The sequence below is a fragment of the Eschrichtius robustus genome, chromosome 6 (genome assembly GCF_028021215.1).
Source record: "Eschrichtius robustus isolate mEscRob2 chromosome 6, mEscRob2.pri, whole genome shotgun sequence".
NCBI classification, from domain to species: Eukaryota; Metazoa; Chordata; class Mammalia; order Artiodactyla; family Eschrichtiidae; genus Eschrichtius; species Eschrichtius robustus.
This window is the reverse complement of record NC_090829.1, coordinates 23047376-23191554: the sequence shown is the minus strand read 5'-3', so window position 1 is coordinate 23191554 and position 144179 is coordinate 23047376. Positions and strand designations below refer to the sequence as shown.

The 144179-nt window shown below is 37.0% G+C and overlaps 1 protein-coding gene across 3 annotated transcripts; it reads right to left on the bottom strand.

The window, feature by feature from the left end:
- Positions 1-25256: 25256 nt before the first annotated feature.
- RASA2 (RAS p21 protein activator 2) lies at positions 25257-141339 on the bottom strand. 3 transcript variants are annotated; one of them, XM_068546013.1, is made up of 24 exons: positions 141201-141339; positions 117368-117485; positions 112944-113047; positions 103574-103668; positions 94154-94230; positions 77904-77987; positions 76157-76229; positions 72811-72887; positions 70871-70972; positions 61463-61619; positions 60945-61093; positions 60214-60328; positions 59711-59785; positions 59141-59264; positions 56718-56824; positions 51936-52019; positions 51425-51502; positions 47924-47997; positions 47219-47328; positions 31922-32004; positions 31058-31266; positions 30290-30393; positions 29738-29927; positions 25257-28240 (listed from the first exon to the last, which is right to left on the bottom strand). In XM_068546013.1, exons 1-24 carry the CDS (start codon positions 141331-141333, stop codon positions 28210-28212), a joined length of 2553 nt encoding a protein of 850 aa, XP_068402114.1. In that variant the 5' UTR covers positions 141334-141339; the 3' UTR covers positions 25257-28209. The 3 variants fall into 3 exon arrangements, 2 of the variants coding, with proteins under 2 accessions (XP_068402114.1, XP_068402115.1); XM_068546014.1 differs by having other exon boundaries at positions 47222-47328; XR_011074278.1 differs by lacking the exon at positions 25257-28240 and having other exon boundaries at positions 29741-29927; positions 30290-30391.
- Positions 141340-144179: the final 2840 nt, after the last annotated feature.

The following is a 144179-nucleotide window of genomic DNA, read 5'->3' as shown; positions in this document are numbered from 1 at the left end:
GTCTTGTTTATGGTTTCCTTTGTTGTGCAAAAGCTTTGAAGTTCCATTAGGTCCCATTTGTATATTTTTGTTTTTATTTCCATTACTCTAGGAGGTGGATCAAAGATCTTGCTGTGAGTTATGTCAAAGAGTGTTCTTCCTATGTTTTCCTCTAAGAGTTTTATAGTGTCTGGTCTTAAATTTAGGTCTCGAATCCATTTTCAGTTTATTTTTGTGTATGGTGTTAAGGAGTATTCTAATTTCATTCTTTTGCATGTAGCTGTCCAGTTTTTCCAGCACCACTTATTGAAGAGACTGTCTTTTCTCCATTGTATATCTTTGCCTCCTTTGTCATAGATTAGTTGACCATAGGTGCGTGGGTTTATCTCTGGGCTTTCTATCTTGTTCCATTGATCTATGTTTCTGTTTTTGTGCCAGTACCATATTGTCTTGATTACTGTAGCTTTGTAGTATAGTCTGAAGTCAGGGAGTCTGATTCCTCCAGCTCCGTTTTTTTCCCTCAAGACTGATTTGGCTCTTCGGGGTCTTTTGTGTCTCCATACAAATTTTAAGATGATTTGTTCTAGCTCCGTAAAAAATGCCATTGGTAATTTGATAGGGATTGCATTGAATCTGTAGATTGCTTTGGGTAGTATAGTCATTTTCACAGTATTGATTCTTCCAATGGAGAGAACATGGTATATCTCTCCATCTGTTGGTATCATCTTTAATTTCTTTCACCAGTGTCTTATAGTTTTCTGCATACAGGTCTTTTGTCTCCCTAGGTAGGTTTATTCCTAGGTATTTTATTCTCTTTCTTGCAATGGTAAATGGGAGTGTTTCCTTAATTTCTCTTTCAGATTTTTCATCATTAGTGTATAGGAATGCAAGAGATTTCTGTGCATTAATTTTGTATCCTGCAACTTTACCTAATTCATTGATTAGCTCTAGTAGTTTTCTGGTGGCATTTTTAAGATTCTCTATGTATAGTATCATGTCATCTGCAAACAGTGACAGTTTTACTTCTTCTTTTCCAATTTGTATTCCTTTTATTTCTTTTTCTTCTCTGATTGCCGTGGCTAGGACTTCCAAAACTGTTGAATAATAGTGGTGAGAGTGGACATCCTTGTCTCCTTCCTGATCTTAGAGGAAATGCTTTCAGTTTTTCGCCATTGAGAATGATGTTTGCTGTGGGTTTGTCATATATGGCCTTTCTTATGGTGAGGTAGCTTCCCTCTATGCCCACTTTCTGGAGAGTTTTTATCATAAATGGGTGTTGAATTTTGTCAGAAGCTTTTTCTGCATTTATTGAGATGATCATATGGTTTTTATTCTTCAATTTGTTAATATGGTGTATCACATTGATTGATTTGCATATATTGAAGAATCCTTGCATCCCTGGGATAAATCCCACTTGATCGTGGTGTATGATCCTTTTAATGTGTTTTTGGATTCTGTTTGCTAGTATTTTGTTGAGGATTTTTGCGTCTATATTCATCAGTGATATTGGTCTGTAATTTTCTTTTTTTGCAGTAACTTTCTCTGGTTTTGGTATCAGGGTGATGGCCTCGTAGAATGAGTTTGGGAGTGCTCCTTCCTCTGCAGTTTTTTGGAAGAGTTTGAGAAGGATGGGTGTTAGTGTCTCTGTAAATGTTTGATAGAATTCACCTGTGAAGCCATCTGGTCCTGGACTTTTGTTTGTTGGAAGATTTTTAATCACAGTTTCAATTTCATTACTTGTGATTGGTCTGTTCATATTTTCTGTTTCTTCCTGGTTCAGTCTTGGAAGGTTATACCTTTCTAAGAATTTGTCCATTTCTTCCAGGTTGTCCATTTTATTGGCATAGAGTTGCTTGTAGTAGTCTCTTAGGATGCTTTGTATTTCTGTGGTGTCTGTTGTAACTTCTCCGTTTTCATATCTAATTTTATTGATTTGAGTCCTCTCCCTCTTTTTCTTGATGAGTCTGGCTAATGGCTTATCAATTTTGTGTATCTTCTCAAAGAACCAGCTTTTAGTTTTATTGATCTTTGTTATTGTTTTCTTTGTTTCTATTTCATTTATTTCTGCTCTGATCTTTATGATTTCTTTCCTTCTGCTAACTTTGGGTTTTGTTTGTTCTTCTTTCTCTAGTTCCTTTAGGTGTAAGGTTAGATTGTTTATTTGAGATGTTTGTTTTTTCTTGAGGTACGATTGTATTGTCATAAACTTCCCTCTTAGAACTGCTTTTGCTGCATCTCATAGGTTTTGGATCATCGTGTTTTCATAGTCATTTGTCTCTAGGTATTTTTTGATTTCCTCTTTGATTTTTTCAGTGATCTCTTAGTTATTTAGTAACATATTGTTTAGCCTCCATGTGTTTGTGTTTTTTACATTTTTTTCCCGGTAATTCATTTCTAATCTCATAGCGTTGTGGTCAGAAAAGATGCTTGATATGATTTCAATTTTCTTCAATTTACTGAGGCTTGATTTGTGACCCAAGATGTGATCTATCCTGGAGAATGTTCCATGTGCACTTGAGAAGAAAGTGTAATCTGCTGTTTTTGGATGGAATGTCCTATAAATATCAATTAAATCTACCTGGTCTATTGTGTCATTTAAAGCTTCTGTTTCCTTATTGATTTTCATTTTGGATGATCTGTCCATTGGTGTCAGTGAGGTGTTAAAGTCCCCCACTATTATTGTGTTACTGTCGATTTCCTCTTTTATAGCTGTTAGCAGTTGCCTTATGTATTGAGGTGCTCCTATGGTGGGTGCATATATATTTATAATTGTTATATCTTCTTCTTGGATTGATCCCTTGATCATTATGTAGTGTCCTTCCTTGTCTCTTGTAACATTCTTTATTTTAAAGTCTATTTTATCTGATATGAGTATAGCTACTCCAGCTTTCTTTTGATTTCCATTTGCATGGAATATGTTTTTCCATCCCCTCACTTTCAGTCTGTATGTGTCCCTAGGTCTGAAGTGGGTCTCTTGTAGACAGCATATATATGGGTCTTCTTTTTGTATCCATTCAGCAAGCCTGTGTCTTTTGGTTGGAGCATTTAATCCATTCACGTTTAAGGTAATTATCAATATGTATGTTCCTATTACCATTTTCTTAATCGTTTTGGGTTTGTTTTTGTAGGTCCTTTTCTTCTCTTGTGTTTCCCACTTAGAGAAGTTCCTTTAGCATTTGTTGTAGAGCTGGTTTGGTGGTGCTGAATTCTGTTAGCTTTTGCTTGTCTGTAAAGCTTTTGATTTCTCCATCAAATCTGAATGAGATCCTTGCCGGGTAGAGTAATCTTGGTTGTAGGTTCTTCCCTTTCATCACTTTAAGTATATCATGCCACTGCCTTCTGGCTTGCAGAGTTTCTGCTGAGAAATCAGCTGTTAACCTTATGGGAGTTCCCTTGTATGTTATTTGTCGTTTTTCCCTTGCTGCTTTCAGTAATTTTTCTTTGTCTTTAATTTTTGCCAATTTGATTACTATGTGTCTCGGCGTGTTTCTCCTTGGGTTTATCCTGTATGGGACTCGCTGAGCTTCCTGGACATGGGTGGCTATTTCCTTTCCCATGTTAGGGAAGTTTTCGACTATAATCCTTCAAATATTTTCTCTGGTCCTTTCTCTCTCTCTTCTCCTTCTGGGACCCCTATAATGCGAATGTTGTTGCGTTTAATGTTGCCCCAGAGGTCTCTTAGGCTGTCTTCAATTTCTTTTCATTCTTTTTTCTTTATTCTGTTCCGCAGCAGTGAATTCCACTATTCTGTCTTCCGGGTCACTTATCCGTTCTTCTGCCTCAGTTATTCTGCTATTGATTCCTTCTAGTGTAGTTTTCATTTCAGTTATTATATTGTTCATCTCTGTTTGTTTGTTCTTTAATTCTTCTAGGTCTTTGTTAAACATTTCTTGCATCTTCTCAATCTTTGCCTCCATTCTTATTTGGAGGGCCTGGATCATCTTCACTATCATTATTCTGAATTCTTTTTCTGGAAGGTTGCCTATCTCCAATTCATTTAGTTGTTTTTCTGGGGTTTTATCTTGTTGCTTCATCTGGTATATAGCCCTCTGCCTTTTCATCTTGTCTATCTTTCTGTGAATGTGGTTTTTGTTCCACAGGCTGCAGGATTATAGATTTTCTTGCTTCTGCTGTCTGCCCTCTGGTGGTTGAGGCTATCTGAGAGGCTTGATGGGAGGCTCTGGTGGTGGGTAGAGCTGGCTGTTGCTGTGGTGGTCAGAGCTCAGTAAAACTTTAATCCACTTGACTGTTGATGGGTGGGGCTGGGTTCCCTCCCTGTTGGTTGTTTTGCCTGAGGCAATCCAACACTGGAGCCTACCTGGGCTCTTTGGTGGGGCTAATGACAGACTCTGGGAGGGCTCACGCCAAGGAGCACTTCCCAGAACTTCTGCTGCCAGTGTCCTTGTCCCCAGGGTGAAACAGAGCCACCTCCCACCTCTGCAGGAGACCCTCCAACACTAGCAGGTAGGTCTGGTTCAGTCTCCCCTGGGGTCACTGCTCCTTCCCCTGGGTCCTGATGCACACACTATTTTGTGTGCACCCTCCAAGAGTGGGGTCTCTGTTTCCCCCAGTCCTGTCAAAGTCCTGCAATCAATTCCCACTAGGCTTCAAAGTCTGATTCTCTATGAATTCCTCCTCCCGTTGCCGGACCCCCAGGTTGGGAAGCCTGACGTGGGGCTCAGAACCTTCACTCCAGTGGGTGGAATTCTGTGGTATAAGTGTTTGCCAGTCTGTGAGTCACCCACCCACCAGTTATGGGATTTGATTTTACTCTGATTGCACCCCTCCTACCGTCTCATTGTGGCTTCTCCTTTGTCTTTGGATGTGGGGTGTCTTTTTTGGTGAGTTCCAGTGTCTTCCTGTCTATGATTGTCCAGCAGCTAGTTGTGATTCTGATATTCTCGCAAGAGGGAGTGAGAGCACGTCCTTCTACTCCGCCATCTTCCTTTCTCTCTATCGTGTCTTGTTTCTTAAGGTAGGATTGTATTGCTATAAACTTCCCTCTTAGAACTGCTTTTGCTGCATCCCATAGGTTTTGGGTCGTCGTGTTTTCATTGTCATTTGTTTCTAGGTATTTTCTGATTTCCTCTTTGATTTCTTCATTGATCTCTTGGTTATTAAGTAGTGTGTTGTTTAGCCTCCATGTGTTTGTATTTCTTACAGATTTTTTCCTGTAATTGATATCTAGTCTCATAGAGTTGTGGTCAGAAAAGATACTTGATATGATTTCAATTTTCTTAAATTTACCAAGGCTTGATTTGTGACCCAAGATATGATCTATCCTGGAGAATGTTCCATGAGCACTTGAGAAGAAAGTGTATTCTGTTGTTTTTGGATGGGATGTCCTATAAATATCAATTAAGTCCATCTTGTTTAATGTATCATTTAAAGCTTGTATTTCCTTATTTATTTTCATTTTGGATGATCTGTCCATTGGTGAAAGTGGGGTGTTAAAATCCCCTACTATGATTGTGTTACTGTTGACTTCCCCTTTTATGGCTGTTAGTATTTGCTTTATGTATTGAGGTGCTGCTATGTTGGGTGCATAAATATTTACAATTGTTATATCTTCTTTTTGGATTGATCCCTTGATCATTATGTAGTTTCCTTCCTTGCCTCTTGTAATAGTCTTTGTTTTACAGTCTATTTTGTCTGATATGAGAATTGCTATTCCAGCTTTCTTTTGATTTCCATTTGCAGGGAATATCTTTTTCCACCCCCTCACTTTCAGTCTGTATGTGTCCCTAGGTCTGAAGTGGGTCTCTTGTAGACAGCATATATACGGGTCTTGTTTTTGTATCCATTCAGCAAGCCTGTGTCTTTTGGTTGGAGCATTTAATCCATTTACATTTTAGGTAATTATCGCTATGTATGTTCCTATTACCATTTTCTTAATTGTTTTGAGTTTATTATTGTAGGTCTTTTCCTTCTCTTGTGTTTCCTGCCTAAAGAACTTCCTTTAGTATTTGTTGTAAAGCTGGATTGGTGGTGCTGAATTTTCTTAGCTTTTCCTTGTCTGTAAAGGTTTTAATTTCTCCATCAAATCTGAATGAGATCCTTGCTGGGTAGAGTAATCTTGGTTGTAGGTTTTTCTCCTTCATCACTTTAAATATGTCCTACCACTCCCTTCTGGCTTGCAGAGTTTCTGCTGAAAGATCAGCTGTTAACCTTATGAGGATTCCCTTATGTGTTATTTGTTGTTTTTCCCTCACTGCTTTTAATATTTGTTCTTTGTATTTAATTTTTGATAGTTTGATTAATATGTGTCTTGGTGTGTTTCTCTTTGGATTTATCCTGTATGGGACTCTCTGTGCTTCCTGGACTTGATTGACTATTTCCTTTCCCATGTTAGGGAAGTTTTCAACTATAATCTCTTCAAATATTTTCTCAGTCCCTTTCTTTTTCTCTTCTTCTTCTGGGACCCCTATAATTCGAATGTTGGTGTGTTTAATGTTGTCCCAGAGGTCTCTGAGACTGTCCTCAATTCTTTTCATTGTTTTTTCTTTATTCTGCTCTGCAGTAGTTATTTCCACTATTTTATCTTCCAGGTCACTTATCTGTTCTTCTGCCTCAGTTATTCTGCTATTGATCACTTCTAGAGAATTTTTAATTTCATTTATTGTGTTGTTCATCATTGTTTGTTTGCTCTTTAGATCTTGTAGGTCCTTGTTAAATGTTTCTTGTATTTTCTCCATTCTATTTCCAAGATTTTGGATCATCTTTACTCTCTTTACTCTGAATTCTTTTTCAGGTAGACTGCCTATTTCCTCTTCATTTGTTTGATCTGATGGGTTTTTACCTTGCTCCTTCATCTGCTGTGTTTCTCTGTCTTCTCATTTTGCTTAACTTACTGTGTTTGGGGTCTCCTTCTTGCAGGCTGCAGGTTCGTAGTTCTCCTTGTTTTTGGTGTCTGCCCCCAGTGGGTAAGGTTGGTTCAGTGGGTTGTATAGGCTTCCTGGTGGAGGGGACTGGTGCCTGTGTTCTGATGGGTGGGGCTGGATCTTGTCTTTCTGGTGGGCAGGTCCGAGTCTGGTGGTCTGGGGTGTCTGTGACCTTATTTTGACTTTAGGCAGCCTCTCTGCCAATGGGTGGTGTTGTGTTCCTCTCTTGCTAGTTGTTTGGCATAGGGTGCGCAGCACTGAAGCTTGCTGGTCGTTGAGTGGAGCTGGGTCTTAGCACTGAGATTGAGATCTCTGAGAGAGCTTTCACTGTTTGATATTACGTGGGGCCGGGAGGTCTCTGGTGGACCAGTGTCCTGAACTCGGCTCTCCCACCTCAGAGGCTCAGGCCTGACACCCGGCCAGAGCACCAAGACTCTGTCAACCACATGGCTGGTCTTCCTAAAGCCGGGCTGCCTGCAGCAGCCTGACCAATGAAATATTCAAATTGGAAATGTTGCCTTAGCACTGGGTGCTAGAGGACATCTCCATTACTCCATACTAGAAATAAAAAAGGATCAACAGCTCCCTTATATGTTCTAAAGACTTCTGACAAAGGCAAAAAAATCAATTCAGTGGAGGGAAGGAAAGTCTTTTCAACAAATAGAGGAGAAATAATTGGCTATTCATATGGAGAATCATATGGGCACTGCCCCTGCCACCACCAGTAATAGAGACGGCTTGGGAAGCATTAGAACCACCTCTAAGCTGGGGTTTTTATGAATCTGAAGTGGCTCCTCCACTGTCTCTTTCCCTTTCTGCCAACTGAAGCAAAAGACTCTGAGGCTTTAGAACAGGGCAGTACTCCTCAACATTGTCAAGGTCATCAAAAATGAGGAAAGTATGAGAAATTGTCACAGCCAAGAGGAGCCTTGGCTTCCCATGGCCACCTGCGCCCTCATCCCCGGCAAGAATTGGCTCCCGGGCCCGACGTTTCCAGGTACCCGGAAGGTGGAGCGCATATATCTTTTTGAATTATGGTTTTCTCTGGATATACACCCAGGAGTGGGATTGCAGGATCATACGGTAGCTCTATTTTTTGTTTTTTAAGGAGCCTCCATACTGTTTTCCACAGTGGCTGCACCAATTACATTCCCACCAACAATGTAGGAGGGTTCCTTTTTCCACACACCCATTGGCAAATGGTGTGACTGGCAAGAGGTTAATCTCCAAAATATCCAAACAGCTCATGCAGCTCAGTATCAAAACAACAAACAACCCAATCAAAAAATGGGCAGAAGATCTCAATAGCCATTTCTCCAAAGAAGACACAGAGTTGCCAAAAGGCACATGAAAAGATGCTTAACATCGCAAATTATTAGAGAAATGCAAATTAAAACTACAGTGAGGTATCACCTCACACCAGTCAGAATGGCCATCATAAAAAGGTCTACAAAAATGCCTTCTTTATATTATGTCTAAAGTATGTATTATCAATGTTCCAGAAGTTATATGAAATTCCTGGAAATTTTATACATCCTGACATAGAATGTTCTCTGTCATCAAAACTGAGGCTCATGCTAAAGGGACTGAACCCGAGTATTAGGGAAATGCCCTTTCATGCAAAGGCAACAACAGAATGTCAAGATTATAGCTCCTGTTGGTAAAGTCCATTCTGTGTCTACAAAAAAATTAACCCTCATTGCCAGACTTTTGCCATCCTGAGGTCCTTGTAACATGGCAACAGTCTGCTCCTAAATCAGAAATTAAGATGGGTAAGCAATGCTGTTAATTAAACAGTCAGGGCTGTGGGAAACGCATAACAGCCTCTTGGCTCTTCCTGGCTCCCTGGAAGGAAAACCCCATTATATTTGATGTGTTAAAGCCTTCCCTGGCTACAAGGCTGATGCACTCATAATGATAAAGAAACTGTTAGAAAACGTGTTTTCCACTTGGTATACTTTCCACAATCTCCAGTGAACAAGGCGGCACCCACTTCACTGGACGAATCATACAAGCCTTAACAAAACCTCATCGACTCCTTAACTTTATCCTTAATCATCAGGCAAGGTCAACAAAACTAATAGAAAAACTGGACTCAAGCCGAACAAAAGTGAATTACATGGGACTGAATGAACTGATAAATATGATTATAATTTATAAGACTTTTTGTCTGAACTATTACTGGCTTTTAAACTCTGTTTTCCAGATAGAAGAAAACCTTTCCCTTTAAGCTAATTATGACTTATAGCAGTTTGGTAAAACATACGTTCGTAACCAGAATGGAAGCATTTATCTTTTCTCTCTACCTGATTCCTCCTGAATTTAGAATCTCTCCGGTTCCTAGTAGGCTTTCCAAGTGAAAAAGGAAGGCCACTTCCTGGCAGAAATAAGAACCTCAAGATATTTTGGAACTTGAGAAGGGAGGAATGCACCTAAATCTGTAGGTATTGCAGGTAGAATCTAATGGTATGGCTTTCCTGGCCTTGAGAGGCCTTTTAAAACTTCAATTTGAGATCCCTTATGAAAAGTTCCAATAAAGGCAAAGTTAACAGAGCCTATATGATCGATTACACTTATGTAAATAATCAGGCCATGTGTATAGAAACCAGACTTATTTTGCAAAAAAAAAAAAAAAATCTTAATTGACTATGGTCAAAATGAAGATAATTTAGAGAGAAAAATTGTTTCAGTAATACATCTTTGTGGATATTGAGGTTTTATATATACTGAGGCGTTGTATTTACATCCAAGAAGCCACTTTGTTGTTATGTCACGTTATTGTAAAGTTTAATTGAATTATTAAAAGGATATTCGGAGCTCATTTCTGAATCTGATCACAGTGATCTACCTTTGGATGAAGGTCAGGTGCTCCATGACCTGCACCTAGGAGATCGTACATACTGGAAAAGATATCATTTAAAGGACTGTCTCCAACCTAAAGGGAAGGATTCTTATCAGGTACTCTTAACTAGATCATACACAGTGAAACTGAAGGGAATGAACTCTTGAATTCATATTTCCCACTTAAAAGGGGCCTCTGCATCCGACTGGTTTATAGAGGGGACTGCTAACCTCAAACACCTTAAAACAACCCTCAGGCCAGGACGAGAAGCTGACAGCAACAGTGGTCGACAGCTGACCCAAGAATCCAGGCCAGGCCTGTGAGACCCATCCTACTGGTTCAATTGAAGTTATTCAAATGTTTGTCTCCCTATCAAAATTGAAAGTTACTCTTTTACCTCTAGCTATACTTTTGCCCCAGTATTCAGGATGGAAAGAAAATTTTTTAGTAAAGCTGTCACAAAGCGTATCTACTGGGATAGGCCCTTCATAATACAATACCTATCCCTGACTTTTCAGATGTTCCTCATGTTACCACTCTCCCAGACCAACTTCCCTCTGACCTAATCTTTCAAGTTTAAATTCTTCAACATATTAATATGTCCATTCCTTATCTGATACTATCTTCAGTTCTTAGAGACTGAACACAACTTACCCCGAACCCCCACCCTTTCTCCCTTACTTCATTGAAAAATGTTTTAATAGCTGACAAATAGAAGGTTTATGTTTATTAGAACATTATGCTATCCTATTGTCTATACATCAGGAAAGAAATGAACCTCCTTTCTTTCTTCGTTACAGAGTCAAGCAATCTATGTTAGCAAGATAGCAAGACACTGGTGGCAAAATCTTTGTGGCATCTTGGTTCCTAATGCAGGAGTGTATGTACCCAAAGAGATGATCAGAAATTTATCAGCCTCCATTGGTCAAATAGCTGAAAAGATTGCACTGCAGCACAACAGACATCCCTAAATTCCTTAGCCCAATTAGAATTAGATAATTGGGTTGCCTTAGATTTTCTAGTCCTCACACTTACGGGTTAAAATTTTTTTTTATTAGAATGGGGATAATAGTAACCTGTGCGACCTTGTTATTACAATGATAATTCCTGAGATAATGGTCAGTAGAATGATAGTAAAAACAATAGGGTTTCTTAGTACTGAAAGGATACAAACCAACATTCTTGGGGTATGGGCCCAATAGCTTAGTTAGCTGAATTTACTCTAGAATGTAGTACAAACTGGTAGCATGAAGAATTTAAAATTAAGGGTAGGTTCAATTTCTATGATTCTAGAAATAAGAGGGTTTAAACCTCTATTATTTACTCTGTCAAAGTGACTCTTTCTTCAGACATAATATGTTTGTGGTAGGATGCCTGATGTGATGACAGGTAGTGAAACTTCTCGTATACACAGGGCTAATGTTAGTGGTAAAATTTTTTCATAAGAGATATATATGCTGATCATATATACGTGTGGCTGATTCACTTTGCTGTACAGCAGAAACTAACACAACATTGTAAAGCAACTATAATCCAATAAAATTGTGGGTAGGATGCTTGAATTCATAGAAAGGAGACTGTTAGGAGTGTTTTAAGGATGACATTGACTGTATAGAATTCTGGCATATGGGGGTTGTTAAATGCTCCTAAAAATAGGGTTGTTGCGAAAATATTTATTATAATGATATTGACACATTCTGCTAGGAAGAACAGGGTGAATGCGCCTGCTACGTTTTCTACATTGAAGCTAAAGACAGGTTTTGATTCTACTTCTGCTCAATCAAATGCAGCTCTGTTGGTTTCTGCTACAGAAGAGATAAACATTCTGGCTAGTGATCAAGATGGGAAGTTTAGTCAAAGGCATTCTTGTGTAATAATTACTGTTGAAAGTGTAAATGATCCATTTATCAGTAGGACTGATAAGAGAATAATTGCTACTGTTACTTCTATGAGATTGTCTGTGCTACTGCCTGTAGACCTCCGATGACTGTGTATTTTGAATCTGAAGCTCACGCAGATCAGAGGATAGTAGAAATGGCTAGGCTTGATATAGCTACTATAAATAGCACACCTAGGTTTATGTTAACTAGCAGATAGGGCATGGGGAGAGGAATTCATATCGTGAGAGCCAGGGTTTAGAGCCATTATTGAGGATGTAATACTAAATACATAAACTGATGAGATCGATGGTCATAGTGGTTCTTTAATAAATAATTTGACTGCGTCAGCAATGGGTTGTAATAATCCATGAGGGCTGATAATGTGTGGTCCCTTCTGGCTTTGTATATAGCCTAGGACTTTCTGTTCAATTAATATGACGAATGCTACAGTGAGTAAAAGTGGAATAATGAGTGAAAGAATGCTGATTATATATATTTTCTTAGGAAAAAGACTTAAACCTCTGCGGAAAAATGTTTTAGTTTTATGCAATTTACTGGACTCTGCCACCCTAACAGACCCTGCTCTATAGTGGGGTATGTATCAATTAATTGAATTGAAATTATATCATCAATTAATTCAAAGACGTTTTATAAAGAAGGCCTTATTTCTCTTGTTCTTTCATGCTGGGAGAAATCTAGAAGAGAAACTGACCGGGATGACTCCAGTCTGAACTCAGATCACATAGGACTTTAATCGTCGAACAAACAGATCATTAGCAGCAGTTATACCATTCGAATGTACTGATCCAGCATCAAGGTCATACACCCCATTGTCAATATGAACTCTAGAATAGGATTGTACTGTTATGCCTAGGGTAACTTATTCCACTTATCAATATTTTGGATTAATAATGATAAAGCATTTTGACTAGTTGGTCTAAATTTGAATCACTCAGAGGTTGTCTTATTCTCCAGGGTCACCCCAACCAAAATTGTTAATCCGTTAAAAGCTATGTTATCCTTTAAAGTTCAGTTATTGTTTATTTTTTTGGATTAAGTAATCAATTAAAGCTCCATAGGGTCTTCCCATCATATATTATTCCCACTTCTTCATGGGAAGGTCAATTTCACTGATTAAAAGAGACGGTAAAACCCTCGTGTGACCAATTATACAAGGCCTCATTTAGAGAAAAAAATGACTATGCTACCTTTTCCACACATAGGGTACTGTGACCATTAAACAAGTGTCACTGGGCAGGCAGTGCCTCTGATACTAGAAGTGCTGGAGTTAATGTTTTTCATAAACAGGCAGGGTTTGTGATTGCTGAGTTCCTTTTGCTTTTTAAAAATCTTTCCTTAAATGCATGCCTGTGTTGGGTTAATAATGGTTTTAATAAATAATTAGGTAATGGTTTAGGTTTATTTTACTGCTAACTATCAGTGGGTTATTCATTCTGATATAGCTTATGCCAGGAGAAATATTTCTTGTTACTCATAGAGACAGTATTGCTTCTATTAATTAATTAGTCCCTTATTAATTTAAGGGTTGGTTTATATACTATTGGTATTACGATGAATATGTGGTTGACCTTGAATGCTTTCTTTTTTTTTTTTTTATAAATTTATTTTATTTATTTATTTTTGGCTGCGTTGGGTCTTCGTTGCTGTGCGCGGGCTTTCTTTAGTTGCAGTGAGCGGGGGCTACTCTTCATCCCAGTGCGCAGGCCTCTCTTGTTGCGGAGCACAGGCTCCAGATGCGCAGGCTCAGTAGTTGTGGCGCACAGGCTTAGTTGCTCCGTGGCATGTGGGATCTTCCCGGACCAGGGCTCGAACCCGTGTCCCCTGCATTGGCAGGCAAATTCTTAACCACTGCGCCACCAGGGAAGCCCTGAATGCTTTCTTAATTGGTGGCTGGCTTTAAGCCAGCTATGGTATTTGTTTATGCTTACTCTCTAGGGAACTTTGTAACTAAAAGCTGTACCTTTTTAGAATAACATTTAAAATTATGTTAAAAGTGATGTTTTTAAAGTAATACTTAAAGTTGAAATTTTCTGGGCAACCAGCAGGCTTCTTAGGCTTCTCACCTTTACTCCTATTTCTTCTATTTGCCACAGACGTGAGTTTGTTCTTGTAAACTGTTCATAACGAGCTCTTCTGATTTCAGGTGATTTAACTTCTCTATGTTAGTTTTCTAGTTAAATCATTATGCAAAAGGTAAAATAGGTAAGCCTTGCTTTTTGGTATTTTAATGCTTCTATCCTCATTCCCTTATGGTATTTTATTAGAGCACCAAATTTAAATTTCTATCTCCTATACTTTAGATGTTGAGTGAATGTTTAATTTACTTATGATGATAGTTGAATCTGGTGGGAAGTTACGGCTAGTTTTAGTACAAAGTGTCCATGCAGAATGAAATCTCCTGGGGGTAAACTAGGTACACCTGCATGCATCCAAGAACACTTTCCAGTCTGCTCACCTCGTTACAACTTACCTCCTCTTATATGTTTGGAACTTATTACTGGGATATGAAGTCATCGATATTGGAGAGGATGTGATGGTCAGTGTGTGTGTGCTTCCTGGCCTGAGTCAATTAAGCACTCTACTCACAATTCACTACTAAATCCTCCTTTGGTTTTTTATTTCACACAAACTTTCGTAGAAATTATCTTATGTTCCTAAGGTACAAAATGTAGCCCATTTCTTCCCCTCCCATAGGTTACAACTTGACCTAACGTTTTTATGTCTGATAATTATGCTTATTACGGTATTGTTCTTTACCAGGGTATCCTGAGGTTGGTGATATTTAGGGCTGGTGAGGTTCATCAGAGTTTATCAGTTATAGAATAGGCTCCTCTAGCGGAGTACGAGTCACTGCCAAGTCCTTTGAATTTTAAGCTGATGTTAGTAGTACTCTGATGCTAAGAATAGTGGCATAACTAATCCCAGTCTAGATCTCAGCTGCCCTGTAATCAGAAATGTTAAAGTCACTTTCATAGCTTATTTTTATTTTAGCTATGGCTTTTTGCAGCTTAGCGAGGACATCATTTAATTTTGGGGGTAATCTTTTAACATGCTTTACACTGGATTTCTACTAGCTTGGGTTAATCTTATGACTGAGGTGGCTGACATGAAATTTACCAACCCTAATTAGTTCATATAACTTACCCAGACTTTCGTTTTGGGCTTAATTTTTATCAATGTCGATTCCCATGGGGGCGTAGTTTAGCAAGTTGTTTTGAACTGCATTTTAGTGTGCTTGATGCCTACTCCTTTTAATCTTTTTTGATTTAGAGGGCATTCTCACTGGGATGCAGATACTTGCATGTGTAATTTCATGTGAAATTAATGTAAAGGCTAGGACCAAAGCTATGTGTTTATGGAGTTAGTAAACTCACCCAGGCATTTACAGTGCCTTGCTCTGATTATTAAACTCCATCAACAGTTGAGTAGGATTTGTACGTATCACATTTATGTATTTAATTGATGCATGGATATTCAATGTACTAGTTTGGGTTGTGTTAAAATTAGTATTGAAATATTTATTTTTTTCTTGTGGAGATTATTAAAATGTAATTTTTATTTTAAATTTTATTCAAGGTAAATGGCAGGTTGAGGGGGATGTCTGTCTATATAAGGCTTATATATCTAAGTAATTCAATGGAATTACTAGATTCTAGAATCTAGTAATTCTAAAATGGAATTACTAGAGTTAGGAGGCTACTTTGTAGTTATACTAACTTTGGGTTGGTGAAGTGAAGGCAGTAGGTTTATTAAATGAGTTAGTTGAATCTTATATAGTTCTATGCTTTGACTTGTTTTGGGGGTTTGGCAGGGTGATAATTGTATATAAATTACGCGAATTAGCAGGGATAGGGGTTTGATTAAGCAAGCTATTTACCTGATATGAGTGTGCATGTGTACAGAAGTGTGTAATTGCTCAATATCCTGTGACCACTGACTCAATAACATATGATGTTAAGAGTCTCATGCTCTACCGACTGAGCTAGCCGGGCACGTAGTGGGAAGCAGCCGCATAGCGCAGGGAGATCAGCTCGGTGCTTTGTGTCCACCTAGAGGGGTGGGATAGTGAGGGTGGGAGGGAGGGAGACGCAAGAGGGAGGAGGTATGGCGATATATGTATGCGTATAGCTGATTCACTTTGTTGTAAAGCAGAAACTAACACACCATTGTAAAGCAATTATACTCCAATAAAGAAGTAAAAACAAAAAACAATATATGATGGTAGATGATGTTGGAAAATAATATTCAGTTTCAGCTCAGCTACAAATTTCTAGACAGTGTGAAGGTCGCTATGGCCATAGCATGTCACAGCACCTCCCCACCCACACCAGTTCCAAATACCAAAAGCATGAAACCAGTTATGTGTGAGCCTGGGCTGATTAGTCATTAGTCCATCGAGGTATAATAATGAAGGCGAAAGAGTGGGTGATTTTAGGTGAGATGGTCCTGAAATAAGAACCAGATGCCAGATATAGTTCGTTTATAGGAATCCCCATGGTTCATGAGCCTAGAATGGGGAGAGAGGCATATTTGTGGGTGGGTTGATGGTTTATCGTGGCTAGATGATTAAGCTCTGGTTACAGGTTATGATAAACTTGCTGAGTGGAAATGATTTGATTTTATGTGTTATGTATGATAAACATAGGTCCTATATAATATCAGTCACTTCAATTACCCCTGTGAATATTTGTGGGGACTGGAATCTAATGTGAATTGAAATGTTTAATGCGTTATGTAGTATCAGTAAGCTGATGTACATGCTTATACACATGCAGTAGATAATTCATGATTATACATATGTATTACGTATGAGAAAGCATATGTACTTACTTATATATGTGGAAGGGCACATAATGCACAAAGTACATAGGAATGTTAGCGTAATGTTAATGTCCCAGAAGCAAGTTGTTCAGGGAATCGTTTAAGTAGAATTTCAGTTTTGGGTGCTGATGGTGGAGCTGGAGCTTCTTGCTTGAGTCTTAGGGAGTTATGTTGCTCTCCTTTTCTGGTTTAGAAGAACAAAATAATAAATATACTACAAAAACTCTTCATTTTAGGAGGTTATTTTCAATAATGCTTATTAGAGGCATGAGGACTATAATCCTAAGAAAGTATAGCGTAGATCCCCTTTGTCTGATGATAACAAAAGGGTGATCAATGGTTTGTCTTCCAATCCATGTTAATGTTCATAGGTGCCCTACAAGTACTCAGAATAAACATTGGCTAAGAGGTCATAATGTTATCCTTCGTTGCTTTGTCGTATGAAGTTTTGGGAAGATTGATAAAATGAGGAATGAGATGGCTAATGCTAGTACATCTCCTACTTGTTGTGAATGGATCAAGAATTGCATAGGAAAATAAGAAGTATCATTCTCGTTTGATGTGAGGGGGAGTGTTGAGGATGTTAGGTGGAATATCATTGTCTGGGTCCCCTAGAAGGTCATGTGAGACTAGTAGTAGTATTAATAAGCTTTTAATTGGAACAAGGTAACCAAGATATCTTTAATTGTCTAGTATGGATGAAGTGGGATTTTGTCCATATAGGATGAGATCCCTCTTGGACTGTTAGAGCCTCTTTCATGAAGGAATAATAGGTGAAGAACTGTTAAAGCTGCAATAATGAATGGAAGGATAAAGTGGAAGGTGATGAATAGGGTAAGGGTGGCTTTATCAACTGAGAATCCTCCTAAGATTCAATTGACTAGGTTAATGCCAATGTAAGGAATTGTTGAAAGGAGATTTGTAATGACCATGGCTCCTCAAAAGGATATTTAGCCTCATGGTAAGACATAACCTATAAATGCTGTGGCTATTAACTTAAATAGTAGGATAATTCTGATGTCTCATATTTCTAGGAAGGTGTAAGATCCATAATACAGGCCCCTCCTTACATGGGTAAATAAGCAAACAAAGAATAGGAAATGTCGGTTTGCATATAAATATCAGATGATTCATCCGTAGTTTACGTTTCAGTAGATATGCTTAACTGAAGAGAAGGCAGTTATTGTATCTGATGTATAATGTATTGCTAGGAATAACCGTGTTAAGATTTGTAAAATTAAATAAATATCAAGCAGGGAAGGAAAATTTCATCATGATGAGATTTGATGGGGCTGGTAGATCAGTAAATGCATTGTTAACAATTTTGATTAATGGGTGAGATTTTTAAATGTTGGGCATTAGTGTTCCTATAGTTGAAATATAATGATGATTTTTCAAGTCATTGGCCATGGTTACATTCCATGTAAGAATAATGATGACAGGGACTTCCCTGGTGGTGCAGTGGTTAAGAATCCGCCTGCCAATGCAGGGGACACGGGTCCGAGCCCTGGTCTGGGAAGATCCCACATGTCACAGAGCAACTAAGCCCGTGCATCACAACTACTGAGCCTGCACTCTAGAGCCCGCGCGCCACAACTACTGAAGCCTGTGTGCCACAACTACTGAAGCCCATGTGCCTAGAGCCCATGCTCTGCAACAAGATAAGCCACCGCAATGAGAAGCCCATGCACCGCAACAAAGAGTAGCCCCCGCCCGCAGCAACTAGAGAAAGCCCGCGCGCAGCAACGAAGACCCAACACAGCCAAAAATAAATTAATTAAAAAAAAAAAAGAATAATGATGATATAGATTGTATTTATTTTAAGCACTATTTTGGTAGTTAGTTTTGTAGGTTTTTCTTCAAAACCTTCACAGATTTATGGTAGGCTTGGGTTAACTGTGAGTGGTGTGGTATTGTAATGAATTGTGGTGGATCGTTTTTGTGCTTAATGGTTTTTAAATTTTACTTAAGGGGAATGTTAATAGTTTTTGGTTATGCAACAGCTATGTCTACTGAGCAGGATCCTGAGGTTTGAGATTCTAATAAAACCCTCTTAGGTATATTTCTTTCATGTCATGATGGAAATGCAAATTAAACTCACAATGTGACATCCATTCACATACAATAAATGGTCATAATCAAGAACAAACAAATTAAAACGCTGGCAACAATGTAGAGAAATTGGAACCCTGACACATTGCTTATGGAAATGTAAAATGGTGCAGACAATATGTACAGTAGTTTGGCACTTCCTCAAAAAGATAAAAGTACAATTAGAGTTGGGTTCAAGAACTCTACTCCTACAAATATGCCACAAAGAATAGAAAGCAGGTGTACAAACAAAAACTTGTACACGAATATTCATAGCAGCCTTGTTGACATTGGCCCAATGGTAAAACAATTCGAATATCCATCAGTGGATGAATGGATAAGCAAAACAGGGTAGATCTATAAACTCCCATATTATTCTGCCATATACAGAAATAGAGTAAGATGGTGCAGTGGATGTGGAAAACAGTATGGCATTCTGTCAGACACTTAAATTAACGTATGGTCGCATCAAAATCCAACCCACAGGCTCAGGTCGGCTCTCACCAGCTGTTTCAAACCTAGGGAAACGTCTTTTTGCATTATGATCCTGTTTTCTTCTTTTGGAACCATGACTGATACATCTCATCAACTTCACAACCTTGATGGATTGAAAGTGCACAGGATATGATCTGGTTTGCCTTTTCTGTATGGTAACAAGTATCAGGACTTCATTTTTTTTCTTGTGATTAATTGTACATACCAATTACCATTTAAAACATTTTAAGTGCAAAATTCTATGGCATTAACCACATTCACATTGTTGTACAAATAACCTCAGCATCCACGTTCAGAACTTCTCCATTTTCACGGTGAATCTCTGTAGCCATTTGACACTAGTTCCCTTTAGCCCCTGGCAACTGCATTTTAAATATTTCCTTTGAATTTGACTTCTCTGGATACCTCCTATAAGTGGAATCATATCGTTTTTGTCCTTTTGTGACAGGGCTATTTGACTTCTCCTAATGGCTTCAAGGTTCATATATATTGCAGCACATGTCAGAATTTTCTGAATTTTTAAGGCTGAATGACATTCCTTTGTGTGTACACCACGTTCACTTTATCCATTGATCTATCAATGGATGGACACTTGGTTCACTTCCACCTTTTGCTACTCTGGTTAATGCTGCTAGGAAGATGGTTGTACCCATATCTGTTCCAGTCTTTGCTTTCAATATCTTGGGTATATACCCTGATGTGGAATTAATGGATCGTACGTTAATTCTCTAATGAAGTTTTTGAGGAACTGCCATACTAGTTTCCACTGCACCATTTCTCTTGATCCCTTTTATGGCAGAATAATACGGCGATTTATGGACCAAGTGCATTTTGTTTATCCATCTACCCATTGGTGGACATTTGCATTGTTTCTTCCTTTTGAATATTGTGAACAGCGCTGTTATCAATAGATGTGTACACCTGTGTTTAATACTTTCTGTTATTTATTCTAGGAGTGGAGTTGTTGTTCCATATGGTAATTGTATATTCATATTGAAAACATAGGTTGCGCTCTTTTCCATGTCCACAATAATGATTAATGGTTCCAATGTCTCCGCATTTTTGCCAATATTAGTTATTGTTAATTTTCTTGATTATAACTATTTTAGTGTATGTGAAGTAGTTATTGCATTGTGGATTTGATTTGCATTTCCATCCTATCTTTTCATCTGCTTGTTGACCATTTGCATGTCTTGTATAGAGACGGGTCTGCTTAAGTCTTTTTTTCATATTTAAAACAGCTTGTTTGTTCATGAATTGTACAATAAAAGCTCTTGATATATACTGGATAAAGACCCATCAGATATATAATGTGGAATTATTTTCTTCCATTCTGTGGGCTGTCTTTTCACTTTCTGGATTGGATCTTTTGATGCACAAAAGTTTGATGTACAAAGTTTTCCATTTTGAGGAAATCCAATCTGTTTCTTTGTTGTTGTTGCTTGTGCTTTGCTGTCAGATCTAAGAAACCATTGCTAAGTCCAAGTATATGAAGGTTTATTCTCATGTTTTCTTGGAGATTTTACAGTCTTCCCTGGCATTTGTGGGGGATTGGTTCCAGGACTCCCAGCGGTTACGAAAATTCATGGATGTACATGTCGTTTTTATAAAATGGTATAGTATTTGCAAATAACCTAGGCACATCTTCCTGTATACTTTAAATCATCCCTAGATTATTTATAAGAACTAATACAATAGAAATGCTATATAAATATTTAAAATACAATGTAAATTCTATGTAAATAGTTGTGGGCATTTGGAAATTCAAGTATTTCGTTTTGAAAGTTTTTGGAATTTTTTTTCCTAATATTTCTGATCTGGAGTTGGTTGAAAACATGGATGTAGAACACATGAATACATGGGGCTGAGTGAAATTTTATTTTTTACATTGAAGCCTTTTATGTATTTTGAGATACTTTTCATATGTGGTATAAATGGTCCAGTTTCCTTCCTCTGCCTATGGATAGCCAATTGCCTAGCACCATTTGTTGAAAACGTCATTTCCCCCCAATTTCATGCTGTTTACTCTTGTCTAAAATCAGTTCATCCTATACAGATGGCTTTATTTCTGGGATCTCAATTCCATTCATCTCTATGTATAGCTCATGCCAGTATCACAGTGTTTTATTTCCTGTTGCTGTGTACTAACATTTGAAATTGGGAAGTGTCAGCCTCCAACTTTGATTTTCTTTGTCAAAATTGTTTTAGCTGTTTGGGGTCTATTGAAATTCCATAGTTTGGGGTGTCTGAGTCTCCCCTTCACATGTATGTACCCCAATTTCCTTATGCATTCATCTTCTGAAGAAACCCTGATTCCTGGAAGGTTTAGACGTTATGAGTAGAGCTTCTGTGCATAATATTGTTTTTTTTTTCATTTGGATATAGTTTTTCAAAGCAGTTCTGTGAATACTGGAGGCATAAAGATGGATCTCAAGGGGTGAGACTTGTTTGGCTTTGGAAAATACTGCCAAACTGTATCTCAAGCGGCCATATTTGTGTGCCATCAGCAATGAAGGAGAGTTGCTGTTTTGACCCATCCTCCAGCAATTGGTGTTGTCCTTTTGGGAGGAGGTTAGCAGTTCTAATATGTGTGTAGTGCTGTCTTATTGTTTTCATGTGTAACTCCCTAGTGGTATACGACGTGGATCATATTTTTGTACACTTATTTATTATCTGTATATCTTCTTTGGCCAGGTGTTTGTTCAGATCTTTACCCATTTTTAATGCAGCTGTTTGTTTTATCGATTTTTGTAGAATGTGGGTACAAATTCTTTATCAGATATGTATTTTGCAAATATTTTTCTCCCAGTTTGTTGCTTGTCTTTTGGCTTTCTGAATAAGGCATTTTGCTGAGCAGAATTTTTTTATTTTATAGAACACATATTATGAATATTCTTACCCTTTTGGGTGTGGGCTTTACGTGTTGTCATGAAATTCGAAGCTCATGATCTACGTGACCAAATCCATGGCCATGTCAATTTTCTTATATGTTTTCGTCTATAATTTTTATAGTTTTATTTCTAAATGTGTCTGTGGACAATTTTGAGTGACTTTGGGTGTAAGTTGTAAAGTTTGTATCTATATTCATTTCATTGCATATGGTTTCTAACTGTTCTATAACTCTTTTTGAGAATTCGTGGGACATTGCCTCCATCTATCTTTATTCCCAAACATTAGTGGATTCGGCAGGACCGCCAGCAGCGAACTCAGCCTCCACTAAACTGAGTGGGTGCGGCCTGCAATTCCCAGTTTGCCAGCAGAGGGCGACAAGCCCGTCTCTCTTACCAGTGCAGGGCCTGCCCGATCTGCCCACAGACCTGGCTCTGTGCACAGCTGACAGGAGCTAGGTCTCCTTAGGACGTACCAGGGACTTGGTTTCAGGACAATGCAGGTCTGCATCCACGTTGAGTGGATCTCGGTTTCTTTAGGACCTGCTGCAAGGTGCTGCCATGGGAGGAAAAGTGATGGAAAATTGAGGAGAATCTTTTGTGCCTGGCTGACTGCTGGAGGTCCGTCATCAGAGGACCCAGCAAAGGAAGGGCTTGATGTGAATAACTGTATCTCAGTTAGCTTTGTGGGCGAAGCAGACGATGTCCAGTGTCCTTCTGCTTGTGATGTTCCAGTTTCCAAGCAGTTTATTGGGGAACATGTCCTTTGGCGACTGCATGTCCTTTGTATGGCAGCTTTGTCATAAATCAACGGACCACGTATATTTGTGGGTTTATTCCTGGGCTCTCTATTCTATTCCTCTGGCCCGTGTGCCTCTTTTGTTTACTCCAGCTGCTGGTCTCCTTTGTCAGGATCCCCTTGGCTGTTCGGGGTCCTCTGTGGTTCCATACGAATCTCACACGAATAGGACGCTAGTCTACCCAGTCTCCTGCTGCCTCCTACGCCTGCGAGACTTTTCTCAACACAGCAGCCAGAGCAATCCAAAACAGCCAAGTTCATCATGTTACGCCACTGCTCAAAATGGTCTCTCACCCCGGGATCTTACCAGTCCCTCTCACTCATTTCGCTCTGGCCACACTGATCATCTCCTTGCTGTTTTGAGCACACCACACATTTTCTTTCTTCTGCCTGGAAGGATCTTTCCCCTCATAGCCTTAAGACTCCCTTTCCTCACCTTCTTCAGATCTTTGTTCAAATGTCACCTACCTTGTAAGGGCTTGCCTGACCACCTAATTTTATAATTGTATCCCAGCCCTCCCGGTCCCACATGCAGCACTCCGTCTCCCTTCCCCGCTTGACTACTTGGCTCCATAATACTTACCACCATCTGACATATTTTACCTGCTTAATCTTCCGTCTCGCCCCAGAATGCAAACTCCAAGGAGGCGGTGATTTTGGTTGTAGTTTTACTCCTGACAACTACTTCTGAGGTAGAGTTTAAGAGACTTGGGATCAGGATTTGGAATTTAGCCCATATTCCAGTGTTTCCCAAACTTTAAAAACAAATGCCCCGCATTAACACAAACATCTCAGCCTCCATATTGCAAAGGGCCTTCAGGTAATGACCAGGATCATGGTCTCACCTATGCTATTTGTACCAGTCAATATTTTGTTGATTTTTCTGTTCTATGGATTACGAAAGTAGGTGTCTTTTGCATTTTCAAGTATAAGAATTATATTGACTCATGCCTTTTCAAACTACACCTGAGCCCTCTATCTCCTCAGGGAGATTCTGATAGGCCTCTCGAGGGGTCACTTACCCCACACTGCACTGAGTCTGACTAAAAATGATGGGTGCTTCTGTAACAGTGCAGTGTGGCCTTCTCAGTTCTGGGTGGAGTTGAGAAATATGTTAAATTTGGAAAACAATATTGTTCACTCCAGACAGAATTTTCCTTCATGAGCAAAAACTTCATGTATCTAAGACCATGTCAAAAGGTAGATAAATGCAAAGAAAGCAAAGGCTTTGATAGTATGAAATGAAAAGGATTTAACATACAAGGCAGAAAACTGAATGAATCTTAATAGGACTTTAAACAGGTTACCTTCTCTGCTGTTAATATAAAATCTAGGTATAAGCTTAAACTATGATGGCAAATGGTTCACCAAACTGAGAAGTCAAATGGCAAAATGACAAGCCAATGAATGAGACTTTCGGCCACAAAAGACTAAACCTCAGGTGAGGATACCTAATGAGGAATGATGACCCGAGGTCTCTGGACATGTTATCAGTTTATTTTTGAAGTACGTCATTCTATCCAAGGCAGGTATTCTCTGAAGGGCCACAATGGTCACTGAGACTTGGGGCAGTAGAGAAACTTACACCGGCGAATGGAACATAAAGGGACTCTGCTTGGCCTTAGGTGTCTCTTGTTTTGGAGTCATGAAACTTGAAGAGAAACCCAACAGAAGTATTGCCCCCTCTCTCTTCAAAGAACTAGTTTGTTATGTCATAGAATAGAACCCACACAGAACCCTTTGATGTTTCTATTCTAAGGTCTATTCTTTTTTTTTTTTTTTTTTATTTTGAAGGAACTAGTCTATAGATGTGCATTATATCCAGTTGACTGATGTTGTTGAGTTCAACTATGTCCTTACTGATTTTTCTAAGGTCTATTCTAATACATGGGCTAGTATGAGCGGGATTCTGGTATTTCAATAAAAACAAGATGTTTAGAGATTCAGAACCCTATTCCTTCCTCTTTGTTAACCTTCAGTTCCTCTGGAGTTGCAGGGACTAGGTTTTATGGAGGTTTATTTGAGGATACTAAGAGGCTGCTGAGGCAGTAATGGGGAAGATTCTGGCTTCTCTCGTTGGGGGTGCAAGTCAGCTCTAAACTATTTACTCAGAAAAGAGGGGAATATATTCCCACACACCAGATGTGCACGGCTCTCAGGAATGATGGGATCCTTCACAGCACCTGCACACCGTAGGTCTTCAAAACAAGTCTGCTGAATGAATAAATAAGGACCTCAGTCCATCAAAAATCAGCCTAGATAAAGGCAGAAGATTACTGCACCCTTTCCAGATGGTTTGTTCTGTGTTACTGAGGACTCCTCACTTCTGCTATTCCCTTCCTAATAAATAATAGGTGAGGTACAATAATTTTAAATGAGAAGAAATTCTTACATCAGTGAAAAAGTAAGGTCACACAAAGAGTGGACAGGCTTCTTGTAGTTTATTTGAGTTATTTCCAAGCAACAGCTACAAAAGTTCTTAATTTTTATAATACTCTTGATAAGAAAATAAAATTTAAATAAAAATACATTCTCAACAATACAACATGGTTACACAAATTCACTACATTAAGTTTTGATAACTTACATTTTCAAACTGGACACTGTAAAAACCAATATTTACTAGCAACATTAATTTCCAAGTTAATAAAAATGGAAGCAGATAATATCAATCAATCAAGACTGGCAATTTAACTCTAGAATGAGTCCTGTATTTTTCACATACTGTAAGGACACCTAAAAGGCTTTGTAGCATTTTGTCTTTACAGGATGTACCATTAGAACAAATTAAAGGTGCTTTTACTTAAAAAAAAAAAACAAAAAAATCTGTCTTCTAAAACCTGGCATGAATGAGCCTTTCTGATAAATGAATGAAATCAGGCTTCAGAAACAAAAACAAAAGCCACATCATTCGTCATCTTTTTTTGTACAATAAGGAAAGCCTTGTTTTGACACTTAACCACTACCCGTGATAAACATATTTATTTTCTTTGGCAAAGAAAATAGCTCAATTTGATAAATTATATTCCTGGGAGTAAAAAAATGTTGCTATTGCCCATTATCATATTAAATGAATATTAAAAAAACAAAGCTAAATAAAGAACAAAACAAACAATAACAACAACAAAACAAGCAACATACCAGCATAATTTCAAATGATAGAAATGGCTAAACTAAGAACCAGAATTGGCATTTATGGCAAGAGTTTCTCCATATCATCCTTTTCTTTCCTTCGTGGGGTTTTCAGGGTTTTAGGGTAAAGTGAGCTGCCATGTATTTTTTTCAAGTTTAGAAAAGGCAGAGAAAGCAGATCAGGTAGTAAAAATCAAAGTACTCATAAGTAACAGCAGAGGAATGAGGAGGCCCTTGGAAGCAAGTAAGTACCTTGGTTATTTTGGGGTCCCACTGACGCGGTCTCTTATTTCAGAAGACTTTCAAAGAAAATTTCATGTCATATTACCTGTTTTTAGGCTGTGCCAAGGTGGTTATTAATTCCAGTCAAACTGGCTGTTTAAAAAGTGTCATGTGAAGAAAATAACTAGTAACTGAACTCTTCAAATTCTGAGTTACGTATTCACACAGCCTTGGTCCCTTTGAGAACGCTGTGATCTTTAAAAACCGTCATAACTGAGGGCTTAACATTAGAAATATTAGAAGAATATAACTAAAGAAGCCACTAGAGAGTAATGAGTGGTACCTGGCAATGTTCACATGGCCTTTCCAGGCAGACATTCAGAGACTCTTAAAATGAAATTTCAATCTGAATGAAATTCAAAAGTGAGAAATTTATTAAATGGTAAAATTCTTTCACACTGATGAATCAGTGTAGTTTATGGAATCTACAAGCTCATAAAATTTAAAAGACTTTTCAAACTTGTCTTTAAAATGGGCCAGGAATGACCTACCATAATGCAGACTAGGACTGATTCTTAAATAAAACCAACTGATTTTTACAAGTCCTTTAGAGACCTGTACATTAGAGACATTGCTCTGTTATAATCATTTATGGAACAACTTTGATTGTGTGCCAATGGTCTTTAAAAATAATTACCTAGTAACATTATAATTTAAAAACAATTACCAATAACATAATTGGCAAAGTGTATCTTGAAATATAGCTTATGCTCAGGGAAACAAAATAAGCACTACTAGCTAGATTTACATTAATAAGTAGTCACAGTTTTAAACAGAAACATGTAAAATACTCCAAGGTTCAAAGTACCACATTTAGAAAATGTTTTGAATTTAAAAAGACAAAAGAAGAGTACCATGGTTTTTAATACTGATGAAGCAAAGTGCATCCCTCTTAACTTCAAGGTGGCAACTTGCTTCGATTGCTTATTTACAGTTATGATTTTAAGGATAAAAGTAAATTAGGGAAAAATAGGATTCGAACAGTTGCTTGCCCAAATTCCATTTGGCTAGCAGGCAATAAGAAAACAGCAGTGAAATATAAACATTTTCAGGAAAGCACTATTTCTAGACTTAAACACTGATCATTCAACTGATCATAAAGATTAGATACCACGGAGTATCTAAAGTATAATCTGGGGTGGCCCAGATGAGTAAAGTGCGCCGAGTGACTGTCCTCGAGTTAGATCTCACCTCACGCTGGCAGGAGGGCGTCCTATGGTGGTGGTCCTTATAATAATGGAGTAACGAGTGAAGTCGAGTGAGTTTACCACCACCTTTTCCCATTGTTTACTTTCTCTTCTTTTTCAAAAGTGAAGTCCTTAGAAGTCACATTAACCTGAACTCTCAAATCAAGAAAATGAGTACCTGATGTTTAAACAATGAAAAAAATTTAGTGGTCTCATTTTATTTCCTCTGCCGTCACTCATCCCAAATGTAAACAAGATGCAGACAACAGTACGTGTTCCCTGATTTCTCCTCTCTGAGTTCTGTTTGCATCATCTCTAAACAGACAAAAGGTCTACCAGCTTTCAAGGATACTCTGGCAGGTTTCTAACATTTCTGTCGCTGTTCCTAATGTAATCTGTAACGACCAATGGACCAAAGGAGATTTTTTTTTTTTTTTTTTGAAGAGGGAGGGTCTAGATGAACTAAATGGAAAGCTCTGAATAGTCATGGATTGAAATATTCCAGTAAAACACAATGTTGGCAGTATAGAGCAGGCACTAATGGTAGTGAAAAGTCCACAGAACACAGAGTGTTACGAGAAGAAATGGTTTCTTGCTATGGAGGAGTTCTCCTTTTGTTACAAAGCTTCTTTAGGAAGATTCTTTCTATTAAAAAGAAGCTGCAGAAACATGGCTTTCGACATGTAAGATATGAAGGGAATCTTGGGTTTTAAATTCTCTAGGAACACATCAATACCAGGATTCCCAAACAGTTAATTTCAATTATTAAATATTAAATACACGGTGAATGCAGGTGACTGACAGTGAAGCCAATGTTCATTCTTAAATACTATGAACAAAATATATGATGAATTGAAAAACTCCAACAAAAATAATATTTTCCAGTTCTTCTGAGTCAATTGGTCAAACTCTTAAAATGTTTTCCCAATAATTGGATTTTCCCTAGAGAAAAATAGAGAAAATAAGATGAACAAATAAAATATTTAGTACAAGAAAGATTGGTATTTTTTAACAGAGGAAAATACAGCTGGGAAAGGGGGTGTGGGTACAGGGGAAGTGTGTGTGGGTACAGGGGGAGAATACTATTTAAGAAGGATGGTCAAGCATTGACTAGGCCCTCATATGGAAACCTGCCGGGGCTCCAAGAAAACTGGATTACTACTGTTGGAAGAGAACAAAGTATACTAATGTATAAAAGACAGTATTAGGATGCTTACACTAATCTTCCTAATGTACTGAGCCTTCTATCTAGGGAGAACACAAATATTTATACCTGTCAAACTGATTTTTATTGTTTATAAAACATACATAATTATTAATCCACATAGGTTAAAAAAAAAGTTAAAATGGCGGGGCCAAGATTCAAAGCCCCCTCATTAATCAGCTGTATGACCTTGTGCAAGACGCTTAACTTCCCTGAGCCTCGGTTTCTCTAGCTGTGAAATGGGAATATAACCCCGTTGGGCTGATGTGAGGATCAATGAGAGAGTGTGCACTGTGGCAAACACTTAGTTGCTGCTCCAAGAACCATCTCTCCCTATCTACCTCTGTGCAAATCGAAACCTGACTCTAGCGCTAGTACTGGGCAGCCCTGTGTTTCAGGGGAAGCTAGGGGTAACTCTAGACAAGGTTTCCTTCCTCTTGAGGAGGAAATAGCTTTTTCTGCCTCTGGCTGCTATTATTAAAAATGTGGGGCTCTGAACTATTGCAGCCCAGCTGTGACCATGAGGGGACAAGTTTGAGGAAGGCAGAAATCATCTTGTTGAAGACGGCTGAGCGGCTGGATCGTCCTTGATGACATTGTTGAGCTGAGCTAACCAACTGTAGAAATCAGGACTTAATTTGTGAGGTTAAAAAATTTCCTATTATTTAAGCCACTTCAATTGGGATTTTCTGTTACTTGCTGCTAAACACTATCTAACTGATGCAATGTAAAGTACTAGGCACAGTGCCCAGTGGTAAGGAGTAAGCTCCTTAATAAATATTAACTCTTGCTGCTGTTTCCACCAGTGTCCATCTGCATCTGAGATGGATCCAAAGCATCAACTATAAACTACTTCCAGCACTACGTAGCTGATTCTTTTTTTCTAGTACTTAGTATGTATAGAGGTACTGTAAGAGATACAGAAGGAAGAGGATCAGCAAGACAAAACAAAAACAGAAAACTACTAAGTATTCAATTCAAAGATTACATTGGAATATAACATTAAAAAGTGATGACAAAGTACTGCATCAATATAATGAAATGATACCAGAACTGAAAAAGACAAAGATCCCTGTATGAGTGGCCAGGGAGATTCTTGTACAAGAGAAAGGTTCTGAGCCGGTTCTGAAAGACAAAGGTAAGCAGGAGGCCTGCACTTCCGGTGTGAGTACAGGGTAGCAGAGGCAATCTCAAACTATGTTGGCAGATGTTTTAAGTATCTTAAAAATACTTACTTGCTCCCATATTTTGCACTACTTGATCTTTTCTTCCTATACTTTTCATGAGGTTCATCTAGCTTCTCTACGACGCTTTTTATTTGTTGAATTGTCTTAAAGGTTGTTACAGAATCCTCGATTACAAAGTTAGAATAGTCATCAGGCTCTTTCTGTGGTCCTTGATAGACTGCTATAGTTCCACAAGCCTCTACAAGAAGCAGTAAAATCTCTGATCAGACAACTACATTCATTAAATGTAATTTGTATTAATAGTATAAATAAGAACTTTTCAAGGGGCTCAAGCTGGGAAGATCTCCCCTGGAAATGCACAGATAACCAAAATACATACATTTTATTAATTATGATAATCACATTTATTCAAAAACAGTATTTTTACTTGATGAATATCTATGAAAAAGGCTCCCTTTGGGAGTTTGTCAACTTTCATATAAGTAACATTTTGGTAAATCTATGAGGTATCTTTGACTTTAAGAAAATGCCAAAGCAACACTTCAGGCATTGGTAATGAAAGATCATGGTTACATAAAAGTATTTTAATTGTATAGTTACCTTCCATTTTCTGCAGCTTAAGTAAACTGAGGGTAAAAAGGGAATAAATTCTTTCTGTTTCTCTGTCTTCATCAATATCTATTTGGATGTCTGCAGGGACACCTCTATGGTAAAAATGAAATCAAAGACATTGGAAAAATATCACTTTGTTAACATGCTAAAGACTTTTGATGGTTTGAGACTGAAAATAGAACCACAGAATTTTGCAGAAGGAACCTTAGGAATCTAGACTAATTTGATAATTAAATAAAATGGGGCCAAGAGAGGTTTGGTCATTATGCGACTCTAATCAAAAGGAAGGGAATTGTAAAGTGAAATCACTTTCATTACCTATGCTTCATCCCATTACTTTTTAAGTCTATAGGGCTAAGCCCTTCTTCCTCGGTATCTTGCTCAAGCTTGCCCATCTATTTAAACATTGCCCTTTTTTTTTTTTTTTGACCTGTGCAACCATGATTTATTTGAGAACATTTTCACTGCCCCCAAAGGAAACCTGTATTCATTAGTACTCCTCATTCCTCCCTCCCTCTAGTCCCTCACAACCACTCATCTACTTTCTGTCTCTATAAATTTACCTATTCTGGATACTTTATGTAAATGTTATCATACAGTATATGGCCTTTGTGTCTGGCTTCTTTCACTCAGCATCTTTTCCAGGTTCATCCGTGCATGTATCAGGACTTCAATCCATTTTATGGCTGAATAATATTCCATTGTATGAATATAACACATTTAAAACATTGCTTCTTTAATCAAAAAGAAACTTACGCAGTACATGGCCTGCAGCCGAGAGCGTTTTCACTGGTCTCCAGACAGCAGAGCCAGTTTCCGTTTAGATATGCAGAGGGATGGTAAGAACTGAGCCTGTTCTGATTGCATCGGCTCACCCTGCAGAGTACATCTATCCATTCATTAGCTTCCACACAATTATTTGCCTGGACATAGAGTGGTTTCTCTGTGTGTATCACTTGAAACATCTTCATAGGCAATTAAGACAAAAAGTTAGTGACAGAGTCTAAAAACCAAACACAGTACAAAACACAAAAAGGTACATAAGAGAAACCTAGTTTGCTTGGCTAGGTAACTGTTGCTTAGGTATCTTATAAACTATTATGTTTCAAGCAAGTTAGTCCCTGGGACTGTCGAGTCACATGGTATTAAATGGTACAACAGAGTATAATTTTTAGAAGTCACACAAATCCAAAGGAAGGAACTAGCATATAATCAGGAATAAAGGGACAGAATTTCAGATGGAGGAAAAAAGTATGAGTAAAGACAAAGCAGTGGGAAAACAGAGACAAGGAAATTATCTTGGTTGACTTGAGCGTATTGGTATGTACTGAAGGGTAGCAGAAGATAAGGTTGCACCGACTGGTTGGGACTATATTCTTAAAGATTTGAATGTCAAGCTGAGAAGTTTGAGAATACGCAAATATTGAGAAAAGTACCTTTAACTTAACAGGGGAGGCAGACTATATAAAGCATCAACAATAATGGACAATTTTACGACAGATTTCTAGCCACCGATTATAAGATATTAATGATTAATAACAAATACTAAAATAAACCTCTTTTTAAATTTCCAGCTAAGTAATATATGTAGTTTAAAAAGCTTTAAATTATGTAACTTACATTTTTCTTGTTGAAAGAGCTCTCTTCCAGTTTTTCCACAGCAAGAATGTTTTTCACTGGAATCGTGTAAATTGCATCTTTGCCTAAATTATAAAAGAAGTAGGATAAAATTAAAATAGTTTCCATCAGAATTATAGAGGTGAGAGGTTAACTCTATAAGGTTTAAGATCATTCTCTTGATGGTAGGTGTATAAGAAACTTACAGATTTCCAAATGGTGCATATATAAGTATCCTTTGTTTTATGGAACAAATGAATTTTGATTGTTTTCTATAATGTGACTCCCTCTTTACTTTTTTAAAAATAAAATTAAAACATTTTCAAGGAAAAATGGAATAAATCTGATCTCCATGTAGAAAATAAAAATGTTATTATATTTGTAACACTAATTATGTGGGGACTGAAAATATACTTAGCAATAATAAAGGTCTACTCAAACCTCGCGGAGACATGGAATTTTCTTTCATGTAGTTATTAAATAAACAATGAATCTGACTGTATCTAAGTGGATTTTTCTGCTTTTCCAATCAAATATTTAATTAAGGAATTAACCCTCAGAACAATGATTTGAAATTGAAAAATTGTTCATTACTATCACATAATGGCTGGTCAGCTGACTAGAGCTACCAAATTTACTCTAAGAGATACAGGAAATAAAAGTAAAATTTTATTTGGTAGAGTGAATCATTAACCTAATTTAAGAATTTGGGGACTTCCCTGGTGGTCCTGTGGTTAAGAATCCACCTTCCAATGCAGGGGATGTGGGTTCGATCCCTGGTCGGGGAACTAAGATCCCACATGCCACGGGGCAACTAAGCCCAAGTGCCACAACTACTGAGCCTGCATGCCACAACTGGAAATCCTGTGTGCCGCAACTAAGACCCAACACAGCCAAAAATAATAAATAAATATTAAAAAAAAAAAAGAATTTGGAAATTTGAGTTTTCTAAAAGAGCTTCACAATAAGGTGGCATGAGGATACAAAACATTTCAACTTACAATTTACTAGAGAATAAACTACATTCATATAGTCATAGAAACTATAAGAAACTATAAGCAAATATATTTATGACTTTTTCTGGTCATTTTGTAATGTTGTTCTTAGAAAATCAAAGCCTTGCTTCCCCTTCCACCAAACTTTGCTTTAATGACATGTGGGTTGAAGTGCTGGAGGCTAATACCTTTATATTTTATATTATCCATGGATTAATGTATAGCTTTTTGGTCAAAGACACTAATTTGATTAATAAAGGTTTTCTTTCTTGAACAGAGAGGTTAACAGAGTATTTGCTAAGCCTGGTTCCTGATGTAAAATCTAAAATTTGTGTAATTCAAGAAGATGTGATATACAATTTTTTTAAAAGATAAAGTCACTTAATTCAACTATCATACACTGAATGTTTACTATATACCAGACACTGTCCTGTAACCACTTGGGATACAGGAGTAAACAGAATGCATAAGGCCCCTAATGAAGTTAGCATTTAGGTCTGGAAAGACTGACGAAAGACAAATATTAGGTAGAGATGAATGCTATAATGACAACAACCCAAGGCGATATGATAGAAAGTAGTTGGGAAGTTACTTTAAATGGGGCAGGTAGGGAAAACTTTCCTGTGGAAACGACATTTAAATTCAACAAATACAAATTATATATACATGGGAAAATAAGAAAAGACTATCAGCAGTCTCCTGGGAGCTAGCTACAAGATCAAATTTATGAGGAGGTGGGAAGGGAGTAAACTGGAAGAAGCCACAGCCCAAACCACACGTAGGAAAAGACATCTGTAAAAGGAGGACTGGTTTAGAAAAGCTTCAAGCCAGAGTCCATGGACAGAGACAGTTGGCGGGGCGAGGGGGAACACACTCAGACACGTATCAGGACGACTGACTGGTACGCTGCATCTGGAACAGCTGGGTCAATTAGGTCCTCACCGCCCCCCTCGCCCCGCCACCTTGTGCTAAGCAGCAGTCAACAGAGGCATAGCCCCAGGCTAAAGCAGTAAGGATGCGTACTGGGCTGTAAAGCAGGGCTGCCACAGGTTGTTGAAAGCATCCACGCCAGAAGACAAGCACTAGCACCCTTGCCCCTCAGCAGCTCCTCCTGTCCCTCCCTCGAAATCACTGGCTGTAAGCTACTGAACACTCAAGCAGGTAAATGGTCTGTAACACAAAGATGAGCAAATTGCCAAAAAAATCACCAAACAGATGAGGAAAATCAGCACTCTGGAGGAGACACATATACAACAAAGAGAATAACATCTGAGGAAATCAGGGGTATAATAAATGAGGGGGCAAAGGAGACATGTCTTTCGGAACCAATCTACATGGGGCACCACAGAGATTCCAGAGAATTTAAAAAATTTGCAGGAAGTTTCTATCTTCAGATTTGTTGAATACACAAAAGCATGCCCATATCCTAGAACTGCTGTATTTGTTCATTTCTGGACAATACAGCATATGTAGAGAAAGTGCACTGCTCCAGGCACATATGATGTTATTAGAGTTAATTTCAGTTGATAATGTTAACTGGAATGAATTGCAAGGTGAATTAGTAAAATGGAAGATTTTACTGAGGACTCTCTAAATATATAGTACAAAAGGACAAAGAAACAAAGTAAAAATGTTAAGAGCCATGATGGATGAATTTAGAAGTTTTGATATCTGTCTAATAAGCATTCCAGAAACAGAGCAGAAAGTGTTCAGAGTAAAATTACCAATGAAAATGTCCCAGAGATAAAGGTATAAATCTTCAGATTGAAAGGATCCATCAAGTGCTAAGCAGGATGGAAGAAAGGTAATACTTAGACACTGGGCAGTAAAATATTAGAGCCTGAAGATTAAAGAAAAGTCCTAAGAGTTTCTAGGGAGAAGAATCAAGACTAAGAATCAGAATGACATCAAAATTCTCAGCAACAAAGGAAACTAGCAAACCATGGAGAAGTATCTTAAAAGTTCTGTGGTAAATGATTTTAAATCCGATCTAAATTATCCAAGTGTAAGGGTAAAATAGACTTTTTTTTTTATATGCAAGGACTCAGAAAATTTATCAGCCCTAATGCCTATCTGAAATAATTCCTTGAGGACATACTCCTGCAAAATAAGTAAGAATTCAGGAAAAAGACAAGTACGTTATATAAAACATAGTGCTGGGCAAAGAAATCAGAAAAATTGATAAGCATGGTTAGAAAAATCATTAAAACATAAAAAGGTAAAAGAAGAGAACCTCTAATGATTAGTGATGTTGAGCATCCTTTCATGTGTTTGTTGGCAATCTGTATATCTTCTCTGGAGAAATGTCTATTTGGGTCTTCTGCTCATTTTTGGATTGGGTTGTTTGTTTTTTGATGCTGAGCTGCATGAGCTGCTTGTATATTCTGGAGATTAATCCTTTGTCAGTTGCTTCATTTGCAAATATTTTCTCTCATTCTGAGGATTGTCACCTCACAACGGTCAGAATGGCCATCATTAAAAAATCTACAAACAATAAATGCTGGAGAGGGTGTGGAGAAAACGGATCCCTCTTGCACTGTTGGTGGGAATGTAAATTGATACAGGCACTAGGGAGAACAGTATGGAGGCTCCTTAAAAAACTACAAATAGAACTACCATACGACCCAGCAATCCCACTACTGGGAATATACCCTGAGAAAACCATAATTCAAAAAAAGTCATGTACCACAATGTTCACTGCAGCTCTATTTACAATAGCCAGGACATGGAAGCAACCTAAGTGTCCATTGACAGATGAATGGATAAAGAAGAAAAAGAAACGAAATTGAGTTATTTGTAATGAGGTGGTTGGACCTAGAGTGCAGTGAGTCAGAAAGAGAAAAACAAATACTGTATGCTAACACATCTATATGGAATCTAAAAAAAAAAAAAAAAAAAAAAAGGTTCTGAAGAACCTAGGGGCAGGATAGGAATAAAGACACAGACATAGAGAATGGACTTGAGGACACGGGGAGCGGGAAGGGTAAGCTGGGACGAGGTGAGAGAATGGCATGGACATATATACACTACCAAATGTAAAATAGTGGGAAGCAGCCGCATAGCACAGGGAGATCAGCTCGGTGCTCTGTGTCCACCTAGAAGGGTGGGATAGGGAGGATGGAAGGGAGACGCAAGAGGGAGGAGATATGGGGATATATGTATACGTATACCTGATTCACTTTGTTATACAGCAGAAACTAACACACCCTTGTAAAGCAATTATACTCCAATAAACATGTTAAAAAAAAAAACAAAACAAGAGAACCTAGTACTAAAATTTCAGATGACTTCATTAGGTAGACGCTAGGGAAAAATAAATGGAAAGTATGCTCATGTTCTTTCTCAGCTTGAACGGAGACTGTGATTAACTGCAGACAACAAGGTAAACATGTATGTTTAAACCTGTCTGTTAACCATTTAAAAGCAGAAACAGGATGCCCAAATTCTCTCACTAGGTAGGACAGAATGAACATGAGTGGGACTGATTATTCCAATAAAAAGGCAGGAGAAAAACCCTCAATAAACAGAAAAGCCTAATAAAAAACATAAAACAAAGTAGCAATTACAGTAATCACAATAAATGTGAGTGTATTAAATTTCCTTATTAAATAACTAAAGTCCAGTTTAGATTCAAATCATCATCACCTCCTCAAAAAGTTAAACATAAAGTTAGTTACCATATGACTCACTGATTCCACTCCTAAGTACATAGCCAAGAGAACTGAAGACATATGTCCACACAAAAACATATATGTGAATGTTCACAGCAGCATTATTCATAATAGTAAAAAACTGGATACAATCTAAATGTACATCAACTGATGAACTGATAAACAAAATTTGGAATATATCCAAACACAAAATATCATTCAGCCATAAAAGGAATAAAGTACTGATTCACGCCATATCATAGATGATCTTTGAAAACATTATGCGAAGTCAAAGAACCCAGTCTTACAAGGTTACATACACACTGTTTAAGTCCATTTACATGAAATGTCCAGAATAGGCAAATCCATTGAGACAGAAAGCAGATTTGTGTTTGCCAGGGGCTGGGAGAAGGAAGGAGCGAGCAGTGACTGTTAATGGGTATAGGTTTTTTTTGGGGGGGATGAAAATGTTCTGCAACTAGTGGTGATTGCACAACTTTGTGAATACACTAAAAATGGATTGTACACTTTAAATGGGTGAATTTTATGGTTATGTGAATTATATCTCCATTAAAAAACCATTACCACCCCAAGAAAAACAGAATTCCAGCTATATATCGGTCCCAAGGAACACAGGTGAAATAAAATAACTGTGAATCTATCTTTTGATAGTAGTGTAAGGAAGCTGAGTAATTCCATTCCTTAGAAAGTAAGTATAAAACTGGGCAAATTATTAAAAACAACCACTTCAGAGCACTGGAAAACAACCAAAGGCAAGTAAAAATCTGAGATGTGTTTACTCAACAAACAACTGCTACCGCATAGGATAAGAACTGTGCATTTACAGTCTTCCTCCCTGAGAGTGTTTCCATAATTCCCCAGAGCAGTGAAAACTCACAGCTTTACTGGCTGGAGGTTACAAATTCAGTTTAAGGGTGAGATTTTGGAAACAAGAGAGCTATAGAAAGGCTGAGATAATAAACCTGCCACATCCTTGGCTGACTGCTAAAGATGCATGTATGTGGACCATCCCAGAGAGTCTGGCAAAAGTGGAAAGCCTGGGGAGACATGTGAATTTGCTGTGCCTTTGAATGTGTTCCGATTCACAAACAGCTCAGGTGATGAAGGGTGGAAGACTTACTGGCTTCAGGTATTTGAGCACTATGCTCAAATCACTGGCTGACCACTAAACTGAGCAAGCTCAGGTGAGAGCCCTAGGGAGGTAGTTAGGATTAGGGAAAAAAAAATCTGAGCAAAGGCAACAGCAGCTATACACTGACAGAGAGAAAGATAAAAAGAGACAGACACACACACACACACACAGAACAGACGTTGCAGTCTGAGTTCTTCAGAAGAACAAACAGAATCCAGACACACTATAATGTATTACCTACAAAGCCCAGTTTTCAACTAAAAAATAAGATGTGGAAAGAAACAGGAAAAGTGTGACCCATACTTGGGAAAGAAAGAAGCCAAATGAAACTGACTCTAAGTGGACTTAGACGCTGCATTTATTCTATTAGTGAACAAATCCACTATTATAAATATGTTCAAATAATTCAAGGAAAATATGCTAATAATGACTGAACAAATATGGACTCTAAACAGGAAAAGTGAAACTATAAAAAGAATCAAACAGAAATTTTACAGCTGAAAAGCACAATAAATGGAATGACAAATTCACTACATGAGCTGAAGAGAAGATTTGAGATGGTAAACGAATCAATGAACGTAAATAGAAACTATCCAATCTAAAGAACAAAGATAAAAAGGAATGAAGACAAATAAACTGAGTCTCAGAGAGACCTGTGAGACAATGTCAAGCATGCCTGAGTAAGTATATTTGGAGTCCTAAGAAGGACAGAAAATGGACAGAAAAAAAATATCTGAAGAAGTAAAAAATTTCCCAAATTAGGTGAAAAACATTAGCTTATGGTTTAAAGAAACTCAAATCCCAACAACCTCTTGAAAAATTTCAACTGCCAAGCAACACATTTTATGCCCATTATCATAACAAAAAGGAAGGAAAAAGCAGTGATGATATAAAGAATGGGAAAGTCTTACGTTAATGAAGTTCAATTTATCTTAAAAAGATGTTTAGTGCATTTGATATCCTAAGAAATCCCTGTATACTCTACAGGTGCAAAGATATTCTCTTATGTTTTCACTGAGGCCTCTTGAATTAAATTTTGTGTGTAGTATGAGGTAAGGTGAAGTTCATTTTCTCTTCGTTTATCCAGTTGTTCCAGCACCATCTGTTGAAAAGACTTTCCTTTCCCAGCTTAACTGTCTTGACACTTTTGTCAAAACTGAATTGACCATATATGTGTGTGTCTTTCTGGACTCTTCTCTGTTCACTGATCTCTCTAGCTCGTATGCCAAAATTTCAGACTTGAATTACTTAGTAATTACTAGTCTTAGTAAGTCTTAGTCCTCCAACTTTGTTCTACTTTTTCAACATTGACTCAGCCACGTTAAGTCCTTTGTTTTCCCATTGACATCAATTTTAGAATCAAATTGTCAATTTTTACCCCAAAAAACTTGGGATTTGGAGTGGGATTGTGTTAAAATCAAGATGAATTTGAGAAGTGACTTCTTAAAAAATATTGAACCTTAAAATCCACGAACATGATGTATGTCTCCTTTTATTTGCATCTCCTTTATTTTATCTCAGCAATGTTTTATAATTTTCTTTAAAGTCTTATACTTATTTTTAAAAAAATGATCCTAAGTATTTTAGGTGGGTGTTTTTGAAGGGGGGGCTGCTACTGTAAATGGTATTATTTTTTAAATTTCATCTTCTAACATTTTGATGCCAGTTCATACAAATACAACTGATCTGTATATACAAGTCATGTATCCCAAGATCTTGCTAAATTCACTTATCAGTTCAAACAGTTGTTGTGAAGATTCCTTAGGATTTTTTACGTAACTCCGTATGTCCTTTTCTTCTTTGGGGGGAAGGGGTCTTATTGCATTGTTTACAACCTCCAATACAATGCTGAAGAGAACTGATTAAAGTGCATAATCCTTGCTTTGCTCCAGATCTTAGATATGATGTTACATTTATTCTAATTACTTGTTATAGTTGGGCTTAAGCTATCATTTTGCTATTTGTTTTCTATTTGGCCCATCCGATTTTTGTTTCTCTGTTCGTCCCCTCCTGCCAAATTTATTTTTTGTGCAGGGGAGAGGAGATGGGTTATACTTTTTTTCTTTAAAGTTTTCTTCTAGAGATTAATATATACAGCCTTAACTCATTACAATCTACTTAAAATTATTCTTGTGTCACGTCACATAAAATAGATGATCCTTGCAATAATTTACTCCATCCCCTTCCTTTGTGCTACTACTGTCATATATTCTACATCTAAATTTGTTACAAACTCTATAATTCAATGTTATAAATTCTGCATTAAACAGCTGTTTTTAAAAAAATTAAGACAGACATTATTACATTTATGTACATATTCACCATTTTCAGTGCTCTTCATTCCTTCCTGTAGATCTAAGTTTCCATATGGTGTTATGTCACTTCAGCCTGAAGAATTTCCTTTAGCATTTCATATAGTGCAAGTCTACTTAACAATTTATCTAAAGGATTATTTTCATTTTTGAAGGAAATTTTCACTAGAATTCTAAGTAGAGAGCTTTTTTCCTTCAGCACTTGAAAGACACCATTCCACTGTCTTTTGGCTTTGGTTGCTTTTTATAAGAAGTTAGCTGTCACTTGTATTGTTCTCCTGTATGTAATCTGTCTTTTGTTCCTCTGCTTTTGAGATTTCTCTATCTTTGGTTTGATTTTTTTAAAAATTTATTTGTTTATTTATTTATTTTTGGCTGTGTTGGGTCTTCGTTTCTGTGCGAGGGCTTTCTCTAGTTGCGGCGAGCGGGGGCCACTCTTCATCGCGGTGCGTGGGCCTCTCACTATCGCGGCCTCTCTTGTTGCGGAGCATAGGCTCCAGACGCGCAGGCTCAGTAGTTGTGGCTCACGGGCCCAGTTGCTCCACGGCATGTGGGATCTTCCCAGACCAGGGCTCGAACCCATGTCCCCTGCATTGGCAGGCGGATTCTCAACCACTGCACCACAGGGGAAGCCCTGGTTTGATTATTATACGTCTAAGTGTAGTTTTCTTTGTATTTACTATGCTTGGTGTTCACTGATCTTCTTAGATCTGTAATATTATGTTTTTTGCCAAATCTGGGAAATTTTAGGCCATTATTTCTTCTAGTATTTTTTTCTGCCTCTCTCTTTCTCTATTCTCCTAGGATGCCAATCATGCATATGTTAGACTGCCTGATACTGTCCCTCAACTCACTAAGGTTCTGTTCATTTTTCCCAATATTTTTTCTCTGTGTTCTTTGAGTGGATAATTCTCATTGATCTGTCTTCAAGTTCACTGAATCTTTCTTATGACATCTCCAACCTGTTGTTAAGCCCATCCAATAAACTTTTCATTTACGATGTTGTACTTTTCAATTCCAGATTTCCATTTGATTCCTTTTTATAGTTTCTATTTTTTTCTTTTGCTGGAATTCCCCATCTCTTTAATCATGATGACTATCTTTTCCATTAAACCCTTGAAATATTTATAACAGCTTTAAAGTTCATATCTGCTAATTCCAACATGTAGATCATATAGGGGTCTGCATCTGTTAAGTGCTTTTTCTCTTGACTAGTGTCATATTTTCCTGTTTCTTCTCAAACTTGTTAATATTTCACTGTATACTGGACACTAAGAATAATACATTGTAGAGACTGTGGATTCAGTTATCTTCCCTCAAAAAGTTACATCATTAGCTGATCACTCTGAGGCCTGGTTTTAAACTTTGTTTATACGATACTTTGTTTATTCTTAATCCTAGGGCATAGTCTTTACTTCTGAACCACCGCCTTCTAAAATTCCAAACTCTGTCTCTGAGGAGGAAAGAAGCTGAGATCTCTGCTCATCTTTTTTAATCTTTCGGTTATTGCTTTTCACTAGCCTCTCTGAAGTTCCCCCTAGCATGAGCAGTTCGAGTCAGCTGAGGATTTCAGGGGCGTTCAAAGCAGATTGGAAGGCTCCTCCTTTTAATCTCCTCAATTTCTGCCTTCTCCGGCAGCCTTGAACTCTGTCCTTTTCCATTTCAAGGCAATAAAACTATGACTTTCTGGGAATTCCCTGGTGGTCCAGTGGTTAGGATTCCACGCTTCCACTGCAGGGGGCATGGGTTCGATCCCTGGTTGGGGAACTAGGATCCCACATGCCATGCGGTGCAGCCAAAAAAAAAAAAAAAAAAAAAAAAAAGCAAACTATGACTTTCTGTTTGAATTCTAGCCACCTCATACCACACAGATTGGGAGTTCTCTCAGGGGGAAAAGCCAAATAAACATAAATCTCACCCAGCATGGTTCTCATCTTTCAAGGGTCAAATTCTTCAGAGAGTTGTTTTATATATTCTGGCCAAAGTTTTTAGTTATTATCTATGAGAGAGGTAGTCTAGTACAAGCTTCTTTACTATTACCAGAACTCCCATGTCTATTTTTAAAAAGGCAACTTCATCAGTCTACTTGTGTAAGCCCAAATCCCTGGCATTATCCTTGACTTTCTCTTACTCTTGATATCCAACCCTACAGCAAATCTTGTGAATACTATCTTTAAAATAGATCCAAGATGTGATCTATTTTTACAACCTCCATTGTTACTAACAGGTCCAAGCCATTATCTTGTCTCCCCTGAATTAGTGCAGTAGCTTCTTACTTGGTCTCCTTGCCTGCTTCAGTCTAATCTCCACACAGCACTCCACATGGCAAGGGAGATCAATCCTATCAAAACATAATTCAAATGATATCATTCCTTTGCTTAACACTCTCCAGTGCCCTGCCATCTTACTCAAACTCTTCCAATGATCCACAAGCCCTATAATATCTAGCTCCTCCATGGTCTTTTTGATCTCAGTTCCTGTGATTACCCCCTCATTCATTTTTTTTTATAGTCACAAATGTGTTCTCTTGTCTCCTGAATACTCCAGGTGTACTTGTTTCAGGGCCTTTGTACCAGCTGCTGTTAGCTATGTCTGCGTCACTACTACCTCAAATTTATCTACATAGCTCACTCCCTCACCCTCCTTAGGTCTGTGCTCAAATGTCACTTTCTCAGTGAAGCCTTCCCTGACTAGACTTTTTAATATTGCAACTCTCCTGAGTTCTTATTCCCCTTCCCTGCTTTATTTTTGTCCATCTCATTTATAATCATCCCATATAGTATAAAATTCTTTTGTTTGTTTTACTGTCGATCACAACTAAACTATAAGATCCATGGGGGTAAGGATTTTGGTATGTTTTGTTCACTACTGTCTTCTCCAGAGCTTGGAACAAAATCTGGCACTCAGCAGGCACCCAATAAAATATCTGTTGAATATAATGCACAGACAAATCAATGGTGTTCTTTAGTTATTAAAGAAAAAAAATACTGCAGAGCCCTGTGTATGAAAATATGAGCAGGTAAAAACCAAGTCAACCTAAATGTATTGAGATGCATGTTTAAAACATCATGGAAACTTCTTTTATATTGTCCATAGGTTATATGAGCTAGAACACTGATATCATATGGAAGCTGTGTGGGCTGGATGTATGTACCTGTGTATAACAGGTCATCCAAAAGTAGACAATATCTAATCAAGTTTGGAGAACACAAATGGAATTTCAGAGATGAATTTGTTAATAACCTATTATTTAAAAGAATAACCTATTAGTAGTAAGCTTGGCAGAAATTTTAGAAACCCAGAGCAGTGGTTCTTAATGTATTCAGATAACAGCATATCTGGAAAACATGGTGTCCTCTGAAGAAAACCACTTATTAAAAATTAATAAATGCCTTAATGAAGGAAATAAAAACATGGTCCTTACCACTGAGGATTTTAAAAAACTAGGGCAAGAGGTAGATAAAAGTAATGACCACACAGTGTGACATAAGTTATCACTAATGTGCTAAAGAAACATAGTAAGAGAATACTCAACTGAGGTGGCCAGAAGCTTTATGAAAACGACTTCCAGAAAGAGCTGACACTTGTTCTGAGGGTTAAAGGACAACAGATTACACAGGTAAAGAAGGAAAGAAAGGGATTTCTAGATAGAGCAACTGCAAAAGCATGAATGTAAAAGGGCACAAATGAAAGGAGCTTCAGGAGTCAGTCTGGCAAAGTGACACATGGAGAATGCAAAAGATGAGGCTGGATGAGACAGGAAAAGGCTGGAACATCAATAACTCATTTGATTCCAGCATACAACTAGGAGAACTTTTACTTGTAGAAGATGACCACGTTATAGTGGATCAATATAAAATCATAATCACACTCAGATCCATAAGAAACTGTCAAGGTAATCGTGACTGATAGCTGACTGAATGCCCTATGATATTCATTTGCCACATGTTAATTTAGTGATATTGAAGAGTAATTGCTTACTATTACTAAGTGGGCATCAAAATTTAATAACTTATTTGAGAAAAACCCTTAAAATTGAGAAAATTCTATAAATTACTTTTCCAGTAAACGGGAAAACTATTATTTGATTCTAAGTGGTAGAAATACTTGATTCAGAATACTAGTGTTCAGTAGGAGGAAAGAGTGAAAGACTCAATGATTTAAAGCTATGTTACAGAATATTTGGGAGGCGCTCTTTCAGACACCAAAGTCATAAAGTGTAATAAGAGACTAATTACTTAGCAGTCTTAGCTATGCAAAAAACTGCAAGGAAACAGGAAGTAAGCAAAGCATTTGCTGAACAACCAAAGAGAGAATCCAAAGCCTATGTATTTTATTCACAGAGGAAAGTCCTGAAATCATCAATCAAGGCCTTTTAATCTTATGCATAATTTTAACAAACACAGTACCTACATCCTCACTCATAGTATATTAGCAGTAAAAAATGGAAGTAGGGGATAAGAGGTGGGAGTGAGATGTTACATTATTGTTCACTGACAGCACAAGAAATTTAAGATGACAGCCTGAACACAGAGGGGATAATGAAAAACTGTATAAAGCAAACACAGGAACACAAAAAAGCACAGCAGTCCAAGGCATGTAGCTGGGAATTAAACAGCTGCACACACCCATAAGCAGCCCAGAAAACATCACTAAATCAGAGTACTATATAATAATTAATATTATCAATGACAGCCCCAAGCCATCTAGAAAATGTTAACTTACGTTCAATGAACTCTTTTTTAGAAGGCAGGGAAGCATGTAATACATTTTGGAAAAATCCAACAAAATAGTTAAAACAAAAAGCATGGATGCTTAAAACTACGCTTTGGTAAATAATCTTGAAACTTCATATAATAGAGCTCATTCCTCCAATGCCATTCCAACATGTTAAATTTCTTAAGGCCTGAAAATAATGTAACTTCTAATGTGTCTATTTTATACCTTAGAGCAGTCTAATCATTCTAGAGAATTTTATCATCATAAGATCACTGGATAGAACAGAAGTTCTTGAGAACTGTGCATGGACTCTGGGACTATGAACTCCCTGAAATTATATGCAAGATTTTGTGTCTATATTTGTTCATGTATTTTTCTAGAGGAAAAGGGTCCAAAGCTCTCATCTGATTCCTAAAGTCTTAAGCCAAAGAAGACTTTAGAATGTTGGTTTAGATTAGAAAACACTTTAAATGAGGAGAAAATAGCCAACTTATTCACAGAGAATGACTAACTTACCTTAAATTTTATTTCAGTGTACTGCTGATATAAACATAATTAGCATATTATGCCAGCTATTTAAAAAATGGTGCTATATATGTGAGAGCATTTATATAGTATTCAACATAAACTGTAACTTCTAAAACATTAAAAATATGCTTAGCTTAAAGAATGCTGTCTGGAAGGGCAAGTATGTAGCTGATTGATCCTTAGTCATTGGAATATTTATATTCCACAACAAATTATCTGCGTGCCTGAAAATATAGTGCATTTGGCCTCTTATGTCTTACTAATATATTTGGACATATGTAGTCATTCTGGCTAAGGATCCTAAGGAATTATGAAACAAAAAAATTTCTTTTCACTTCACTCTTCGAGAGTCTCCACTGAAGCACTCTGCTTAATTGAGTCTACATTCTCTTGAAAGTATCTTATGTCTGGTGTTTGTTTTATCATTTCAGAATCTATACCAGAAGTTCTCTTAACAGATCTTTACCTAACAAACAGATTTGTCAGATTAACCAAGACTCTCCATTTCCTCTGTAGAACTTACTGAATGATGCTCATGGGATGCTGAATGCTTGTGGCTGCTAGGGTACTAACTATTAAGCTTGTACCCTTCTGTTTCCATTGGTTAGGCTGTTTTGATTACCAAGTCCTTTGAGTTTGTTCCCAGACATATTTATGCCATTTTTCCATGGTGTAATTATAATTTACTTAAACATTATGTAAAGTGACAAAATAAGTGCCGCCTACCAAGAGGCATGTATTTATTTGAAAATCAGGCAAACACTCTGAAAAGCTTTTCAAAAAAGGAGACCAACACCCACACAAATAAAGTTGATTTATATGGGTGTGAGACAGCTGCAAAAACTTAGGGTGACTATCATGACACTCTAAAAGGATCCTATAATTGGACTACTTTTCAAGTTTTTAAGTTCTAGCTTCACTTTAGAGAAATCAACCTGAAAACTGATGCATTAGGGTCATGTTTGCACAAGAAAGACAGAGGCGAAATCTAATCTATAGATCCATATTCAAAGAAAAGATCTTGGCTATCATAAGACTGCTAAACAAACATATAAATATTTAAGGTATGAATGTATCTTTTTGTTTGTTTTTCAGTGATTCTTGCTTTAACTGACCTTTCTGGTTAAGTGAACAACTTTGGATCCTGACCACTTTGAACAGAAGGAATTTTACTGCATGTGATCTATGATCTAGATACTAAATTCTTGCTAAGGTATCAGAAACTAGTGGCCTTCTATGGATAATGCTTTACCCCCAAAGGAATAAACTTAAAAGGTAGAGATTTTAAGCACTATGTCAGTCCACTGAGGGACAAACTTTGCCTCTCTGAAGCCCTCAAATCACACTGAAGGAAGATGGCTCTCTTTACCCAAACAGATAGCCAATTTGTGCCTTTTCAGGGGCCAAATTACCAGAATTTTCATCTTGGAGTTAGCTTGGCAATAGTCTAGAATGAATCTTTTAACTGAATAGGAATCACAGCCTATGGTATGACTGTGGGAACTTTTGGCAAACCATTGAAACACTCTCATTTACTAGAAACTGATTCTTACCAATTTGACTCCGGAAGTTAAAATTCTGAGTTTTAAAATATCTGTTGTTCCTTATAGATTGATTACAAAAACAGGGATTTACCAGGGATTTTTAGAAAACAGGGCATACTGTAGGAACACCATTTTTAGTAACACAAGACATTCAAAGTGAGAGAAAAGTGTAATTTACATGGTGTTACTTGTCAAGTATTTATTACATTTTTAGTGTGCACACATCACTGTGAGAAACCATGAACTACAGTAACATTAGTACTACAGTAGTAACATTACATATTAGTATGTAACATTACATATACAGTAACATTAGTAAAAACTAGTCACATTAAGCAGCAGAGAAAGAAATCTTCCGTGGGGATCAGGCAAAGCCCCACGACAGAGCATAAACACAACTACCTGGCTGCCTGTGGTAGGTGAGCTCCCTGCTTGTTAAGCAGAACCACCGTTTCTTGAAATTCTTTTTTCCAATCCGAGTTCTTCCCTGAGCTCTTTTATACATCTCACTGCCAAAACAACAGATGTAAACATTTAGCTACAAATATTAAAATAATTAATCCAAAACAAAGAATTATCCTTTAATTTTAAATGACATGAAGAGCTGTCAAAGACTATATTAAGTTTATGAAAATGTCTTTGCCATCTATAACTCCTGCATTTATTTTGGCCATAGTAAGGGAATAAAGTCCTTAAATAATTTGATATTTACAACTGTACTATCCAGAACTAAAAAGGCCAAGTGAGTAATTTTCCCCTTTAACTTCCAATGAAAACAACGCTACTTTAAGACTGAATAATGCTGTTACTTTTTTCAACGCTACTTTAAGACTGAATAATGCTGTTACTTTTTTCAAAGTACTACTCTACCACCCATAATCTCATTATATTTGCAAAACAACTATAGCAGTGTATGGACAAGAAGTCATGCCCATCTGGCATGAAGTTTATAGGATAGTGAGGGTGACTTACCTGATTGATGTTACTTAGGCAGTTTTAGCACAGAATAAAGCCCAGATTTCCTCACTCCTGGACCCATGCTCTTTGTACTTACTTAATGTCTATACTGAAATATGACTTTAAAATCTAATTTCATTAAATTACCCTTCTTTCAGGTGCACAGGCTCACTGGTACCACTGGACACTTTAGTTTCAGTAGATGAAATTTCATCCAAGAACTAAATGGGGAAAGGGGCAAATATTACACTTTGTGATAAGGTACATCATAAATTCAGTTTATCAATGTCGCTGATAGATAATATCGTTAAGTTCTTCATTATTAAGGAACAAAGCAAAATACGTATTTAATTGTAGAGGAAGTCCCTAATTTACATATGACAGGTATTCTAAAAGTTTATTGTTAAGTTACTTAAAACCCAGAATATATGTCCCTGTAGAAATAATTCAACCCACAATTCCTTAACTGCAACTCTGAAATCTAAAAAGCTCTGAGTACAAAGAGTTTTTTGGTTTGCTTTTGATTTACAGTAAACTCATTTACAGTAACTTAACCTGAACTGGTGAAAGGCTACTTATAGCCTGTATTTATCCTACTTAGTGTGAATATTCACTAATGTGCTACATAAACATTACTGTGTGACACACTTGGGGTATTATATAATATATAGCATATACCTATGATCTTTCAAAACTTTGAAAAACTGAATTCTGAAATACTTCCGTTCCCAAAGATTTCAGATACAGGATTGTGAACCTATACTGTGGGTCAGGAATTGTCAAACTATAGCTCAGCAGGCCAAATTCAACCCGTTTTTGTAAGGCCCACAAGAACAGTTTTTAAATTTTTTAAGGGTTGTAAAAACAAAAACAAAGAAAAATATGTGGCAGTCCCCTTACGCAGCCATCAAAGCCTAAAGTATTTACTCACTGGCCCTTTACAGAAGTTTGCTGACTTTCATTATATATAATTGACTTTAGCCCTGAGAGCTAGTATTTCAGTTATGACTAAAGTATAATTGGGTTCTTTGGAATAGACTGAAAATCTAATAACCATTTAGAAACTTCCCATGGAAAATGTGGGAATGTGGTGGCTCAAGAAAATTTGAAGTACCCAAATCTAGCAATGGCAAACTACCCAGTGAAAAGCATTTAAGCTTCAAGAATATGCTACCTCAACTGGTCAAGAGATGCCTGACATGTGGCCTTCTCTTCATGGGAGAGGGAAATTAGTAGTTCAGGAACAATTCCTGTTCTTAGAGAGGAATCCTATTTTGCCCCATAAATGAACTATTTATTTGTTTAGTCCTTATTTTTTCCTTTATACTTTTCTATGTTGTCCCGCTTAGGGTTTAAAACAAAAACAAAGTACATTCCAATAAGGATGACATTGAGGCACCAGTGAATAATCTAAAGTAGAGTTTGTGGGCACAGTCATTTTCTCCTAAGACTGGCTGTAGACTGCCCACCAGAACCTCCACTTGTGGGATTTTCCAGTGGAATGTTTACTTCTAGTTTGCTGGAAGAAATCTTGGTAACTGAAAGAACAAGAATAGAGTTTCTTTTGAATTATATATGGGTGACACAGAACAAGTATCCAAGGAAACTAAAGAAATGTCCTATTACATCTTCAGTTCTCACAGATCAACCATCCACTAATGGAGCGTGAAAAGAGTTATTTGAATATTTCATTTCTTAATATTTGCCTGCGGGCACTAATTTTCTTATTTGATAAATATTTATTATTTATTTATGGTAATTATTAAATTTATTTGTTATATTGTTAAGGAATATGAGGTAAATCCACTTATATAAGGTGAAAGAAAACATAATAATTAAGATGGACTATAGGCAGGGTAAATATAGGCCTCAATTTGCTCAGGGCCATCCTTGTCTACAACTTTGGTCCCCTCATAATCAAAGTACTCCTCTTCACTCTTGAAAACTTTGTAGTTTTGGACACTAAATTATATGGTCAGCCTGTTTACAGACCTATTCAGGTTATTTTTCCTAAACTTTGTGGAAATAGTATAGGATTCAGAATTATAAACTATTTTCTTCTGGAGCAGTGATCAATGTCACTAGTGAGAACACCACTAATTGAGAAATTGGGTTTCATAAGCTTTTGTACTTTCTAGCACTGCACATATCTAGACTAGTAAATAATAAAGAAAATTCATATATTAGGGCAAAATATCCTATGTAAATGTGAGACAGGAGATGTACTACAGTGATAGTGCATGAGAATGTGAGTGGGTGACTCAGAGCAGATCAGGAACAGACTAAACTCCTGGCCACCCTTAAATACTTTCTCCACTGACATTACCAACTATACACATTCCGATCGTATCAGGAAAAAGAAATCAGATGCTGCCATAGCCTAGGTCATAAAAAATGGAAAAACAACCCCAAAACAAAAGACAGAACATCATAATCTTGCCAACAAAAGTCTGCCTACACTGTCCCACAAACTGTTTCAACAATGTCCTGAGAATAAAAGGGCAGCTTTTTCTTTGCCTATTCTTTTGAGAGACTTTCTCCTCAAAAGCATTCAATGGTTGCTTAAAAAAAATTTTTTTTTTGGTTGAACTTGCGCTATGATTCAAGATGAAAAAAGTCCAACTGGCTTTAATTTTTTAAATTATCACTTTCATTTACGAGTCCCTGTAAGAAATGTAAAAGTACACATAAAAAAATACAAACAAAATATACTCCTGGCAGTCACCTGTGAATCATGCTACAGAAATTGAATGTAATCTTTAAAATCTAACCATGTTAATTTAGATTCATTAAGTTAGAATTGTGATAACTAAGATACAGTACTTTCTTCAAGCTAAGTTTAGATGTACTTCAAAATAACTTTTCTTTACACATTTTTAGGGTTTTGTAACAATGCTACATTTTGTTTGGTGTGATTCAGAACTAAAGACTCAAGAAATTAAAAATCTTCCCAAAACATTCTCAACTTCTAAGTATAGCAACTTCTGTTTGTTGCAGCTCTTTTGTTATGACCTTATATACTATAGACTTTTGTACATTTTAAATTAAAGTAACTTTCCTCAGGTTACTAATCACAAGCCTATATTGTTTATAAGATATTCAATAATTCATATATTTTCTCCAATGGCAATTAAGTGCCCACTATACATCAGGTACCATTAAGTCTTTCCCCCTAGACCAGAGGTTCTTAATCAGAGGCAATTTTGTTCCTCAGGGGACTTATGGCAATGTTTAGAGACATTTTTAGTTGTAAAAACTGGGAACATGCTTCTGGCATCTAATAGTAGAGGCCAGGGCTGCTGTACATTTTACAATGGACAAAAATGCCCCTCATAGTCAAGAACTGCCCAACCAAATTGTCAACAGTGCTGCTGTTAAGAAATCTTAACTCTAGATATTTGTAATTTGTGTTACTAAGACACTGGCAATAGTAGCTGTTGCTAAAACTCATTTAGGTATTTTCACAGCTGAAAAACCCATAGTTCTGTATGGGTGGAGAAATATAGTAAAAGACAGCCTTTTCATGTTTGATGGACAGGTTAAACATTTTTTTTAAACTGGGGATTGATTCCTAGGAACAATATAAAATGTTATTTGCCTAATGCTATATGATAAGAAGTTAATATTTCCAGAGTAAAACAATCATACCTTTTTAACTGCCATAATATATCCTTCTTCTTGAAACATTTTGAAAAATTCACACATGAATGTTTCTTTGAAACTTGACTAAGAGAAAAACACATAGAATTTATATATGTTAAGTAGAGAACTAAGAATATAATTGACTGTATTTTTAAATTTAGGATTAGGGCCTAAAGGGATTCAATCGTATATTTCAAGAGAGTTATGGGGCTTGGAGCTGAAGATTTCTCTCAACAGCTGCTGGATGATTATGGCACAAAAAGATAAACAAAAGGCTTTTGCATCTGTTAACCAGACTCTCTACCCCATCTTAGACACATTAGTTTAAATGAAACTGTCTTCTGTAACAGGTGACTAAGACACAACATCTAAAAGACAACTATCGCATCTATACATATATATGTTTTTGGTTCTGCTTTGTTTTTAATTTGAAAGGGAGTAAAGTGAGGGAGAAGGGATCACAGGGTACAACAACATTTAGAAGTGTGAATACAGAGCAAAAGATGTAAAGACTTACCTTGCTTTTGGACAGACTCCCCCAGCTTCCCAAAGTTTGAATGGTTTTTGAGATGAGAGTTAATGTTCTAATTGTCTGTGGATCCTAAAGAATGTAGAAAAGACACAAAAAGTCTTGTTAGGTTTTCAAGAAATAGAATTTGTGTAAAAAGTAGAATAGAGTGAACAGGCTACTTTGCTCTAAAACAGTGACTCAAAAACGTTCATTCAAACCAGTTAAAATCTAGCTAAGGATTGGCACAATTCACTGAACTAAGGAATTAAGAGACTAAAGAAGCCACATGTAATTGACAGTTTCTCTCAAAGTAATTATATCTAATGACATGTTATACTTTCTTTTGAAAGCCATAATTTAATCAATATTAATTTTTTGGGGGAGGGTACAGTATGGCAGATGGGATTACCTAAAAAATTGTATTCATTTTTGGAATGTCAATGGCATCTACTTTTTTCTACCATATGACTTAAAATGGCAGTTTCCAAATTTCTGTATTCAACCCACTTGTAAGCATATTCAATACTTTTATGGCTTCTGCAATCAATTCTTTTCACCATGGAAGCAAAGATCTAAATTCAACTTAGGAAATGAGAAGTCACTTAGTTTATGTAGGATCTTAGCAGAAGGTAACTATTTGAGTCTATTATCCAGGCCTATCTACCAGAAAGAAGTAAATATAAATAAAGTTGACTAAATAGTGCTCCCTAATGAATCCTTGCTGCTTCCTTTCTTTTTTTTAATTGAGGTATAACTTACATTCAATAAAATGAACAGATTTTAAATGTATATAGTCTGATGAGTTTCCACCAATCCATCCATTTGTATAACCAATTCCCTTATCACTATATAAAACATCTTTTTTGTTTTGGAGATTCAAATACCCATAATCTGCCATCAAAAGACATGTTCAAGGGCTTTCCTGGTGGCGCAGTGGTTAAGAATACGCCTGCCAATGCAGGAGAAACGGGTTCGAGCCCTGGTCCGGGAAGATCCCACATGCCATGGAGCAACTAAGCCCATGCGCCACAACTACTGAGCCTGTGCTCTAGAGCCCGTGTGCCACAACTACTGAAGCCCGCGTGCCTAGAGCCCGTGCTCCGCAACAGGAGAAGCCACCGCAATGAGAAGCCTGCACACTGCAGCGAAGAGTAGCCCCCGCTCGCCACAACTAGAGAAAGTCCGCGTGCAGCAATGAAGACCCAATGCGGCCCCAAATAAATAAATAAATAAATATTTTAAAAAAGAGATTAAAAAGAATCAAAATAAAATTAAATTAAAATTAAAAAAGAAAAAGACATGTTCAAGAAAATTTAGATACAGAAATGCTTTAGTTTAGTGTTTGGTTGACATTCCTTAATATTTTACTATCCCCACACTGAAAATAGGCAGTGACTGTGAAGGTGAAGAGATGACCAGGATGTAAGGCAATTCTGGAAAAGAAGGAATATCTGAGATATGATCATTACGATATACTTGTGAAACAGTTACACACCTTAATTAAGGTTATTCAGAAATATTTTAGCTACAACATCCAGAAAATATTTTAGCTACAATATCTATAAAAGGTCCCTCCAATTCTCTGCCTTTGAAGAATATAAAATTCTTAACAATGTGCTAACAACCTGAATTTGAACTGAATTTCATCAAGACTTTCCTGTTCAAATTTGGTTTTGAAATCAATGTTTTAGCTCATTATTTTCCTGAACTGGAAAAAGTGAGCAAACCATATTTTACATAATTTCTGCATGTCAGAGGTTTGTTTACACCAATATGGCCCTCAGCATTATTTGACAATCATATCATTTAGCTACTGCTGATTCCCTAGTGTACTCTACAAATCTGTTCTAAATTTTCACCCTGCTACTATCTGCCATCATAATTTTTCATAGATGCCCAGGACCTTAGTCATCTGGCACCTAGTACACAGACTAGCACTAGCATACAGTAGATGCTATATTACATTTATTAAATTGAACTGAAATGTTGACTATGTCACCCCAAAACAACATATCCTATCCTTTTTTCCTTATATTAAGCTGAACCATGTGAAACTGCTGTTGACTATTTTTGATCTACAAAAAAAAACAAAACAAGTTCATAGGATTCACCATAATACTTCAAAGGAGAAACTGTTCTTTCCCCCCGCAAGTTTATCCTATCACTTTTTCTTTTAAAGACACTCTTTCTGAATCATCCAGTATATTGATATATTAGTAAGTCCCCTTCTGTCTTTAATTTCTCCCTTTCTGTTGGTCTCTTCTCCTCTATTTAAACCATACATAGCTTTCCCCATTTTTGGAAAAGACATCATTTGATGAGCTCTCTCTCTGAGCTACCATCTTTCACGTATCAAACATTTACCGAGCACCTACTTGTCCTAGAAATTGTGCCATGTGCTTGGGATACACAAATTTGAAAAAGATCCAGCCCTTGCTGTTAAGGTATTGACAGTCCACATGCAGAGACAATAAATAGATGATTATAGAACAGTATGACAAGTGCCATGACAGAGAAAGCCCCAGGGTTCTACAGGCACATATAAGAGAGGAGCCTAACCCAGACTGAAGGGTTAGAGAAGTCTGCCTTGGCTGAGTCTTGGAAGGAGCTATCAGTGAGAGACTAGGGGATAGGATGAGAAGGAAAGTTCAATCTTTCTTCTTCACTATGAAACTTCTCAAAAGAATGGTCTACCATGTCAATGTTAATATAACCCATATTTTAAAATTAGTGTTTTTCAAAAGAAGTATTTATTCATGTGTATATGCACACACACATGTACATGCTTGAATTTGCCCATGTCTTTTAGCAGCAGGGCAAGCTCACTTTTGATATATTTCCTAGGTAAAACTGCATTCACCTACTTATTCCTTCATCTTCTGCAATTGGATTTTCTTCTTTTCCACTCTACTAATATTCTCAAAATTCAAAGAACTTATAAATGTAAAATCTAACGACCTTTAATTGGTTCTCCTCCTCAACCACTCTGTAACTTTCAATACTAGTCTTGACAATGTCATCACCCTCAGGTCACTGGGATCATTCCTTGCTCTCAATTTCTATAGTACGGATTGTCTATACTCCTTACTTGGTACTAATCAGGTGCTAGTTTTAGGTTTATGTATGTAGTTTTAGATTATGTGTCTTATATATTTGCCTTATTTCCCCAATTAGAATGAAAGGCTCACTTAAAAGCAAACAGTAAAGTTATATGACAGTTTGAAGCAATCCTTCTGACATACTGATTGGAAAGATGACTTCAAATACAGAGTCTGTGGTTAGAAGGACTTTATTGTAACATCTGTTACAGGGATATGCAAATTCAAGTCTGAATATAAGGCAGGGTCACAAGCTCAGAGGTAGGAGTTCTGTTTATGTCCAGAATGTCATCAAGCTTTTGCTGCCCCACAGTCCTGTACAGCTTCAGTAACACAGCCACAGAAAGGACAGCCCTGTGAACAAAAGGCACTGGCCCAATCCTCCGCTGTAGCTACTCAGAGACCATTTGTTCTTTGACAAGAAAGCGTGTGATGCCGCCACAGCAGCATGGTTTTACTCAGTTCTCAAAGTTAAATAAGTGGCCAATGTGTAGCTGTCAAGAGAAGCAGTGGCCGCAGAGCCCAGTTTAACTCCAAAACCTGTGTGTCTTCCCTACACTGTATTAGCGAGTTTCCTAAGGGCAGGGAGTGTCTCTTCCTCATCACTGCATCTCCAGTGCTGAGCACAGCATCCGATACACTGTAGGTGCTCAAACACCTGACTGCCTAAGAGGCAGGAAGGAACAGGGGTAAGCTTACAGCCTGGGAAGACTGAGTGGGTCAGTCAGTGAACTTTCTTAGTCCAGTTCAAATTGAGTGAGATCAAATCATAATTTATTAGTTGTGTGACCTTGGAGAAGTTCTTGAATTGTGGTTTTCTTATCTATAAATAAAGATGAGAATAGAATTTACCTCACAGGGTTACTGGGAGGACTAAGTAAGTTAGAACATATAAAGTACTTAGAAGAAGGCCTAGTACAAAGCAAGGACTAAATAAATGTTGGCTTTTATTATTATTATTTGTTATAAAAATCAGCAACAAAAACAATTAGATAAGATTATAAAATGTTTGGAACATAAAAGGTTAAAGAATTAGCAATAATACACTGTAGGAGAAGGAAACCGAAACAGCAAAAATAAGGAATTTTAAAATGTTAAGAAACATGTAAATCTATGCAGTGCAGGTTCAGATTTAAGTAACTAAATATGACTTCAGAACAGAAAGATTATATGCCTTAAGTTTTAAATCTCATATATTTATATCATCATCTCAGGTGAATAAAAAGTAAAAATATGGAGATACCAAACAAATTACATTCCAACGAAAGTTTCTACACCTTTCAGAAATGAGCCTCTTCAAATTTCTGTGAGATTTAAAGATATCTGCAAGATCAAACTAAACCTATAACTAATGAAAGAAAAAAGAGACATCCCTGTATTATGGAAATTTACAAACATACAGAACAGCAGAGGGAAAAGATGATGAATCTTCTTTGTACCCATCACCAAGCTGCAGCTATTACCAACATAGTATTATTATTCATGTGCATATCTTTTAGCAACAATAACAAAAAACCAGAATTTTCCACCTTCTCTGAAAGAATGAAATGGCTAAGAAAAATGCCCAGTAAATTTAAGTATCCGTTGTAAGAAAACATAGCCAAGTGAAATTTGCCTGTTATTTTATCTTTTCTTATTTTAATAAAAATAAATTAAAATGGAATAAAGCTTTGAGAAGAACAACACTTACTGGATGATGAGGTCGCAAATGAAAAGTATGAGGTGATACTACCGCTACAGCAAAGAAACGAAGAAACACAAAGCTGCTCACTGCAGAATACTGAACATGAGGGTCATCTGCAGGAAAAAAACGGTGAAATGTCATGCACAAAAACACTGAATTAAAAACCGAAGATGACAAGGTAAAAAATATTGGAAAAACATGTAAATTAAATAGGAGATAAATATAATTTGTATAGTAAGAACTGAGTGGATGAAATGATAGTAATGGTTATGACTAAATTAAAGGAAAAAAATCCTATGACTAGAAAAAAATCTGAAAGAAATAATAAATAATAAAGAAAGTGAAAGACAAAGCTGCTAGGTTGTCAGAAATATTTTAATTTGGAAAAATACCTCTTTCCTCATCTGCAAGAAGAGACTCCTGAAATTACAACAACAAAAATAAAAGTAGCATCTAGCACTACCTAGTGGTAATACTGAATCCCCTAAGACTAAGATAGGCGATTGTCTTCAGTTTTAGGATACTGTTTCAATTTTCCCCTCAAAAATCTTGACAATATTAAAGGTTATGTAATAAAAACAGTTAGACAGAAATCTTTACTTTAAAAAAGCTACGAATATTCCCTATAAAAATGCAGATGAACTGAAGACAGCTTGTGGCTGTGATCATTCAGCTACAGCTTTTGTTGCTGACTGGAGTCAACACTTAACGCAACAATCAATCAGATGGTAGAGACGCAGGTGAGGGAAACAATGTCTGCATTTGGTCTGAGTTTTAACTCAGCAGGTGGTCACCCACAAGTCATCTAATGTGTAGTTCTTTAATAACACTTGCTTCCCATGACTGCCTCCCCACTCCCCACCCATCTTCCCAGGGCAGAAAGAACAAATGAGAAAATAATGAAAATACTTTATGAGAACAGAACTATCACTACTGGAGTCTACTGAGAATATCTAAGGCCAACAAAAAGATAGTTAAGGAAATATGTTTGCATTTATTAAAAAATCATAGGATGTGTTTTAGATTATTCACATAAACAAGAATTAAACAGCTAATGCATACTGAAGGCCAAATTCACTGGGTAGTGTAGAGTACGGTGATTAGTAGCATGCTTTGGAGTGGGCCGGGCCCAAGTGTGAGACCCTGCTTGCCTGCTGGCCATGTCACGGACCTTGGGCAAATTGCTTGACTTCCCTAAACCTCAGTTTCATTAACTACTGAAGGGGAGCAGTACCTATCTCATGTGGTGTTGTGTAGGTGAGAGGAGATAATTCGGGCCAGCACTGTGCCTGTTCACTAAGTCCTCAATGTGGTTATTATGCTCTAACACACTACTTAAAAATATAATTTCAGTCGGCATTTCATCTTTCCATACTCTAATGTCTCTGCTCCCCTTATTTTCGTTACAAAGTCTAGATTTAGTATGCTTATTTCAAGTTAACTGTTTATATTTTTACTATAATTAGCAAAGACATCTAGGGCTGAATTTATCTACATGTTAGTTAGACAACTCAACCCCACTTTAGCTTTGGGTAATTTAGTGGAGCAGCAGATAACTGCACACAGCTGTGTGCACATAACACACTTAAAAAAATATGATGAAATAGCAAAATCTCTTCAGATGGTTACAGAAATAAACTTACAGTTTCACACGGCTGGATAAGACTGATAATTTAAGCAGCTGCCTTACCTCCTTACCCTCCCCCCCATTACAGGCAGATCTGGAAAGACAGCCATAGTAAGTTTATTTACTTATTAGAGATGCATATAATTAGAATAATTCCAAGTATTGACAATCAGAGATAGCAACTGTTAATTTAATTGAAATGTTTCTAAGCAAAGCCTTGACACAGGTGTTCTTGCAAAATTAAAGCATGCCAGATATTGATATATGTTACCTCAAAATTCTATGTATATTGCAACAGAGATGTTTCTAATGTCTAAAACCATTTTTGCAAAAACCTCTCATCACTAAAACCTTAGCATTCTCAAACTGTCAAATCTAGTCAGTTGTACAGAACTTAAAAATTCTCACTATTTTGAATGCATGCAAGTGGAAAAGGTAGTTGGTACAAATAACAAAGCTGTTTTTGTTTATCATATTTAACAGTCTCATAAGCAGCTGGTATAAATATTTACTTATATACTGTCAGGGTTCTAAATTTCTGCCTTTCTTAAAATTACTGTTGATTTTGATTTGCTTGTATAAAGTTGCTATTATATTGAAATAAACGAGTATTCTGTTTTGAGATTACAAGAAAATTAAATCAGATGTTTCATTAAAAAGCTAGAACTATTTTGAAAAATGAAAGAAGACTATACTTAACAAACCATGAACACATTCACATAAACCAAATAGATAATAAATCTACAGAAAAATCAAGTATAGAAAAAAAAAATGGCGTATTTTAGTAAAACAAGGCACTTACTAGGAAATCTTTGAGTGGCCATTTGCCTTAGAGAATAAAAGATATCACACATTACAGTGGGGCAACTCATACTTGACTTTACAATTGTACTGAATAACTTGTCTACATAGTAGCGCAGATTCTCCTGCAGGATTTAAAAAGGTAAACATTAAGATTTTGACTTTTATACATCTTCAATAGCCTTTATGGAAAAAAACGCAGCGAAAATGAGATATATTAGGCAGTCACCATCTAGTATTCTAAAGCTTTGCTTCCCTTCTCTAAACGCACTCAGCTAAAGGACAATTGCATCCTGAACTCATTTAATGAATTAGATTTAGACTAGTTAGATATAAGAGGTGAATGTATGGAATAAAATTCATAAGAAGCAGCAGAGAATAAAATGATCCAAAGAGAAATGAGGGAAATAACATTCTAAAAACTAGACATAGGAAATGCTGCTAATAGTATGGGCATTATGCAAATAAAAAGCACTGCTTCCCTCCAAATAACATTACTACAACATAAGTGGGAGATAGGTATACCATTAAGACCAATTTTAATGCAGTTATAAAGACAGCGAAGACTTACCTTATTATTTTCTACATTATCTCCCTCTTTCAATTTAATAGGATCAATTTCACAGGATTTTGAGGATTCACATATCTGGAAAATAGATTAATTTTTCATCTAATGCTCTGTTCTAAATAATTTGGCAAAATGAAAATAACTATTATTTTTCTGATCATACAATTATAAAAATTAAAACTGTAACGAAGTTTTAAACTCCCATCCAGAGATAATGTATACAATATGCCTAAAGAACTATATCAAAAAACATTTCTCATATATTTGAAACTCCAGCTAAAATAAACCCTATAACAAAGAAATAATTATGTAGAGTATACTACAATGTGCCCTTCAAGTAAAAATCCATTGATGGAAAAGTAAATCATTTATTTTACTTCTAAAGTGTTCACCTGTGTTCTTTCAGTAATGTGTGAATGGATATATCATCCCCATCAGTAGATAACTTGATGAAAGAGATGCTATAATAAGGACAAACTATTAGTATCAGAGGTTATATTCTGTACCTCATCTAGAATAGGTTTTAATGTTACTTTCAGGTAGTGCCTTCCCACTATTTTCATCATCTCATCCAGACATCGGGTAGCCAAGGAATTTCCTCTAAAAATTGTGTTTGCATCTCTGAAATACAAATAGAAATAAGGTGAAACCAAGTGTAATAAACAAAGGCTGTAAAATCAATAATGAGGTATTCGACTTTGGTCATATATACAATTTTAGTAATTTTTACCAACGGGCTACAATTAGGATTTTCAAACTTACCAAAAACAAAAAAATAAGTTAGCAAAAAAAAGTAACCTATATTTGAACTACAAAAGTAGTGTGTGTCTAAAACAAGTGTTAGACTATGACAGGAACAGGAAGCCATCTGATTGCTTTTAATGTCACACATGGGCATATAAGGGTGCCACATAATGGATAAGGGGGAAAAAACCCTTTTGTCCTGGTGTTTTATTTGTGACATGTGACTCATTACAATAAAGAAGCAAAGATTAGTAACAGGAAATTTTAACAATGAGTGAAAAAAATCTTTTAATTGTTAACTTTACTGTTGGTGGATACTGCTTGCTAACTTAAAGAACTGCCTTTTATTACTTGCTAAGCAGTTCTTTTTAAGACCTCTATACAGAAAGGCTGGTCAATACAAAAGAACTGAGATTACAAAAGCAATTTGGCAAATTAAGGTCCAATTTCAACAGCAGCACATAATTAACATTTAATAAAATATAACTCTTACTGTGTATCCTTCAAGTCTAATTCAGCTACTGCAGTGGCAAAAGGAACGAGTTTATCATGGTGGAGCAGCAGTCGTACAAGGGGCAAAACAGCATCATTTTTATCTCGACATATTTCACCCAAAATGTAAGCAGCTGAGGCAGATATCGGCTAGAATACAGAAAGGCAGAAAACAAGCACAAAATCAAAGAAGCATGATTAAATATTCAATCATTAGCCTTTAAAAAGTAATTCAAATATGTTCATTAATGATAACTGTTGTATAGAATAATATTTAATTTTCTAGATCTTTATCAGAGATGAAATTTGGAGCAGATATTGGTATACAGTACTCTGGTTCAGAATATATATATATTTATATATATATACACATACATACAGAGTGTGTGTGTGTATATACATATATACACATGTATATATAGTTTTAATAAAACTTGATACTCTGAAATCTTTTCCTCATCATTTACAGAATTATTTTAGCCTTTCCATATTAAGTAGCACACAAGATTTTTAAAGTACCTGAACATCTGGTGATTTTAGCAGCAAAGTTTTCAAAGGACCATAGTACTCTGAAGGAAGCACATAGTCTTCTGTATAACATATATTTAATCGAAGGGATCCCAGGTCATCAGTTTTAGATGACTTGTTTCCGTTGTCTCTTGGTTGTAGCAAGTACCTAAAGTAAAAATAGAATCAATTCTATGCAATGGTAATGGGCATCAAAGTTGGTGAGGTAAACAAACAGCTAAGCTATCAAAAACCTAAATCAAAAAAGTCAACTTAATATTTAATGTTAGGATAATTCATTAAATAGCAGAATATTAATTTTCAGAGGCTTAATAGTGGCTGTCTAATGAACTAGAAAGCTAAAAATAGATTTTAATCCAGGAAAAAAAAAGTATAGATAATACAAAAATCAAGATCTCAAAAGGACTGAATAAGAGTCTGATTAGCTTGCAGGTTAGGAAAAAAATAAAAAATAAAACACAAAATCCAACATATTATCAAAAATAACTCTTTACCAACTAAATTTAAGAAAGACACATTTGGCTGAAATAGATAAGACATACTACAAGAAGGTATAAGTGATCTCATTTTAAAGTAAATCCTATATTGTAAAAATTTGAACTTATTTTTTAAAAGTTAGTGATAGGGTTTATAAAGGATTTTTATATTATTAAAGGATTAACAGTGCAAATATATTGAAAATGTTTTTATTTGCAAAAATCAGATTTACATCAATTTTTTCAGGTAAGTAAAAGGCAAAAAATATATATGTAAAAAATAGAGGCAGCTTTAAATATTCCAAGGAAAGAGAAGTGTTTAAAACTCAAGAGAAGTTTGTAGGACCAAAACCAGAAATCTAAGTTATTTTTAAAGACTTTCTGTCATGGAAATTAAAAAATACATACAAAAGTAAAAAGAGTAGCATACTGAACTCCCATGTACCATCACCTAACTTCAATAATTATCAACTCAAGGCTATTCTTGTTTTAGCCATCTCTCTACTCACTCCTCCCATCCCACTCCTGCATTATTTTAAAACAATTTCCAGGTGTTTTATAATTTCATCTATAAATATTTAAGTATATGTAACTATATAACTATAAATATATATATAAACTTTAAAAAATCATTACTATCCAGTCAGTATGCAAATTCTCCCAAACTTAAACAGTTTTCTATATTCTAGTCAAATCCAAGTTTTATAGATTGTAATTGGTTGATAGCTTAAGTTTCTTTTAACCTATAGATTCCCTCTAACCACTAAGAAATCAGGTAATTTATCTATACAATTTTCCAGACTTGGGACTGTGTTAACTCTATCTCTGTGATGTCATTTAACATGTTCTTTTGTCTCCTCTGTATTTCCTGTAGTATTGTAGACAGATCTAGGGGCTTGGTTAGATTCAGATTTCATATTCTGGCAAGAACATTTCATTTAGAGTGTTGTGTAGTCCCACCAAGAGGCACTAATGTCTGACTGTTTCCTCTTTTTGTGATATTAGCAATCACTGATGACCACTGCCGAGAGTCATTAATCTGCACAGGTTGCAAAATGATAACTATAATTCTATCATCCCTCCTTCACTCATTAGCTAGAATGCTTTGTATAAAGGAGTCAGTAGTTTTGATATTTACTTTTGATGTCTTCCCCTAATAGACTAACTTGCTTAAAAATAGAAGAGAGGGGGTTTTAATAGAATTCTAGCTTTCAGAAAGATATGATAAAGATATAAAAGAGAACTAGAGAATTAACCAAGCAAAATTTAAAAGATGAAGGAATGGTAATATAAGGAGAAGAAATTATACAGAAATTATATCACTACCCACAAAACAGGAATTCTTGTCTCAGAAGACCAACCTTCAGAACTTCTAGCTCTGATTTGAGAAATAACGATTTAAAGAATTTGCCTATGGAAATAATTGGAAATAAGGCTATTAGCAAAGATGACTCTGAAGTGCCTCTAAGGGAAGTCTAGCTGGCTGATCCCCAAGCATCCTGATGTGGGCATCACTTTGGTCAACTTCCAACAATGCAGTGTATGTTCTGTAGCTTTGCAGACTCAGATACCTAGTTTTAACAGCACATCTCAAAGTGAACCTGAATTGCAATGACTGAGCACAGAGACTAATATATTTAAAATAGAAGGCCAATTACTAAATTTATGAAAAGAAATACTGTTGACCCTTGAACAACATGGGTTTGAACTTCACGGTTCCTGGAAGTAATCCCCCATGGATACCGAGGAAAGACTGTACAACAGTCAAATGGCAAAGAGACCCACACTTTTTTGTGACTAATACATTTTATTATGGAAATGTTAATTCACAAAAGTAGGGAGAAGAGTGATAATATTAGTAAGCAACACCCTCACCATCAACCCCATGCACTTATCACTTGGCTTCAACAATTATCACCATTTCCCATAGTGTTTCATCTACATCTCCTACTTCAACTAATACATTTTTTTACCTGTTAATACAATTGTTTATGTTTGATCAATACATTTTTTACCTATTGGTAAGCTATTTGGAAAGCCAAATTATTTATCAGAAGGTGCTGTGGTGAGTACAGAGACACAACACAGAGATCTAAGGAAATCTTAAGAATCTCTCAGCTAAGACAATTTTGCCAAGGAAAGAACAATACTTCTAGAACAGAATCCCCTTACTGCTTGACTGTGCTTGAATGGGCAGTAGCCACCCATGTTGGCCTCTTTGGGATACATTTTTATTCTGCCCCTTCTATTTTAACTCATGTTTTCCGTATACGGAAGGATAAAATTACTTGCGTTACAGTTAAAACCCGGCTCTGCCTCCCAGGGACTGCACCTATCCATCCTAAACAGTGTCCTCATACTCTAGTCAGGTTACAGACTCTGTTTTGGTTTGTTCTACAGAAATTATACTCAGAGGGCATCTCTAATTCCCTTATCTCCAAATTACTGGGGGAAGGAATATGCTTTATCCCTCTGGTACTCTCATAAAACTACAAAATACCCACAAAATAGGTCTATAGTCCTAACATGGCACATTCTTTGCAGAGGGATTAGGGCAGTGTTGTGCAGTTATTCATTTTTATGCATACACTGTTTTAGGATGCTCAGGAACTCCAGAAGGGCTTGCTCCTGCCACTCTTTTTAAACTTGTCTCCTTGGGTTTCTCTGGCAGGATAAGAAATTCCTATGGACAAAATACTTCACCCATGTCTACTTGAACAAAATACAGAATTTCAAAATTGTCCTACCCATTCCTTGAAAAGATCATTTTTTTAAATGAGAAGGGACCACTCACTTGATTTTCTTTTTAATAATATTTTATAAGCAAGGGACACTCAAATCTTTGCTGACAGCTTAAAACAGAGAATATTTTTGAGTTTTAAACATATTCAAAAGTATTTATGCCAAAGTACAAATTTATTATGGTACATTGGTTAAGAGCACAAACTTTGGAGTCAAAGAGTTTGGTCCAAATCACAGCTGTATGACCTTGGGAAAACTGCTCAATCTCTCTGTGCTTGTTTCCTTACCTCTTAAATAAGGGGTAATAATAGTATCTAACTGATTTAATCCCTAAGGAGGTTATATAAGTAAAGCACTTAGAATAGTGCCTTGTACACAGTAAATGTTATTTATAAAACATTTATATACATATAACTGTTACCACTTAAAATATATTAAATAGCTTTTCCGGTAAACGGCCTGAGGTAACCTCTAAAAATGGTTCGATATTCACTTGACCCAGAAAACCACAAAAAATCAGGCAAATCAAGAGGTTCAAATCTTCGTGTTCATTTTAAGAACACTCGTGAAACTGCCCAGGCCATTAAATGTATGCATATCTGAAAAGCCACCAAGTATCTGAAGGATGTCACTTTACAGAAGCAATGTGCGCCATTCCATCATTACAATGGTGGAGTTCGTAGGTGTGCCCCAGGCCAAACACTGGGGCTGGACACAGGGTCGGAGGCCCAAAAAGAGTGCTGAATTTTTACTGCACATGTTCAAAAATGCAGAGAGTAATACTGAACTTAAGGGCTTAGATGTAGATTCTCTGGTCATTGAGCACATCCAGGTGAACAAAGCCCCCAAGATACGGCACAGGACTTACAGAGCTCATGGTCGGATCAACCCATACATGAGCTCTCCCTGCCACATTGAGATGATCCTCACAGAAAAAGAACAGATTGTTCCTAAACCAGAAGAGGAGGTTGCACAGAAGAAAAAGATATCCCAGAAGAAACTGAAGAAACAAAAACTTATGGCCCGGGAATAAATGCTGCAAAAAAATAAATGCAAGTAAAAGTTAAAAAACATATATATATAAAATAACTATACATAATGTCATTATTTATATAATTATGTACATGTAATTTATTATTTTAAAACACTGTTACAAAAATCTCAATTTAAACAATCTAAAGGAGCCCTGGTGAATTAAGCAATCTTGTACCAATTAGAGCTAAAAAGAAAAACCTCAAGATTTGTTAAGTAGAGGATATCTGGTGTGTCTGAGGTCTAGGGATACAAAAAAAAAAAAAAAACCTCAAGTATATTTTCTTCAGTTTTTGAATGAAGTGTTTCAGTTTGAAAGAATAAGGAACAGGAAACAAAGAGAAGTTATCAACTGAAAGTGGCACTCAGTTGCTCACATGTATTTTTTTCATTCATAGTTAGACAAAAAAGCAATCCTAATGTTCTCAAGAGTCAGCAGTTTTGACAGCCCCTTAACAAAAAAAAAAATCAGCATTTGAAAAATTTTAACAAGGTCTGTGTAATTAAAATTGAGGTAGGCAGGCAAAAACTACAATTATTTGTGTATAATGCTGCCTAATCTGGAAAATAACTGTTCAGAGGCACCATTACTAATACTTAAATGTTATTTCTGGTTCCAGAAAGATAATCATTAACAACAGAGTTTTACTAAAGATAGGAGATTAAAGATAGGTGCCAAAATTAGCAAACTAGAAAACCAACTCATCTTAAATATTAATCTAGTTTTAAATTTGTATAAAGTGCTTATATTGAAAAAAACTCCAACCATGTGTTTTATTTACTACTTGAATCTTACTTTCAAATTTTTAAATTATAACATGAAAGGATGTTTGCATCTATTTTCTTAATGTTCATTTTGGATCATTTAGGAGGAAATTACTGTACCAGTGTGTACAATCACACAAAGGCTTTGCACATGTTAAGTTCTCTGACACTGATGTAACTGGTGAAATGAGACTGAACTAGATGATCAGAGAACTAAGGTTCTCTTTATTTATACCATTACAAACCAATGGAATACTGGTACCAAAAAAAAAAAAGATGCAGAAATTCTATATGTATTGATGTGGAATAATGGTGATGACAGCAGCAATAACTATAATGATGAGAGCCTGAGTTATACCCACGGTATACCCACTTGTAACTTACTTTACATGAAACCAATTCATCCTCTAACAACTTTGGGAGGCAGGTACTGTTTGTACTATCCCCATTTGATAGCCAAAGAAAGCAAAGGCATGCAGGTGGAACAACTTGTCCAAAGTCACCCAGGTAGTTAATGACAGAGTTGGGATTTGAACCAAGGCAGTTTCGTTCTGGAGTCCATACTCTTAACCACTATAAAAAGTCAACAAATACTTACTGAAGTTCTACTAAATTGAAAGTGAAAAAAAGTAAGGTACAGAATATGATACAGTATGTGTCCATTAAGGACCTAATTAAACTCAAAAGCTTTTGCACAGCAGAGGAAACCATAAACAAAATGAAAAGACAACCCACAGAATGGGAGAAAGTATTTGCAAACGATGAGACTGACAAAGGATCAGTCTCCAAAATTTACAAACAGCTCATGCAGCTCAATATAAAAAAAAAAACCCAATCAAAAAATGGGCAGAAGACCTAACCAGACATTTCTCCGAAGAAGACATATGGATGGCCAAGAGGCACATGAAAATATGCTCAACATCACTAATTCTTACAGAAATCCAAATTGAAACTACAGAGATATCACCTCACACCAGTGAGAATGGCCATCATCAAAAAATCTACAAACAATAAATGCTGGAGAGGGTGGAGAAAAGGGAACCCTCCTACACCGTTGGTGGGAATGTAAATTGGTACAGCCACTACGGAGAATAGTAAGGAGGTTCCTTAAACAACTAAAAATAGAGCTACCAGATGATCCAGCAATCCTACTCCTGGGCATATATCCAGAGAAAAACATGGTTCAAAAGGATATGTGCACCCCAATGTTCATTGCAGCACTGTTTACAATAGTCAAGACACGGAAGCAACCTAAATGTCCACTGACAGATGAATGGATAAAGAAGATGTGGTACATATATACAATGGAACAGTACTCAGCCATTAAAAAAGAATGAAATAATGCCATTTGCAGCAACACAGATGGACCTGGAGATTATCATACTAAGTGAAGTTACGTCAGACAGAGAAAGACAAATATCATATGATATCGCTTATATGTGGAATCTTAAAAAAAAAAAAAAAGACACAAATGAACTCATTTACAAAAACAGAAACAGACTCACAGACTTAGAGAATGAACCTATGGTTACCAGGGGGGAAGGGTGGGGGGGAGGGAGAGTTAGGAAGTTTGGGATTGACAAGTACACACAGTGCTATATTTAAAATAGATAACCAACAAGGACCTACTATATAGCACAGGGAACTCTGCTCAATCTTCTGTAATAACCTAAATGGGAAAAGAATTTGAAAAAGAATAGATACATGTATATGTATAACTGAATCACTTTGCTGTACACCTGAAACTAACACAACATTGTTAATCAACTATACTCCAACATAAAATAAAAAATTTTTTTAAATGTGTACGTTTGTGTAATGAATGGGAAAGAAGGATATATCCATGTTTGCCTATACTTACATAAAATACTTCCACAATCTCAAACTAGTGGCTGCCTCAGAAGAGGGAAAATGGTTAGCTGGGGGACAGGGGCAGGAGATAGACTTTTACCTTTTGAACTGTGAACCATGTGAGTATACTACCTATTCAAAAAGTCTAATCAAATTCTGTGATCTACATATGATAAAGTTAAAACTAGATATTATCAACACTAATGAGCTAGAATATTAAGATTACAAAGAATATGCCTGAAATGCTGAAGGTAAATAAAGCTTTTCCTGAGTTTTCATGTAGTTACCATCAACCCCACAAGGGGACGCTGCAGCTCTACAATTGACAAAGGAGGCTGAGTTTTAATTTGACTTAAAAGAAAACTGCATTCACATTTTTATATTTCCTTACATGCAGGGAAGTATAAATGAATTAGCAGATGTTTCTATTTCATGCTGTATAAATTTTAACACATACTTTTGGGCAGGTTACTTTTAAAATATTATTAGCAAAAAAAAAAATCTATGGGAATAAAATTAATTCCTGTTTGTTAGTGTTCTTACATCCTGCCTAGGTAGTTCTACAAATTTTGCCAAATTTGGAGGGCCTGTCTGGAGACCTGTTACTTAAAATAAGGCTATAATGGCACATTTCAAGTTCACTTTGAGGGGCCTTGGGAGGCACAATGACTCACATTTTATTTTGTACCAAATAGCATGGCCTATCATTTTAAAGACTTAATGAACTGAGTTCAGAAATTTTCATTTTAAAATGTATGCTAGGGACTTCCCTGGTGGTCCAGTGGTTAAGAATCCACCTTCCAATGCAGCGGATGCAGGTTCGATCCCTAGTCGGGGAACTAAGATCCCACATGCAGCGGGGCAACTAAGCCCACGCACCACAACTAGAGAGCCCACGTGCCGCAACTACTGAGCCCGCATGCTCTGGAGCCCACACACCACAACTAGAGAGAAGCCTGTGCAGTGCAATGAAGAGCCCGCGCACCGCAACGAAGATCCTGCGTGCCACAACTAAGACCCGATGCGCCAAATAAATAAATGAATAAATATTTTTTAAACAGTATGCTAATTTTATAGAAGGTGGAAGAAGATTGGCAGGGGTGAATGACAAGCCTCAAATGTTCATCAATTTTTCACAGTGACCAAGTTTCCATCTATGGACACATTTTGGAAATTACAGCATATAAAACGCCACCATAAAGACTAATAAATCTTAGATCTGCATTAGCAAGAGGTAAAAATAAAACAAAATTTTTGAGACTCTAAATATCAGTCTAGGGACTTCCCTGGTGGCCCAGAGGCTAAGACTCCGTGCTCCCAATGCAGGGGACCTGGGTTCAATCCTTGGTTAGGGGAACTAGATCCCACATGCTGCAACTAAAAGATTCTTCATGCCACAATTAAAGATCCCGTATGCTGCAACTAAGACCTAGGATGGATGGATGGATGGATGGATGGATGGATGGATGGATGGATGGATGGTTGGATGGATGGATGGATGGATAGATAGATCGATTGATAGATAGACAGATAGATAGAAATAAGTATCAGTCTACTACGGAGAACTGTTTGAGGACAACAGAGTCCAAAGTGAAAAATGCCTGACGGCACTCAGGAGAAGCAAAATCCTAAAGACAAATGAGACTGCTGTCCACGGTAAGAAACATCTGAACACTCAGTTTCAACTCCTCTTCCAGGCAACTGAAACCGAGCCCTAAAAAGGGGGCTTTAAGAGGCAAATGAGAAAGGCATGCTGTTTATACTCAGTTGAAACCCAAGTCTAGCATGAGGGCTACTGGGCAACCTACTGGAGGGGAAAGGATATACACTTTTAGGTGCTGTAGACAGAAAAAAACCAATAGTTTCACACTGATTCTACTAAGGAAACTAACATCAGTTTAATGTCCGAACATTAACATGAGTTTAATGTCACTATTAGAAGTCACGAAAAGGTAATATTGTAGCCAATATTGAGCCACTAGAGCTCCTGAAAAGTGTGTTAACTGGATCAGCTCAACAACATCTAGATCCTAGGCATTTAGAAAATAACATCAGAGCCATCCATGGTGCATTTCAATGGGATCTGGGGTAGGAAAATCACTGGTGAGATCCCGTAAACAGCTGAATCCCTACAATAAACCTTTTGCTTTCAAACATCTACAGTTCCCATGCCCATCTTCTGAACTACAGATGCTGATTTGTGATCAAGCATCTTCTCACATGGGCAACTCTTACATAATGTTCGAAATGTTTTATATTTTTTCTTTAGAGTTAAGATTAAGTTTTGAACAGGAAAATATTCCTAGACAATTCAGTTCTTCTACCTCAGTACCAGAGGACAAGTCATAAAACTAATATAATTGTACTTATATTTCTGCAACAATAAATAAATGGCCAAATCAGTTAGTGTTAATGACTTTGGGCTTATCCATTAAAAACTTAAAATATGCTCAAAGTAAGCATTTATTTGCATATACAGTGCATGAAAGGGGATGACCTACTATGCAGTTCACTACAATGTTTGTCTTCTTACCAGGCTTGATGAGAAGCATCATTTCTTAACACGTTCACAGGAACCTTAATCTCACCGAGGAAAACATCTTGGACCAGGTTTCCATTGTTCCACAAGTCGATCCTGAAAATTTAAAAACTGGCTTTATTTTTTGCAAACAATGTGTAAGAGAACGCACATGACCAAAAAGCTTCAAATTACTATGATTCGTATTATAGCATTAATTTACGGTTCTGGGTACTTCTGCCATAAGCATCTTTGCCACAGACATCTTTGCCTCAAGCACTTTTTGCCGCAAACATTTTCACCACATAACTAATTGGTCAAAAGGCAATTCTGTGATAAAAGATAAAATAAAAAAATAAGAGAGACATTAAAAAAGACACAAACATAAAACATAAAAAATAAACAACAAAATTAAAAAGACTTCATTGCAAAATACAAAATTTATTTGAATACATTCAAAATGTGTGTAAATTCATGGCAATGCTGCACAAATACTGATTCTATTTTGTGGGCTGTACCTAAACGCTTATCTTCCAAGCCTTTTGTTCACAGTATTTCACACGTTGTTTTTGTTTTTGCTTCTTGATTTCTCTCCTCATTCAGCATTGCACTTTTTTCCTAAAATTTCTTCCTTCGTTAAGAGAGGTATGCGTTTCCAAACACTAGGATGCATATTGGTTTCTGAGTTCTGTACTGAAGCCTCCACACGGTTGTTTGTTCTTGCCATAGTGTCACATGTCTGCTGATGGATGCTTCGAAGTCCTACGCGAAATGTGGCTTTGACTCTGTGCCTTTCAGGCTCTCAGACTCTTTCTCCTCCAATGTGGTGTGTTTCAAAATAAGAAACCAGCTCTTGGGGCAAATCACCGTCACCTGTCCGCTCAATGAAGCTATCAATAATGTCGATAACCAGGAGAAACGCTAACACATTTCAACTAGTTGAAACCAAACTGTCAATCAGTTATTTTATTTTTCACAGCAAAGCTGACTTATGGCCAATTAGTCATGTGGCGAAAATGTCTGTGGCAAAAATGCCTACGGCAAAGATGCTTATGGCGAAAGTACCAGACATGATTTTACATGCTTAAAAACAAGAGATGTTAGCATTGTCTTATACCTCACTATCTAAACTAAGAAAGCAGAATACTGCAGTAGCTTTAACTTAAAAGCATAGAAAGTGACTATCTTAAATAATCTAAAAGAAAGCACTTAAGTTTCTTAGTTTCAAAGTCTACGCTTTATTTTAACCTGTAAAAATAAGGACTACAGAGTTCCTTTTTTGTTTCTGAGAAAAGAAACCAACACAAGACTACAGTTTCTTTCTCAATTAAAACCAGTTAATATGTAAAGATAGGTGATTTAGAAAAATACATTACCTGATCATTCCAAACATGTGATTAATACACCCTTTAGATGAACACACTGTTAACACCACACCTATACATGCATTTACAAAACTTTCCCCTCCCAAACAGCATAGATATTTAAGACCTAGGAAATAGCACAAACTTCAAACACATGCACCTGTTGAATCATCTTACAAGACTTCTTACCTCACTGAAATTTCTGTTAGACAGCAGATATGTTAAGAAGAATAAAAAAATTATTTCTAAATTGGCTAATATATAATTACTTTTCTATATATTCTTTGCATCCATTATGCTATGATTTAGAAATTTAAGGAGCAATTAAATTAGGGAAAAACTAAAAATATAACAAAATAGGTGAAAATTAGCTCATTTTATTTTTAAAATAAATACACCTTAACTATTAGTGCAAAGAAATCGGATTTTGAAAAGATTATTTGGATTTAAATTAGATGCACATTCCTCTAAGTTTCATCAATTAACTTGCTAAAGAGAATTCTGTTAAGCTTGAGTCACATTTTTTAGTTAAATTTAGGATTTTCTTTTGGCACAGAACATAGCAATTCTGTAAAACCCCAAGACACATACCTAATTTCCAGCTTTTCAATGTCCTCCTCTTCTACTTGAAACTGGGACTTTCTGGTGTAACTACTGGATCTGGTTACCTATAAACAAAATATTTTAGTAAAAAAAATTTTTAAATATCTTTCTCTTACATGAACTTTAAAAAACTATCATCCCTAAAATGTTCGACTGTGTATATTATAAACAGAGGAAAATGCCTAAGTAATATTTTACCCAAAAGCTAAATACAAAAACAGCTATGGAAATAGCAGAGTGGCAAGAATAAGGTGGCAAAAAAATATCAAAATCAACCTTACCTCCATACCCTTCCTTATCAACTCAATCTATGGCAACACTGGGTTCTCTGGCTCATATGTAATCTCTTGGTGACTCAAGAGTAAAAGTGTTCTATTTCAGGGAAGCTGCATAGGCTAGGAACTGTTTGAAGACCTTCCCACATTTCTCAAGATACCAATGCCACCCGTACACTTCCTTCTCACGTTTTTACCAAAAACATCAAGGCCGTTGGCAGGAACTTCCTCAACTACTGTCCACCTGAACGTGTCCGTTCCCACACAGGCCTGTTTACTTGATGAGCGTTCTCATCCTCTTCCAAACAAGAGGATGAGATGATCCTCCTCTCTTCTAAGACTGCTCCGTCCCCACACAGTAGGCAGTAATAAGCACGCAGTAAACACGCAGCAAGCATTTGATCTATTTTAATTACAGCTTTCTTGACCAGACTGTTCACCTCATTCAAGCCTAAGAAAAATTCTCCCCTTAAATTATGGTCTTCCTATCTCTCTCCTTTCACAGACAAATATCTCAAAACTGTTACCCATCCTTACAGCCTCCACTTCCTCACCACCCACTCACTACAGTAACTCCTTATAATCTGACTTCCTCACAGATCACCCTCCTCAAACCCCTCTCTTAATCATCAAGTCTGATGATGAAATTCTTAGCTCTCACCTTCCTTGACCGCTTTATCTGGACAAGTGACCATACAACCATACTCCCTTTCCCCAGAGCTACTCTGCTCTTTGAGTTCACCCAGCACTATCCTGGCTATCTTCTGCTCTCTTGGCTTCTTCCTCTGGTACTTCTTCCTCAGAACCTATAAATATGGGTTTCCTCCAGGGTTTTATATTTTATTTTGCTCTAAGAGCTGCACAGTGCTGTACAAAGTGCTTTCACATCCATTATCTCTTTTATTCATCAGAACACTGCTCTGAAGCAGGCAGGGCTAGATTTATTATCCTCATCTTGAAAATGAGGAAGCTAAAGTACAGAAATTAAGAGACATACTCAAAGTCAAATACTTAATATGTGGCAGAACTAACCTTCTTCACTTTTTTCCTTTATTGTATACCTCTGTTCCCTTGGCTTTCTTTCCTGACTTGCTGTAAGCAATTCTTGATTCTTTATCTACAACCATCACCCATCTCAGTCATGAACTTCCTATGGGAGGATTTTACATATCTGAGTTCAAGCTCATTATGCCCCAAACTGAACCACTTATGTTTTCCTTCTTAACTTTTCTATTTTTCCAGATTTGAAACCATGAAGACAACATCTGACTCCTCATTTTCTCTCTTCTTCTATAACCAATTTGTTATCTTGCCATCTGCAGTTTCTTTCTCATCCATCTCTTCCTCTCATTTCCATATTACTCTCTTGAATCAGAGCCCCCCCGCTTTCTGCTTTTTCCTTTTTTTAAAAAACACCTAAGCTACAACAGTCTCTTGATCTCTGTTCTCTCTCTCAGCCATCTGGCCCACAGATCATGGTTAACTCTTCCCAAAACAGTGCATTACTCATTACTTCCAGGTTCAAAAACATTCAATGGCTAACATAGCACTTCAGCCTGGCTCTCAAGGCCTTTCATTAGTTGGTCCTACTCCCCATTATTCCCTTTTAGTCAAATCACTACTTGCTACTCTTTGGACATAACTTTCTGCTTTTCTGTCTCTATGTCTCTGCTCAAAATGTTCCTTCTCTAATACTCTTTCCTCTGGCTTAACTCACCTAGAGCAGAGCTACCCAGTATCTACTACTGCATTTTACTGCTGCGTGTGTGCACGCATGTGTACGCTTTGGGTCTCCTGCTCTCACTAGAGGACAGAGATTGGACTTTTATCTTTATAATCAACTCAACAAAGGGCCCTTTGAATGAATGGTTCAAGGCCTAATATGTATGCTTGCATATAGCAAACAGGTCAGGTCTTGACTGTCAAAAGACCATCTGCTTGCTGCTGCAAGTCGCCCCTTCTTGGTTTTCTCCAGGCTAGATGTAACAGCCATTTTTAAGTACAGAACAACTGAACTGAGGAAGTCCTGAGCTGGGAAATGGGGCGTCTCACACTGGCGCACTTTCTTTTGTTTTCTTTCTTCCTTGCCTCCACCCCCCACAATTCCTCCTACTTCAATCTTGGCATTTCTTCAACTGTGTTCCCTTATTAAAGTACAGTAATCAGGCATGGCTAGATGTGCCCTCGCTCTTTTCACTTTGAAACATCAAAAAAAACACACACAAAAAGAAGGAAAAGCACAAAACGTAACCTTTTTTTCAAATCTTCCCTACATGGTAATGTCAACTGCAAAATATTCTATGGGTAAAACACAATCTTTTAGAATAGAGTTTGATTATTTTTGTTTTTTTCCTATAGTTTTCTAATAATATGAAAAAGGATTTATTTAACAAATGCTCCACAGTAAAGAACTCCAAAGCACTGTATTTTGGGCAACTTCAAGGCAGCTGAAGTTCTCTGTGAAAATAAGCATGTGTCCATAGAGTGATTTAGCTAAAAAGAACTTAGTAATAAGGCCTTAATCATGTAATACTTTATAGTCTCAAAGAATTTTCACATTTGAACCTCCTAAAAACTCTGCGTTAGGTAGGGATGCTACTGTTTTCTCTTACAAAATTATCCTTTCACAAGATAAGAAATTTGAGTCTCCCATGTAGTGATTTGTTTAAACTCAACTGGGACCAGAACCCAGATCTACCAAGTGATATCGTCCTTATTTAACTAGTGGTTTTCAAATAATATTCTGCAGAATAGTCCTGGGGCCACTGCATGTTAGGTCAGGGGCTGGATAAGGTAGGGTTCTATGTGAAGGGGGTTGTGATATTGAGGATGACTGAAGAGTAGGTGTGGTCCTAGACCTCCCCATCCTCAAATCAATCAGAGTTCTGCCTTTATTTGTTTTATGCACTGGGCCTCTACTGTGTTACACTGTGGTTCTACTGCTTAGAAATGCTTAGTTGCATTAGTTAATAAAATTATGACTATGGCCAGAATTTGAAAAAAGAAGTAAATCAGCATTCAATATTCAATGTTAACGTTTAAATAAAACAAAATGTTACCTCAAAGTAAAAGATTTCATTAAACTGCGGATTGCTTGTTTTCTTCTTTACTTTTGTCTTCTTTTGGTCATTCCTGTTCCAATGTGGTAGAGTTTTACCTTGTAGAACTTAATAGTACACAATTATAAAACATGCTATTTCCAACCAGGGAGGCTGACCTCTTTCTGTTTAACTGTTAAGATGACTCGGGGAAGGCAGTAGCTTTAAATATTACTTGGGGGAAAAAAACTGAGGTGTCTCTAAAACCTCAAATCAAAGAATACACAAATTTTGTATATCTGATATATGCCAAGATTTTATTATTCTATGGCTATACTAGATTGACTGCCAACCTTATTTCAGGGGTTTTTAATAACACATTCTATTCTACAAGCAACTCGAAATAAATGGTAGAAGGAAGACAATGAGATTCAGAGTACCTTTATCTATGTTGAAAAATACCAGAGGAACACGAAAAGCATTCTTAGTTTACTTCTTGGGCTTCAGCTACAATGTGGCTTTTTAAAAAAACCTTTTATTTTGAAATAACTACAGATTCAGAGGAGGTTGCAAAGAAATGTACAGGGAAGTCCCATGTAACCTTTCCCCAGCCTCCGCCAATGGTAACATCCTCCAAATGACAGTACAATATCAAAACCAACAGTGACTTTTTAAAACAAATTCACAAGCCAAATAATTTCTATCTGTACATTACTAAGCAATTACACTAAAGAATCTATTAGGTATTGATTATAAACAAGAACAAAAACCAAAAACAGCTCCACTAGATTAAACATTTTTAACACACAAAACTCAATCCCTCTGATAGTATGAATGATACAGGATTGAGTATCTGCTTTTAGCAAACAGGTCAGGTTTATATTTTTAAATATAAAACCATCTATAATAATAATAGGATACTATTGTTTGAGAACCCAATAAGTACCAGGCATGGTGCTTTACATACATAGGGACAAACACATTTTTCAAAGTGACTTACTGGTGATTTTCTAAAAAATAAGAATACATAGCTTGGGGTTGGGAAGAAGCAGTGCATGTCTATGTGTATATACGTGTGTTTGTGTAGAGGGAATAGTATGCTCTTTGTTTCCTGATTCTAAACCTTCAAGTTGTAGACAAATTTCAGACTAGTCAGGCTCTGAAAGAAACCATAATGAAATTATAAAATAGAAAATACTACAAAGTGTGATAGATTTTCCATAAATTATCATAAGTAATTAAAATCATATCATATGATACAGTGCACTTCACCATGTTCTGGTACTTCAGCAGTTTGTCTACAGCTTGGAATTCTCTCTGTATAGCACAGATGCCATGAGCAAAAAAGGTATTTTTAGTCCTGAGTTGTTTTCCAGATAAAAATATAGAAATTCCTTTGCTATTTTGAGCTAGCATTTATTAAAACAGGATTCTACCTGCAATAAAATCTAAGACGTTTGAAACTAGGAAAGCTGATGATGAATGAAGGTCAGGTTTATGTTTTAAAGTACATTTTAACTACTATAAGACACAGGTTGCTCCCCATAGCCTAAGAGTCTGGCAGATTTGAAATGGCACTCATTTTCTTTTATAAAAATAGGAGTTGATTGTTTGCAAGTGAATAATAGAACTAACTGAAGATTTTTCTTTCAAAGCATTCGTTACTTTGTGTCATAAATAGCTATTTAGCAAGTTCTCTTAGAACTTTAATTTTGTAATTGTTAAACTTTAAAACTTAAAAATCTAATACTAATTCAATAAACATTACCTAGAAGGGCCCACAAGAGAAACTGTCGCATAAGGGTCACAGCTTTGTCCATTTATGAGAGGCAACCCATGGCATGCCTTGACACTAAGGAAGCATAAAGAAAAATTAACATTATTATATTCAAGTTAAACAACATAAAACATTTATATTCAAGTTAAACAACCTAAAACATTATCTTTAAATACGAATTAATACATTCAAAGGGTTAAAATTGTTTTCCACATGTCTGAAGTTGTATGCCTATATACCACCTACCCAAACATGTGTACATATGCATTTATTTACTTTCGCTGTATTTCCAAATAGGACTAGACCACCACAGTCAGTACTGAGACTACCAAATAATATTTGGATATACACAAGGTCTATCCAACAAGGTACACGCTGTGGTTTGATAATACATTAAAACTATTGTGGCTTCTAAAAAGGAAAAGAAAGCTGTGTGAACCTTAAAGGAGACACTACAAACCAAGTCAAATCTGTGGCATCATATCCTCTGCTAAAGCATGAATGAGAAACAAGGAAACAACTGTGGTTTCCACTTAAAATCTGATTCATAAATAAAGGGCAAGCCACATACAGTTCTGCAGCCTTTTATTCTGACTCTCAGTAACAGCTCCTGCATCATTCTGTAGAAAAAGTTTTAGACCATAAAAACCAAGGTCATCTCATCCACTCCATGACAACACAGTCATTGGTATTTACAGAGAACACAGAATCTGACTTAATGACCTGCTCCTCAAATTTTCTCTTTATTGAGTTCACGAATTTAGTTTAGCATCTAAAGGTGTGCATTTCCCAGTGCCTACAAGGAACTCCTGAGTGTTAGTGAAAAGTATTCTTTGTTGAAAGATGTGGGCTATTGAGCAACATCCTAATTTCTCTCCACAACCCACAGATCATATACGTGGGTGAGGTGCAAATGGTGTGCTGCCGAGTAAAGAAAGAAATGATAATATGACTCATTTCTATTAAATTGGGTATCAAAAGTCAAATTTAAAAAATTTCTGAAACTAACCGAAGAAAGTACAGGCCAAGATAACAATTCTGGTTATTAATGTCAGGCCTGGGTACAGTCAAATTTTCCCACTGTACATACTGTTTGAAATTTACACTTCTCAGGCTAAACCTCAAAATGATACCTGATTTTGATATAGTATTTGCAGTTTACTATTTATTTTCACAAAATGCATCAAACTCTCACAACTGCCTTTGAGAAGGGTATCATCATGCCATTTTAAAGAAGAAAGTAAGGCTCAAAAAGCTTACGTGAGAAAGTAACAAAATAAGGCTAAAGAGGTAATACAACTTGTGAGAAGTGGGCCGAGACTCAACTTCTACTTTCTTAACCCCATTTCTAAAATTTAAGTCCTCCTACAGTCCCACTGTGCCTGAATATACTGTATTACTTTCCTTCTAATACCAAATTTACCTCATGTAAACACTAATTATGTAAAATCTTAATCATAAAAATTCACTATAATTTTATGAGGTATAAAAACACTGAGAGGACTTCCCTGGTTGCACAGTGGTTAAAAATTCGCCTGCCAATGCAGGGGGCACGGGTTCGAGCCCTGGTCCTGGAAGATTCCACATGCCACAGAGCAACTAGGCCCGTGCGCCACAACTACTGAGCCTGCACTCTAGAGCCCACGAGCCACAACTACTGAGCCCACGTGCCACAACTACTCAAGCCCGCGTGCCACAACTGCTCAAGCCCGCGCACCTAGAGCCCGTGCTCCACAATAAGAGAAGCCACCACAATGAGAAGCCCGTGCACTGCAACGAAGAGTAGCCCCCGCTCGCCGCAACTAGAGAAAGCCTGTGCGCAGCAACAAAAACCCAACTCAGCCAAAAACAAACAAATAAATAAATAAATAAATAATTTTTAAAAAAATAAAATTAAAAAAAAAATGAGAATAATGGTGACTTCCCTGGTGGCGCAGTGGTTAAGAACCTGCCTGCCAATGCAGGGGACACGGGTTTGAGCCCTGGTCTGGGAAGATCCCACATGCCGCGGAGCAACTAAGCCCGTGCGCCACAACTACTGAGCCTGCGTGCTGCAACTACTGAAGCCCACGCGCCTAGAGCCCATGCTCTTCAACAAGAGAAGCCACTGCAATGAGAAGCCCGCTCACCGCAATGAAGAGTAGCCCCTGCTCGCTGCAACTAGAGAAAGCCCATGAACAGCAATGAAGACCCAACGCAGCGAAAAATAATAAATAAATAAAATAAATAAATTTATTTTAAAAAAATGAGAAAAATGCTGTTCAGTATACAAACACTTCTATAAGAATACCCACAAACCAAAAAAACAATACCCATAATCCAAAAGTATGAATCTATAAAAATAATCAGAAGTACTCAATTTTTAAATCTAAGTATAAAAATTGGGTTTTCTGACACACAAGTAGTATTATTAAATACAGATTATTTTATTTGTTACGTATGTTATGAAATATTTTCCTAATTACCTAGGATACAACTATTCTTCTAATTGGAAAATCAAGCAATTTCATGTCATAAACCATGGATAAGCTGAAAACGAATGTTAAAATAACCTTAGTATGCTAAATTATCTTGTATTTTATTTACATATGACACATAACGTATTTGATATTGACACATTTTTTAGGAATTACAAAGGAAAATAAGTTTAGTCCAAACTTGTTTATAATACAGAATGATCTGTTTTCCTTGGATTTTTTTTTTTTTAACTAAAAGACAAATATTAACTTCTACATACAGGAGTACGTAGTACAGGGAGTAACAGGGAACAGATTTATCCTTCCACCTCAAACACTTAAAAAAAAAAAAAAAAGGGTAGTATCAGCAGCTCAGGACAGTGATCTCTGATGGGGGGAATAAACAAAGTGAGCCCTCTAACTGTCCCAGCCTACTGTTAGATGGTCTCCCTGAGAAGAAAGGAAGGGCTGTCAGCTGGGGAAGGCCAAAGTGACTAGAGTTCCCAGGGCAGAGTACTGGAGGAAAGAAAGCTGCACAGAGAGAAAGAAACCTCCAGAGAGCTACGAAAGTACTGGTCCCCCGACCCACCCATACCCGGAGTCTCCAGCTGAGCGCTGATAAACATACACATGTGAGGAAACTCTCTGAGGCTGGGGGAAGAACCATTAGAAAAGAGCAGAGGGAACAATTCCAGAAGCCCACAAATGACTAGCAAGAGATCCCATGGGCCACAGTAAAAAGCTGGTAATTATGGGTGCTGCCACAGTAGTGGGAAAATATTAGTCCCAGACTAAAGGCCACTCTTGTTCCATCTAACAAAGCTTATAAGCAAACCACAAATGAATCAAACTGTTTCCAAGTAACTAAGTCTTCAAGTATATTCATAGGAATACAAAAATATCCAGCAACTTCACAATATCTAGCATCCAATAGAAAATAACCAGGAACACAAAGAATCAAGAAAATACAACCCATGATGAAAAAGAAAAACAAATCAATAGTAACAGATCCAGAAATGACACAGTTGATAGAATTAGTAGACAAGGACATGAAAAAAGTTATTATAACTATATTTCATATGTTTGGTAGAGACACAGAAGACATTAAATTTTGAAAGTCTACAAGGTTTGACATGAAAAACACACTGAGTGGCATTAACAGAAGATTAGATATGGCAGAAGAAAAGATTAGTAAACATGAAGACAGAGTAACAGACACATTACATAGATATGTGAATGGCCTAAGCATGCCAATTAAAAAGCAGAGATTTTCAGATTGGACAAAAAAAGTTATACAGTGGCTTTAAGACTCCTTTAAATATAAGATAAAATTAAGTTAAAAGTAAAAAAAGTGGAAAAATATATACCATACTAATACTAATTAAAAGAAAGCTGATTTAATGGGTAATGACAACCCAAATGTCCATTAGCAAGGGTTTAGCTGACTAAATTATAGTATCTATAGGATGGAATTCTAGGTAGTTGTCAAAAAGAATGAGGTAAATCTATTCTCTAATTACTCTGATATGGAGTGATCTTCAGGATATATTCTTAACTGAAAAAAGAGGAAGTTACAGAACTCTATACTCTGTGTAAGAATGGAGTGAGAAAACGAATATATTTTAATTTTTATTTATACATGTGCATATATTTATTTGCTTGTACTTGTAAAAATACTGGAATGAAAGGCCAAAACTTTTAAGTATAGGAGTTAGGAGGGTAGAGGACTGGGAATGGACTTATTCAAAGATACCTTTATATAGTTTTGAGTTTGGCAACATAGAAAACTTTTACATTTCAAAAGTAAGATTAAACTTAAGAAATAACCCTTAAAAAGTAAAGAAAAAACAAAAACAAACCTGAGAAACCACTAAAAAAAAAAAAAAGGGAATTAGTTCAAAGGACTAGAGCACAGTATTTGATTCTATATCCTTAGTGATATATTCTATATTCTTAGAACAAACAGAGCAGTAAGACCTCTAAAACTTCATTCAGTAACCTAATTATCAGTGGTAATACTGGTATTATTATTTTGAATCTATTGTCTATATCTTCAAAGATAATGTAAATAAATAATTATGTTGTTAAGTATTTATGTAAAGTTAGGGATTAAGATTTCCAATGTTAGAGGAAAGAGATACCAGTATAAAATCAAAGTTAGATTAAAAATCTTGTAATATTAAATTTAGAAACATGAAAAAAAAGAAGGCAAGTAAACCAGCCAGCCAGGCAGCCAGAGTGGCTATATTAATATCAAAGTAGACTTTGCAACAAAGAATATTACCAATATTAGAATAAAGAGGGTTATTTTATAATAATGAGTTCAATTTATCAAGCAGACATAAAAATCCTAAATGTTAAGTTCCTATTATAGCTGTAAAACAAATGAAGCAAAAACTGATAGAACTGCAGGGAGAAACTGACAAATCCACAAATAGTTAGCGATTTCAACACCCAATAAAGCAATTAAGAATGAAAGTTTAAACAATACTGTCAACCAACCTAACATAATTAACATTTATAAAAATCAGTGTATCCACCAAAAGCAGAAAACACTCTTCAAATGCACACAGAACATGTACCAATATAAACTATATTTTGGGGACAAAAAATAAGTTTTGGTAAACTTTAAAGTATTCAGATCATATAAAATATGTTGACAACAGTGGAATTAAATTAGAAATCAGCAACAAAAAGATATCTGGAAAACCCTCAAATATTTGGAAACAAAATTAACTTACCTCTAAATAATCCAATGGGTCAAAAAATAAAAGAAAAATTATAAAGTATTTTTAAATGAATGAAAATGAAAACTCAGTATATCAAAATTTGTGGGATCCAGCTAAAGTAGTACTTAGATGAAAATGGATAGCACTAAGGAAAGAAGAAAGATTTCCAATCACTGACCTCAGCATCAATCAAAAGAAACTTTAAAAAGAAGAGCAAATTAAACCCAAAATAAATAGAAATAATAAAAGTGAAAATCAATAAAAGAGAAAACAGAAAATATATAAAAACAATAAAATCAAAAGCCATTTCTTTAAGAAGGTCATTAAAATTGATAAACCCCTAGCTACACTGATTAGGAAAAAAAGAGTGAAGACACAAATTACCAACATTAGGACATCACCATGAAGTCTACACATATTAAAGGGTTAAAAAGGAATAACTGAACAACTTTATACAAAGAATTGTACAACTCAGATTAAATGGTCAAATTCCTTGAAAGATACAAACTACCAAAATTACTAAAAAAAATTTTTTTTGAATAATTATGTATCTATTAAAGAAGTTGAATTCCTGGTTAAAAACCTTTCCAACAAAAAACAAAACAAAAACATTCCAGGCCCAGATGGCTTCACTTGTGAATTCATATATTAATCATATAAAAAATAAATTACATCAATTCTATAGACACTCAGAAAATCGAAGAGGAGAAAATACTTCCCAATTCATTCAAAGAGACCATTAATATCCTGATTCCAAAACCAGACAAAGACATTACAAGAAAAGTACAGACCAATATCCTTCATGAACAGAGATGCAAAAATCCTTAACAAAATTTCAGCAAATCAAAGCCAGCAATACATGACAATATTAACACAACATGACCAAGTGGATGCTGGCTTAACATTCAAAAATCAATCAACAAGGTTCACCATATTAACAAATGAAAACAAAAAAAGCATAAGATCGTTTGAATATCCATCCCTGATAAAAATTCTCAGCAAACTAGGAGCAAAAGGGAACTTTCTCAACCTGATGAAGGACGGCTAACATTGTACTTACTGGTAAAAAACTGAAGGTTTTCTCTCTAAGATAAGGAATAAGACAAGGATGTCTGCTCTCACAACTTCTATTCAACATCGTACTGGAGGTTCTGGCCAGTACAATAAGGTAAGAAGCAGAAATAAAAGGTATCCAGACTGAAAAGGAAGAAGTAAAACTCTATTCATAGAGGACACAATTGTCTATGTACAAAATTCAGTGGAATCTATTTTTAAAAAGCTAGTAGAACTAATAAGTGAATGTAAAAAGGTTACAGGATACAAAACAATTTTTAAAATTTCCATATAGTAGCAACAACCATATATTCAATTTGTCTCAAGTTTCTCTCCTCAGGTTCTTTCCCTCAGCCTGTTTCTCTAATATAAAGATCACTGCCTGGACTTCAAGTCACTCTGTACCTATCTAATTTTTCTGTTTTTCTCTCCAAATTTCTTGACCTCCCCACTCACTCCTCACCCTACTGTCATTCTCCTCATTAAGGTCCCCTGAGTGTCAAATGCTATCCATGTTTTTCAGGGCTCCTCTCACTGGACTTCTTAGCTGCATGCAATATTCCTGATCACTCTCTCCTTGAAAACCTCTTCTCTCTTGGTTTCCTTGACCCTCACTCTCCTAACATCCCTCATATCACCTATCTGTCTCCTTCATGTTTTCCTCACATGTTTTTCTACATCTACTGCTGGATTTGCTCTCAGTCAACTGTTCTCTTTATGCTACATAACCTCCCTTAAGCCTACTTCTATCACATCTATTCTTATGGCCACAACTACCATCAACCATACATTTCTATATGAGATCTCACCACAGAGTTAAAGATTTTTATATCTAAATGCCTGATGGAAATGAAATCCCTACCTAGATGTTCAAGAGCAGCTAAAACTCAACTCATTACCATCTCTTATTAAAGCAGCTTCTCTTCCAGTATTTTCTCTTCATTGTGCATACCACCACCACCAAGCAACACAATCTAGAAATCTAGAGCCACACTTAAATTCTCCTTCCTCCTCACTTTCTATATCTAATCAATCAGTAAGTTTCAGTGATTCTACTCTTTAAATATTACTTCATCTGGCCTCTTTTCTCACATCTGCAACTGTTGCTCTGGCACAGAAGCCATCACCTCTGACTTGGATCACCCTAACACCCTTCAAATTCACCTTTCTATACTTACTGCTGTCACAAATCTGATCTTTCTAAAATGTAAATTTGTCCATACTCTATTGTCTACAATCTTCCAATAGTTCCATAAGCTCATATAAGTTTTATAAGGTCACATGGTACATAAGCGCCTCTTAAGATCTAGCTCCTGCCTATTTACCAATTTCTGACCAATCTTTGACTCAAGGTTCATATATTAGGCAACATCAAACTGCTTTTAATTATACACACACACAAACACCATGCTGTTTCTTGCCTCCATATTTTTGCCTATACTATTCTTTCCTTCTGGGGGAAAAAAAAAAACCCTCACTTTTTCTAGGCAAGCTTCTTTCTCTTCATCTTTTAAGAAGACAGTGTTACCTTTCGTCATTTAGTCGTTTTAAAATTTATTTAGTGCCTATTAAGTGCCAGATGCTGGGGCCATGAGGTGAATAAGACAAACACGGCCCATGCCCTCATGGAGCACGGAGTCTACCTGAAGAAAGAGATAACAAGCAATAAATGAAAAATAATAATAATTAGAAATACTGGCAAGTGCTATGGAAGAAAAAGAATAGGGTACCCTATTTTAGAGTAAGTGATATTTAAGTTGAAACTTAAAGGACAAGAATGAACCAGCTGGAAGAATGGGCATAAAGGCATTCCAGGCAAAAGGAAAGGCAAATGTACATCTCTGAGCTGGAAGAGTAATGTCACATTTGAAGAAGTGAGAGAAGGCCAGCAAGCATATGAAGAGGAAGCACGCCACAAAATGAAATCAAAGAGGCAGGCCGGGTCACTGGTTCTTATGGGCCACAGTAAGGAGATTGGATTTTATTCTAAAAGCACTGCAAAAATCACTAAGTGTTGGGGCTTCCCTGGTGGCGCAGTGGTTGAGAGTCTGCCTGCCAGTGCAGGCGACACGGGTTCGAGCCCTGGTCTGGGAAGATCCCACATGCCACGGAGCAACTAGGCCCGTGAGCCACAGCTACTGAGCCTGCACGTCTGGAGCTTGTGCTCTGCAACAGGAGAGGCCGCGATGGTGAGAGGCCTGCGCACCGCGATGGTGAGAGGCCTGCGCACCGCGATGAAGAGTGGCCCCCACTCGCCTCAACTAGAGAAAGCCCTCACACAGAAACGAAGACCCAACATAGCCAAAAATAAATAAATAAATAAATAAAATTTAAAAAAAAAAATCACTAAGTGTTTTAAGCAGGGGACTGTCATGATCTAGTTTATGTTTCAGAAGACCGCTCTGGGCTGCTTATAAAGAGAATGGATTGCAGACTGGAAGACCAGCTAAAAGATTATTGAAATAGTCAAGGTAAGAAATGATTGGTGGTTTGAAATAAGGAGGTGTCAGTAAGTATTATTAAAAATTAGAAAATTCAAGAAAAATTTTTATAGAATCAGTAAGAAATAGATCCAATCTTGGGGGAGAGAGAGGAGAAAAGATTTTAAGTGACTCCCATATTTCTGGCTTGAGCTGTGGGGAGGAGCTGGATAGATACAAGAATCAATATTGCAGTTTTAGATGTGTTAAATTTGCAATGCTGTGAGACATCGAAGGTAGGTAGACATGTAAGACTGGAGCTAGAAAAAAGATCTGGGTTGAATGCATAAGGTGCAGACAATTTTTTAAAAACTTTTTATTTTGAAATAATTTCTGACTTCCAAAAAGTTGTTAAATAATATGCAGAGTTCCTGTATACCCATCACCCAATGTTAACATTTTGTGTAATCAGAATAGAATTATAGAAGCAGGAAACTAACATGGATACGATGTTAGTTAATAATAAATAACAAGTTGTATTTAGCTGTCATGTCTCCTTAGTCTCCTCCATCCTAAAACAGTTCCTTACTTTTCCTGCTTTGCCCCATGATCTTGCCAGTACTGGCCAGTTATTTTGTAGAATATTCCTTAAATTGAACTTGTCTGATGTCTGTTCATGATTAGATTGAGGTTATGCATCTTGGTATCCTTCTCAATGCAAATTAACAGGAGGTACTGAATGTCTCATTATCAGGGACATTAACTTTGATCACTCAGTTAAGATGGTACCTATCAGACATCTTACAGGGTTATTCTTTGAGACTATGCATATATGCTGTTTGTCATTACACTTATGCTCACTTATTTAGCATCTCTAGATGATTCGTCCCTACACTAATTATTATTGTAGTGTTTGCTAATAGTGATGTTTCTATTTCCATCACTTGTCCTATATTCATCAATAAGGAAAAGCAGTCCTTTCTCTCCCGTGTATTTACTTAATTGTATCAGCATTGGCTCATGGATATTTATTTTATTCTACAGGTTTTAATCCATTATTATCATTACTTATTTTGATGATCAAATTGTCCCAGATTTGGTTATTTGGAGCTCAAGTTGACTTCAACATCCTTTCCACAGGCCCTCATTATTTTTTGAGCAATTCCTTACTTTCTGATTCCATAGATGCTCTGGGCTCATCTTGTATTTTTCTCTGCCCAAACCCTGAAACTAGTCACTGCTAAAAAGACAAAACAAAACAAGACAAAAAAAACCCCTCCACGTTCTTTTTATTGGAGCAGTTCTAATACTGTAGCCATTGGCCACACTTAGCTATTTAAATTATAATTAATTAAAATTAGACAAAATTTAAAATTTAGCTCTTTAGTTGCACTAGTCATATTTCAAGTTTTCAATAAGCCACACAAAGCTAGTGGCCACCGTATTGGACAGTTAAGACAAACAATTTCATCATCACAGAAAGATCTAGTGCATAGTGCTGACTAGAGAATGGTATTTAGAAGTCAAGATACGGGTGCTAAGTATGCTCATTGCTACTGGGATGACACAGTTTGCAGGCCTTCTCAGTGAACACTCAGAGCTAGTGTATACACACACACACACACACACACACACACCCATATCTATTAGACAATCTTACTTTGAGAAGTCTGCATTCAAAGGAGAGCAGAGAAATGGGGATGGTAGCTGGGAGAGGGGGCTGGAGATGAGGTCTGCGAAGGCATGTCTTTTAGAATGGAAGATCCTAGAACATGTTTACATGCTGGTGAGAACAATCTAAAAGAGCAGGTAAAGTTGATGAAACAGAAGAAGGGATAACTGAAGGAGCAAAGTCCTTTGTAGGGGAAAGAGAAAGAATCCAGAGTTCAGATGGAAGAATTCACTCCCAACAAGAAAAGGAGCACCTCATCGACTAAAACATAAGGACAAAAAGATGGAGGCCAATACAGGTTTGCAGATCTGGATTCAGGAAGATGTGACCAATTTGCAGTCTGTAGCGATGGAGAATCTCATAGGTGTATTAGAGAAGCACAGTAAAACTCCGTGATAGTTGTAAGTATCCATGTGAGGTTTGTGATCATGAATTTAAAGTAAAATTAGTCTTTCTGTGTGATTTTCTCCAGCAATATTCAGGTGCAGACTGAACACAGAAGAAGTTGAGTTCATTCATATAAAAGGAATATAAATATAAAAGGAAGAGAAGATCAGGGGAGTTTAGGGAAACTGTAAGAAAATGACTATAGTGACAGATCATAGAAAAAGACCTAGAAGAAAGTAAAAATAGGAGCAGGTAAGAAATGTGGTAGAGATTAGCGGATGGAGGTCTTACTGAAGTTCAGGAAATGCTACAGTGGGGAGCTTCCAGGTCTGGAGAATAATAGCAACTGCTGGGATATGAACCTTTCCACACACTACTCCCCAAAACTGTAGTTCAGCAAGGAGCACAAAGAAAACAATACATAAAACCATGCCTTGAGCATTACTGAAAAAACGAAAATACCACAAACTTCAAATACCTCTAAAGTTGAGAAATCAGCAGTAAGTTCCACAAAACTACTGCTGGAGTTCTGTTGCTGTATGGACAGTGAATATGGACAGTGGAGGCTTAAGTGAAAAAGAGAAGGAAGAAAAGAATGCAGATCAGCATATGTCCACATACAGACCTGTTTGTGAACATTTACAGCAGTTTTCTTTATAATAGCCTCAAATGGGAAACAATCCAAATATCCATCAACTGGTGAATGGGTAAACAAATTCCATACAAAGGAACACTATTTGTAAGTAAAAAGAAATGGACTGGTTTCCAGTTCTAGGACAAGATGGAGTACATGCACACCTCCTTCTTCTTCCCATTAAGCACTGCTAAAAACCCTAGATGTTAAACAAACATAAGAAAACTGAAAGGTGAAGAGAAGAAGGCAAGCCAATTAGAGATCTTGGGACCCAAGGAAATTGGGACCCAGCAGTGAATTCCCTGGGCTTTCTTACACTTTATATATCCCAGACTGAGTGCTAGAGAAGCTACCAACCCAGAAACACCCACCAATGGGAGCAGACAACAAAATGCCCCAAGAAAAGCCAGCTTTCTCTAGCCAAAGGACCAGGAACTGGGCAGCTTAGCAAGATAGAAACCATTTTTAGACAATAACCATCTACTCCAATCAAACACCATGAGAAACACTGTGGATCCACCCTCACCCCCATCAACAAAGGCCAAAAGTTGAGGGGAGAGCCTAGACTTCTACCTCTGACAGGTTGTAATGAGCCCCTTCTTCCCATGGAGTCAGTAGAGACCACATGAGGAGCCTGGATTTCCATCACCAGCCAGCACCAATGAGGCACTCCTCTCCCTCCACGCCAGGGTGGTGTCAGAGAATGCTGAGTGGGAAGGCAAGACTTTCACCACTTTCTAGGGGTAACTAACTCCTCCCAACCAGGGTGTCAGTGGAGGCCACGTGGAGCAGTAGAAAGGTACTCCTCCCTATCCCACCAAAGTGGTAACAGGAGGGAATTAAGGGGAACGTGAACTATGACTTTCCTTCAGCAGTAGCAAGGAACACTTCTCACTCTTCCCCCAGGGTTATCAGGAGCGGCTGAGTCAGGAACCTGGACTTCTACCTCTACCTGACAGTAATGAAACTGGGACTCCTCTTCCCCCACCAGCAGAGGGTCAGAGGAGCCTGGCTAAAAGAGAAGATTTAAACAAGATCTAGAGTCTCATTATATAATACCCAAAATGTCCAGGATAGAACTGAAAACCATTCAACATATGAAAAACCAGACAATCTCCCACTTAAATGAGAAAAGACAACTGGCAGATGACAAGACTGAGATAACATGGATGTTGGACTTATCTGACAAAAATGTGAAAGCAGCCACCATAAAAATGATTCAATGAGCAATTATGAACATGTTTGAAATAAATGAAAAAATAGAAAGTTTCAGCAAAAAAATAGTAAGTCTCACCAAGGAAATAAAGATATAAAGAAGAACCAAATGGAAATTTTAGGACTTAAAAATACAATAACCAAAATAAAAATAATTCAATAGTTGACTTTAACAGTAGAATGGAGAGGACAGAGGAAAAAACCAGTGAGCTTTTAAAGACAGAACAACAGAAATAACCCAATATGAACAACGGAGGGAAAATAGACCGGAACAAAAAAGGGCAGAGCCTCAGGGATGTGTGGGACAATAACAGATCTAACATTCACGCCACTGGAGTCTCAAAAGGAGAGGAGAGAAAGCTGGCAGGGCTGATAAATTTAACAAGAAATAATGGCTAAAAGTTTCCCAATATGGCAAAAGACATAAGCATATAGATTCAAGCTGAGCCAACATCAAACATGATAAACCCAAACAAATCTATAGTCAAACTAAAACACTTAGAAAACTAAAGACAAAGAAAAAAATCCTGAAAGCATCCAGAGAGAAACATAGGAAAACCTGCATAGGAAAAACACTTTGAATGATAGTGGATTTCTCATCAAAAATCATGGAGGCCAGAAGGAAGTGGTACATTTTTCATGTGCTGGGGAAAAAAAAAAAAAAAAAGAACTATCAACCAAGAATTCTATATCCAGTGAAAATATCCTTCAGGAATCAAGAAAAAAATCAAGACATTCTCAGATGAAGAAAAACTAAAAGAATGTGTCACCAGTAGACCTATCCTAAAAAAATGGTAAGAGGAAATTCTCTAAACATAAAGACAGTGATAAAAGAAGGGATCCTGAAATGACAGGAAGGAAAGAATATGGAAAGAGCAAAAATATGAGTAAATACAATAGACTTAGAATTCTCTTCTTTTCTAAATTGTGTTAATAACTGAAAGAAAAATTATAACACTTTGATGTGGTTTTCACTGTTGCACAGGAAATACTTAACACAATTATATTACAAATGGTGGAGGATTAAAAGGTAAGGTTTCTACATGTTATTCTAACTGCTAAAATGTCAACACCAGTAGACTCTAAGGTACACATGTACAATGTAATACCTAAAGCAACCACTAAAAAAACTATACAAAGAGATACACTATAGATTAAAAAAACACTATAGATAAATCAAAATGTAATTCTAAACAAGTTCAAGTAACCCACAGGAAAAAGAAAATAGAGGGGACAGAAAACAAAAAATAAAATGGTGGATTTAAGCCTAACATATCCATAATTATATTAAAAGTAAATGTATAAATTCACTAAATAAAAGACAGAAATTGGCAAAATAGATTTTAAAAAGTGACACAACTATATTCAATCTTTAAGAAACTTGTGCACAACTGGCTGGATCTGAGTGGAAAAAAGCCAATCTCAAAAAGTCACAAACTATTAAGAGTCCATTTGCGTAAGATTTTTGAAATGACAAAATTTTAGATATGGAGACAGATTAGAGGTTGCAAACGATTAGGGATGGGGGTGGGGAAGGAGTGGTTGCGACTATAAAGGGGTAGCATGAGGGAAATATTTACAGTGATAAAATAGTTTTGTATCTTAATTGTGGTGGTGGTTACACAAATCTACACATGTGATAAAATGATACCCTGTACACTATACAATGTCAATTTTCTGGTTTTTATACTGTATTTATAGTTATGTAAGATGTAACCACTGAAGGAAACTAAGTTTAGAGTACACAGGACCTCTCTGCACTTTGCAATTTCTTGCATATCTATGATTATCTCAAAATTAAAAAAATCAAACTGCCAGAGTTCAAATCCAGGCTCTACTCTCCCTGTACAAACCTGGGCTTATTTATCCAATCTGTGCATCGTTTTGTCATCTGTAAAACGAGGACAACAGTATCTACCAAGTTATGGCAAGAAACAAAGAAAATAATATCTAAAAAAGGATGAACTCCTGATACATAATGTGGATGAATCTCAAAAGCATGCTAAGTAAAAGACACAAGAGACTATATATTATATAGATCTGTTCATATGACATTTTGGAAAAGACAAAAACTATAAGGAGAGAAATCAGATCATGGTTGCCTAGAGCTGGATATAAAGAGAGGGGACTGAACACATCTCTGAGTAATGCCTTTTGGTATAGTTCTGACTTTTGAACTCATCCTGATATTCTACATATTCAGTAAAATAAAAGTAAACCAACAAGGATGGGGGAAAACAACATTAAACTAAATGCAAACCAAATCAATCCAATTAACTGTATTTCAAATGTACAACATAAGTGAACTGAGCAGGGCAGAGAGTAATCCAAATACTTTCACTATATGCTCTCAGTCTAGGGGGAAAAACTGTAAACAAATCCTGTTTTTAGTAGGTAAATCCAAACTGAGGAACATGTGAAAAAACAACTGGTCTGTATTCTTCAAAAATCTCACTACCATGAAAGACAACGAATAGCTGAAAGTACAGGTTAAGGAGATTAGAGACATGACAACTGAATGTAATACATGATCTTGAACTGTACCCTTTCTTGGAGAGAAAAAAAAATGTCTTAAAGGACATTATTGGAACAGTTGACAAAAGTGAAATATTGTAACTGTAGATTAAAGTATTGAAATATAAAAACTACAGATTATACTTTTATTGTAACAATGTTAAATTTCCTGAATTTGATAACTGTACTAAAGTACATTTAAATATTATATTTAAGAGAATATCCTTTTTCTTAGGAAATACACACTGATATATTAAGGATCATAATATGTGCAACCTTCTTTAAAAGAGTTCAGAAAAAATTAACTGAGTAATATTATATATAGTATTTTATGTATATATATAAGCACATAATATCAATATGTATATTTATATAGAGAGAGAATACCTCAAAGGATCTGGGGTGTTCATAATTAGGAGAATAAATTATAGTCTGGAGCAGCAGTAGGAGAGTAATATTGACCCTACTCCCTGGCTCTAAGGTATATGGGTATGATAGAATACATAGCCTCAGACTGAGAAGGCAGTAGAGGAAACAGTACTTCAGGGGATATTCACGTATCAGTTAAGACAAAGAGAGAAAACATTCAGAAGTCAGGGATATCCCATTGTTTGTTGACAACACAGAGGAAGGGTTTGGGTGAGAGGGAAAAGGTGGAGGATTGGGCTGAAACAGATTTCCAGAACAGTTAGAAGATTAGAGTCGGGGTGATAAAAGTAAGTTGAGAGAAAAGAGGAAAAAAGGAATTCAAAGTAGGTGAGAATCAATACTGGTAATCTCAAGGTATACATTTAGTTTTAGCCCCAAGGTCCCTAATGCTCTGCTGTGTTATATCTAGAGTTTCTAGAGGCCCTCTACTGGGAAGCTTTTCCAACTCGTTGCTGCTAGGTGGTTAGACACGTTTATCTGTGATCCTATATCTATCATGTAACACACATTAAATAAATACTGCTTGAATGAATTAATGACTCATCATATGTAATCTGAGTAGACTAGATGTGAGAAAATAAAGTGGAAAACAAATTAATAAAGAAATGGCATAGCAGAGTTCATTTCTGAAAAAAGTTTCTGAAGTATTTAAAATAAGGAGTTGGCTTAAAATTCAAAGAATACAAAATGGAGAATTATATCTAGTTGACTTGGTAAAAGAAATATGCTTACTGTACAACAAGCTGCTGGCACACAGTTCCATTTTCTGTTATCAGTTCATTCAATTTTAATTCAAGGTGAACTTTACCCTATAATGAAAAAAAAAATTACAAACTGAGAAGTCTATTTTACTGATAAAATATTAATTAAAGGTATGTACTTTTTCAAATGGTAGCCATAATATTTAGTTATTCACTAACTAAATACTAGTGATCCTTAGCACATGGCTTTGTCTCCATTAAGTATTTGTTAAATGACTAATAACCAACAATGTAGATCAAAATCTGAAAAATAAGCAGTCAAATGCTTATATCAAACGTGGTATTCAAATCTAAGAATTTTATGCCCAGTTCAACACATATTTATCTCAATTATCATGAATCAAAAAGAAATATAAAACTTACATTTTAGGGAATTTTGCATTTAGCAAATTACAAGATGTAGAATGCTTTTTCCAGAGAAGATAATAAGTATAGAGACAGTATCATTAAAAGACAGAGAAATCATACAATTCTACAACAATAAAACTAAGTTAAAGCTAGTAAGATTCAATTTGTCAACACTTATTTTTCTCAAATAATTAAGATTTATGGAATATCTACTACATTTTAGGAGGCACTGTGGGAGTGGGTAAGAATCCAAAGAAGTATAAAACGAAGTCGCTGCTTATAAGAACTCGCAATCTAGTTGGGCAGACAATAAATAAAAGATAACAATATATGGCCAAGAGCACTGATGAAAAAATGGGATACTGAAAATGAAAATAAAGGACTACTTTCTTAAAAAGCCATTAATAAATGGGTTTTTAAAAAATTCAGTAGTATAAGTTTTAAGCAAACTATCAACTTCTCAAGAAACAAAGGCTTAGGAACAATATAATCTGGAGCTTGATATTTCTACCCTGCCACTGGTGATGAGCAATTCTAAACTGGTTGTGAGCAATTCTGAACTGGTTAAGAATCAGTGTTGGATTACCTCCACCCAGCTGACAAGACAAATTGCCACATTGCCAAGTGGAAATTTCAGGGGTGTGATATCCAGGGACTAATGACATAAGTTATTTCATCAGAGATAGGAAAGTTTATTATCTAGTCACTGTTCCTCTTTGGAACAACCTTTTCAGACATACACAGAAATCTAACCTGAATCAGCCTATTTTTAATGGGCATATTTTATACAAGAGTGAGTCTGAGGTCCACTAACTACAAATCTCAGGGTTAGACGGATGAGCGATAAACACTGATGGATCTCAACACAAAAGTCTGCATGAGAAAGCTAAGCTCTAAAAAACAAAGGCAATAGCTGTCATAAAATCAGCAGTTAGGTGGAATTGGAACTATATCTAGCCAACCTTCCACTAAAAATCTAGACACAAATATTTATAAAACCATACATAATTTATAAAATAGGTCTTTCATTAGTCCAGCATTTAATATTCACAACCCCTACTATTCAAGAGTGACCTCAAGAAGGTTCATGATATGTAGTAATTTATAATATTACTCAACCAGAATTTTGAATCATATTTGCTGTCACACCAGCATCTGTGTCACTTGACAAATAAGTGAGCCTAGCCAACTGCACCAACATTTACATCTCAAAGCAGTTGTACCATTTTAACATGTATGTATTTTATGGTAGAAACCGTATACTAACAAGGCACTCCCAACTGTTTCTCAGGAAATGTCTAGGATCTAATCTATTTTTAAAACAATACAAACTTAATATAGAGTAGGAAAAAAGTATAATAATTTCATTCACAACTAAAAATCACAGCACTGTAGCAACTCAAGACTAGAAATCAGAAGATATTTAATGGGGTTCTACCAGGAATCATTATCAGAGTCAGAGCCTACCTAATATGTTCATTACTCCCGCTGGCTGTTAAACAGAACATTCCTTTGGCATTAGTCAACAATAACGTAATTACGTATTAACCTGGTCAAGAAAAGAGTGGGGAGAGAACAAGCAGACACAAGACACATACTATAAGGGTGGAACACTAAAATTAAAAAGCATTATGAGTTAAATTAAGGAAATTATAATTTCTAAACTGGAAAACACTACCTCATTATATACTTTAACATGGAAATATATACATGATACTTAGTAGAAGAAACAAGTCACAAAAGAGGGTGTATAATACAATATTAATTTATAAAAATAAAACATACTATATATATTACTATATAAAATTACTACAAGGCTATCTACCAAAACACTGATAGAACTTATCTTTGGTTGGTAGGATTTCAAATTTTTTTCTTTTTGTTCATCTAGATTTTGTAAGTTTCTACTACCATTGTGTTTTGCTTTCTAATAAAGAAAAATGAACAAGAAGTTTTAAAAATTATTTGAAGCTATTTTTTAGTGTTAGAAACCCAAATTTGAAAACATTTAAGAAAAATTTAGTATTCCTTACTATGTTCACATGACAGTTCAGTTTTACTTACATTTGTCACCATTTTATAGAGTTAGATTGTAGCAAAACAAGTTTATTTGGGGGGTGGGGAGGAGAGTTCAGCAAAACATTTCCTAGTTTCCCTTGAAGCCAGGGATAGTGGCTAAGGATAGCCATAAGATACAGTTCTGGCCAATGAGATATAAACAGAAGTTGCCGGTAGAGCATCCAAAGAAGCTTATTGCAAAGGCCTCCCTAACTTCAGCAGTGGCTTGAGAAGCTGGAAAGCTTACTCAAAACTTTCCACAATCTCAACTGGGCATGATAAAAATGGGAGCCCAGGGCCCACCAAGATAGAGTGGCTCTCATAAACACCCAGGCTTTCTGTTGGAACCTTTGAAGGCCTATGCTTGAGTACAAAGGGTGAACAACATAGATCAGCCTTTACAAAGAGTAAAACCTAGCCTGGAATCAGCCAAATCCCTAACTGGATTAAAGTGATCGGCCTCTAGCCTAACCACATGCCAAAAGCAAAAGTAAATCTTTCCTGGAGGAAGAAAAAAATATCATCCAGAGTTTCAAGTTATCTCTAAAATATTTCATATTTCAATGTCCAGCATTCCATCAAAAATTACAAAGCATGCCCTAAGACCACACACCAACCCACCCCCCGCAAACACAAAAACCAAAAAATCAAAAACTGACAAAGAGCAGCAGATTCACAGGAGACATAGATGTTGGAGTTAACGGACAGATTTTTCTTTTTTTGAAATAGAAAACAAAATGAAAACTCAGCAAATACCTGGAAAGTATAAAATATGTCAAATGAAAAATTTAGAATTAAACAATAAAATAACCAAAATGAACATGTATTTAACAGATTAGCCACAGCTGAAAAGAGGACTGGTGAAATAGGAGATAGATTAGTCAGAGAGGGAGAAAGTATAAGAGACATATGAGACATAGTAAAATGGTCTATTATTCACATAACTGAAGTCCCAGAAGAGAGGAGAAAGAATGAACAGGGGAAAAAAAAAAGCTGAAGAGATAATTGCCTGGAATTTTCCTAAACTGAAGAAAGACAACAAGGCACAGTAATCAAGAGCCCCTAGGAACACCCAAGTAGGATAAAAAGAAAACCACACGTAGGTGCAGCATAGTAAAACTGATGAAAACAAAATATAAAGAGAAAATCCTAAGGCAACTAAAAAAAAACAGGGACATTACTTACAAAGAGGTAACTGTTAAGATGCTGACAAGGAACTATATTTGGTGATAAACATGCAATGTGATTCGGTCCACAACAGCTTTCTTATTATCCAACCTCCTAGGGGAGGTTCAGTGACAAAATAGTATACCTTTCACATGTCAGAAAATAATGGAAGCTCAAATATCTGACACTATATTCTATACTTCTATTTAAAAATAAATCAGATACTTAAAGGGTATTATTCTATATATATTTCATACCACTAATTATATTAGGTTGATATAAGCAATTATATCACATTAATTTGTATTAGGCAGCGTATTTAGGAACTTATTACTGTCTGAAGGTTTATATTCTAACTTTATTTCAGTTACTATTTCAAAAATTTCACATAGAAAAATCTGTGATTATTTTAATTTTATAGTATGTATAGTCTTGGTACCATTTAGAAGATATTATGTGAATTTCTGCATACAATTTGGGAAATTCAAATGAATATAGGTATTTGGGCAAAACACAATGCATGCACTTAAAAACTTCCTGAGTCTAAACATTTTTTTGTTTTATCAACATTAATAAATTAATTTAAACGACCATTAAATTAAATTTTAACAACCATTCCACAGAACTCAAGTATATTTCAACTGATGAAAATTTTTCTTCCTATGAAGGAAACTTCTAGATTTCTGATGGATGTTTTTATATATAGTAATTAATTCTATAAATCATTTTGGACACGACTGCCTATCTGATGAAAAAATAAAGGTTTTACTTAATACCTTCTGTTTATGGATGGATTTGTTTTCTCTTTAAAAAAGTATTTATTATGATCTAGAATGGCTCATTCCTTTATTATTTCATGTTTATAAATTTACAAATGAAGTTTTTAAGATACCTTTATACTCATTATGTCTTAACAGCATGTAAAAAAAGCCCTTGATTTATGCATTATTGGCTATAATCTTTGGATTTTTTTAAATGCTTGCTTGTTTTAAACAAGGGCAGAGGCCATATTACCACCCCACACACACCAAAAAAAAAAAAAAACCTATAAAACAATCAATAACTTATGGCAGGATCCAGAAATTCAAGATAAGCTTGTTGGTAAAAAGACTTATTAACTAAGTAATTACATCAAAAGGATGTGATTGATATTGCATCTGGATTTACTGCTTGTACAAGTTGTGTGAGACAAACACCCTTAATTAATGAGAGCACCAACTTCTCCATATGAGAGATTTGGTTTAATCAGTCTTATATAAAGGCATACTTTTTATCATAGTACCTAAAAAATAAAGAAAGGAAAAGTTATTGTGAGTTCCAGGACCAAATAGCTAAAAGCATGGCTGCAGATGACCTAAGCCAAAAGAAGATTTATAGGAAGGGGCACCAACACAACTCATATTAACTTCGTTTACGTGGCAAAGAATACAGAGAAAGAACACCAAGTGAAATAGGATGATAACCAGGACCACAAACTTAAGGAAGAAAATGCTTTGAAAAAGAGGGAGCAGTCAACAGTATCAAAAGTTGCTGAAAGACCATGTAAGAGGAGGACTGAAAAATGTCCACTAGACTTAACACAGTGTCATGCGTAACATTAGTGAGAGCTGTCTATGCTCTCCCTCCAACCCACTGTGGGGTTTGAAGGCAGATTAGAGTGGGTTGAGAAAAGAATAGTTCAAGCCACGGGGGAACGCTGCAAAACAAAACAAAAAAGAACAGGGAAAAAAAGTGTAGCAAAACACACTCATGAAATATTATTAATATTGTCTTGAATGTTTGAAAAGAAAACTGAAAACAATTAACATTAACAGCAATAATAAAGCATCTGGGAAACAATTCAAGTAAGAGGTTAGTGTTCTTAGCAATTTCTGAACTGTTTTGGTATAAAACCCATCTTACTACTATGGAATCCTTTCATCTGAGGGCTAAATTATGTTTCTACATGTTACTTCCCTAGAACTTTAGAACTGAAGGGAATCCTATATACTGAAGTTCTCATGTCACAGTTGAAGATCCTCAGACAACAATAATTTAGCAACTCTTTTGGGTACAAATGCCAATTAGAGCTAGGAAATCAAACATCTCCTCTGAAGTAGAGATACCAATCATTTCCTCTACCTAAACCCCTTTCTTGGGGGACAATGCCCCAAAACTTTAATCCCCAGTCATATCAAATTAGACTGCAGTGGGCATCTGACCCAAGTCTGCCAAATTTTCTCTCTAAATTGTGGCAGAGAACTGAGTCAGACCTTAGAGGGTGAGGGGGCCGTATGCTCAAGTAGGCTCAAAGACTGATGTGGCATTTTTTAGCTGTCAACAAGAAATAAGAGTGGATTTATAGAGAGAAGCAGAAGGGAGAGACATGTTTGTCTCATCAGACATACAAAAAGAATACCATGGAATCTCATCATTAAACAACGTTTTTTTTCTTTCCCCTTCCTTTTGCACAGTGAATAGTTATTAAAATTAGAGCAGGGGCTTCCCTGGTGGCACAGTGGCTGGGAGTCTGCCTGCCAAAGCAGAGGACACGGGTTCGAGCCCTAGTCCGGGAAGATCCCACATGCCACGGAGCAACTGAGCCCGTGAGCCACAACTACGGAGCCTGCACTCTAGAGCCCGCGAGCCACAACTACTGAGTCCGTGAGCCACAACTACTGAAGCCCGCGCGCCTGGAACCTGTGCTCTGCAACAAGAGAGGCCTCCGCAATGAGAGGCCTGCACACCACAGCGAGGAGTGGTCCCCGCTCGCCGCAACCAGAGAGGAGCCTGCGCGCAGCAACGAGGACCCAACGCAGCCAAAAAAAAAAAAAAAAAAAAAATTAGAGCGAAAAATAGAGAGAAAACATTAACTATTCACTTTACAAAATAAAAGGGAAAGAAGAAAAACACTGTTTAAACAGTGAGCACTTATACTCAAGGAGCACAGTGAGCACATGAGTAGGGAGAAATGAATCAGTGGGTCTCAATCCTATGTGCCTCCTGCAGTATCTACTGCTGTGTTGAGAAGTCTACACTTCAAAGATACAGTATATATTTTTCATTCACCGTGGTGCTAAATGCAAGCCAGCTAAGCTATTTTATGTGGTGGTCAACCAAAAACAAACAAACCACCCATTATTTTGTTTACTTTATGAGAAATTAAAGTCTCTTCAAAAATAATTCTATGTGAACTGCATCTAGTCTATTATAGTAAGAAATCTGATCTCCACTTAGCATGCAGCTCCTATGTAAATGCCTGACAACTTTCTAGCTCTCACTGGCCATACTGAAGTTCTTGTAATTATACACCAAGGAGCTTCCCAGGAACTTTCTAATGTCGCTCCCTTTTTCTCTGAGCTAATTTGGGTAAGCTTCTGTGCCTTATACTCAGATTTTCCTAAGTGATTCTCTTAATAATCTATGTTGAAGCCTTTTTAAGACCAACAGTACAGAATAGTGAAAGGTAGTAAAGCACCGTGGTTAGGAGTTTTAGAATCAGACAAGCTCTTTATGGGAATGATGGTTCCATCACTTAATAGTTTTGTGACTTTGCAGATGTCATTTAACCTCTATGAATCCATTTTCTCCATCTATAAAATGGAGGTAATGCTACCTACACCTCATAATGCTAATCTGAAGATTAAGTGAGATAATATATATTAAGTCCTTAGTACTGTGCTAGATATATACTGTTCTAATTACTAACAGTAATTATTAGATTAAATTCCTGCTGAACTCTATCTGTCTCACAGCTTTCTCCAGTTGGCTCCACCAACTGCTCTTATTTCCATGATATTTTTATAAAATTTTATAAAACTTATGCAAGTGAACAAATTCATTAACAAAATAGGATTTGTATGAATCAGGCTGCTTTTCTATCTTTTTTAGACTCACGAGGTTGATTTAATATTCCTAGATCAGCTTTGGAGCGAAACAATATTCCCAATGTACAAGATTAATGTGATAAGTGTCATGCACCCCCTCCCATCCCCTAAAGTACTCTTCCTTCTAAAATTTATTTTAAATAGTGAGTAGATCTTACAAATCAACTATCATTTAAGACAAAAGAACTGTAAAGGTTAAAAACTCATGGTTATGAAAATAATTCGTAGCAAATAAAAAATGTCATGATACCTAACGGTTAAATGCTGTTTGCAGATTTTTGTGTTTCAGCCATGAGTTTTATATATACAATCAAATAAAAAGCCTGTTACCCAGTACTGAGCTCTAAAACCATCTCCAATAATTATATAAAGAGTATTCTATAGAAATTTCTAACTTTGGAGAGCTGGGTCCCTTAAATCCTTTAGCAAATAACACTGGCCACAAGAAAAAGAATGGACTTTAATAAACTACATCTTAAAATAATCCTCAAACTTCATTGTAGACCAAATTCTCAAAGCCTTTTCTTATCTTTCTTTTTTGTTAAAACTATTAAAAAGAAAAACTAGCACTTCAAAACTTTCATGTCTGCCTTTCGGTAAAGGCGTATTAGGGAAATGGACACCTGACTGACTGGTGGTAAACAGACATTTTACATTTGTATAACTATTAACAGCTTTCAAAATACTCTTAAAGGTATTTCATTTAATTCTCACAATCATATGAGTCAACATGGCAACTTTCATTCCCATTTTATAGAAATAAAATTCAAGGTCAGTAAAATAACGACATATGAAAATTAGGACCTCAATTTTTAGACTTCTACTTTAAAACCCTTTCCACTTCATCACATCGCCTCTCACCTGGATCATTTACCATACAGTATAACTGGGATAAGAATAAAAGTTATTGTCAAATGGAAAGAAAAGAACATTAAAATGGGGTAGGGTGGAAAAACAGGAGACGTTTCAATTATATTTTGTACTTAAGAAGGGGTTTTAGCAAACAAATACTTAATTTTTTGAGAATTTAAGCAAACAGAATGCTTGAGAGGTTATGAGGAAACAGACACAGGCACTTTATTTGCAAATACCTGTGGGTGTGTGTGCAGTACTTTTTTTTGCCTTAAACTTCTGTTTGAGTCACAGTGACAAATTATAACTTCTTTTAGAGAAGAAGAATTCTGCTTGCAGTTATGCCCTTGGGAAATGGTTTCACAATCCTTATCATATTTTATAAATAAATAGGGTTACAAAAAAAGGATTCCCTTTAGATAGAAATAATTTCTAAGAGTAACTCAGACTTTTCAGAAACAAATACAAAAGTTAAGCTACATGGCTAAACACATTTTTATTCACACATAGAATCTTTAAGACCTCTTATTTTGGCAAGAGGAAAGAAGAGCTTTAAAATAAGTAATGATACCCTTTCAAATAAAAAGAAAGATGAACAAAAGGAAGGGTGGGTATGGGAATGAAGGCTCTGCACGGTGGGCTCAGGCATGGTTTGAATGAATAACATTTTCCCAAGTCTAGTGTATTAGAGAGTAAAGAGAGCATCCTGGTCAGTACAGATGAAATAAATCACAGACGTCTGAGGATTCTCCTCAGAGTTAATAAAACATACCTTTTCCATTAAAACCGTTTCCCCATCTAAAAAAATTAGTAATTTGCTACTGTGACCCAAATAAAAGAACGAAGGAAGGAAAAAAAACTGTCCTAATATAACCCCCCCAAACACATACGCGTGCACATACACGTACATTATTCTTGATTTCATGTGGCGAGGCATTTCCTTCCAGTTATTTGTTACTCAGAGGTCTATAATGTTTGGTGCCAGAATCTAAAATAAGGTATGATTAAGCTCTCTCTAAATGAACTAGTATAATTAGTTCGTTTTTCACTCATTTTCTGTGTGTGACAATCTCTTTCATCACTTAATCCTTAATATTTACCTGAACCTCTGAATTGGAATCAATAGGCTGTAGTGAAAACCAAGTTTCTCTGCCACTGTGGTTACACAAGTCTTCTTTTTTGATGGCTACTTTTCCTGTAAGAAATAAGTAAAACAATGAGGAAACATATTATATATAATCATTAGCACTGTTACATATAATACTTTGTAGAAAACATTTAAAAATAATTTGTATCTGTTAATATCAAAAAAAATCCATTTTTATAAAGCATTTTTCTATATCCTAAAAACTGAAAAGGTGCCTCATTTCCCTCTACCCATTGGCAGACCCTTCTCTGGGCCATTTTGAATTAGGGGTTCAGACCAAAACTCAGTTGTATTTATATGCAACTGCGTTTTTTTAGTACTTATTCAGATTCACATTTTCACCCAGAGTACATTCATCAATATAAAAAGCAATGTACAATGATAGTGCAAACTAATCCTCTCAACTCTTTAACACTACGAATAAACCATATGTTCTGTCTGAGCAGACATATCTGCATTTAATAAGAGTTTATAAGCTCCAATTAAGAGAACAGAAAAACAGTATCATATGGTCACTAATAATTTTGAAAACTGACTTGAAATTATGAGATTAAAATAATTTTATTAAAAATTTGCTTTATCAAAACACTGTAAACACTACTTATGTTGCTTCAATGCATACACACACACAAAAAAATCAAAGCAGTTCCCTAAAGAGTTTCTATGTCTCAGAGACAGATACAGTACAATGAACAAAGTAGTATGAGAGGAAGAAACAGAAATGTTCTTATTATAATGAAGTATTTGCCATGTTGGTACAAAGCATTTCCTTCCTCAATTCAAGTTTTAAGAAGTAGACATAGTTTTGCATATGACCGACAATTTATTCCAACATTCAACACAAAAGCTTCAACAAAGGATATATGCTAAAGTAAAAAATAGTTCACTTTCTTTTATTTTATCAAACAAGAATTTTCATTTTAAGTACCCTAATTATACTTCATATCCTTTTCACTTATGACCACCTTGGTCTTTTAGTTCAACGTTTGAAAACTTTTAGAAAACAGTAAAAAAAAAATTTCTGTCAAGATATATCAATTTTTGTGTATCAAGTGGAAAGAAAAGGCATAACAGGAAAACAAACACAGAAAAACTGTCTTTAAAATTTTATTCTAGAATTAAGACAGTGGTAATGGTTGCACAACTCTGTGAATATACTTAAAACCACTGCATTGCACACTTTAAAAGGGTAAGTTTTATGGCATGTAAATAACACATCAATAAAGCTATTATTTAAAAATTTAATATTATAAGACCCTTATTCTACAATTTCCAGGATTTTTAGTTTTATACATAGTTTATGAATGTGTATGTAGATGTACATACATGTGCATGTATAATGCATACAAACATCACTAAAGCAAGCCCCCAACTTAAAAAAAGGGCTTTTAAAAAAGTTTATTCAGAAGTTTTCCGGTTTGATTGATGCATTTACTCATTCAACAAATAATCACAATGGCTTTGTATTTTAAATGGTGAGTTGATTTCCAGACTTCCTTAACCAAAGTCTATTTAACCAATAATGCTTCTGAAAACTAGAGTAGGAATCTACCTGTTCAATTTACAACTCACAACTCAGATCACTGCAAACACATCTTTGTCACAAGTGCCTTCCCAAAAGAGAATCCTCTCTTAGTTCACAGGTTAAAAAAAAAAAAAAATCCTAAGGCAAGGACCCTCTTCCTCCTATTTCATGTCTCATGTATCCATGGTACTCACTGTCACAAAAGAATTGAATGGTTCTTGTCTTTTGAGAGGGAAACTCTTTTCTGACTAGCCATATAAATAAGCCGTTTGTAAGTTGAGAAAAACCTGCAATTTCATTGCCAGCTCTTATTCTTATCAAGTTCCTTTTAAGATGTCAGTTTCTAAAATGTAAAGATTTAGTCAGCCTGAAGCAGCATGGAAGAACACATGATCTCAAGAAGTCAGAGAAACTGACAAAGAACAACAGAGAAAAATAAAGAAAAATATTTAAAGTCATTAGGTATCAGGATACCTGCAACATGCTCAGCACTTCAATAGGCAATATAACATATGAAAAAGAAATATATGTCATCAGCCCTAGGGAATCAAACAGGGTAGAGAAGGGTTAGGAGGGGAGGGAGGGAGGGAAAATGAATAAAAGAATGAATGAGAAAGGTGGGAGGGTAAAGGGGAAAGGAATTTGGAGAAAGAGGAGAGGAACAGGGAGGGGAGGAACAAGTGTCTGAAATACAAATAAGACCAAAAAAATCGTTCATCATTCTTATTCGTTGTGAGCTATCCTTAAACAGGTTAGATGACAGCTATTAAATATTAAAGGTAGGCAGCTTGATACAGTGGAAAGAGCACTGAACTGAAAGAAAAGCCAGCGTTTACTGAACAGCTACCAGGTAGTAAACATTCTTACACATTTTGTTTAATCTTCCTAACAATCTTGGGGGAAGAGGATATATCACAGATGAGGAAAGCTGAATGATATCAAAAACCTGCCCACTAACAAGTGCTAAAGCCAGATTTCAAAACCAAGGTACGCCTGCCTGTTCATGTTCTTTCCAACACAGACACTAACTCTGTAGTATCTACACTACAGACACTACAGACACTACAGACACTAATTCTGTTACTTATTAAGCTGTGTGATCTTGGGCAATTTATTTAAATTCTACATCTCATTTACCTCCTCTGTGTTTGAAACAACTTTCAGCTCTAATGAAACCTATTCCATGCCTCCAACGGTCTCCAAAGTGTTTTAGTTTAATGTTTACTATTTTAAACAAAGTTAACTCATTATTTCACTAGCTGTGAGATCACCAACATTGAAAATAAACAAATATATAAATAATCAACCAACCACCCCAGGAACCAAATACCCAACACACTATTTAAAGGTACCATTTCATTTCCCCACTGTACTGACAAACCCATAGACAGAAAGAGCTTAGACCACATATATACACAAATATATACCAGATGCTACATTAGTTCCTTAAAATCAGACAAGGAGAGGAAACACAAAAAGAAATGAAGGAACTGTGGACACAGAAACCATTTCTGTTGGTCTGTAAGTAAAAAAAAGTATTCTTAGCTTTCCATTACCACTTCTAAGCAGCATTTTCTTACCATCTGTAAATGTCATGTTATACTAGGCCCCCATTTTTAGGCACAACATATTCTTAGAAATTTCATCCTGATACAGATCACCAACCGGCAAAATCTTGATGGCCTTGTTCCTACTTGGCTACTAGTAGAAATGGCTGAAAGGGTAGATAAAAGTAGCGATAAGTGTGACTGCCTATACAAGCTGAAAAAGAACCAGAGGACTGAACAAATTCTGGCAGTATCAATAACAGCAATTCAATCGATGGCAACACTTAGATGCCTTAGTGTACAGGGTTTAGATTGATACCTTTTGGTCTCTGCGGCAGACTGGTATATTAATGGCTTCCAATAAATCATACTTCCTTGTTCTATGCCACTGTGTGGTCCCCTCCAGCACTGACTCTGGGTTTGGCCATGCCACTTACTTCTGCCAATGGGACATCAGCAAATGTAATGCAAGTAGTCTTAATAAGCACCTGCAGTAGGGCTTAGCCTCTTGCAACCTCAATACCATGTGGAGTGGAAGGCCCAGATAATGGACAGCACCAGCCATCAGACCTATGGGTCAGATCATTCAGCCCAGTCAATTTTTCAGGTAACTGCACATTAGTGACCCCAGGTGAGACCAGCAGAAGAACCACCCAGTTGAGCTTGGCCCAAATTGACAACCTGCAGAATCATGAGCAAATATATGATTGCTAAATTAAGCCACTGAGTACTGGGGTGTGATTTGTTATGTAGCAATAGATAACTGATACAGTCCCTGTGCAAACAGACACAAAAGTGTAGTCATAAGCAATTTTTAAACAGTAGGTTTGACTTAAGAGCTAAATGCCAGGAGAAATTACAATTCAAAGGGTTTAAGAAATACCTTCGCTATCTTAAACTCAACCTTATTTTATAGGTGAACAAGGCCTAAGAACGTAGAGTGACTTATTTAAGGTCACAAAGGCAGTTAGTGATAGAGTCATGAATGGAATTCAGGTCTCTAATATCCTAGTGAAATTCTCTTATAACATTCTAAACCATGGGGAAAGAAAAACAAGTTAACCAGTCTACTAAGATAACCATGGTTTAACTGCTTAAGCCTAGATCCCTCTGAAAACTAAAATAACTAGAAAATACACATTAGGAGGTTAAATATATATGTTTTAATATTATTAGGATCCTTACTGGAAATGGAATTTTATTCTTACATAAAGTTTTTCTCTTCTCTTTTTCTCCTTTTTTAAGGGAAGAAGACACTATAACTTAGGACAATATATCACACAGTAAAAGACTTTTAAAGCCTTAATTTTACAATTTTCTATCTTTTTGCAGCATGGTTCCTATGTTTCAAGTTTTCAATTAACCTATAATCAAGTTTTCATACTAACTGTTCCTGGCATATAAGGATTCGTAATATGAAAAACTATGCCCCATATTAATAACAGTTATTACTTCCAGGAAGGGGACTGGGAGGGGGTCAGTGGCCAAAATTAATTGTCTGTAATACTATAATTAAAATTTTTTTTACAAAAAGGAAAATATCCATATATTATTATACAATTAAAAATAAAAAACAAACAGGCTTTTAAAGCTATTCAACAAGTACACATTCTTAGATCTTCTTAAGTTTAAAAGGTGGCTCTCTCAACCCTAGCTCAAATTTCATTCCCAGAAAATGCTATGGCACTGTTTAGCCTACAGCTGGGCAACTCAGTTATAAAATAATGAGGGAACTCAATTTCCAGTAGCTCAAAATTAAAAAAAAACAAACTGCCGCCTAACTTTATGAGTTAATGACAAAAGAAAAATACGTTAAAGTAAAAAAATGTAAAAATTTGTAAGTGAAAATATCAAGATTATTTTCCAACTTTAAATTAAAGGCTATGTACGAACTGTGTTTACTTTAATAATTCCTATCTATAAAAGGAAAAACAATTTCTATTAAATGTAGAAATTTTATTTCTTAATAAGAATAAACTTTTTTTTCTTTTTTAACAGTTCCCACACCAAGTTATGGCCTTCTGATACCACTCCTCAAAGGACTGATTTTTACTTTAAAAACAAATAAAAAAACAAAACAAGGGCAACTTTTGGAAATCATAATTATAAACCTCAACTAAAGGCCTTTCCAAGAAATACTATATAATGACTACTTGTAAATAGGTAATGAAAATTACAAAACATTTTCTTAAAATGTTTAGTCAATCAAAGATACACACTCTCTCAAGGGTCGTTAATAATCACCAACAGCCTCTATCCAATCTTTATCCTACGCTACCTCTCTCTAGTCTTGCCATTAAAAGATCTCCTTGCCTTCTGAGATATTCATCTCTTCTATCTCTCTTCCAACTTCCTGATACATTTTATCAATCTTCACTAAAGCCTCATTTTCCCTGCAACCCTCCTTAAATGCTCCCAGGGCAATTTCATTCATTCCAGCAGAGGCTTCAAGTATCACTCAGTGCTAACGACTCTCAAATCCATACCTCCACATCAAATCCAGATTTCTTCTCTGAGCTTCAGATCTGTATTTCCAACAGTCAACCAACATGTCCACCAAGATACTCCCCAGGTAATGCAAGTTTAACTTGTTTGAAGTTTAACTTATTTGAAATCAAAGTCATCCTCTCCCTTTCCCATCCTGAACGCTCCTTATCTCAGTTAATGACAACCATAGAAACAAGACCATTTTTAACTCTTTCCCTTCTTATATCCTCTTTATCTTCTTAGTACCTATTTCCTATTTAAAGCTACTCCTGTGAAGTGCATTCCCTCATTTGCATTTCCACTGCCACTACCCTACTCATCTCATTTGATAATAGCCTCCTTGATGGCCTCCCTGCCTTTAACCTCTCTCCATTCTAAAGCATAAACTATAGATCAGGGGTCCCCAACCCCCAGGCCACGGACCCATACTGTTAGGAACCCGGCCGCACAGCAGGAGGTAAGCGGCGGGCAAGCGAGCAAAGCTTCATCTGTATTTACAGCCGCTCCCCATCGCTCACATTACTGCCTGAGCTCCACCTCCTGTCAGATCAGTGGCATTAGATTCTCATAGGAGCGCGAACCCTACTGTGAACTGCACATGCAACGGATGTAGGTTGCACGCTCCTTATGAGAATCTAATGCCTGATGATCTGAGGTGCTGCTGAGGCAGTGATGCTAGTGCTGGGGAGCGGCTGCAAATACAGATTATCATTAGCACAGAGGTCTGACTGCACAGAGACCATAATAAATCAACTGCTTGCAGACTCATATCAAAACCCTGTCGATGAGTGGCAAGTGAAAACAAGCTCAGGGCTCCCACTGATTCTGCATTATGGTGAGTTGTATAATTATTTCATTATATATTACAACATAATAATAATAGAAATAAAGTGCACAATAAATGTAATGCACTTGAATCATCCAAAACCGTACCCCTCCCCCAGTCCATGGAAAAACTGTCTTCCATGAAACTGGTCCCTGGTGCCAAAAAGGTTGGAGACCGCTGCTACAGACGGCATACTTAAAGTAGATGTTTATATACTTTAAAAATACGTGTATATATAGTTATATATATGTATATATATGTATACACACTTTAAATACGTAACCTATAGACTCTGAGTTTGTAGTTTGAAAGTTATTGTTTACACCACAGGAAGTTGTTAAACTACAAAACTATATTCGTATATGCAGTTATATATGATTTTTAAAAGGTTCCTCATTCTTAAAAGGATCAACACTACTGTCAACAGGATAAAGTCCAAATTCCTTAACACAGCTTTGAGGGTCCACCACAACTTGGTCCAATTCATATTCCCAGATTCATCTTCTACCAGCCTTGGCCTAAGTAATTTACATTTTCCAGCAGATACAACCACAAACATGATTCACTTTTTCTTCTCTGCTTCTGCTAATCCCTATTATCTTGAAACTTCTTCCTTTTCCTACCTAGGTAGTCTCTGTTAATCCTCCACCAAACAAAATTAACTCTTCTTTCCTCTGTGCTCCCAAGTACTTTGTTCCTACCTCCAGCACAGACCCTATTAAATATATTAGTATTAGAGTATAAATCAGCCTGAAAACCTGGGAGCAACTTGAATCTTATTCACCTTCATATCCCCATCTTTTGTACGCCACATAGACAAGTGTTTGTAAATGTTTGTTTAATTGAATTAAGGGTGGAGCCTCACAGGTGATCCATAATTAAGGGTTTGCTACACAGAGAAAAGTCTACATATAAGAAGTCAGAAGGAAGACAACTAGGAAAATACAATGTCATTGAACTGCCTTTTCCTTGGCTTTCAACAAGTTGAATAAGCAATCCAAAGAGTCTAATGTGACACAGAGGCAGATGAGGATTGAAACCTATGAAAATGCCTTTTGTGACAAAGTATTTGTTATGTATATAGCTGACAGAAGTTAACATATTTATCAAATATGGATGCATAAGAATAAATAAAAGATAAAGTTCCATCCAAAAGAAAAATAAGCAAAAGAATTAACAACTAATTCATAGAAGAAAAATGTAAAAGACCAATAAACATATGAAAAATTCCTCAAGTTCACTAATAATCAGAAAATACAAGTTAAAATGAAATATTTCTTTCACCTATCAAATTAGAAAAATAATTTTTCAATGATAATATCCAAGAATGACCAGGGTATGGTGAAATGATTACGCCCATGTCATGTTTGGGGGAATGTAAATTAGTGCAATATTTCTGGAGGCCAATGGAAAAATATATATTAAAAAAAACTTAAAAATATTCAAACGCTTTGGCTCAGTATTTTCACCTCTAGGAATTTATCCTAGAAAAAAAGACATGCAAAAATGTATGCAGAAGGATGTTCATAGCAACACCATTTAGAGTAACAAACATCTGGAAACATAAATCTCTACCATGAAAAGAGTGGTTAAAATAATACATTCCTATAGAAAGGATATTTTAAAAATTACTTGTGAAAAATATTTAATGACATGGGAAAAGGACCATTAGATGATATTAAATGAAAAAGGAAAAAAACTTGAATAAACAGTACAATGTAATAATACAAATGTGTGAAATAAAGAATGGGAAGAAATACACAAATTATTAACTCTAACTGTTCTTACGCAGAGTCATTACCAATCCCTTAGAACATGTAATAATTTTACAATTAAGAGAAAGTATTATTGTTTTTAAAAGGTTATTTTATCTGCTCTAAAATGATTTTTGGCAAACTTCAAAAACAAGTTTGTCAGAAAAATGAAGTCAGATTATAGCGATTTAAAAAGAAATAAGTAGTAAGCAGAAGGATATAGACCATTTGTTAAGGAATTCAATAGCAAAAGCAGAAACAAATTAGACGGTAGTTAAGAGGTCAAAGCCAAATAAAGCGTAATCATTAAACTGTAGGAGATGAGCATGTTTCAAATGGGAAAGGAGAGATGGAGATGATGACATTCAGGACACTAAAAAGGGAGAGTAATGCATGTAAATTACAGACCTCTACCTGTCATTCAAAGATAGTGGTGCAAAGACCATGGACGTGACAGTATGTGGCCAGTTAGTTTTGTCCTAGTCGATGCCTACAGATCATACCTCAGACAATTACTTAAGAAACAGTTACCGGTCACCAATATAGCCAGAGAGAAGAATATGACTAGATTAAACCGAATTATGACTTCTATTAGAAAAACTTCAAAAACAGATGTTCTTTGTTGGGGATCAAATACTGTGATCTTTGTAAAAAACATTCTTTGAACCATTCAACAATATTTACAGAGCATTTACTAAATATAACGCACTCCGGCAGTGACAGTCTCTGCCTTTATAAATATCATATATATTCAACTAGAGCACCTAGACATTAAACAACAAACTGATTTGTCAAATCAGATTCATATAAATCAGAGTTCTACCCAGGATCAAGCTTTACTAATAACATAAAAGAAGCAGACAAATAGACTCTGATACACCTGAAAAACAAACAAACGGATGAACAACTATAATGAATACTATAAAAAGGGACCCACCAGGTACTATGGAAACATATGGCACCATGAGTAGGGGGAGATCGGTTATGTCACTTCCCTGAGGAAGTGTCACCCAAGCTGAGCATTCAAATTAAAAATCAGATCCACAAATGAACATGAAGTCTACAGGAAAGGATTAGAAAGTTGAGAATATATTATTCTGTTGTTTTCAACACTTTATACTTAGAGAAAGAATGAATATAAACACCAATGTTGTGATTAAAAGACAATTATGAATAGTACATACCTATACGAAGGTCTCTTTGTAAAACATTCTTATCATAAACATAGAAAGACAAATACTGGAAAGTTCTTGGAATCTCAAAGTAAAATTCTTCACTGAAAAACGGGCTAGAGAGAAAAGGGGGAAAGTTCATTAAATTTAAATTCAACAGTGTCCTCCTATAATATTTTCAATGAAATAAATTAAAATTACAGATTAAACACCATAAAGAAAAGCTTCAAGAGTTCCAAAATAATTCTCTATGCTAAGTTTCAACTAAACCCTGTATAAACCAAGCTGAACTCTGAAAGGACCTCGATTGCCAGGCTGGGCTCTGAACAAACAGATTTTCTGGAGTCCTGTGGACAGAATATCCAGTAACTGCCTGGGGTCATGCTCACCTAAAGTGGACACAAATGAGAGCTGAGGACAGTGTCATTCACACCATCATCATCTCAAAAATATGTAAACCACAATAATACATAACACCTAAAATGAATAATGCTATGTAAAATGTTATTTTAAAACATACTTTAAAAAATTAAAATACGTTATTTTTAATCAACTTTATTGAGGTATAAACCACATAAAATAAAATCTAATTTAAAGTACAGAAGTTAATGACTTTTGATTAATTTATAAACCTGTATAGCGTCCATCCCAATCAAGATATAGTAACACTGCAACTCCCCACAAAGTTCCCTCTTGTTTCTCTGCAGTTACTCCATCATACCTGTCACAGGCAACCAGTGATCTGATTTCTAGCACTAAAGATCTGGTGTAGGATTTCATATAAATGGAATCAAATAGTATGTACACTTGCGTCCAGCTTCTTTCACTCAGCTTAACGTCTATGATATTCGTTCCATCTTGCTGTGTATATCACTAGTTCATTTGTTTTAAGTGCTGGGTAATATTCCATTTATGAATATTCTACAATCCATTCTCCTAGTGATGTCATTTGAGTTGTTTCCAGTTTGGGCTATTAAAAATAAGGCAGCTATGAACATTTTTATACAAAGCTCTTTTATGTGTTCAGTTCTTTTGGACAGGTAACTAAAAATAGAATTGCTGAGTTAAAAGGTAGGCGAACTTTTAATTTATGAGAAACTGTCAAACTGTTTCCAACGTGGCTGTACTATTCTGCACTCCTACCAGCAATGTATGAGAGCTCCAGCTGCTCCACATCATTGTTAACTTTTGCTACTGAAAGTCTTTTTAAAATTAGCTACTCTACAACATTATAAATCAACTATACTTCAATAAAAAGTTGTTTCGAAAAAAAAATTAGCTATTCTAGTGAATGTGACATGATAAATGTATATACCTGTGTAATCTCTACCCCAATCAAGATAAAGAACAAAGTTCCCTGTGCAATGACTCACTCCATACTGTCACGGGAACCAGTGATCTGATTTCTATCGTGACACATTATGTTCAAGAATGCGTAGTGACAGAAATGGTTTTAAACCGTATTTCCCTGATGACTAACGATGTTGAATATCTTTTCCTGTGCTTGTTGCCCATTTGTATATCTTATTTTAGGAACTATTTGTTTGAGCTTCCTCCACATATTTTAAAAGGTTTGTCTGTCTTCTTATTGGGTTTTCGGTTTGTTTGTTTGTCTGTCTGAATAAATTCTGGATGCAAGCCCTTTGTCAGAGTATTTCCTCCTAGGTGTGGCTTGCCATTTCATTTTCTTGACAGTGCCGAAGAGCAGAAGGCTCTGATTTTGATAAAATCCAGTTGATCAGTTTCCCTCTTTTATGATTGGTGCTTTTGGCATCCTAAGTAAAGAAATCTTTGTCTACCCCCAAGTTGCTAAGAGTTTCTCCTACGAAACAGCTTATATTTCTAAGTTCATTTTAAGAATGCTCTTTTGATATTTAAATTCTCCTATGAAGAAATGAATCTCTGAAATTCTAGTTAACATCTTTTGTCAAGCGTACCTCTTTCCTGAGAATGTTTAAAGAACAAAAGGTACTTTAAAAATGTCACCATAAAATGCAATCTCTTCAGGATGTCACAACTTAAAGAGAAGCTAAAATGCAAAGTAAATGACTCTTAAAGAAGTCATTTCTGACCCTGTCCAGAAAACAGTTGACTTAGCTTTTTAGTTGTTATAATACCTGGTCAACTTTTGTCAATATATTTTTCACTTCAAATGTAACCAAAATAAACTGAAAAGGTGGTCTGTCAAAATAGTCTTTCCAATTAGTCTCAATATAGAAATCAACAGAAAAACAACTATTAGGCAAAGACAGGTTTAGGTGTTTTTCTCCTTTGCATCATTTTATATACAATTGAGAATTTCCTTTATATATTACACATCCACACTCAAATATTATTTTTAAAACACATTCTAAAGCCAAATAAGAACAAGATGAGAATTATTCACTAAGTCATCTGTATCACTGTATCATCACAATCTCAACAATCTAATCCCCACATCTGGGCGCCCACATCTTTATTTTACAAATAAATTAATTAATCAATCCATTTGAAAAAATGTTTTCAACAACGTTGGTTAGAAGCAATAACTAGACATACAGTTTTTTTATAAAGCAATATTCTACTGTTATCACTGACCTATAATCCTGCATATCACTCCTAAGGAAATTCCTGGTGTGGGGAAGAGAAGCACTAGGTACAAGAAGTATTGCTACTCAATTTGTTTATAGACCACCTACTTCTTAAAAGGATTTGAGGTAGAGATTTAGGAGCTATGGATTCCATATGTGACTCCTACTTACCTGCCATGAAAAATTCTATATCCAGACTACCTATAAAAACTATAATATTCAGAACCCATAAGAGATCTAAATGATATCTACTGACTTTTGACTTAACAGCTTATCACAACATTCACAAGGGTAGAAAACACTGAAATGAAAGCAAGGTGAGCAAGGGTTTATACTACAAATTCTTTCACCCTATTCCACAAGGAAGAATGCTAGGAGGCACCTAGAATCCAAGAAACATGTAGTCTAATTATATTGAAATGACCTAAGGTAACCATTGCTAGCCTTAAAATATCTTCCAAGTTGCTATGCATCTAGCATAATAATTTAAGATGGATAAAAATACTTGGTTTTATCATTTCCCCCACACAAATATCTGGAAAGGCAGGCAAGAGTTTTAGAAAAAAAGTAAGCTTATTTTAGTTACTCATTTACAAAGCTATATTACATACTAGAAGCTACCACAAATATTCAATTTATTGAAAATTACTAGTTTTGTATATAACTGATTTTTGTGTGATATGGAATCAACATACATTAAATAACAAATTGAGATTTAAATAGTTTCAGGTCCCTATCCCAGTTTTGCTTCTAACTTCCTTTATTACATGCACAATTATTCAGGCTTTTGGTGACTCAGTTTCATCATTTATATAAATAATTACAAATTCTAATACAACAGGGATAGGTGATTTACGATTAAAGATGTGAAGTATATTACTTCAAATCTCCTTGGGTTACTAAATATTTCATCCACCATACGTTCATTCCAACAACTCTTCATTCCCTTATTTTAACTCTTGTCTCTGAACAAGACTGCATCCTTCCAGTACAGCTCTGCACTAGAATTATATCCACAAACACTATTACAGGGAAGAGGTGGCACATTTCAATTTTATGAACTATAATTTACTATGATACTCTCGCAGTGCTATTAGACTTCCAAAAAATGACAAATCTACCTAAGAGTTCATTCCCTTACAATGCCCTACTTAGTTAAGTGACTTCTATAAATGTTAAGGGGTAATTTATTCTCAAGAGAAATAAAATAATGATGTACTTTGAGAAAAGTTCAAATGAGTGGGCAAAATTTAGCCTAGAGAAAAAACTGAGGTATATGGTAGTTGTTTTCAAAAACTTGAAAGAGTGTCACGTGAATGATGGATTAAACTTGTTCTCCAGAAATCCAAGGGACAGAATTAGGAACAATTAAGAGGAAGATACATTTTGAGGCAATGAAAAGCCACATGAAAGCAAGCACTGTGGCTATCTTGTTCTTGTGGATGTATGAATAAATAGCACCCAGCAAGTTATTGGCATATGGTAGGTTCTCCTTTTGACAGACATTAATCAATTAAATGAAAGAGCTTTTCAAGAGTCAGAATAGTTCTAAGACCTAACAGGCTGCTTTTAGGAGGCAGTGAACTCCTTTGTCACTGGAACATTATTAAGCAAATGCCACATGACTACTTGTCAAAAATAATTGTCGGGAGGAACTAAGCATAAGGCATTTAGTCCAGCTCAATGAACATTACGGTTCCTTCAAACTCTGAGATTCTGTAACTCTAAAAATGAGCTCAGAATCTAAAAGGAAAATAAAAGTTTCAGATGAAGAAAGTCTTCTTGATGATTACAGTCAGGAAAATGTGTAAAATTTTTTATTCAATATATGTCATATGAATGATAATTTACCAATTTTTTACAAACCTTAAAGATTTTTCAACAACTTGGGTACGATAAACTTCTTCCTGGTCCAAATTTATGGTGCAGAAACAATCTCTCATTTTGTTGGGTCCAAGATATGGCAATAAATTTTTCGCTTCACCTGTTGGCACAAAAATTAAAACTGGTGTTAAATATCACCAGCTGCCTCATGCTAAGCCTTATATGGGACACATTAAATCCAAAAGAACATAAAAGATATAGCACAGAAGAAAAAAATTAGTGATTAAGAAAGATAATCAACTTGGTCTAAAGGAATCTGGTGAGACAAAGGGAGGAGCTGTGTGTAAAGGGGCATGTGAGGTCATGTTATACCACCGCATCCCTGATCCTAGAAAACAGCAATGTCCCCATTTATGTCCTCATCCCATCCCACCAGTACCACCCTAAAGACATGTCTCCACAATTAATCCCCCTTTCCTGTATCATTAATTTTCCTCTCTACTGGATCATTCCTGTCAGCTCATAAACAAACTTTGATATTTCCCAATTTTAAAAAAAGCACAAAAAGAAAAAAAAAAAAACTCCCTTGACTCCGTCTCCTCCCTCATGATATCATTCCATTTCTAGACTCCCTTTCACAGCAAAACTGCTCAAAAACAATCATCTCTAGCCACTGTCTCTAATTCCTCACCTTCCATTCATTCTTTGACCCTCTCCAATCAGCTTTTAACTCCATGACAACAGTGAAACTGCTCTATCTAGGGTCACCAATGCCTTCCATATTGCCAAACCCAATGGCATTTCTCTGTCCTCATCATACCTGATCTGACAGCACTATTTATTTAATATAAGTGAATGTTAACATCCCTCCTTAAAACTCACTCTTTTCTTGGCTTCCACAACACAGTAGTTTTGGCATTCCTCCTACATCATGGACCTCTGCTGACTTCTTTCCCTCCTCATCTCTAAATGCTGCAATGCTTCAGGGCTCAGTTCTGGACCACCTTCTCTTCTTTCCCTATGCAAATTCCTTCAGTATATGGTGTTCATGCTGATGTCTCCCAGATATGCGTTTCCAGGCCTGATTTCTCCTCCTCAACATTAGATATGAATACTCAACTGCCTCCCTGGATATCCAGTAGGCTTCTCAAATTTAACAAGTCCCAGACAAACCATCCGATTTCCTCCCCTAAAACCCACTCCTCCCCCACTCTACCACCATCTTCCTCTCTTTTTCTCACCATGCTCCCCAAACCTCCCACCCCCATGTCCAGTCCATCAGTAAATCCAGCAGAACTCCAAAATAAATCCCAAATGCAACCACTTCTCCTTGCCTTCATTAGTATCACCCTACAATCCACTCTCCATAAAGGAGTATGATCTTTTAAACATACTATTCTAGTCAATTACCCCCCTATTCCAATGCCATTCCATTTCACTTAGAATACAATTCCATTTCTAAATGCCCATTTTCATGGTCTACACAGCCCTACTGAACTGTCCTCTCCTCTCTGACCTCTTCTCCTCCCACTCTCCCCAGTGTTCACCTTCTTTCCATTCATCAACCATGTCAAGCTTGTTCGAGCTTAGGGCCTCTGCCTGAAATGCTCTAACCCTACATCTTCATATGGCTGCCTCTTCCTACCATTCAAGTCTCAGCTCAAATGTCACTTCCTCAGAAACCTTTCCTGACTATTCTATCTAAAGTAAATAATCCTGCTACCATATTCTATGTCTCTGTTTTCTTCAGAGCCTTTACAACTATCTGGAACTCTTAATTTTTACCTAAGTGTTTATTTCTGGTTCCCTCATTCTTTGAGAGTTCTTGGTTCCCTCATTCAATGCCTGAGAACTTAATGAGCCCCAAGATCTAAAATAGTGACTGTTAAATACCGAGAAATATTTGCTGAATGAATATTAAAGAATCAAGTAAGTCTAGTTTCGAAGTTCTTGTGAGATGCTCATTGGCTAAAAGGACACACAAAACTGTGGGTGCTGAAATCAGACACCAGTGTACTAAATTAGGAAAGCAATGTAGTTGGCATAAGGGAAAGAGCATTTCCCTGAGAATCATGAAACCAATGTTCCTGTATTACCTCTGCTATTAAGTGGACAAATGACTTCAGACAAATCTCTGAAGAACAGTTTTCCTAACGAAAGTCTGGGCTAGATAAACTCAAGTCTCTTTCTGCTTACCAACTTTAAAACTAAAGGCCAGGGACTTCCCTGGTGGCCCAGTGGTTAAGACTCCGTGCTCCCAATGCAGGGGGCCCGGGTTAGATCCCGCATGCCACAACTAAAGATCCCGCATGCTGCAACTAGAGAACCCACATGCCGCAACTAAGACTCAGCACAGCCAAATAAATATTTTAAAAATAATAAATAAAACTAAAGGCCATTTAAACCAATATCTTTTAAAGAAGTCTAGCAGAAACTTAAGAAGCACCTATGAAAAACTCAATAAACAAATGATTTTTTTTAATTAAAATTAGAAAAATCAGGGAACAGTCCCTCAGAGCTATCTGAGAGGCTGTCTCTCAGGCTTAAGTCCTGAGTAAGTCCACCGAATAAAACAGAATTCTCGAAAACTAAAAGTAGAATAAAATAAAATTAGAAAAATCAATGGAAAGGCACCAGTAAGATACTCACTGTTATTAAGTTTGTCACTGAGAGATTAGGGGAAAGAAATCAAGTTACCACGTCATAGAATAAGCATCTCAAGTCAAAATAAAGGAATCTAATCTTTCAAATGACCCCCAACTTGCCTAATATGGGTTGGCCTTTACAAATTCACTAGTTTCCTAACAGGAAAAATAATATATATTTGAATTTGTATCCATCCATCTTCTCTTCCTCAAAAGACTACATGTCCCCCCCTATTATCTATAGCTCATCCACCTACCTGTGCTCTCTCTACCCCATTCCCTCCTTCTCACTCCAGGACACTGCCCAGCAATTCTGTTTTCATTACTTTCAACCTTCTCCTTTAAGTCTCTCCTTCTTTGCCATCTGCCCTCTGTGTAATCCAGAGGGTCTGGGTTGTTTTTTTTTTTTTTTTTAACTAAAAATCCACCTAGGTCACCATATAGGGCCTGGAATATAAACAAATTTGGAATTAAATCATAATAAACATGCTCCGTATCTAATGAGGGAATCTTAAATACTAAATCACTGCCCTTGAACATGTTGCTGTTTCATTCACACCAGTGCGATTTAAGAAAACTACACTATATAAATGGACACATATTCCACCGCCCACCTTTCTAAGAGGGAGACAGTGGGGATTATTTTGTCTGCAGAATCCAATGAACTTGACATTATCAGACATTTACTCAGAATAATTAAAATTCAAGTTCTACGTAATATATAAAATGCACTCAACATCACTTCCTAGAAAAGCAGTTGTCATAATCTTTGAATATCTGTCACTAATGTTCAAAATAAACTACACTGAAAAGTAAATTCATCTAATCAATGCCAGATCACCAATCAATCATGCTAATATATGTTGATTAAGACAGCTATCAAGACTTTAAACTGTAACTCCAAAATACAGTGGTAATTAACTGGCACTTTATAAAAAACATACATCAAAGTAATTAACTGTCACTTTATTTTAAAAAATCAAAAGTGAAGTAACTAATGGTTAGAGAATTAACAAAAATAATGTTGTACTCAATATATCTCTAAGCAGAAAGATTAATTTAATAGCACACACTTTATATTAAGCTACACAAAGAAGTGAGGAATTTTAGAAGATTATACCTGTCCTGTGTGTGATATTTTCACAGGGCCTCACTAGTTCTAGTTAATTATTGTATATAAATAAGCAAGTGCATTGGACAAAAACCAAACAAACAATAAACTACTGCTCCTTAAAAGGCAAGCTTCCGGAAAACTTATTCTATAATCTCTGCTTCAATCCTTCCCCTCCTACTCACAGCCTAAACCTACAATTTGGCTTCTGACCCTATTTCTTTACTAGAACTTTCAAGAACACTAATAATATTAAGTGCTACCAAATCAAGTGACTGTTCTTCTGGTCCCACCTTATTTAATCACGCTTCAGTGTTTGATAACACTGACATTTCCTCAGCTTAGGTAACCCATTCTAATTTTTTTTTTTGAACTCCCTCTTTCAGGCTTTTCATCCACTACCCACACTTTAAATGTCAGGTAACTTTGGGCATCCACAGACCACTAAATTCATCATACAGGTGGAGAACCAATTTCAGGCATTTTTTTAAATATGTCATTATAAAACAATTTAAAAAATATACTAAAATACAAATACTTGTAAGCTTCTCAACATTATTTGATGGTATTATGTGCCATCATTCTCAATTTATCTATAGCGCATTTGATGATGGCTAGCCTTCAAGAGAATCAGGGTCTATATCTGTGGCAGATATGGTGGGTCAGTGCTCATCATCTGTTACAATGTCCTTTGGCGTATGATTGCCTGTACTGCAGAGGCTAGAAAGCTAAAAACTACATTTCCCAGCCTATTTTGTAGTTAGGGTTGTGGATGTGATTTAAATTCCGTTAATTAGATGCACTCGCTGGAAATTTGGAGGACAAAAAAGAAGAGAGGTTGCATTTATGTTGCTTCTACTAGCAAGTACCGTCATGGAGATGTCCAAGTTTCCCGCAGTAGCACTGGCTGCAGTCCTTGTATCCAGTCAGAGGTTTCATAGATATCAAGAAGAAGGGTACAAGGCATCCATTCTGTCACACAGGTTGTGGCCAGTGTGGCTTAGCTCTAGGGCCAGCAGCAGCAGGGGAATTCCCTGGCAGTCCAGTGGTTAGGACTCCGTGCTTGCAGTGCAGGGGGCACAGGTTCGATCCCTGGTCAGGGAACTAAGATCCCACAAGCCGCACGGTGTGGCCAAAAAATAATAATAACAATAATAATAATAACAAAACCTACTTCTAGAGCGGGCAGCAGTGACAACAGTTTACCGATGAAGATGGTTGCTTGTTGTTGGCTGTTTCCTAATAGTGGAAGATTCCTGATCATGGTAGAGGTGGCAAGGTTCTAAGACTAGCAGCTAAAAGTTACAACTTCGTAATTTTGCAGGCACCTTTCTGATCCAAAAAGAGGTAGTAAATCCCTTCGTGGCCCAGATGCAATGTGGCTTTTGAATGTCATTCTTGAAAGTTGGACTAGAGTCTATTTCTTCGGTCTTTCTAACAATTCTGTAAGCCACTTAAAATCTTTTATTTAAAAAAAAATCTTTTATTAAATCTCCTTCTGCTTACACTAGCTAGAGTTGATTCTGTAACCTAATCCTGACTAGCTTTCTTTCTTATCCTTTCTACCTTTTCTAACAAATTTGAAAGTCCCATCTCACATTACTGGTCATCTGAGTTTGGTGAGTCTTTCAACTAGATGTGGCTATCTGGATCAAACATGGACTCAGAAATTATAAAGCAGTATCTCACTGACAACCACTTTTAGTGTTCCATTAGGCAATGAGTTGAATAGCAGAGCACACTCAAAAGGTGAATGCTTCAACTTGGGAAATGGAGACAAATGGATCCTAACTCTCTGCATGGTTGTATCTATCTGCCTTTGGAAAACATTTCTTCATTTCCTACTGCAGCATTTGGATGTGGTTTTGAAAACATGCTCAATAATACAATACCATGTTTCCATGAATTTGGGAGTGCCAAATTCTCAACATCCAAACCATGTGCACCATTTTGAGTACCTCCATCTTATCCTTAAATTTACACATCCTATTTTGACGCTAAAGTAAAAAGATTAAAATGTGTTCAAGACATTCAATATACTGCTAAGATACGACACTTGAGCAAGAGAGCTGAAATAATGGAAATAGTTTTTACTTGCATTTGAATGAAAGTAGAAAATGATTTTAGCTTATTCTTGATTTTAAAAATTCTGTGCATGCCAGGGTACTTCAATATGCAAAGGTAGATACTTCCACAAAGACAGAGTTATTATTGGCCCTATAGCAAATAGTATAGCTCTGACTACATTTACAACTGTTGCTATTTCCTTCAACAATGAATCAAGAGCAGGAGGCATATTATTGACGAAACAACCGTTCCTCTATAAAGAAAGGAGGCTGGCCTTCAAGCACAACATCTTATACTCTGTAACAACACCATTTCTTGTTGAATTCATAACTGGTACTCTTTAAGAACTTTTCACTCTACATGACTTACAACATAATTGTTAACCAAATTTTTTTAAAAAATCTTCTCTCCTAAAGCATGGATTTTTAGAGATGAACTAATCCTCCACCGGGCATTTCTTCTCCCTCACAGATGTACTGCAAGTAGGCCAAGAACACCTTCACACTACACATCACTGGTTTTGTCAACCATAAAATGAAATAGCCGCCTGCCCATTCACGTGACAGTAATTGTTTCTCTGCATCATACATATCTTGCAACTTCATATACAGAGTATATAACAAAATGCTGTATTTAGCTTTGATCCCCTTCCTTCACACTGTTGCCAGTTACTTTTTTGATATGTAAACATATATATCACTCCTTGCTCAAAAATCTTCAATGGCTCCTCCATATCTACCACTGCCCACCTTGCAGGATAAACCTAAAATTCCTTCGTCTGGCATAAAAACCCTGCATAATCTGGCACCATCTACTACTTAACCTTTACCCCCAAAAGTTATGCTCCAGCAGTACTGTACTTTTAGTTCCTTGAAAACACTGTGTTCTCTCATGCCCCTGTACATTTGCAACACTATCTTCATTGCATGGGATGCTCTCAACTGATTTTTTTCCTCCCGAAAGCTCTGCTTAAGACCATCTTTGTAAAGTCTTCCCTCAACTCCTAGGTAGGCATGTCACCCTTTCCTCTATTCCCTACTGCATCTTATATGCACTTCTACTCTAAGGATCGTATTGTATTGCACTTGTATTTCATTCAACAAATATTTATTAAGTGCCTACAGCATGCCAGACACCTTTCTAAATGCTGGGAATATAACAATGAACAAAACTAGGTCTCTGCCCACATGGAACTTTTATACAGTTGAGACAGCGGGGACAAGCGTCATAAACTCTTCAACAAGTAAGTATAAAATATTTATTGCCATGGAAGAAAATAAAGTAAGGTAAGACAGTTAGGGAGTGCCAGGCCCAGAGGGTAGAGAGGGAGGAGGGCAATGTTATTTTATACAGGGACTCAAGGAAGGCCTTTCTGTGAAGATATTTGAGGAGATACTTGAAGGAGGTCAATGAGGGAATGAGTCACGCAGATACCTGGGGAAAGAGACGGACTAGCAGGAACAATAAAATATGCAAAGGCCCTGAGACAGGATAGTTTGGCACACTGAAGGAATAGCAAGGAGGCCAGCATGGCTGTAAAACAGTAAGCAAAATAGGAAGAGCGAGGAAACAGTAAGAGATGAGGTAGGATTGGGAAAGGAAACAGGTTAAATAGGGTCTTGTAGGCCAATGGAAAGTCTTAGGCTTTTCTGAATGAGATGGGAAGCTATTGAAGGATTATGGGCAGAAGAATGGCATGATCTAACTTTTGTTCTGAAGAATCACTGCAGAAGGAAAAGGGTGGAAGCAGGAAACTAGATAGGAGGCTACTGTAATAATTTTGATTAGAGATAACTGAGACTAGGGGGGCAGTCCTGGCATGGAAAGAAGTGGTCAGCTGGGCATATATTTTGAAGATGGAGCCAACAGGATTTTTGATAGTTTGCATGTGGGTGTGAGAGGAAAAGGGGTCAAGGATCACTTCTTAAAGGGTTTCAGCCAGAGCAGCTGGATGAACAGAGATGCCACTTCCAGAGGAAAGAGTCTCTTGTTGGGAAAGAGGGATCAAGAGTTTGTATTGAGTATGTTAAGTCTGAGATGCCTATTAGATATCCAAGTGCAAATGCAAGTGGGCAAAGAAGTGCTGGCTAGAGATAAAATTTGAGAATCATTAGCAAGTACATACTATATGTCAAACCTTAAGACTATACAGGATCACAAGGAAGGTAAATGCGGAGAAAAGAAAAGAGATTTGAAGACTGAGCCTCAGATCTCTCCATCATTTTGCATTAGGAGAGTTAAGAAGGAGCCAGCAAAGGAGACTGCTACATGTCTCTTCGCTGAATATAAACTTAAGGGACAGGACCAATGCTTAGCATCATGCTTAGCTTATAAAAGATAATGAAATATCTACTGAATAAGTATAAGTATGTGTATGTTTATAACTTTAGCATGGGCAAAAAAAGAGGTTCTAATATCACATCACGAATTATAAAATTGCATATAAACTTCTTTTTATAAGTTTGATGTAAGTTTATCCATGTCAATTTCTCCAAAGTTTTAAAAAGAAAATGTCTCCTGTATACAGTTACCAAAAGCACTAAATTGAAGAATCTTTATAGTGTTAATACAGAGATATATTGAAAACAAACAAACCAGTCCTGAAATGCACACATTCAAACATTTACTGAGTGCCTATACTCAGATGCCAGGGATACATTAATGAGAAAAACAGAGAAAACTGTGTCCTCATTGAACTAACACAGATGGACAGATAATAAATAAGACAAATAAATTTAAATGGTATGTTAGTATTAAGCAGGAATGGGCACCACATGAAATGGCAGAGGGAGGGGAGCCAAGGAAGGCTCCACCTAGAAGGTAACTTCTGCATAAATACCTGAAGAAAGAGGGGAGACAAGTAAATATTTTATAGAAAATAGCTTTTAGTCATTGGCAAAAAGTAAACAATTTAAACCAAGAAGATAAACACCATTGGGAATCAAAACCAATAACCTAGATTAACAGAAATAGAAAGACAGCCAACTCTCTGTGTACAAGATCAATGATTCTGTGCAAAGGTCACAGGTCCAGAGCCTACCATATAAATTTTACCTAGGACTAGAATTCCAAATATCAGGGTATTGGGTAGAGATTCCAGTGTTATGCTTCTGGGCATGGATGTGAGTATGCATATATGTGCTTACGTGTATGTTTTGGGGGGACTGTGTGCATGCATTTATATCTATAGGTTTGTATGCATGTTTCTGTGTGTCCTAGAGGGGAACACTACTGGGATAAGTAAGAAAAGAAGATAAATATTTATCAAGCAGCGGCATGCTCCGAGACAGTGCTAAATATTTTCTCAAATACCTCATTTGGTTGGTACAACAACCTTGTGACATAAGCATTACTGTTCTCTTTTATAAACTAAAAAAAAAAAATTCACAGTTACACAGCTGGTACAGTGAACTGACAGAAATCAAATTCCAAAGCCTAGTCTTCCCATTCCTATTAATGTCTTTCTGAACACAGCAGTGTTGAGAGGAACAGACAGCTATTCCTTTCTGAAACTATCCTAAGAGATCTTGTAGAATCTCCAATCTATTTCAAAGGATACCTTAAGCACAGAAATAAAAGCCAATACAGAACTGCCAAGAGAAACTGCAAAGGGCCAGGGTCCTGGACAAGATGATCCGAAGATAAAGATTATTTGGAGTGGGAGGAAAGCTAAATCATAATAGTTCACTATATTCATTTATCAAATAAATAATACATTACACATAGATTTTTTTAGGGACTTCATATATATTATTTCACTTAATCTTCACAGTAACTTCTTCCAAGTAATTTTTTTTAAATACAGAAACTGGGAATGGAGGGATAACATTCCAGGAGTAAGGCAGGCACAACGTGAACAAGTTCGGGAGGTGGAAACAGGAGGAGTACCTTCAAGGAGGCAGTGAATAGTACAAACTGGCTAAAGCGTAAAGAGAGGTGAAAGGTTATAAGAAAGGATGAGACTGTAAAGGAAAGATGGCATCAAACAGAACCTGGAATGCCAAGCTAAGGAGTTCCAACTTTATTCAGGAAGCAACAAGGGTCACTAAAAGTTTCTGTGTGATCAAAACTATGCTTCAGGAAAATTACTAACAGTTACCGGGCCTAAACTGAGGGAATAAAGGGGAGATGGGAGGAAAAGAAAAATGGAAGAGGTACTACAGAGAGAAAATTCACAGAATTTGGCCTGAGTGACTCCGGATATGATGTTCTAATAACTGGAATAGCAACCTAAACAGAGGATTAGACCTTTAGATGGGGGGGAAGATATAAAACTATGCAAACATTATCATTTACATACACAACAAAAAAATGGAGTGAAGGAGAATGAATCAAACATACGCTTAAAAATATAACAGTTTCAGTGTTGACAAGCTTAGAATAAAAGTAAAATGCTGTTATGCCATCTAATTATAGATAAACAGACAATCCTATATGTGTTCTTTTTTTTTGGCTGCACTGCGAGGCATGCGGGATCTTAGTTCCCCGACCAGGACTCAAACCTGTGTCCCCTGAAGTGAAAGTGCCGAGTCTTAACCACTGGACCGCCAGGGGAGTCCCAAGACAATCTTATGTAATGTTAACATATAAGGTCTTTCAAATTTTCATATAATGTTTAATTTTAATTTCTGCAGTAAGATGAAAGTTGCACAAAATTCTGAAAACATATACAGTACTGGTGCAAGTTAAACAAATTCATTTTGGAGACACATACGAGTTTCAACATGAGTTTCGTACTTAATGATCTGCATGTCCCTAGTCTCAACCTCCTGCATAAAAAGAGGTAATTATAATGCTTCAAGGACTACTGTGACTATTAGCTGAGGTCAAGCACTTACCACGATGCCTAGAACAGAGTAAGCACTCAGTAAATAGTAAGTAGTAGTGCCCCTCCTTGGTTAGAGATTCCTAAAAATTAGCATCTGTACACAATTCCCTTCACTCAAGCCATTAGGTCCTGACCAAAGATAATCTGTAATTTAACAACTAGATACACCAGAGAAGCTCACTTTTTTTTAATGAGACTTTTATTAAAGAAATAATACATTTCTACTAGAGGAAATAGATGCACAAACACCTGACCTTTCTATACCTCGGGCTGCACATCTCTAAAATGAGGGGTTTGAACTATTTCAAATGGGGGGGCACAATCTGGGGTTCAGCTAACCAGAGATTTATTTTGTCTGGCTTGCATAGTGTTAGGAAAAATGTAGCCAACATCTAGAAACTGGGAGAGTTAATAATAAATAAATCCGTATTTCTGGTTTCTCTTTAATAATCAGAGACCTGGCAACGTGGTTCTGAGTAGAAACTGTAGACAGACACCCTCTTTCGAAATCCTAACAATCCCCAACTGGCTTTAACTTCACTACGCCTGGTCTCTGTAGACTGGAGTTTGCAATGCCTTAACTAGTTAATCTTCTAGGCTCCCGTAGCTTTAAGATCTTGAGAGATAACACCTGAAATGTTTTAAAATGCACGTGGCAACACTGATTTCAAATGTTTTTAGATATTGCTACCCGTGGCCAGTTTAATCTCATAAACACTACAAGAACTGGATATACATTTATATTAAATAGCTGTTCATCAAGAAAACTATGAATATATACTTTACCGATTATCACCACTGCTTATGTTACAACGTGCCAGGCACTACAGCAAGTCATCCAATCTTTCCACAACCACTCTGTAAGATTAGAATAACTACCATTACGAATTTATACAAAAGGAAGCTGAGGCTCAGAGAGGTTAGGTGATTACTAGGAAAGGAGCAGAAAATCATGTTTTCAACATGCTACATTTTCATTTATCATTCAACCAATTTCTAGATACCTAATAAATACTTCCTATAAAAAATCTTACACAAGAGCTCTCTCTCGTTCCTTTATCTTTACAGTTCTCAATGGAGAAAGGAAGAGAAAAACTGCCGTAATCACACATGACCTTCCAAAAGGTTTCCTATTCACCCTCTTCAGAGTATGTCAGATTGCCCCAGGTGTACAGTAACAAAAAAGGAGGGGGGGTACCTAAGAACCACTGAAGAGAAAAAAGTTACATAGCTGTTATTTCGCTCTCTAGTTGTCACCTCGCAAGCACCACTGGAAAATTATACATTTATATTTATGATACTGTTGAGACAGAGAATGAGACACCAATAGGCATATGGTGACTGCTGGAATATCTACTAGTAAGTAGGGTTTTCCAATGCATAAATTAACATGATCAGATAACTAGATTGTCAAGCAACTTTTCTCACTCCCAATAAATGATAAATTACCTTTCAAAAATATAATCTGAGATTCTATAATCCCACTCAACTGGTAATCTTAAAAAAAAATCAACACATTACATAATTCCTAGCAGAAATCTGGTTCTACCTAAGAACAGGCACTATGATATCACCCTGGGACCTGGAGGTCAAAGAAACAGGGAATAATAAAGTTTCACTAACACTGCACTCCTACTCCATCATGGAAATAAGGTACTGTGCAATCACCAGTAAAACATAAACGAGGTAACAGCACTCTGTGAGCACTTGAGTGGGCAAAGGACTCCAGGAATCCAGTATAGTTTAGGTGGCTAGCCTAAACTCAGTGAGCAAAGAACTGTTTTGTGGTTATAAAACCTGAACAACATAAAGTACAACCCTTGACAAGGCATAAAGTCAAGGTTAAAGCATGAATTCCATGGCAACTCCTCAAAAATGCCCTACTAGGTAAGATGCAGCTCCTCAGTGTGAAAGTCTACAGAACATATAGTTAGGGGCCAATTGTTTTACACAAGTCATGTGCATAATAATTATCATACAGTTATCTATATTGCTATCATATTAATCACCTCCGACTGAAGCTCAGGCCGGAACAAGAAGTTAGGAAACTACTGTACATGAAAAGGCAAGTTTCGCAAGGTATTGCCAGGAAACCTCCATGGGTTATAGAGAGACGTCACCAAGTTGCAGGCAGGATCTTCCTGTGGTTTGCCTTGCCCACTTCTGGTTTCAGTTTTGAACGTGTGCTGATCCCTAAGCTCCCTACAGCCCCTTCTCAAGTAGCAAACCAAACAGAAGCACATATGGCAGAAATCTCTCCTAGGATAGGCCAATGGTCCCTACAGCTACAAGAAACTTAAAGGCTCCTAAGCTGACCAAGAGAGACTAGTATGGCAAGCAAATGAAAGGCCCAAAGCCAGGTGGTGACAGAACTAAGGGCTACATGGACAGGCCATATATGGGATAAGGCTACTACTTCTGGTAACAGCATCCAGAAAGCCAAAATGGGACTCAATCATGACCCAGAGTTTTTCAAAAAAAAAAAAAAAAGTTGCACCTAGATATAAAGAAGTTGCACCCACACAGGTGCATGTATATGGGGTGTGTGTGTGTGCACGTGTGTGTTTTCTAAGAGAACCGTTAACATGCACAAACCCACAGGAGCACAGCCAAGCAGACAGAAGAATAACATTTTTTGTGAAACCCGAAAACAGTACTAAAGATAAATTTTTATAGCATTCCAACATTCTAATTTTATTGACATTAGACCATAACCAATTTAGGGATAATTATTAACTTCTTGACAACAGAAATGTACTCATCAGTTCTTCCCAATATACCAACTCACAGGCAACTTGGTAGAGAAAAGGACATGGACTTTGGCATCTTAAAGACCTTCTGGGGCTTCCCTGGTGGCGCAGTGGTTGAGAATCTGCCTGCCAATGCGGGGCACACGGGTTCGAGCCCCGGTCTGGGAAGATCCCACATGCCGCGGAGCAGCTGGGCCCGTGAGCCACAATTACTGAGCCTGCGCGTCTGGAGCCTGTGCTCCGCAACAAGAGAGGCCACGATAGTGAGAGGCCCGCGCACCGCGATGAAGAGAGGCCCCCACTTGCCGCAACTAGAGAAAGCCCTAGCACAGAAACGAAGACCCAACACAGCTATAAATAAATAAATAAATAATTTTTAAAAAAAGACCTTCTGAATACCTGACCCTGCCCCTTTGAACCCTGAGCAAATAACCTTTCCGTCTGCTTCTTTGCTAAAATAGGAATTAATAACAAACTTCTTCATGAAATTGGATTAAATGAAATAATTTACAAATTATCCTAACACAGCACCTGGAAAAGGGTAAATACTCAACGAATGTTAGTTCACTTCCCCCATCTACCAAGAAAATTTTTTTATAAAATAAAACTGTCCAGGGACTTCCCTGGTGGCACAGTGGTTAAGACTTCGAGCTCCCAATGCAGGGGGCCTGGGTTCGATCCCTGGTCAGGGAACTAGATCCCACATGCATGCTGCAACTAAGAGTTGGCATGCCACAACTAAGAAGCCCGCGTGCTGCAATTAAGGAGCCCGTGAGCCACAGCTAAGACCCAGCAAACCAAATAAATAAATAAACATTTAATAAAATAAAGAAATAAAACTGCCCAAATTCAAAACCAAGAGGTTCTGTACCACTCACACAAATGTTAACAATATTTTAAGGGATCAAAATTATTCTTTTTACTATATTCCTCTGAAACAAAACACTGAATTTTTTTTAAAGTCAACTTTCTGAATACAAACAATTGGTGAAAACAGGCAGAGCATGTGGGAATTCACTGTATTACTCTTACAGTTTTGTGTGTGCAAAGTTATATCAAAATTAAAAGTTACCCAAAAAATTGACAGAAAAATTGACTTTATTTCTATGTGCACTCAAAATGTTACCCAACTTAACATTTGGTTGCCCTTATTTTTGCAGATAGGATAGTCTTCAACAGTTAGAGAAAGAGAGGCTCTCACAGAATAAGACAAATATTGTATAAAATTCACTTATACAAATAGTCATTTTTTGATAACATTCCTCATACGTAAATACACTCTCCAGAAAAGTAAACCATTATAAGGCCAATTCCCTTTGTCCACCACTGACATAACCAATGTTGTTTATCTTTTCAAACATCTTTCTGTGCATTTTTCCATATACATATACAGAAGTCACATATAACTACACATACCACTCTAACAACTGGCTTCTTTCTTATTCAACGATACCTCTTGAAGTTCTTTCCTTTCATACTATAGATTCATCTCATTCTTTTTAGCTGTTATAAAATATGTATATGAACATACTACTTAGCCATCATCCTACTGATGGACACTTAAATTGCCTCTGTTTTGTTTTACCAACAAGGTAACATTAAACATGTTTGTATATACCTCTTCTGCAACCGTGTGTTTCTGTAGGGCAGATATGTAGAAGTAGAAATGCATAGGGTATACACACTTAAATTTTTAACATATTGCCAAAATGCTCTCCAACACTGCTTTCCAATTTAAACTCAAGCAACAGTGAAGAAAGTACCTGTTTCCCTAAACCCTCACCAAATACTGAAATCAATGAGCTCTTCTTTTCTCACAAACTAATGACTTTTTAAAATCTGTATTTCCCTGATTAATTTTTGTTAAACCTTTCCAGTATTTTCTTATGTTTACTGGCCTTTTGTATCTTCTTTTCTGTGGAATGCCTATTCATAGCCTTCATTTTTCTAATGGCCTTTTCCTTTTTAAAATTTGGATGAACTTTTTATATACTTTGGACACTAACAAATAAGGAGTATAGATAGTAGGCTAAGAGTAACAGAGCTAGTCTGCCCATGGCTCACTCGCTGTCTGATCTTGACAAGTTACTTAGTTTAGGCTCAGTTAAACTAAGGCCTCCGCGCCTCAGCTTCCTCATCTGTAAAAATGTGGATAATACCTGTACTTATAGAGTCACCGTGATGATTTAGTTAACATACTTAAAGTGCTTTATCTTTTTTTTTTTTAAACATCTTTATTGGACTTAAAGTGCTTTCAGACAGTGCCTGGCACAGTATAAGTGTTATATAAGTGGTTTTTTTTTTCCTGTAGGATTTGCTGCAAGTATCTTCTCCCAATCTATTTATCTTTTAGCTCCTGTTTATAGTTAAGTCTTCATTTACTTTTCCTCAAACGATTCTTTTTCCATCTCTATTCTAATATCAGAAATTATATACGTAGACGAAACAAACAAAAGACTTCCCTCACTGGATCTCATAACCAACTTCTCCTCAAGAATAAACAGAGACATCAGCCAAAGCATCTAAATTTTAAAAAATCTTTCCGCTAAAAAGATAGCTAACTTCCTTACTGCATAAAGCATTCCCACAAATCAGTAAGACGACTGATAATCCAGCAGGAAAAAAGGCAAACCAAATAAACACCAAAAAATGGGGAAAAAAATGGCTCTTAAAAATATGAAGAAAGGGGTTTCCCTGGTGGTGCAATGGTTAAGAATCCGCCTGCCAATGCAGGGGACAGTGTTCGAGCCCTGGTCCGGGAAGATCCCACATGCCGCGGAGCAACTAAGCCCCTGCGCCACAACTACTGAGCCTGTGCTCTAGAGCCCGTGAGCCACAACTACTGAGCCCGCGTGCCACAACTACTGAAGCCCGTGTGCCTAGAGCCCATGCTCCGCAACAAGAGAAGCCACCACAATAACCAGCCCGCGCACCGCAATAAAGAGTAGCCCCCGCTCGCCGCAACTAGAGAAAGCCCGCGCACAGCAACGAAGACCCAACACAGCCAAAAATAAAAATAAATAAATAAATTTATTTTAAAAAATATGAAGAAATCCTCAACCTCATTTAGAAGTGCAAATTAAAACTAAATATTAGGTGTTCCTTTTCATCTTACAGACCAGTAAAGATCAAGAAGTTTTAAAATACACACTATGGGGGTGTAAAGAAACAGGCATTCATATATTGCTGCTGGGAGCATAAACTGTTATACTTTCTATGAAAAGCAATTTGCCACTGTCCTTTGAACATAAAAATGCACATACCACTCAATTCATCAATTTAACATCTAGGAATTTATCCTACAGACACATGCATTCATATGAAAAATAAAATACCTACAAAATTATTTACTGCAGTAATGTTTGTAATAGCAAAGACTGGAAATAATCTAAATGTCCAGTCCAGGGGACTGGCTAAATAAACTGTGGTATATAGAGATGATGAAATTTTATGCAGCTGTTAAAAAAATGAGGCAGTTCCCCCTCCCTCCCTCCCTCCCCCCCATATATATACGCACATATATTTATGAAAAATCGTCAAGCTACTATTAAGTGTAAAAAGGCAAGATGCAAACAATGTGTATATTTTGTTGTGATATGTATATTGGTGAGACAGAGATATTAATACTCATACGTTTAAGTATAAATGCTTAAATAATCTCTGTAGGGATACAAAAGAAATTAATTGGTAATGCTTGCTTCTGAAGAGGGAATGGCTAGGGGAATAAAAGAAGTGAGAAAAATTAACTTTTTAATGTATACCCTTATGTACCTTTTGAATTTTGTACCAAGTATTTGTACTATCTAATCAAATGAATAAATAAACCTTTAAAAATAATCAAATGAAAACCTCCCTGTGATCACACCAAACTTTCTACTGGTACCCTTTATTCTTTTTTTGTTTTGTTTTTGTTTTTGTTTTTGCCATGCCACGCGGCATGCAGGATCTTCTCCGATCAGGGATTGAACCCGTGCCCCCTGCATTGGGAGCGCAGAGTCTTAACCACTGGACCGCCAGGGAAGTCGCTGGTACCCTTTAAATGGTCATGCATAGCAGGTTGCTAACATTCAGGTAGTTGGTGGCTCGTCTGTTCAATGGGCAAAAGCAGAAGCTCACCATCCTAGCTGCCCATTAACAAACCCTGTGGAATGTTTTAAACCTACAGGTGCCCAGGTACCACCCCAGAAATTCTGATTTAGTAGGTCTGGAGTAAAGCCTGGGCATCAGAATTTTTTAAGTTCACAGGTGACACCGATGGGCAGTCAGGTCTGAAAACAGCTGAGTTAGAGCATAACAAAAAAAGGTAAACATCCAGCCTCAGTCTCCACCTAGATTACAACCACAGTTTCATCACTAACCCTAACTACTTCACAAAGTTCTTAAAAAGGAACAGATGAGAGTATGTAGCTGGCACAGTGAAAATCTATTACTACTTCTGGACATTATCATTAGATAGGCAGTGTAATCTCCATATATTAAACACAGTACTTTTGCAACACTCATACTAATGAGTTCATCCTATGTAGCATTTTAGCAAAAACTTTGATAGGAGTGGACTAGTGGCCAACAGGCCATTAACTGTGTGACAGTGGAGTCTCTGAGTGTCAACTTCTTCATTTGTAAAGTGAGGGGACTGAACAAGATATGTTCTCTACCTTCCAGCTCTAAACTTTTATAATTCGCTAAGAATACAGTTGTCTAAAAGCAACTATTGCTTTAGGATAAACTAGTAAGAACCTTTTTCATCTCATTCACTGCTTAGGCCCATTTCACAGTCCAGTAGGTTGGTGCCCTGACACACACTCAGATGTGTACTGTGTACTGCTGAATAAAGTAATGGTCGCAAAAAAAAAAAACTTGTCAGGATTCAAACAATCTTATCTAATAAATCTTCGTGCATATTACACACAATAAGTATACTAAACACATTTAGTATAGTGTTTATTACAGTATATTGCATATTACACATGATAAGTATACTAAACACATTTAAGCACTAAAATAAAAGCATCCAATGTACTGTCTTAAAGTATTAATAAATGTTTCAAGTTAAAAGGCAACAATCAAAGACTCAGTGCTGGACGGGATGTTAAAGACCACAACCAAACCCTTCATTTTACAAGTAAGAAAACAGAAGCTCAGCAAAGTTAAAGAATTTGCCCAAAGTCATTCTGTCATTAATGATATTCTTAGAACTAAGCTCACTGTAACAAATTTGTCAAGTACTGTTCATTCATGTTTGCATGTCTATTGGTATAGCCTTATAAAGTATATTATTTTAGCTAGGGATTTTGGTGAAAATAATGACATACAAAACTAAAGATGTATTGTAGAAATTTCTTTATATACATAAAAAGTTTCTTAATTTACATTAATTGATTACTATACAACAAAACTGATAGCAGCACTCAAAAGAAAACAGAATTTCATTAGGAGATAAAACATAATCTGCTATTATTGTCAAATAATTTCACAAAGCACATTAGCAAGAAATAGGATTAGCATCTATGATTAAAGGATAAAAACGATAGTTTTATTTCAGCTACGTTAGTTCCACAGTCTCTTAAGAGTCTATTCAAAGAGTTCTAAGTTAAAAAAGAAAAATTCTATGAACTCATTGAGGTTTACGTCCTGTCCTCCTCAGAGCAAATGATTAGCAGACTGCTCTGTGAACTTTTACAAAGAACCCTTTTCTCTCATTTTGATCCATCTGAAAGATGGATTCTTCTTCCATCTTAAATAACTCATCATCTCATTTCAAATTTCTGACAATAATGAGTTCTTAGCATGAACAAACCCTTTTTTAATCTCTATTAATTTATTAAATAACATCTCATTTCAAATGTCTGATAATAATGAATTCTCAGCATGAATAAACTCTTTTTAATCTCTCCCTCTCAATTCAATTGCATTGGTCAATAAAATGTTTTGATTTATATTTTATTACCAAAAAATTGAAACCTCCCATGACAAATAAAAATATTTAATGTGAAAGGTGGGAGTATTAGATTTTTCTTTCACAGGCTCAGGACCAATTAGTAACAATATTCATGGAATACGGTCAGGTAATAATATTCAATCCCCTAATAATAAGCAATCAGAGCATTCAGATAAATTTAATCCTTTTCCTAATAAGGCAACTTTGGCATCAATTCAAACCTAAGCTCAGCTGGAACTGTGATTTTGAAAGGGATGAACTTCCTGCTACAGACCCATGTAGTTTTTTTTTAATAATACTATCATCTTCTAGTTTGTTTAGCTGTAAAATTTACAGAACACTTTCACATATAGTACGTATCTCAAATCCTCCTCAGGATAACATAGTGAGAGGTAAGGCATTTTCTAAAGGCCTATTTTGTTCTAGGCACCATGCTGACACCTGGACATTAAAAAAAAAAAAAGAATGAATTCTACCTTGGAAGAACTCACAGTCTAATGGGGGAAGTAAATGATTTCTATACACTGTGTTACAAGGAAATCAACAACAATTTGTGATTCCCCAGCGGTACAAAGGCCTAACACATTCTCTCCAGGAATGAGGGTAGCAGTGTCCCACAAAAAAGGCTTTGGTCAGGAGATCACATGGAGCAGGCTTCTGAAGGATGAGTAGGAGTTCCCTGACATAAATATGGGGTGGAAGAAAGGAGAAGACACTCCCAAGCAGAGGGAACAACATGTACAAAATGGCTAGTGATGAGGTATTATTCCCATTTTAAAGGTGAGGAAGATAAGCTCAAAGGTAAGTGAGCTGCCTAAAGTCACATGAATAATAATTAACAATGTATGAAACAGAATTCAAGTCTCCTGATTTTAATCAGCTTTGTACATCAGGAAATGCCAGCACATGTTGGACCAGAACATAAAATAAACATTAAGTTTTTAGCTACTACTTTATTACTCCTTCCTAAGAGATAGCCCATATCTGATTCAGTTCCTGGGGGGATGAAGAGAATGATCGGGGAGGGGATTTATTTAATCCTCAAATCAAGCCTGTGAGATAGAGGTGTTTTAACTACCCCCACTTTACACAGAGAGACACACAGAGGTTAACAGAGAACAGAGAGACACACAGAGGTTAACAAAGGTCAGAAATTAAGTGAAGAATCAAACCCAGGTGACTAACCTGACCAAGCCTCTAAACTCAAGCACTTAACCATATCCCACGGATCCTACACAGGGAGACCACGTGAGTTCTGGGACGTATCGTGGTCCCACAGATCTCGTACTGTACCACACATCTCAACGTTCACACAAATCCTCATTGGCTCCCTTATCAATCTGGTCTCCCTTGAGCAGGTCAACCCATGCATAAGGTGGTCTGGGCTCTTTGAGCAACATTTTTACAACATGATTTAACTGGATGAGAGCAAACTTAACAAAAAGCAGTAACCAAAAAGGAGGACATGACAAAATAACAGCACGAAGCCTGAAAGTATAAAGGAGAAAGCCCCAACTCCCATCTTTCACTTGTGTATGGGTTTTTTAGGGGGAAGGGGCCCATGTCAAAGTGCTTCAAGAGGACTAACATACCGGCCACTCATTGCACAGGAGTTCACACCAAAGGATGGAGTCTGGAGTACAACCTTGCTTTCCTTGATCAAAGGTTCATACAACTCTGAAGACATCCAACAACTAAACCTGGCTCTTTAATATTAATATTTGGAGCTGCCGTGGTTTCCTACTGCACTAATATGACCTCAAGGAATTAGGGATCCGCACATAAGCTCAAATACTGTAGCAACACTGGATTTGCTAATGTCAGTTGATTGTTTGAAAGTGACCACAAAATGTCATTTCACCTGGTGAAGTATACGGGGAATACATGGGATACATGGAAATATATGGGAAATTTAATAAATACTGGAGTGATACGCCTAAAGAAGGTTGTGGACTACTATTCTAGAACTTTAGAGAGATATAAATCCAACCCTCCCACTTTCTGCTGGAATAATCTGGAGTTGAAGGGTCCTACCCAAGTCCAGTAGAAAGAACATTTCCTTTCAGGCTCACTTTCAGACCTACGAATCTATAATTCCCCAAGTCAAAGGCTCTCAATCAGCAGTTGGAATCTGCCAGCACATCTCCAGGCTGGTGGGCACATCAGGCTTTCCTCCGAGGTCTCTCTCCCAGCATGGTGAAAAGTAAAGCTGACACAGTTACCCACACCCCCAAGCTGCTTAATATCTGCACAGTCAGAACCGCTATCATCCCATTTCTGTGACTTTAGCACCTGCTAATAATGACACTTCCAGCCCCCCAGCCCCCAACCTGCAAAACCCACATGTCAGTTTCAGGGAAACAGAAAACAGCATCTCTTCACAGGGTTCTGAAGGTCAACCAACTCTAGATTACACCAGCTAAAAGGAGGGCAGAGAAACGGAGAGGGGAGATGGGGAGAAGCTTCGTATATAAGTTTCCTAATACCTTTTTTCTATGAAACAGACACTCCAAGACCTGAGCTATAAGCTGAGCAATTCAAAAAGCAAGAAGCTGACTGCGATAACAGATGTAATACTTCGACTATGGTTAAAGAGGTAATATCATTCCCAGCAAACTGGATGTTCAATCTCCAAGTCTGGGTAGTGGGGTTGCTCTCCCATAGAAACAAAGTTGAGTTTTTTTATTTGTAGGCCCAAGTTTCACTCACAGTGATATCACTTACTGTGCTATCTTTGCCATGGAGCAGGTGAAAGTTCAGGGCAGCTAAATCCTTCTGGAAACAGCCCGACCCTAACTCTCGATTCCAAGATATGTGTATATGTAGTTCCATGGTATAACCCGCAGTTATGTAAATCAGCGAGACTCCAACAGACACTGCCTAGCATCAAGTGACACTAAAATATAAAGTAGTGAAAATCTGAAAAATCAGATCAGTGGGGGGTGCTCTGGCCCATTCATTTATAGTTTTCCCAAATATTAAATTAGATATATGCAAATATTAAGCATACGACTTAATTTGAATACTGAAAAGATTTTATACCCTAGTAGGTTGTGTTGGGATCCTGGATATAGACAAGATCTCATTCTCTGGTGTCATTTTTCCGGGTTTTAAGAACTGTACTCTCTTAAGAACCCCAGCACTACTTCTGGAAATAAAAAGGTGAGAGAATTTAACATGTCTGCTTCTGAGGTTTAATAAAATCCCAAATACTTGAAAGGGGGATCAACTTGAAAAAGGATAGTGGGGAAATCCAACCTCAATTAATAATATCACTATTCAGGAAGAGGAAAATTTTACATTCTGTGCAAGAAAGAGCATTGTTAACCATTTTAATGCAATTCGATTTTCTTCATACAAAGTAAAAAGTACTCCTCATGACTAAGGGCTATTTACATGAAACGTGAAGCATGTAGCATGTTTCCAATCTGAGGATACGGAATCAAGAAAGCAAAGCTAATTTTCGACCAGAGCAAAAGTAAACTGTATTGATATATCTTACAAATAGCCAAAAAAAAAAGTGTTTCCTCTGAATAAACTACAGTACTGTGAAAAAATTGGCAATCTGACGCCAAAGGGTCATTTTTTTAAAAAATAAATGTCCAAATGACTGAATTCAAATGGTCTGTCTACAGTAACGCTCAGGGCCTCTGAGCAAAAATGTGAAGGCAACTAGGATGGCTCACTCACAAAAGTAACAATTAAAGGCATAAGAAAGAAAGGAATTAAGTGGGTTAAGTGCGGGCTGGATGACTGTTTTGAGACCTGCTCACAGGAAGCCACTACATCCTGCCTGAAGTCCCTGTCAGTCACGCTGTCTCTCGATTCAAGTCCCCGCCGCAGCGAGGTGGGGCGAGTACAGGTGTCCGGCCCCAGCCCCTCCCGGAGCGCTCACTCGCGAGCACCCGTGCGACGGCCAGTCGTGCCCCAGGGCGGCCCGTTTCCTCCAGCCCTGGGCGCCTTTTCCACCCTCGCCCCGGCTCGTGAACCCAGAAAACAGGCAGCCCCCTCCCCTCGGGCCAGCCCCAGTTCCCCGCCCTCCTCCTCCGGCCGCGCCTCCCGGTAATTACCGCCCGGCTCCCACCGCGGGGCCGCTCCCGACGCCAGCAGCCGCCCGCAGGCCTGCGTAGGAGGGCAGCCGGAAGCTCCTCACGCCCCCGGCCGCAGCCCGGGCCGGGGCGTCCCAGCGTCCAGGCCGCGCCCCAAAGCCGAGCCCCTCACGCCGGCGCTGCCCCCGCGCCCCCCCCCGCCCCGTCCCCGGCAAATTCCCGGCTCTCCACTCGCTCCGGACTGGGGCAGCCTCAGCCCACGCCGCCCCGTCCGGGAGACGCCTCCCCCAACACACCCCCCTTCCAGCCTCCCCGGGCCGGCCCTCCCCGCGCGCCTCGCCCGGCCCCCGCCCAGGCCACTCTTGGCCCCGGGGTCCCAGCGCGGCTCGGCGCCGCCACCCCCACGCGCCCGCCGCCCCCTCAGCCCCGCGGCCGCCAGCGGCGCCGCCGCCGCCGGGTGGGTTCCCTCACCCCGGCCCCCGCTTACAGATCTTGCCCCGCAGGCTCTGCAGCACTCGGACGTCGCGACTGTCCTCGTCCCCGGCCTCCGGCTCTGCCGTCGCAGTCGCCGCATCGGAAGAAGCCGCAGCAGCAGGCGCCGCCGCCGCCGCCGCCGCCATGGTGCCGCCCGGCCTGTGCCGCAGCCTGGCCGCCTGCGTAGCGGGGCGAGGCGGAGCCCAGCCGCGGCCTCCGCGAGGGCGAGCCGCGCGCCTGGCCCCGCCCCCGGGCCGCGGCCGGGCTCGCCGCGCCCCGCCCCGCTCCGCCCTGCCCCCGCCCCGCCAGGGGCCCCGCAGTCGCCGCCCCCGCTCTCCCCGAACCCGGGCAGCCAGGCGCGAACCCACCTCTTGGCTTTCCTCTTGGCCCCGTCAAAGCCCAGGCTCTAGCCAAGTGTGGCTCCGAGTCGTGGCTATGAGCAGCCTCAAAACCCCACTGAGAAAACACCGGCCCTCCCGAGATTCCCCAAATCCTCCTGGGAATGACTCCCCCCCGCCCCCCGCCGTCAGCGGATTTCCACATCTAATGCTCAAGGGAACTCCCTGTGGGAAGAAAAGAGAATGGAATTTGACAGTTGCGTGGACCTCCAAACTACCTTATTCAGAAGGAGCCGAGGTGCCTTAGAGACTCCGCCAGGAATGTCCACATGCCCTCACCCTCAAACCAGACGCCACACACACACAGATTCTTACTTTTAAGTCAGAACACTGTTCGTTCCGCAAAAGCTGGTTCAAAAAACGGTCCCTCCCCCCAATCTCAACCTGAGTGCAGCGCCGGAGACCCTCCCATAGAGAAATGTTGAAGCCTGTACCACCGCTCGGGTACTTGGGAAACAAAGAGCAAAGAAGGGTCGGGTCGCATCTCCCATCCCCCCTCCCATAAGTGAGCTTGTTGAAAAGTTGATTGACACTAGGAAATTCGTAAATCTTTGACTAGTTTGTTAGCTTTTTTTTCAAGGGAACTTTTTGCAGTGAGTAAACTGCATGAATAATACCCTGGTATGTAAGGAGGAAGATGATTTCCTAGTCTTGAGGTTAACTGCAATGCCCTAAGAAGGAAGAAACTGTGACTTGATAGGGCAGGGTAGTTGTTTTCTAGGGCAACAATAGGAATCAGTCTGTCAACAAATATTTTTTGAGGGTCAGACTTAACAAATGATAGCTTCAGAGACTGCACAACGCCAAGGTGAAGACAGCCCCAGCTCTCCAGCAGCTCAGTCTGGGAGGAGACACAGAGAAGGGCAGAGGCACTGGGAGAAAAGAACTAAGATGATTAAACTGGGGAGTCAGGGAAGGCCTTCCTGGGAAATGTACTGCAGGATGAACTGAAGACAAAGGGGGAGAGGCGGAAAGGGGCCAAGGAGCAGAGGCCGCTTGGGCCAAGGCTGGACAGCCAGAGAGAACGGCCTTGGTATGTGTCTGTGGCCAAGGAGTGACACTTCCAATTCTGCGTGTGTTGCCAGTGACCCCTATGTGATTTTTACACATGTTGGAGAAAGTGAACCTACCTCCTCTTATATGAATGGTTTGCTGTCATTTCAAAAATAGGTCCGAAGCTTAATTTCCCTACCTTCATTTCCAAATCGGAGTTCACAGCCATATTCTCTTACCTGGGCTAGAAACTTTGACTCTTTTTTGAATCCCTTGTCCCCATACAGTTTTCAGTTGCCACATCCTTCTGACTCTGCCGCAATCTCTCCTCTCTCTTCCTTCCTTTCCACTCCCTGTCATTGCCCTTATTAAAACCATCCTCATTTGAGTAGTGTCAACATGTCATAGTGTTTCGTGTGTGTTTTGTTTTCAGAAAGAAGGAGCTTATGAGACTGACTTGGGTCGGAACCTAATGCTATCACTTTTACATGTGTGATGTTTGGGCAAGTTACGCAGTCTTTCTGAACCTGGTTTTTAACCGTAAAATGGGAATTCTATACTTACTCTTCCCTCCTGAAAGGGTGATTCTCAGGATTAAGTCATTCTTGAGAGTGTGTGTGAAGCATCTAGTGGAATGCGGGGCAGGTAGCAGGATTAACTCAGTAAACATCACCCCCAGCTCTTGACTGGAACTCTTAGAACAGGTCTCCCATCCCTCTCCTTCCTCCTACACATCACTTAAGCTTTCTAAAGCAAAAATTGGAGTTTGTCACTTGTCTGCTCAAAAAAGCATCAATGGCTTCATTCATCCCTTAAGCCGGCAGCAAGCTACACAGTACAGGTCATGAACAGTACTAGAAACGACGAAGAGTAAAGTTCACATTCCTTGGGCAAGCTTTCAGGGTTGGTCCTGGACCCAGCCTACCTGGCTCCTCTTATCTCCGGCCACACAGAGCCACTTTTCCCACCAGCCGGACTCTGCTAGGAGGGCCCTTCCTCCTCCCGGACCAAATGCTGCCCCATCCATCTCTCTTTTTCTCTCACAGACAGAGGTTCTGATCTGTACCTGTTTATGGCATTGATCACTTTCTGCCTGGTGTTATGTTACCTGTGTACTTGTTTATCTCTTCTTCTAGATTCATTTTTTTTTAACTCTTCCAATAAATATCTGTTGAATGAATGATTTGAATCATATTAGCTCACTTACTTCCTCTCCTCTGCAGACTTGAAATTTTCCTGTTTGGGAAATTCTGATTTGTATCAATTATTCATTTTCATACCTGTCCAAATGGTTAAAATAGGAATGGGAAACCTTAATAACAACCTATAATTTAAAATTAAAAGCTAGTTTTTAAAGGTTTCTTCCTTTCTTTAAAATAACATCTGTACAGATTCTCCTAATTTCCTTTCTTTTCACTAGCTTAACCCCAGGTCCATAACTCTATCACTAAATTGTTTGAAAACAGTTTCACATGAAGTGTAAAATTACACGTTTTTCCTCCCAGGCAGCCTTCCTGTTGCAGATTTCAGAATTATCATACTCTTTCACTAAAACTCAGAAACTTCATTTTTTCTTCATCCAAAATCATTCCTAATTACTC

Bases quoted from the DNA above. Each gene is read 5' to 3' on its own strand.
- RASA2 (XM_068546013.1), bottom strand. From the start codon at position 141,333: ATGGCGGCGGCGGCGGCGGCGGCGCCTGCTGCTGCGGCTTCTTCCGAT. The intron at 76,230-77,903 runs GTAATGTTTATT...ACATTGGAACAG, and splicing joins TCTCTTGTGGGCCCTTCTAG to GAATGACCAAAAGAAGACAA. The intron at 59,265-59,710 runs GTAAGTCTTCGC...TAAATCCTGCAG, and splicing joins ATAATGTAGAAAATAATAAG to GAGAATCTGCGCTACTATGT.